Source organism: Pelobates fuscus, chromosome 1 (genome assembly GCF_036172605.1).
Source record: "Pelobates fuscus isolate aPelFus1 chromosome 1, aPelFus1.pri, whole genome shotgun sequence".
NCBI classification, from domain to species: domain Eukaryota; kingdom Metazoa; phylum Chordata; class Amphibia; order Anura; family Pelobatidae; genus Pelobates; species Pelobates fuscus.
The window spans coordinates 80,945,586-81,089,764 of record NC_086317.1 but is presented as its reverse complement, the minus strand read 5'-3'; the positions used below and the strand labels follow the sequence as shown (position 1 = coordinate 81,089,764).

The window sequence follows — 144,179 nt, the reverse complement described above, 5'->3', positions numbered from 1 at the left end:
CATTAAACACTTAGAACCAGCATGATTACCCTTTAAGCATTAACCAACCTTATATGTCGAGGCTGCCTTAATGTGTATTATAGCCACTCATGTGATAGCTCCAGCCTCACATAAATTACAACCACTCTCTCAAAGCTCAGGCAGCCAAGAAGAGATGTCTACTCATTGTTTTAGTTAGCCTGAGAAGAGCTTAACTGCTAGCATTCAGAACTGTATCATTATCAGCCATCAACTACTCAAATAGTACTGTTTTGCTTAGCCGGATAAAATTTACAAGCCTATTTACAGTAGTCACTAGCGTGTATCTGATGTTGGCTTAAACAGTCAGTAAACTCATTACCATCGTAACAACCACTTACTTATGCATGTATAGTTTAATCAAGCCATATCTATGTTACTCATCCTAAGAACCCTTAGCGTGTCATTACACAAAAATGTGCTGATAACTCTGCCATGATATTGTATACCGATGAATAGCTTGTACTCGCTGTCGTGGCGCTACAAGCCTGTTTTGTAACCGTATGCACAAGAAAAATAAAGAATAAAAAAAAAAACAATTATATACTTAGATCATATATATATGATCTAAGTATATATATACACACATATACATACACACACATACACTGTCTAGGTGTATTTTACTTTTAATATATAATTATATATATATATATATATATATATATTAATATCAAATGACACGTAGATTGATACTGATTAAATATATATATAATTATTGTTATATATATATATATATATAATATAAAAAAAATATGTAAATACGTAAAAAAATAAAATAAAAAAATAATTAAAAATAAATCATATATAGATGTGTGTTATTTCGTTCTAACTGTATTGTGATATTAATATATATATATATTTATATCAAAATACACATAGAACTAAATAATATATATCTATATACATAAATATATACGTATATATCACTATATATACCTATATATAAATAAAAAAATGTAAAAAAATTATATAGATATATATACACATATGTATGTATGTATGTATGTGTATATATATATATATATATATATATATACACACACACACACACATATATTAATTCTACACATATATTTATGTAATATTTTTACATAATTAGGTATCCTAATTAATTACAATTAGCGGGACCTGCCTGACAACCCATGCCGAAAGTATAGGGAATTTAATTTGCTAGCACTATATTTAACCCTATAACTTTCCAAGACACCATAAAACCTGTACATGGGGGGTACTGTTTTACTCGGGAGACTTCGCTGAACACAAATATTAGTGTTCAAAACAGTAAAATATATTACAACGATGATATCGCCAGTAAAAGTGAAGTTTTTTGCATTTTTAACGCACAAACAGCACTTACACGGATGATATTATTGCTGTGATACTTTTTACTGTTTTGAAACACAAATATTTGTGTTCAGCTAAATCTCCCGAGTACAACAGTACCCCTCATGTACAGGTTTTATGGTGTTTTCAAAAGTTACAGCGTCAAATATAAGGCTTGTGTTTCATTTTTTTCACATTAAAATTCGCCAGATTGCTTACGTTGCCTTTGTGACCCTATGGTAGCCCAAGAATGAAAATTACCCCTATGATGGCATACCATTTGCAATAGTAGACAACCCAAGGTATTGCAAATGGGGTATGTCCAGTCTTTTTTAGTAGCCACTTAGTCACAAACACTGGCCAAAACTGGCGTTTTTTGCATTTTTCACACACAAACAAATACTAACGCTAACTTTGGCCAGTGTTTGTGACCAAATGGCTACTAAAAAAGACTGGACATACCCCATTTGCAATACCTTGGGTTGTTATATATAAGAAAAAAAACAAATTTGCCAAAAACGAAAACCTTACGCTCTGCTAAATGGTTTATTCTACGGTGTGAAATGTTTTGAGGGCGGCTTCACGATGTTGATACTCTATGTGAAAAGGTTCCACTGGAAAAATGAATTGGGAACCCCTATACTAAACGATCCCAGGCATGTTTCAATGCTTCAATGATGGATAAATATAGTTAGGGCAGTCATTAGGTTTGTACAGTCCACAACATCTGAAGTGGACTGTTCCTTGTCCCTCCTGTACCCACTGTGTGTAGATATAGGTTGGTCTGTTTTGTCTCTTTGGGTGTTTTCTTTGCAAAGCTCAACTTTTCACCTGCCTTCAACACATTTTTGGTCTTCAAACATGTGTTGCTTTAGGTGGGTTCAGCTAAGTGTTAGTATTAAAGGTATAACTTCCACTTAAACATCTTGTCTTAATATTACCGTTACTTTACAAACCTTCATCAACACAAGAAACAGACAGGCACAGTTCTAGAAGTATTATACCCCTACAGCATTTTTCTGCCATATTTAACATATGTTTTAATTAATTAATTTTTAAAACAACTATACCCAAGTTACATACTAAACAGATATACTGGGATGATATTCTGTTTAGTATGTCCCATACCCAAGAAAAGATTGAGAGGAATCCCACCAAGGGTGGGAGGGGGTGGCATTAAAGGACCACTATAGGCACCCAGACCACTTCAGCTTAATGAAGTGGTCTGGGTGCCAGGTCCATCTAGGATTAACCCTTTCTGCTGTAAACATAGCAATTTCAGAGAAACTGCTATGTTTACAAATGGGTTAATCCAGTCTCTAGTGGCTGTCTCATTGACAGCCGCTAGAGGCGCTTCTCACTGTGATTTTCCCAGTGAGAAGACGCCAGCGTCCATAGGAAAGCAATGAGAATGAAGGGAAAGGAGGAGGAGAGTAAGGGATTAACCCCTTCCTCCCCCCAGAGCCCGGCGGGAGGGGGGACCCAAGGACCCTATAGAGCCAAGAAAACGAGTATGTTTTCCTGGCACTATAGTGGTCCTTTAACAACTAAAATAAACTGGACAGTAGCCATCACCTGCCACACTTTGCCAACAAGTACCTACAGGAGCACCAGTCTCTAAAGCAGACCACTGTTGTTAGCACTATATATAGACTGTCACTCCAACCTTAATCATATTTGCTTGTTGCCTTCAATAGCTGCCACCCTCTTTTCACCACTAAAAGAGTACCCGGACTCTTGCCACCTTCCAAATTCTCTACTCTTCCAAAACCAATATTAAATCCAGAGGTTTTTGAGGTTATCAATAAATAAATCAGTTCCCAAGTTGCGACAAATGTACCCTATTGTGCCTATAAATGTCCATGAATTATTGTGAATGTAAACTGTCTCCCCAGCACTTATGACTGATCTGGACAAGTCTCTAGCAGTCCTAGATATGTTAAACTGCACAAGCACCATGCCCGGAAACTTTGTCAAAGGCCAAAGGGACTTTGTCAAAGGGATTGTCTGCTTGTATGATGTTGGATAAATCCTCTATGAACAAGGTCCACAGGTGATTAATGCCCAGATACAGAATAACCTCACTGGATGGCCTTAAGGTAAAAATGCAGCACCTCTCTCCTGGAGGTGGCTCTCCTGGAATCATGTGAAAAAAATACATTATTAAGGTGCCATTTAGAAACATTTGCACACCTAGTCCACTAACCTACCAAGAAAATGGTGACACCAGTAAGGATCCCAGCCTAGATGTTCGACTACTTCCATTAGCAATACACAGGGAAGGCTCCATCACTTTAATATGCTTATATATTTCCTAAGCTAAGTGACGTGCAAATGCTTGATTCCATCTGAGATAGCAAACTAAGCCATTTGCCCTTGCCTGTTTGATCAGTTTTGGACCTGCATACAAATTCTAGAATATTGTCCTCATCCAACTGCACGTATCTGGGCCTCAAACCTGTGCTAGTTCTTTTTTTTTTTTTTTTTACTTTTCTACCAGCTCGCAAGTGTGCAGTACTAAGCCATACACTAATGCAAATGCTGTGGCAAACAAAATCTCTTAAAAAACAGAATAACACATTAACCCCTTAAGGACCAAACTTCTGGAATAAAAGGGAATTATGACATGTCACACATGTCATGTGTCCTTAAGGGGTTAAAGACCAACATTTTACTAGTGATGGGATCCTCCATCCTTTGCATGCCGCTCTAGCTGTTGACAGCCTGCCAAGGTCAAACTACCATGGAAACCTTTGGTGGCATTCTCCATTCCATAAAGCTGCCCTACCTACAATAGCGCTTGTTTGGTGTAACCCACCTTAAAAATAATTCTGATGTAAAATTTGTGATACCCTGTTTTCAAACTAGCAAAAGACAACCATTGATTTCAGTGCCTTTTGTAGCCAGTTAAGGTCGGTGGTGTTAACGAACCAAACATTAACTTCATAGCACTAAACCTGAATAAACCATCTGCCAAAGAAAATAGGGCAAACATGATCCTCTGGGTTGACTTCCATTGCGTTGTCCCTAAATCTCTTTTACTGAAAACGACACAATAAATCAAATTTAAAGGGACACTATAGTCACGACGAGAGGACGTCCTAGGGTGCTGTCGGTGCCGTTGGCGCTGTCGGCGTGATGACGGAAGAGGAGGGGCGGCCCGCCATGCAATGGTGCGCGGAGAGAGAGAGACGGCCTCGAGGTTCACTACTTACCTGCTAACAATTTGGCTGAACAACCCTGCTGGTCCGTCCACCTGAACTTCGACAGACCTTAGACAGACTCTGTGCAAGTCCGGGCACCAGCCAGCTTATGCCCAAACAATTTATCCATTTATATTTTTTATGTCCAAATACTTTTTTTTCCCCTCATTTGTTCATAACGCTTGCCATTGCTATTGAATTGGACAGGAGGCTCCTAGAACTGCAGTAACGCTGAAATCTATCTGAGGCAGGCAGACCTCCAGCAAACCCTGAGTTTGTGGCAGTTAGCATGCTAGCTACGCCGAAAGTGCGTCCTGACAGTCAGAGTTTCAGAGTTTCATCTACTCCAGTGTGGTAATATATATCAGCTGCTGTGTGGTTTGTGAAGATTCATATTTGCAGCTTATCCTGCTTTTGCATGGTAAAATAGCCTGAAGCCTTTTAATAATGTATTTTTCTGTCACAATATGCTACAGTCTGAACAATTAGAAGAAAAAAAAAAAAGAGGCTATAACTAACTGCTTAATGTTTTCCCAAGTTTGGGGGATATAATCTGTCTTGAATGCACAGTATGCTTTAAATCTTGATTTATACAAGTCTAGAGCACTACAATTGCACCTCGGAGGCACTATAGTGTATTTAGATATTTTCTCTATTGATCTGCTGCATCCTCAGGCCGCTTAAATATATCAAGTGGTAATATATCTGTTAAATTCAGCCTACCCAATATCTGAGCAACTGTACTTCATTCTGTACTTCTGTGACTCTTGATTATGGCTGCTAAAAAGACACACGATTCAAAATCCTCCTTGAGGAAGGAGAAAAAAGATACATCTCAGGACAAATCTTTATCAACTTATTTCTCTCCCCAACATAAAAACTCTAAACAGAAGATGAACGACACTGATGCCAGCTTAGAATGCTTTGACTCAGAGGCCAATAAGGAGCCCTTAACAATTACTTTTTTTTGTTCTACCTTAAAGGACAATCTGCAACAGATTAAAATGGAGCTTGCTACAACAGCCGCAGAAATAAAATCAGAAATTAAACAAGAAATAAATGTACCTGCTGCAAAAATAGACAAATTCGAGGATCAAATTAAAGAGCTGGAATTCACTGTAAAAAATCTAGCAGAAGACTGCCAAATGGCCAATCATAAGATTTCAGATCTGGAGTCTAAATTGAACGGTATCGAAGACCGGTCTAGACGTAAAAATCTGCGTTTTAGAAATATAGCAGAAAAGGGAAGACCAGAAGATGTAAGACAAACCTTGATGGAATATTTTTCTACGCTGGGTGTGGAGTGTAATTCACACAATCACTTAATAGAAAGGTGCCATAGACTTTTCAAACCTCAATCCATTCAGAACGATGCTCCGCGAGATATCATTGCATGTTTCAATACAGACGACTATAAAGAAAAAGTTTGGAAAGCCGTAAGAGAGAATCAGCTAACCTCGGGCGGTTTTCAAAATGTAAAAGTATTCCAGGACTTATCCTTCGAGACGAGAACAAAAAGGAAAATGTTTAATCCAGCAATCCAAGTTCTTAGACGCCATGATATAAAATACAGGTGGCTTTACCCGCCCAAAATAAGTTTGTCATTTGGAGGGAAAAGAGAGGTATTTGAGTCAAATACTAAATTGCTGGACTGGCTGAAAGGGAACAAATTGACTTTGTAAATAGCCGATTCAGGGGCCAGGGCTAGATTCTGATACTAGAAGGAAAGAAAGGGAAAGATAACAATTTTTTTATTTATTTTTTTCTTGGCGTTTCTGGTGTAAAGGATATGTTGGTGGTCTCTGGGTGTGACGACGGTAATATATCAGAAATAACCTCCCTACATTTGGTAGGTGAGCAACTAATTTTGACCTTACAAGTGTTAAGTAGCAAAGATTTTTTCACCTTGAGAGGAGTTTATTGAAAGGGCTACTGTAAATAATAGCCTGCACTATGGGTTTTTAACACTAAGGCGATGGTAAATAATTTGACAAAAACTTGTGTGTAAGTAAATAATTGTTGTATCACATTTTAATTTAATTTAGAATGATACTATTTCACAGTAAGCTTTGATTTAAATCTGGGAGTAACACAAATACACTGATATACACGGATATAATGATACAATATAATATAACACAGAGATATAGTATTGCAAAACAAGATAGACCTCATTGAGGTACATTGATAAAATATAACACCACACGGGGATATAATATTCTGGAATTGGGATAGGATACATACACTAATTGATAATTTTTGAAATAGTTGCTTGTATAGTCTTATATTACATAAGTGGTTACCACATATACATATACTATGTAGGTCAATATTACTGTAGACCAATAGGGAGGGGTATACTTAGATACACACTGATATAACGATATAACACAATAAAACACAGTACATATATATTTTGATAGATGATATGATTTGTTAGACTCGCGAGGCTAACTGACATTTTTTGTCTATTATCAACAAAATAGATGCTATACAATAGTCTCATTAATAGAATAACTTGAGAAAGTGGATCTGGTTTAAATATTGTACATATGACGATATATGTCCTTAATAAGAGAAAAAGAAAAAAAAAAAGGGCAAGGATTTCTGGTTTTTTTTTTTGTTTTTTTTTTTCCTCTTTGGGGGGGAATTATGGTTTGGATTTATAATGCCAATAGACATATGTTCCTAGCAATGTTTAATATATAATTTACATAAATGGTTCATAAAGGAATATCCTAAGCAAGTGATAAATCTTGGCATCAAAGAATGTATATAAAATGTATAATTATATAACTTTTTTTATTTAATTTTTTATTTTTTTTTATTTTTTTTTCTCTCCCTTTTCTTCTATTAGGTATAGTAGTTTCCTCCAAGGCGTTTTTTCTGGGCCCTTTGGTGGGCTCGCCCCTCTTGGTGTAGTGATACTACATTGTCTCCGTTGATTTCTAATACTACCTGAAATCTACGGTTAAAATAGAGTAGAAAGAACCACCTTCTCTCTAATCTAGCTGTATGCTGGATGACCATGTTGGATCTTGCTCGATCCAATTTTAATTTGATAGTGTTTTCTGTAGTCTGTTTTTTGGTTGGTTTTTCTTTTTTTATGTTTTTGTGTGTTTTTCCGCGCTCAGAGCATATGAATTCATTGACAAATGTATGGCAAGAAAGGATAATAGTACTCCTATCTGGGGTTACTGGGGGTTTAAATATAAATATACCCGACTAATTTTCTGATAGTCACAGATGTTAAAATTATTATCTTTAAATGTTCAAGGTTTAAACACTAATAAAAAAAGGAGTAGATTATATGATACTCTTAGTGAACATAACATTCAAGTGGCATTCTTACAGGAAACTCATTGGTTGCAAGATCTTAAACAAAGATGGGGTGGGGACAAATTTACCAAAATTGTCCATGCTTCTTTAAAAGACAAGAAAAAAAGAGGAGTTGCAGTCGTCTTCAATAGTAATATTGAATTGGTAATCGAATATATTGAATTAGACCCAGAAGCTAGATATATAATTATTGTGTGCGTAATGGATAAAAAGACCTATACCTTAGTTAATGTTTATTTACCGAATGTCGACCCTATGACAAAATTCTTAGCAATAATGGATAGAGTGGACAATGTATCTAAGGGGTATTTAATTATAGCGGGCGATTTTAATTGTGTGGGAGACCCCAAAATGGATAAGACCTATATCTCTGCTACTACAAATGACAAAAGAACTGTCAAACAATCTAAGAAACTAAACATTATCTGTAAACAATATAACCTTCACGACATATGGAGATTATTACATCCAACCGATAAAGACTATTCCCATCAATCGTGCGTGCATGGTTCATACGCACGTATTGATTTTTGTTTATTAGAGGCTAAAGCGATACCCTTATGCAACTCAATTGAAATCAAAGAGAGTTTATGGTCCGACCATAGCCTTATTTTAGTAGACTTTGGTAATAAATCTCCAAGGGCGTACAATACTTGGAGACTGAATGACGCTCTCATAAATGACCCGAAGAATAAGGAAGAATTAACCCAACTATTAAAATTTTTTTGGTTAGAAAATAGTCCCTCTGATACTTCGCCGGCAAACAATTGGTGTACACACAAATCAGTTATGCGTGGCTACCTAATTAAATTAGCCCATATAATGAGGTCTATAAATGGTAAGACCCTAAACGATTTGTATATTGAGTTCTATAATTTATCTAAATTAAATAAACAAAATCCATCTGCAGAAATAAATACTAAGTTAAATGTGTTACAAAAACAAATTAATTTGAAAGTGGAACAAAAAATTAAATTAAATATCCATAAACTAAGACTAAAAAATTACTATACTGGTAACAGAGCCAATAAGAACTTATCTAAAAGACTTCAAAATCATTATGCAAAAAACAGGGTGGAACAATTGATTGATGGCCAAAAGATCTATTCGACACCTGCTGCAATAGGGGACAGATTCAATCAATTTTATGAAGATTTGTATAATCTTAAACTGTCGCCTAATTTAAAAGATATTCAAAACTATCTAGCCGATACCCAGATCCCAAAAGTCACACCTCAGGATCTACTAACCTTAAATAGGATCATCTCGGTTGATGAAGTTAAATCTCAAATTAATAGACTTCCTATTAACAAAACTCCGGGCCCTGACGGCTTTACGAATATATATTATAAACAGATGCAGTCCTTATTAATTAATCCTTTAACAGATATGTTTAATCAAATAGCTTTAAATAAATCTTTTCCAACTGAATTACTACAGGCCAATATTATTCCGATATTGAAACCCGATAAAACCAGCCATAACCCTAGTAATTATAGACCTATAGCCTTGATTAACGTGGACATGAAGATCTATGCGGCCATTATCGCTGATAGAATTAAGACTATTGTCGCGATGCTGATCCATCCAGATCAGATAGGGTTTGTGCCGGGTAGGCAAGCGTCCAATAACATTAGGAGAATAATTGATACTTTGGACTGGGCTAATAGAAATAGGAAGCCCCTCCTGGCCCTGTCATTAGATGCTGAAAAAGCTTTCGACAGGGTCGCGTGGGGCTACCTCAGCGAACTTCTTATTGCTTTTGGGTTCACTGGATGGATACATGATGCCATTATGGCCCTATATTCCTCCCCCACTGCTAGAACGGTGGGTCCAAATATTACAGCAGGGTGGTTTGCACTCAAAAATGGTACACGACAAGGTTGTCCTCTTTCCCCCCTGCTGTATATATTGTCTATTGAGCCTTTGGCAATCAATATTAGGAATAATCCCCTAATCCAAGGTGTCCAAATGAACTTGATGGATATCAAGATATCACTATACGCGGATGACGCGTTACTTACCCTTACATCTCCAGAGTCTTTTTTAAAAGCTCTAATGATCGAAATTAAAAGGTATTCCAATATTTCGAACTTTAAATTAAATATAACTAAAACCACAGTAATGTGTTTGAACTTGAACAATGATCTGGTAAATACCTTAACCCACTCCTATAAATAAATATGGACCGACTCAGAAATAAATTATCTAGGACTATTTATAACCGCCAATGTGACAGGCATAATGGAGAGGAATATAATGTTTTTCATGACAAATATGAATCTCAAACTTAAAAGATGGAAAAATTTAGAAACCTCCTGGCAAGGTAAAATAAATATTATTAATTCGTACATTTTGCCTAAATGGCTATATATGTTCTCTATGATTCCACTCAAAGTCCCGGGGCCTTGGTTGGCTATGATCCAATCCAGCTTCAATAATTTTATCTGGAATAATAAAAAACCCAGAATTGCTCAAAAGATCTTAACTAAAAAACTGTCCAATGGTGGATTAAATTATCCTAGTATTACTTACAGCTATTATGCAAATATTATTAGACATATCTATCTCCTTCAGGACCCTGTGCAGGTCTCTGAACCATGGTATATTTTAGAGTCCGAAATGGCTCAAACAGACACATTGCAACTTTCGATGTGGACAGTCACAAACAATTCATTAATCAACTCGTTTAAGAATTCAATGATATTATTTCAAATTTTGGAAGAGTGGATAACAATTAAGAAAAAATTAGGCCTAAGTAATAAGATACCCAAGACATGTACACTAGATATACTGCAAATCCTTATAAAAGATTTTTCTCTAAAGAACTGGGCCAATGCAGATAAAATTAAGTTATTACAAATTATGCAAGGCGACAATATTTTGTCATTTCAGACCTTAATTGATATTTTTCATATTCCATCTAGAGAAATTTTCACTTATTTGCGGATAAAAAACTTCATACACAAAAACGTGCTCAAATCGACTTCTATTTTTGCTAAAAACCTGGAAGTTATGTTTAACCCCTTAAGGACCAAACTTCTGGAATAAAAGGGAATCATGACGTGTCACACACGTCATGTGTCCTTAAGGGGTTAAGTCTCAATCTATTAAAAAGAGCATGTCTGTTGCCTCATCAATGTTGGAAGCCCTTAAGGAGTCGCCTTATAGTTTGATTAAGACGTGGGAATTAGATTTGAAATTGCAAATTTCGTTAGATGACTGGAACTCCTCTTTAACCTGGGTGAATAAACATATCCATTGCTTGAATCTGTCAGAATGCCACTTCAAAGTCCTCTATAGATGGTATTATACTCCTGTTAGATTAGCTAAAATGTTTCACTCTGCCGACCCAACTTGTTGGAGATGCGGAAGTCATCTAGGCACCTACATACATATTTGGTGGTCATGTCCAGTTGTTAAAGCTCTTTGGTCCTATGACATCTATGACTGTAGATAGAATTCCGGAGAATGCTGCTTCGGCTCTTTTACATCTGAATTTGCCTTTTGATTCTCAAAAAGAGATCTGTTTTGCCATTCATTGTTTAGTTGCTGCTAAAATCATTATTGCGAGAAATTGGAAAGTATCCAAGTTGTTTAATAAACGACTACTGATAGAGCAAGTAAGGTACCAAATATCAATGGAACATGAGATGATCAATAATTCGACTTTTACTTCTAGGAAAAACAATTGGTATTGTGAATGGTTAGATAAATACAGCTTACTATTTGGATAACTATCCTATAGATGGTTATCTTTCAATTTAATTTATACGAGACACATAGACACCTGTATAAATAGAGAAAGACCTCTTAAACTGAAAATAGAAGCTAATAACCCCAGTACAGGTGGAAGAGAACATATTTTGATTATGCGCTCAGGCCCTGGGGAGATAGCGCAGCTAAGCGGACAAGGGCACATGTAGGAGTGTGGGGATAGATGCATGGGATTGGTTGGGAAGAATCTGTGGGTGTGATTATGTTCTGTGTAAGACAGTGTGGGGGAGGTCTTACCTCAGTGCCACTTGGGATTCGGGCCAGCAAACAGCTTCCCTCCCGCCCACCCTATACTGTATTTTGTCGCAGCTAGCCGGGGGTATGTCCTTGCCAATTGAGTTTGAGGTTACGTTTAAGTAGATGGAATGAGATGAACAAGTTTTTTAAGGTCTCAAACCTCCCCTGCTCTAAAGGTTTAACTTTAGGTTGCCTGAGGTCTCGTGCCCATCGAGCGTGGATAAGGTCGGCTGATGGCAGGCATTGGAAGGATTTTTATGACGAGGGGGGAGGTGAGAGGGAGTGGTGATTAGGAACCACTCCATGTTTTTATTGGCAAGGACGGTTGGGTCACTGTATAACACTATGGGTGGAGTTATATATGTATATATGTTAATTTATGCTTATTTATGTCTAATGTTTTGGTTACAGAAAAGAAGAGATTTAATAAATAAAGTTATGGATGTGTTATGCAGTAATTTAGTTGTGATAATAAATGCTGTGGCCTGTTTCATCCATACTAAGTGGTCTGTCGTTATTGGGGGGTTTAATGGGGTTAGATTTTGTTCTAGGCTGCATCGCGATTCCCCACTACGTACATACATGAGTGGGTGTATTTTTTTTTTTTTTGTTGTGTCCTATTGTTGTTTTTTTTGTGTATGTTAGTATTGATATGCTGGATTATAAGTGAATACGCGACCACTATTTATGAATACGTGTTATGCATTTTAAATATAAAAGAACGATGTATTTATCTGATAGATGTGCCTAGACGCTGCTAAGTATTAATTCCCGCATATTTGTTGTATGTCAAAAAAAAAATGAAAATTTTTTTTCTAATAAAGATCTATAAAAAAAATAAAAAAATAAAGACCAACATTTCACTAGTGATGGGATCCTCCATCCTTTGCATGCCGCTCTAGCTGTTGACAGCCTGCCAAGGTCAAACTACCATGGAAACCTTTGGTGGCATTCTCCATTCCATAAAGCTGCCCTACCTACAATAGCGCTTGTTTGGTGTAACCCACCTTAAAAATAATTCTGATGTAAAATTTGTGATACCCTGTTTTCAAACTAGCAAAAGACAACCATTGATTTCAGTGCCTTTTGTAGCCAGTTAAGGTCGGTGGTGTTAACAAACCAAACATTAACTTCATAGCACTAAACCTGAATAAACCATCTGCCAAAGAAAATAGGGCAAACATGATCCTCTGGGTTGACTTCCATTGCGTTGTCCCTAAATCTCTTTTACTGAAAACGACACAATAAATCAAATTTAAAGGGACACTATAGTCACCGGAACAACTTTAGCTTAATGAAGCAGTCTTGGTGTATATAACATGCCCCTGCAGCCTCACTGCTCAATCCTCTGCCATTTAGGAGTTAAATCCCTTTGTTTATGAACCCTAGTCACACCTTCCAGCATGTGACTTGCACAGCCTTCCATAAACACTTCCTGTAACGAGAGCCATATTTAGGCTTTCTTTATTGCAAGTTCTGTTTAATTAAGATTTTCTTATCCCCTGCTATGTTAATAGCTTGCTAGACCCTGCAAGAGCCTCCTGTATGTGATTAAAGTTCAATTTAGAGATTGAGATACACAGTGGCGTACACAGGACCTGTGGGGCCCCGGTGCGAAAATTGATCCGTGGGCCCCCCCCCCCCCGCACGCTTACTCTGCGCAGGCCGGGGCCGCAACAAATGGCGGCGGGCACCTGGTCGCAGGGGTTGCAGGGTTGCGAACCCTGCGACCGCGGTATGTACACCAGTGCATGCAGATGCACACAGACTTAAAGGACCACTACAGACACCCAGATCACATCAGCTCAATGAAGTGGTCTGGGTGTCAGGTCCCTCTAGTTTTAACCCTGCAGCTAAAAGCATAGCAGTTTCAGAGAAACTGCTATGTTTCACTGAGGGTTAATCCAGCCTCTAGCGGCTGTCTCACTGACAGCCGCTAGAGGAGCTTCCGCAATTCTGAGGCACTGAACGTCCATAGAAAAGCATTGAGTAATGCTTTCCTATGGGCGGTCTGAATGCATGCACGGCTCTTGCCGTGCATGCGCATTCGGAGCTGAGCGGCGGAGGAATCCCCAGCGCCAAGGAAGTCCGGCACTGGAGAAAGGTAAGTGCTGAAGACACACATACACTCTCACGAACAGACGCATACACACTAGCTAACAGACACACACATTTACTGACAGAGACACACTCAGCGACAGACATACATACACACTCACTTACAAAACATACACTCTCACTGACAAACACACACTCACTAACAGACATCAAACAGACTCACTAACACAAACACACTCAGTAACAGACACACAGTAACACACTCACTGACACTCACTAGCAGACACACACTCACTGACACTCACACTAACACTCACAGTAACACTAAAACACACAGTAACACACACACTAACACACACACTAACACACACAGTAATACTAACACACACACTAACACTCACAGTAACACTAACACTTACAGTAACACACACAGTAACACTAACACACATACTAACACACACAGTAACACTAACACACACTAACACTCACACACTAACACTCAGAGTAACACTAACACACACACACACACACACTAACACTTTTTTTTTTTTATTTAATCCCCCCAGCCTCCTTACCTTTTGGAGTGCTGAGGGGATTCCCTGGGGTCCAGTGGTGCTGCTGGGCTCCTGGGGGTCCGGTCACCCGGCGGGCAGTAAGGCTGACCGGTGCGCGAGGGAGCACTCTCCCCTGAGTGCTTCCTCTTCAGCTCCCTCGCGCGCCGCGTACTGATACCGGCGCCGGAAGATGACGTCATCTTCCGGCTCTGGTATCTGTGCGGTGCGCGAGGGAGCTGAAGAGGAAGCACTCAGGGGAGAGTGCTCCCTCGCGCACCGGCCAGCCTTACTGCCCGCCGGGTGAAAGCAGGGCCAGCCTCGGGGGGCCCGGAGGTGGCCGGGTGGCCGGCTCCTGGGCCCCCCAGGAGAAGAGGCTGGCCCAGTGACAGACATACCGGGTCGCAGGGGCGGCCGGGCCCCCTGGTGGGCCGGGCCCGGTCGCAGCCGCGACCCCTGCGACCCTGGTATGTACGCCACTGGAGATACAATTATTTAAGGTAAATTTCATCTGTTTGAAAGCTAAACCAGTTTTTTTTTCATGCAGGCTCTGTCAATCATAGCAAGGGGAGGTGTGGCTAGGGCTGCATAAACAGAAACAAAGTGATTTAACTCCTAAATGACAGTGAATTGAGCATTGAAATTGCAGGGGAATGATCTATACACTAAAACTGCTTTATTTAGCTAAAGTAATTTAGGTGACTATAGTGTTCCTTTAACATTATGTGTGCCTGGAACGTGTTTCGCTGTGAAAGTTATATTGTAACTCATGCATGCTAATACCAGCTGCCTCGACAGATTAATCATTAGTAGTGATTTCCATGTAAAGTCATTCTTGTTCTGTAATTTTCCCTATCACAAATCAACTGCCAATACAAATGGTTACAATTCCACAATTGGTTACAATTCTAACAGCGTAAGGTTTCTGGAAAAGCCCCTGTCTTGCTATCTTCAGGCCACTTTTGCATGAAGAGGCCAAAAATATTCCATAAAACAGTCAATTTTACCCCACAAATATGGGGTCTTAACAGTAGTGGGAAACATGCGATCTCTGAAATTCACTTTGAAAATGAAACGTGTGAAAAATTAAATATAACCAGTAGACTTCTGCAAACTATATATAACCAGTAGACTTCTGCAAACATTTCAGCTGGTTTGTCTGAACCAAACTCCTTTTAATTCAAAACCCAAGCAAACTGATTCACCCAGGATTTACTTGTGGAATCTTAAAGGAGCACTCCACCGCCACATAGTGAAAACAAAAATGGTGATGGCTTGTGCACATCTGGAACTAAGAAGCTGGTCTGAGGTCTGTGCGGGTGGAGGTATCAGGCACGCTGAAGTAGAGCATGCCTGCCACTTCCGTTAGCTCAGGAAATTAACGGAAGTAGGAAGGAATCCTCCCATGTCATTTGACTGACAGGGGGAGTTCCCTAGTTAAGTGCTGATTTCTCATAGATTTCAGCAATTATATAAACTGGGGTTAAACTAGGGTACTCCTCACCCATAAAACATTTCAGCAAGCTGAAGTGCTTTTGGGGTGTGGAGTGGTCTTTTAATCATTGAAAAATACTCCACAACTAAATCCCAGATGGATCAACTCATTTTGGTAAGGATTAAAAGGAACTTGATTTGGATGATCCGATCAAATTTTTGAATAAGTCTAATAACCTGCAGTTGTGACCGAGGTTGGTGATATGATGGCTAAATGAAGTGTCAAAATGCTCGAGGGTGGATGTATAGAATACATTTCTTGAGTAGATGATCTGCTAAGAGCCTTATAGCCCCCTCATACAATTTATTTTAAAGACTTAACTTTAAAAATTCACTGTAATATTTACGCAACAACTTCCAAAAATAATTAAAATCCTATACATATGAGGCATTTCCACAATCACAAATAAAACTATTTTTTTTTCTTGTACAAATTGTTGTAAACAAAACCGTAATTGTTTACATCTCCATCTTTAACCCCTTAAGGACTGAGCCAAATGTACACGTTGTGAACAGAACAAAACGTAAACAAAACCTGGCATTTGCGCTATATGTCTGTCCAACCATATTCACCTCTTTCATATTAAATGCACCCCCCCTTATTATATATCATTTTATTAAGGGGAAACAGGGCTTTCATTTAATATCAAATATTTAGCAATGAAACATAATTTAATATGAAAAAAATGGGAGAAAATAAGAAATTGTTATTTTTTTAGTTCTACATGACATTTTAACTGTCAATGTCATAATACTGTTTGCTTTTACTGCAATAAAATACACATATTTGTATTCAGCAAAGTATCACGTGTAAAACAGTGCCCCCTATGTACAGGGTCAAATATAGCGTGTTAAATTTGAAATTGAAATTCGACAGATTGGTTACGTTGCCTTTGAGACTGTATAGTAGCCCAGGAAATAAATTTACACCCATAATGGCATTCCATTTGCAATAGTAGACAACCCAAGGTATTGCAAATGGGGTATGTCCAGTCTTTTTTAGTAGCCATTTGGTCACAAACACTGGCCAAAGTTAGCGTTAGTATTTGTTTGTGTGTGAAAAATGCAAAAAACGTAAATTTTGGCCAGTGTTTGTGACTAAGTGGCTACTAAAAAAGACTGGACATACCCCATTTGCAATACCTTGGGTTGTCTAATATTGCAAATGGTATGCCATCATAGGGGTATTTTTCATTCTTGGGCTACCATAGGGTCACAAAGGCAACGAAAGCAATCTGGCGAATTTTAATGTGAAAAAAATGAAACACAAGCCTTATATTTGACGCTGTAACTTTTGAAAACACCATAAAACCTGTACATGAGGGGTACTGTTGTACTCGGGAGACTTCGCTGAACACAAATATTTGTGTTTCAAAACAGTAAAAAGTATTGCAGCAATAATATTGTCCGTGTAAGTGTGCGTGAAAAATGCAAAAAACGTCACTTATACTGGCGATATCATCGTTGTAATACATTTTACTGTTTTGAAACACTAATATTTGTGTTCAGCGAAGTCTCCCGAGTAAAACAGTACCCCCCATGTACAGGTTTTATGGTGTCTTGGAAAGTTATAGGGTTAAATATAGTGCTAGCAAATTAAATTCCCTATACTTTCGGCATGGGTTGTCAGGCAGGTCCCGCTAATTGTAATTAATTAAGATACCTAATTATGTAAAAATATTACATAAATATATGTGTAGAATTAATATATGTATATATATACGTATGTGTATATATATGTATATATATATATATATATATATATATATATAATATATATATAATTTTGTAAAAATATTTTTATTTATATATAGGTATATATATATATATATATAGTGATATATACGTATATATTTATGTATATAGATAGATATATTATTTCATTCTACGTGTATTTTGATATAAATATATATATTAATATCACAATACAGTTAGAACAAAATAACACACATCTATATATTTTTTAATTATTTATTTTTAATGATTTTTTTCATTTTATTTTTTAACATATTTACATTTTTTTTATATTATATATAAATATGTATAACAATAATTATATATATATTTAACCAGTATCAGTCTACGTGTAATTTGATATTAATATATATATATAATTATATATATTAATAGTAAAATACACATAGAACTAAATAATATATATCTATATACATAAATATATACGTATATATCACTATATATATACCTATATATATATATATATATACTTAGATCATATATATATAATATATATTTGTGTAAGGGGCAAATAGCCGTATATGGAGTAAGGATCCAGCATAAGCGTAGGATAGTATAAAGGGAGCAAGTCGGTTGTGGTGTGTCGAGACCGACGATACGGTAGGCCTGTAAATAAAGAGGGCAAAAATGAATAATCAAAGATTTAATACATTCAACAAATATATACAAAATTAACCAGACATTTCCTTAAATGCATTACAGTATTTAATTCCTGGAAGGTAGGAATCTAGGACCGAAACTGGACACCATTTGTTGTGGGTAGGATAGTATGTTATCTCTACTGTTGGTGCGTGTTGACTCGTTTCGGAATGTGGTAGAGCCAATAGGTAATGATATATGTGTTTACGTACGTGGGATCGTTGAAGACAATGATCTGTCTTAGTGGTGGTGATGGTAGTGGATTCTCTGGCCTGAGAAAGGCATAAAAGGTAGTGTGCATGGCTGGTAATGGCCGACTTGGTAGTATAATTGAATGGTTGTAGATCTAATAGGTCCGATAAGGATGAAAAGTTGGATGGCTATTGGTAATCTCTGAGAGGAACGTGGGGGAATAGATTCCTGAAAATTCTGAGTATATTCTTGTCTGGTATGATAGCATGAAGTTATGGTAGTTTTGGCCATAGGTTATCCTGTGTTGTTGAATGCCTGTAAAATATATAATTAATGGTGTGTGAGATATTTTAAGTTTAAGGTGGCAAAAAGAAGCAAAACCTAGGAGAAATGTTATGACACAGGTTGAGCTATGTCGTGTTCCAATGAGATTCTTTAAGCCAGGTGAAAAGCTGTGTTATGCGTTCTACAAGTATGGGACGAAAGCGCTAGGTGGGATAGTGCATGCTATGATGCATGAGTATGTCTAATCCATGATTTTGTCTCTGGAACGAAAGAGTGGCCGTGACTGTATGGGCGGCTGTAGGAAGCATATGATGAACATGCCTGGAATATAAATGAGACAATTGTCGGCAGGGATGTATAGCCCCGCCTGGTACACGAAAGTAAAAGAAATGTGATAAGTGGCCAACCAAGTGAGTTCCCCAGAAATATCATGACCTTATGGATGAGTAGTGGCGTTTGTTGATGATATGACATGTGCTTAGTTGTCTGAGTAACAACGGATTAATGACCCTGACCACGATTTACCCCATGCCACATCAGCTGTTACAATGGGGTAGATCCCCCAAAGGGGCTGAGGTGGTGGAAAAATTTCCAAACCTGGATGCCATGGCCAACAGCTCCAAAGCAATCGTTCCCGGTAGATCGCTGCCAAACCCGTGGTAGACGCCGCGTCTGACCATCTGGTTGGAGAAGTGTCAGACAATCCTGGAAGGAACATGCTTTTACCATGCCAAGTGGTTAAGAAATTCCCCCCCATGTGCAGGTCTGCTGTTGCTGGGATGTCTAGGGACATCCTCTGATCGTCATGTTGGAAGTGTGAAAAAAAAAGAGGGGAAAGTACTCTGGATGTGAAAGCGTGGTCTTGTGGTATGATTGGCATGGCAAAATTAAGGAACCTGGTAGGGATTGTAGTTCCTTGCAGTTTTAAGTACTAAGCAGGAGGTAGTGATTGATGTAGTCGAGAATGTTCCCTATTTGTCTTGTGGTAACTTGCGTGTATGGATGTCGACTCAAGTCGTATGCCCAGTAATGTGATGATAGTGTCTGGGCCTTCTGTTTCTTATGGGGTACTGGGACGCCCAAGTGGTCAACCAGACTAAGCTGCTGTGAGGCTTCTAGGGAAAAATATGTTATCTTTGATCAACAAGAAGTCTTCTAGATAGTGTATTAATGTAAGGCCTCTGGATATGTTATCATAACCAGCACAGAGAATCTGCGAATATCGATAGTAGGCTAATCTGTAGCCCGAAAGTTGAGCGGGGAAAGGATTGCCCAATTTATGCCATGTAAGTGCCAGTGTGTAGGGTAGATGGTAGCCGTTTACTGCGTTGATGATATTGGTCGTATTTAACCAAGCTTCAACCCATGCTTGAGTGATAGCTGTAAAGGTAGATCAATGGTGTTGTATAGTAAGAAAACTCCTCGGAGGGTATGAGGGAGTTGAGACTTGGGGTAGCGGAGGTGTGTGGTGCCAATAAGTCTATGGTTAGTCTTTGTTTAAGGGAAGATTCCTTGTGACAATACCAATGTGTTTGTGTTTGGTGCCATGCTGTAAATGGTGGAGATTGGAAGACCCCTCTGCAAATCTTGGCTATGAGTGTGTTTACAGCCAATGTTTCTTTTGTGCTGACTGTAAGTGAGGGCATGCTATATTCCTTGAAGGTGTATTTATGATACCTGTATGGGAGCCCTTTGAAGCTCCAGAGCCTTAGTAAATCTACTACAAGTCTGGAAGGGTGATGAGTCAGTAGTGTTGAAAATGCATTGGTGTGTACAGATGGGGAGTACGTTATTTGTAAGTTGTATTGGGACACATGGTTTGTCATGTGCCCTGAACCATTTGAACATATATGCAACAGTCTATATGCAATGCAACTACTCATATCAATTGCCTCTGGTAGTTCAGAGGTGCTGGTACCTGGAGCCTGAGAGTGCTCGTCCATTTGTTTGGGACAAAATCCCTTCTGTATGGGTACCTGCACAAATAAACATCTCTACATATTCCAAATGCCAACCCAACCAAGGGAATTACCTGGAATTCCTGGATCTGATCATCACAGATACATCATCATATATATATATATGCCTTGCTTTCCCAATGTGCTGGGATCATACGTGCAGGGTTAACGTCTTGTGTGTCATAAGAATTGATTGTACCAGATAACCGAGTTTCGGTTGGTGCTGGTTGTACAGTAGCGTGAGGCCCAGCCTTGTGAGGGCTGTGGTGACCGACTCGAGATTGCCAGTCTGTCATAAATTTATTGGCTCATGAGTTTATGAGTGAGGCTAGCATGGCCTGGGTGTCACCTGAGTTGGTGTAGCTGGGCCTTCCCCTGCCTCTGTGTTGTCCGTTGATGTATGGAGGAGTTTGAATAACTCTCCTTTCCTTACTGTAGCAGGGTAGGGGATTTGTCACCTCCTTAGGTCGGTGGTAATGTGTGGGATCGTCCAGGATCTGATTGCTGCTAGACTGGCAACATCTCCTCTGCTTGAAAGTGTATCAATTCTAGCCGGGGTGCTAGGAAGAGGTGATTCTTCACCATCTTTTTGAGAATTACTTAAATAACAATAAAGATTGCAATTATTATTTGTACCCAGGGGTCTTGTACTGGCTTGCTAGCTAAGCCGTAAGGCGAAACGATTAGGCTTGGTGTTTTTGGTGACTGGTGAGGCCCTGCTAGTTGCCAAGTGGCTTGAGAGGCTCTATCTATGCTTGGCGCGAGGGGATCTTTTTGTGTGGCCACCGAACGTTGTGGCAGGATGTTGGCCTCTCGGTGACAGTAACCAGAAAATAGGAAGGGGAGTGACAGGTGAGGCCCTCTCTATGATACAATGCGAGGCGGCTAGCTCACGAGTGGCCCGAGGGGTGTATGCCTCCAAGTGTGAGGCGGGGTGTTGGCCTCGCAGGACCACTAACCGAAGCATAATGCAGAGAAAAAAGGGGGTAATACCTATTGGGCCCTAGAACCCTAATTGCCAGTACACTATTACTATTCCAGGGAAGGTAAGAGATGGATAACTACGTGAGCAGGTGTATGTACCTGGTAGCATGGTATTGAACCTGACAATCCGTATAGGTTTTTTTAGTAGTAACTGTAACCTGAATGGATAAAACTGTATGGCATAAGGAAATATGGCATAGAGCAAGCTTATCTTAATACGTACAGTATACGTGAAAAGTAAAATGCCGTGAGTTGTAAATATTAAACATCGTAGCCATACTGGTTAAATATGTATCAATCTTAACCCATTAAGTGCCGTATGTACAAGTGAAAAAGTGGTCTGTCCCCACCTTGTATGTTGTATGTCCCCTTGCTAGGGGAAAGTCGGTTGTGTGAGCAGCGTGCTGTGAAAAATGTATGTGAACTATATTACCAATTACGTATATACAGATGTGTCTGCTACTGTGTAATAATATATGTATTTATACCAGATGTTGATATAGTACTTGCTATGTGAATTGTTGTATGTCTTATTGAATGGTAGGGGTCAGTGAACATGGTGTTGCAAAATGCAAGTGCACTGGAGATCTGCCGAGTGCCCTATAGGTGGCAGTGTAGTTGGATACTGATTGGTATGTGAAATGTTGACCTATAGGTGTCAGTGTTTTGGTGTTTGTAAAACCCCATGAAAATTGTCAATGTACTTGACAGACCTGTAGGTGGCAGTTTTGATAGAACCACTGTTGGTCTTGATGTGAAATGTAAATTATTGTGAATTAAACCTGAAGTTGAGCCTATGCTGGAGTTTAATTTATGGTTTATGGTTATGTTTAAAACAATCTTATGTGTAATTTATATTGGATGGTAAATTGTATATGACATGTGAAGACAGTTTTGCTGTTGACCAGTAAGGGTCAGAAATGCTGATTGTATGTTAAAATACCCTTTAACCCCTTAAGTACCAAACTTCTGGAATAAAAGGGAATCATGACATGTCACACATGTCATGTGTCCTTAAGGGGTTAATCCTACCGTTTGACAGATAGGAGTCAGTATAAAAGCGAAAATGCTGTAGTTAGTTTGTTTGCTTATGAAGTGAAATAAAGTCTGAGAAGCCTGTAGTATACTGATTGACCGGTAGGGGTCAGCATGTAGGCGAAAATGCCGTGGTTCGTTGGTTTGTACATGAAATGCAATAATGTCTGAGAAGCCTGTAGTACACCGAATGACCGGTAGGGGTCAGTGTGTAGGTGAAAATGCAGTGGTTTATTGTTTTGTACATGAAAAGCAAAAACGTCTAAGAAGCCTGTAGTACACCGAATGACTGATAGGGGTCAGTGTGTAGGTCAAAAATGCAGTGGTTTGTTGGTTTGTACATGAAATGCAATAATGTCTGAAGCCTGTCGTACACCGAATGACCGGTAGGGGTCAGTGTGTAGGCGCAAATGCAGTGGTTCGTTCATTTGTACATGAAATGCAATAATGTCTGAGAAGCCTGTAGTACACCGAATGACTGGTAGGGGTCAGTGTGTAGGCGCAAATGCAGTGGTTCGTTGATTTGTACATGAAATGTTATAATGTCTAAGAAGCCTGTAGTACACCAAAAACCGGTAGGGGTCAGTGGGTAGGTGAAATGCAGTAGTTTATTGGTTTGTACATGAAAATGCAAAAAACGTCTAAGACGCCTGTAGTACACCGAATGACCGATAGGGGTCAGTGTGTAGGTGAAAAATGCAGTGGTTCGTTGGTTTGTACATAAAATGCAATAATGTCTAAGAAGCCTGTAGTACACCCAAAGACCGGTAGGGGGTTTAAACGAATGATATGCATGAACATGCAATGGTTTTAGAACAGACTTAGACAAAATGCAGCAGTAAAGTGAGGACCTGACCCGTGCATGGTGCCATGGGACTGATGCCTGGCGTAACGGGTAGGTCGACTTAAGGTTTGTGAGTCACTTGGACACCATCCACGGCGATGGATTGAAGAAAGAAGGTGGTAGGCCGGAAAAGCCTGTGGCTGGATTCCTGAGACAGCTCAGCTTAGAAAACCTCATGAAGTAATCAGGTAAAATGGCGTCTGGATGACCCAGAAGTGGAAATCATTCTGATGCTGACCTCAAGCGATATGAGTCAGGTAAGGGGTGTCCCTTGTATAGGGGAGTTAATTAATTTAAGCCCCTCCCACAAATACAGGCCAAACGGCCTTAATACATATGGTCTAAGTATATATATTTTTCTTTACACTGTTTTAACATTTTTTTTTTTTTATTTCCAGCCAGCAGGGGGACTGTCATTACAGTTAGTCCCCCTGCTGGCAATGCCTGAGCCAGCTAACCCGGCCATGTGATTGTGAGGTCCTCGCAAGGACCTCACTCTCACATGGCCGGGGGGGGGTCGGAAGAGGACGGATGTGCTGCGGGGGGCTCCCTGGGAGTCCCCCCAACCGCGATCGCTGGCGTGGGATAGCCGGCGACCGGGTAAGTAAGAAAAGACCGGAGGGCGTACAATTACGCCCGGCGGCGTTTAGAGCCACTTAAAATAGGGCGTAATTGTACACCCTCCGGTCTTAAAGGGTTAAATATTTTATTCACAGTATACAGGGTTACTAATAGGGACACTCAACTGCCCAAATAGAATTTTTTTTTTTAAATCACTGTTTAGTAGATTTACCCCAATACAAGTAGAACGGTTCTGGTGTACCTAATGTACCACACAGGAGAGAGGGAGACGGACTAGCACTAAGCTGCTCGAAAACTGGTAATGATAGGGATTCACTAAAAACCTATATAGAGCAAGGGAAAATAACTCTCTAGAAGAGTGGGAATACCAGGAGCTGGCTCGGTGACTAATGGCTAAAATACTACTAAATAGAGAATAAAAATATAAAAATATAAATATGTGGTACTATGCCTTTAAATCTGGAATAGACAAAGTACCCCTATAAATGTGCAAAAATGTGAATAAAGGTGCTATGAGTGGAGATCTCCACTCATAGCACCTTTATTCACATTTTTGCACATTTATAGGGATACTTTGTCTATTCCAGATTTAAAGGCATAGTACCACATATTTATATTTTTATATTTTTATTCTCTATTTAGTAGTATTTTAGCCATTAGTCACCGAGCCAGCTCCTGGTATTCCCACTCTTCTAGAGAGTTATTTTCCCTTACCCCAATACAAACCTACATGCATTTAATTATGCTTTTTTTTTTATTGGGTATATCTAAAAACAGTTTACAAAAGCTGCAGATCTCTTGACTGAAGCATATGCATGCCCTCCCCTTCTAACAAGGCCCAGACTTGTGTGGCTGTCCAATCACAGACTTCCCAATGCAGCTCAATGAAAAGGTGCAAAAACAGCTTCAGTCACAAACACATGGAACAAAAAAAAAAAATAAAAAAAAAAAACTCGGTAAGAAAGGAGTTAAAGGAACACTCCAAGCACCATAATCACTACAGAATGCTATAGCATTAATGGTGCACGGAGTACGCTGGTGCCCCCAAGATGTAAGTAGTCAATCCATTTGATTATACTTTGACAACTTATCTCGGGTCCGCTGCGCACCAGTCACCTTCTCCATGAGATCAGTGTACACTATTACTTATTACAGTGTATCTTTAATATAACTTGCAAATCAAATAATATTTTAAAACACGACTGATCATATTTGCCTTGCTGATCTGTTTAAAACTCTCTTATTATATGTCTCTTATAAGCAGGTGTAACATACAGATTAAGGAACAGCTATATTCCCCCATTTTCATAAAATGATGTAGACACAATTGAAAGAAGTGTTTCATTGTTCCATTTGTGTATTTCTATCAAGGTTTGTTAACATTTGTGCTAAACAAAACAGAGCAAGTGACCTATGAATTCCTGCAGGGGGAGCTCGATAGCTTTTCTCGTGCCATTACAGCACGGTGTGCAAAACATGTTTAGGGGATCAGTGTTGAGCAGCTTCTCTGTACTAGAAACCATGATAATCTCAAATCTTTGCAAGACTGGAAAAACAAATAACTACAGCTGTCTCTTACAAAATAGTTAAGGATTTAAAATTCTCAGAGTTTAGTAATTCTAAGACATGCTGTTCAGTGAATGTTCAGTGAACAGATCAAAAACCAAGTCACTATTTGTGTTCACCGTAGCATCTGTACTTAGAACACCCAAAGTATTGATTTCAATTACTGGAGAAATGTACTACCATCAAGTCCAACCCCCTCCATTTTTGTTCAAACGATGGTATCGCTTCCCCTTTGGCTCTGCAGGCGTCACGGTCCAATCCTCTTTCTTAAAAACAATTTTCCAATGCTTTGATGGAATTTCACAGTCCGGAGTAGGCTAGGAACATACAGTTGTTGTTTTTTTTCCTAGCTTTGTCCTCAGCAAACTAAGACATTAGGGACACTTTCTTTCATATACAGCTGAAGGGAAGACGATAATTGTATAGCAACAGTCGAGAAGGTATTTTGGACAAGGTTAGTTTTAAGCCCAAACAATGACCCCTTCGTTTTGTAGAAAGAACAGCTCATTGTAAAACCAATTCTGATTCTTCAAGAAAATGACAAAACGCACATCAAATGCCAGAACCAAATTGGTTGCTACATATGTGTAGACATTTGGGATACCCATGTTTGCATGGTATATCATCTGTTTACATTAATGTAGCTAAATTCCTTATAAATACACAATTGATCACTGATCAAATATTTGTCTTTGTGCAAGCATAATAAGGCCTTTGCTGTGTCCTATGTGTTCCTTCTGTTAAAATGTAGTCAACGTTTCTCTTCAATGGTAGATTCTAATCAAGAAAATTGGAGCTACCAATAGTTGGAATTTAGAAGAAAAATAACATTCTGGTTTGTTTTGAAACGGTTTTAACAATAGTCACAAGTGGGTCGCCATGTTTTTTCTTTCGTCTCAGCTGTCAACTATCTCCTGTTAGTTTATTAACATGTACCCAACAGTGTGAGATATAATAGATAAAGATTAAAAAATAGATTTACATACACCACACACTCACATATATATTGTAGATTCTGGGTTGGTCACATAGGTTTAAATTTCTGCCATCAGTAGTGTGCAGATGTAAAGTTTTAATGAAGTCTTTGTCTAACTGAACGAGATCCTTCTGTGATGTTTATTGGTTTTAGTGGGTGATGGTAAGTCTGTTGTCTTCTTTGTCTCTACTCTTGAATGCCATTGGCTATGTTTTTTTGGCTAAGGTTCCTTTGTTAGCAGGTAGTCTTGCATCTTATGCACCTCATTTACAGATTTTATTTATTTTTGTTAATGCAATTCGATTGCCAATTTGTGTGAATTCATTTGTTCAGTTCTGCTATAGTTCTGAAACAAATTTATTATTTTATGTAAATTGCAATCACGTTTATGCGTGCTTTTTATGTAGTCATGTGAAAAATTGTTGAATGCCAAGATTTTATATATAAAAAAATAAAAAAAGTGACATGTCAGCTTTTCCTTCACTATTTCCACTCTTACTCACTAGTCTAACTCTGAAGATTCTGTATCTATTAAAGTAATATGTTGTTCCAGCTACTTTATTGTTTGCTTTCTGATTGGTGCAATTCTGTCTCTAGCCCCTTGCAGCCAATCAGGCGAGAGCATTGTTTTTCTCAGAAGCTCCGCAATAAAAGGACCGAAAGAAAGACTTGAAAAAAACAAGTCGGTCGGGCCCGAGAAAGAAAAGAGGTTGCGGCACCTGGACAGCTCCGGGCCAACGAAAATTAAGATCAAACGACAGCCAGGGTCCCAGACCGACCCATCATCAAGTACTCGAACCGGAACCATAAAACGGACGGACTGGAGAAGGTGTAATCACGAAACTGCTAATAATACCGGTAAGATAATGGATGGAGGAGTTTGGGGCGCAGTGTATTATTGGGGTGCTCTATAATAAAGGATCTCATCACATGTTAGATTGAAATATAACATGTTGGCCAGGTCTGGGCCAATGGATGGCATTACTCTTTGTCTGATCCATGGGGACGGGTTTATTCTCTGGTTGTATAACTTGTAATGTATAATACATTGTGCTAGAAGTGGAAAGCAGACCTTGCCAAAAGCTGTGTAGAACTACAACTCCCATCATGCTTCGTCTGGTAACACATCATGAGAGTGGAAGTCTTACAATCAGCTGCTGGGGATCTGCCATTGGACCATCCCTGTTGTAATGACAGTTCCCTGAATACTGCAGCTATGGGTCAGTGTCAAATGTATTACATTGATAAGAGCCATCAATCAGGTTTGCGTTTACCAGGAGCTGGGAGTAGTTGCAATGCTGGGTGTATGTCGAGTGTGGGGTATAATGTGTGTCCTAACAGTGCTGGATATGGAGGTATGTGTCCTGGCAGTGCTGGGTGTGGGGGTATAATGTGTGTCCTGGCAGTGCTGGGTGTGGGGGTATAATGTGTGTCCTGGCAGTGCTGGGTGTGGGGTGTATAATGTGTTTCCTGGCAGTGCTGGGTGTGGGGTGTATAATGTGTTTCCTGGCAGTGCTGGGTGTTGGGTTATAATGTGTGTCCTGGCTTTGCTGGGTGTTGGGTTATAATGTGTGTCCTGGCTTTGCTGGGTGTTGGGTTATAATGTGTGTCCTGGCAGTGCTGGGTGTGGGGGTATAATGTGTGTCCTGGCAGTGCTGGGTGTTGGGTTATAATGTGTGTCCTGGCAGTGCTGGGTGTTGGGTTATAATGTGTGTCCTGGCAGTGCTGGGTGTTGGGTTATAATGTGTGTCCTGGCAGTGCTGGGTGTTGGGTTATAATGTGTGTCCTGGCAGTGCTGGGTGTTGGGTTATAATGTGTGTCCTGGCAGTGCTGGGTGTTGGGTTATAATGTGTGTCCTGGCAGTGCTGGGTGTTGGGTTATAATGTGTGTCCTGGCAGTGCTGGGTGTAGGGGATATGTGTGTCCTGGCAGTGCTGGGTGTGGGGGGTATAATGTGTGTCCTGGCAGTGCTGGGTGTGGGGGGTATAATGTGTGTCCTGGCAGTGCTGGGTGTGGGGTATAATGTGTGTCCTGGCAGTGCTGGGTGTGGGGGTATAATGTGTGTCCTGGCAGTGCTGGGTGTGGGGGTATGTGTGTCCTAGCAGTGCTGGGTGTGGGGGGTATAATGTGTGTCCTGGCAGTGCTGGGTGTGGGGGTATAATGTGTGTCCTGGCAGTGCTGGGTGTGGGGGTATAATGTGTGTCCTAGCAGTACTGGGTGTGGGGGTATAATGTGTGTCCTGGCAGTGCTGGGTGTGGGGGGTATAATGTGTGTCCTGGCAGTGCTGGGTGTAGAATGTGTCCTGGCAGTGCTGGGTGTGGGGGTATAATGTGTGTCCTGGCAGTGCTGGGTGTTGGGGTATAATGTGTGTCCTGGCAGTGCTGGGTGTGGGGGTATAATGTGTGTCCTGGCAGTGCTGGGTGTGGGGGTATAATGTGTGTCCTGGCAGTGCTGGGTGTGGGGGTATAATGTGTGTCCTGGTAGTGCTGGGTGTGGGGGTATAATGTGTGTCCTGGCAGTGCTGGGTGTGGGGGTATAATGTGTGTCCTAACAGTGCTGGGTGTGGGGGTATAATGTTTTTCCTGGCAGTGCTGGATGTGGGGGTATAATGTGTGTCCTGGCAGTGCTGGGTATGGAGTAAAATGTGTCCTAGCAGTGCTGGGTGTGGGGGTATAATGTGTGTCCTGGTAGTGCTGGATGTGGGGGTATAATGTGTGTCCTGGCAGTGCTGGGTGTGGGGGTATAATGTGTGTCCTGGCAGTGCTGGGTGTGGGGGTATAATGTGTGTCCTGGCAGTCCTGGGTGTGGGGGGTATAATGTGTGTCCTGGCAGTCCTGGGTGTGGGGGGTATAATGTGTGTCCTAGCGGTGCTGGGTGTGGGGGTATAATGTGTGTCCTGGCAGTGCTGGGTGTGGGGGTATAATGTGCCCTGGCAGTGCTGGGTGTGGGGGTATAATGTGTGTCCTGGCAGTGCTGGGTGTGGGGGTATAATGTGTGTCCTGGCAGTGCTGGGTGTGGGGTATAATGTGTGTCCTGGCAGTGCTGGGTATAATGTGTGTCCTGGCAGTGCTGGGTGTGGGGGTTATAATGTGTGTCCTGGCAGTGCTGGGTGTGGGGGGTATAATGTGTGTCCTGGCAGTGCTGGGTGTGGGGGGTATAATGTGTGTCCTGGCAGTGCTGGGTGTGGGGGTATAATGTGTGTCCTGGCAGTAACACACTGTTATTGTAGCCCCCCTGATGGCAGACTCATATACTAATGTCTATACATGACAGCACCATTTATCAATGGGATTTCCACATCCACACACTATATACACTGCTGGTTTAATGACATAATACTATTTACTCTGAACCTAATTCTCTACCAGTGACATCACATAATACTCTGCGGCATCTTCACTGTCCTACTGCAACTTTTACAGAAGAGGCGGCAAACTTCACCAGCATCTCACCATAACCACTATTGCCACATATTCTACTGCCCCTTTCCTATCCCTCTACACTCATTGCCTGGGCTACTAACCTGCCTCCTCACCCCCAATCCAAGTTTTATACCTTGGCACCCTGTGCCCCTCGGCTTGCAGCTCCTCTATTCTGTTGAGCTAATGCCACCATGCATCTCATAGCCCTGTTAGATGTCCCTATATCTTACACTTTACCTATCTACCTACTACTGAACCAACTCCATGCATGTTACCACTCCTCAGCCTGCTCTACAGTGATATCTATTTGTCGAGCTCTTTAGATCACTAGCTTTACACTTATTGTGCATTTTACACCAATTTGTTGCATATTCCTTCCCAATACCATTCCTAACTTCGTCTACCCCTCACTGTATCAGACTATACCATTAACCCATTAATAACCCCTCACTGCTATATACCATCAGCTCATACTATCCCACCACCACTATTAATATTATTATTGCCATTTATATAGCGCCAACAGATTTCGTAGTGCGATACAATATTACAAGAGGGGGGAATTTAACTATAAATACGACAATTACAAAAAACGAACAGGAACGATCGGGTGAAGAGAACCCTGTTCAACTGAGCTTACAGTCTCAAGGAATATACCATTATCTCGTAATAACCGCTCACTGCTATATACCATTACCTCACAATAACCCCATCACTGCTATATACCATTACCTCACAATAACCCCCTCACTGCTATATACCATTAACTCATAATAACCCCCTCACTGCTATATACCATTACCTCATAACCCCCTCACTGCTATATACCATTACCACATAACCCCCTCACTGCTATATACCATTACCACATAACCCCCTCACTGCTATATACCATTACCTCATAACCCCCTCACTGCTATATACCATTACCACATAACCCCCTCACTGCTATATACCATTACCTCATAACCCCCTCACTGCTATATACCATTACCACATAACCCCCTCACTGCTATATACCATTACCTCATAACCCCCTCACTGCTATATACCATTACCACATAACCCCCTCACTGCTATATACCATTACCACATAATACCCCCCTCACTGCTATATACCATTACCTCATAATAACGCCCTCACTGATATATACTATTACCTCATAATACCCCCCTCACTGCTATATACCCTTACCTCATAATAACCCCTCACTGCTATATACCATTACCTCATAATAACCACCCACTGCTATATACCATTACCTCATAATAACGCCCTCACTGATATATACTATTACCTGATAACCTCACTATTGTTTTTCACGGTTTTATCATGCGTGTAATCTCACAGTATATCAGACTCCATTATTGCGGATTTATAACTGCCTGTATTAACTTTTCTTTCCCCACCATTAAACCCATCACCTATCAGTGCACCTTCCTCCTCGCCCACCGTTATCTAATGTTCACTGGGCGGGCCTCTGACCAATCCCTCACCCATGTCAGGGTACATTTGGTTTATCTGTGTTTCCCGCAGATACCCCGTCCCCACCATCTCCCTGTCTCTCTCCCCTCCTCCGCCCACACAGCGAGGCCGTTGGGCTCGCGCCGATCCCCGTGCACACAGCCTGCAGAGCCGTCCGCAGCCTCGCGCCTGCTGGTTCAAACCGGCTCGTCTTGACACCTGTCTTCTTCTCGTGTTGTGCTCAGAGAACGGGCCAATGAGCGTGCGGCTCATGGTCGGGCAGCAGCCAATCGGGCGCCCCGTGGGCGTCACCCCTTTCACCGGAGCGCGCGTGTTTGCCTGTTTCTCGTCTCCTGGAGACGCGTGCGGGCGGGCGGCTGATTAATAGCAGCTGCTCTAGTTACTAAACTGGCACATTAGACAAAGTCCATGCAGTGAGAGTGCCATTGATAAAACATTTCCATTAAATCATCACTTTGGGTGCAGTTAGAATTTGACACTGAAACACTATAGTGATATCCTTATTTTTCTTTATTCTTCCCTAAGGATTTAATAAATAATTAAATATTTTGTATTTGGACATTGAGTTCTCTACTAATTTGTTTGCCTTGGTTTTTCCTATAAAATGATTTAAAATCCTAGGAACTCTGTGCTTGTGGTATTTGTTAATTTAATTTGAGAATTATGCATTATTATTATTTTTATGCTGCTGAAATGTATCTTTTCTTGTCTATTTTTTGCTCTGATTTTTATATAATTTTTTTTACCACAAGCGCATTAACCAAAGTAAATGTAATGAGAGGGTATTGGTGATAAGACAAAGCTAATTATATAAATATCAAACCTTTCAACTTCAATCTGCACGTTCTTTCTACTGAATACAGTTTATATGTGTATACTGTATTTATAAAATATAAGGATGCACTGAAATGAAAATTCTGGGCTGAAATCGAAAATTCAGGTTGCCCTTGGCCGAAAACCAAAACCGAAAATGACTTTTTCCCCCAAATGCTTTTAAAATAGTTTTTTTCCCCCCTTTATCTAATGATTAATTTGTGCTATTTAGATTCCAATTCACTTTAGATCGTATTAAATGATGATGATTTTCTATAAAATGTATTTAATGCCCGTTAATCTGTGTACAACTACAACATGACAGATACCATATGTCACTGATGGTATATATATCAGTACACACTGTCTGGCCAGCTGATGGGGGGATTAAAGGGGAATACTTATTAATAATAAACCCCCAGGAAGTGGCAATCATAGGTGCCAACAGTTCTGAATTTGCTCAGACAGTGCTGCATTTTGATGAACTGCACAGCAAAAAAATAGGTCCCAACTCCCAAGGATCTGGTCATTTTGAAATCTGTCAGCACTCAGCAGATTTAGAAATGCAGGAGTGGACTGGGTACTAGGACAAAGCACTTCATCAGCAGTCTGGGCAGATTGGCAGGTACGGGCAGAATATAATAAGTTAATTTATGAGCTGTACGGCCGCCGGGCTGTAACTTACAGCTCGTGGTGTGATTTTATGTTTGCCACAGGCTTTCCAACTGCTCACACGTCACTTCTGGGTACACAGAAGCGCAGCGGCGGTGCGCGGTCCTGTGACAGACACGTGACCCGGCTGCAAGATGGCGGCACCCAGGAGCAGAGCGCGGACTCGGACAGCATCAGTGATGATTTGCAGCGGCTCCAGGAGGCAGCTTGGGAGCTACCGGGTGAGGGAACGGATAGGGTTTTAGGCATGCGGTGGTTTAAATGTTACAGCACAGTCTGCAGCTTACACCCGGTGGAGCTGCAGACTGTACAGGCTCTCTCCCTCGCACCCAGCGGCACACAGGGCAAGCCGCCGGGCCCCCTCCCAATGTTGGGTCCTCGGTCATGGAAAAGTCACTGTGCCTGATTTTCGGCAGATTTGAGCCATTTTTGGACGAAAATTTTGGCCGCCGAAATTTCCGTGCATCCCTAATAAAATATTAATTTGTTACTCCTCATGGTAGCTGTAATAATAATAATAATAATAATAATAATAAAAAAGATAAAGTATAGTTATGATCTGTCATTTTCCAGTTCCCAGTGGCAGATGTAGTAGTTATTATCTGCCATTTTTTTTAGCAGCTGTTCAATAATGATCATGTTATGGAGGCTGCTATTGCCACTCCAGCAGCAATGCTACCAGCATCTTCCCAGAAAGGCACCAGCCATCAGATGATGTTACTTTGTAACTGCTATGCCGCTAGCTATACGGTACTTGTTATCAGGTGGCGGCGGCTGCAGGAGTCACTTAGTAACTTCCATGTTTAAAGGAGCAGGTTGCTTGCCTTCAGGTGACCATGGCTGCTGCAAGCAGTTAATATCGGGCATATTCCCTGAAGGTAACTTGCCGACAGGTGGTTGTATTCACTGTGTAACTAGCAGCAGGTTACTTGACATCAGGTGACAGCAGCTGCCAAAGTCATTTGGGAATTGCCATGTTCCAAGCAGGTCACTTGCCACCAGGTGACAGTGGTAGTTATTCAGTACTTGCCATATATATCAAAAATATTAAAATATTTTTCATAATATAAAATAATTTTAAACGCGTATGCAAAAATATTAAATCGACACCTTAAAGCAACCCTCCATGCACCATAACAACTTTTTCAAAATTACGTTCTTATGAGGTCAGGAGGTCTTTGGTGCAGGCTCACCTTTAGTCGTTAAACCGTTCTCGAACAGTTTAACCCCCAAGTATGTGTTTTAGTGCTGGATCTCTCTGCCCCTCTCTCCTTCATCTTGCTCAAATTCTGGGAACCAGAAGGCTTGGGCAGCATCGGCAGGGGCCCGCTGATGGGCTGAGAATGGTCAGCTGATGCTCTCAACCAATCATTGACTCCTGATTCATAAAACCCGAATTGAAAAAGGTACGTTCCTCGAACGGTATAACGCCTTGATTCCCTGACTATTTAATTCAAAGAATTTTGGGAGTTGTAGTTCAGCAACATCTTGAGTTTCAAAATTTGGAGAACCCTGCTATAGAAGATGCTTCCTGCAGAGAAATACTACTTTCTTAATTTTGGTAATATCTATTTTAACTAAAGATCCAAAGGTTCTTTGTGTTAAAAGATATTAAGTCGTGTTACCAGTAAAGTTGTGTAAAATGTTCTTTTGCTGTCCTCGCAGGAACTTTCTACCAGTGCTGAAAACCCCATGCAGATCATGCTCTTATCAAGTTAATAGGAGCATGGACTGAAAGGAGAATATCATGGGATTACCATTCAGAACTTTCTATAATTTAAAAGGAGCGTGAACTGTAGGAGGGTAACAGATGAATGAGCAAAAAAGTTCCTGCAAGGACATGCAGAGTTTTTTGTTTGGTCTTATGGAACAAAGGGCCATGTTTTGTAATAATGCACACTTAACGTTAAATGTGAACAATGCAACTGTGAAAATCGCATTCTAATAAATATAACCCTGGTTAAAAAAGATGATCACATTTTATGTTTGCATTAGCTCCCGTCCAGGTACTTATTGCATCCCCCCACATTGCGAATGGCTCACTTCCTGTTTTCTGACCAGGTGAAGATGAACTATAGATCAAAATTGCCTTACTCATAGAGCTCAGGACATTTCGATGGCCAGTCAATATTTGTGCAACCACAGACTCCCCCTCCCCCACTTTTTAGGAACTGCTTTTCAGGGGTACTGGATTCACCAGCGATGGAACGATCAGAAATTAAATTGAATGGAAATTCTAATTGTAATTCCAGGTTTTGAAAACTGGTAAATTACATGTACATGAGACTAAACAAGTAGCACATCTGGTGTTTTAGGGCATCATAGCACTTATAAATGTAAATGTGTGATCCCTAATTTGGCCCCTCGGGTGTCTCAGGTGGTTATATCCCAAGTAGCGCTGTTTTTGTCCTAGGTGTTAATGATGATGTTGCTGGAATGAAGTGCCTCTCACCTTATTTATTTCATGTTTGCACAGCAATAAAAGCAGCTCAGGATGGGAAGCATTTGGACTGAATCTGATTACATTAGTTTTATCTGCTCATGCTGTTTATTGTCCTGGATCCTTAAAGGAAACAACTCACTTATCTGTTTACCGTTTTCTCACTGCTGCTTTGAATCTTTACCCAGGCTTTATACCATTAGATCTTTGCCCCTCAAACATTTGATAAGACAGAACTCATTGACTTTGCTTTTGCCCTAATTAACCCTTCCATTATCACATTAACAAAGGCATGGCTGAGGCCATAGCTTGCAGCTGTCACTGTAAGGTTTATGCATTTTAAACACTTGATTATTTCTGGTCTATTTGAAATTATTATTATTATTTTATTTTTTTTGTGGTGGTGGATTTACCAAAAGATGACAGTTCGTGAGACATAGAAGTGATTGACCACCTTAGATTTTCTTTTGCCTTCCATTATTGCACATCTTATTCAGTCCAGCCATTTTCTCAATAAGAGCCATGGCTTACTTGCCCCTTGTGAAATCAATTAGACTCAATATCCATTACTCAGCCGAGTTCATGGTACATTTTCACTGCATTAGCTAATGCGCATGATATTAGGACACCCTTTGATTCACAGTAAAGAGCTTCTAAATAGTAGTGTACTGAGCATTCTGAAGGTACAAGAGTTAGAAAATTAGTTGCATTAAAGCTACAGTAGTTTCTAATAATAAGAAAAGGAAAAAAAGATAGCTAATAAGAAGGACACACCGGGGTGGCATTGCCAGTCATTTGTTCAGCATTAACTAGCAAATGTACGAAAACGTGGTTAAAAAATGGCACTTATCCTAAAACGTCTTTTCTACAGTGACGTCCACTCAAACCAGGAAGTAGTTATGATCTCTCAGCCAATCACTGATCTCTTATTCATTCAGGGGAATTATTGCATGTGTGTATTGCTACACGCACAAACAAATCTGCAGTAAAGAACAAGACAAAAGAAAAGTACAACATGTACTTTCTAATGATCTCTTTTTAGAAAGGATAGCCCTTAATTTGGACCCAAATCTCTCTGTTCCTCTTTGCTATCCTAATGTCTGTCTTTTCTAGGAATTTACTATTTTGGGTATGTCTGAGTGTATAACAGAGCTCATCAGCAATAATACTCACAGTAATGTGTCTTCAAATAAATGTGTTTAGAAATCAATCTGTGTAAATAAGATAAATTTTTTATGTTCTAATGACATTTTATTATTATAAATTGTTATAAGTATGTCACCCACAATCTCTCAGGACATTGCCATTGTGTTCCCTTTATTCCTGCACTGGTAGTGAATATCAGAAATGGAACCAACTGTAAAAACAGACCTTATTCATGTTAATTATTGCCAAGTCCGCTCTGTGACAACAAAGTAGATGATCTTATTCACATTAAAGTAATAAAAATGTCATACAATTGGGCGGAACGTCTAATCTATCTGTTTTGATTCAGCAGATAAAATATAATGTTTTGTCTTCCAGGTTCACATTTATAAAAGGGAAATAAGAAACACAGACAATGGCTCCAACCTTGGCTACGGCGCATCGACGCCGATGGTGGATGGCGTGCACGGCTGTGGTAGAGAACCTTTTCTTTTCTGCGGTGCTTCTAGGCTGGGGCTCCCTTCTTATCATGCTGAAATCAGAAGGGTTCTATTCTTATTTGTGTCACTATCCAGGTAAGATGGGTGCCGAGATTCTTCATTCATTTATTATTCTAAAAATATAGCAATTCATACATGCACACTACAGATTTCACTCAACATAAAGCAATTTAAATGTGTAGCACGATCTGTAAACAAAATAATAATGAGGTATGTGAACACCCTCAGGAGTAATATTTCTAAATTTTTTTTTTACATATGACACATATCCTGCTCCATAATACTAAAAAATTCTAGTGTATTTTGCTTACCCTGAAACCTTTTTGGCAGAGATATAATGTGGCATGATAGGTATGCTGTGCTTGGAATTTTACACCCATTGACATCACATATAGTAATCAAGATGCCTGAGTGCACATGTGTGGATCTAGAGATAAGGACTTATGTTGTACACTGTGTCATCCCAACAGTAACACAGTATAATGAATGCACTGTCAGGTGGCTTGGTGAATGGTAAACTACGCATTGTGAGCAAATACATCACAATATTGGCATATTGAAAATAGAATAAAACTTTAAAATAAAGTTATAAAATAGATACTTTTATATCAACGCGTTGGCGAGTTACAAACTAGATATATAGTGACAAAGGACAATATCCAGAGAAGAATAAAAACTAAAAAAGCTATCACTCTTATACTGTGGACTATACTAAATTCTGCAGAGGAAAGGTAACTCAGTACTGTTGTCTCTTGAATATTCATTGTGGATCTATTTTTGGGTTGTCGAAAAAAAATAAAAAAACACTGAGCTGTTTAATATAACTGCTTAAGGGGTTTATGGTAAATACGCTGTTAATAGTCAAAGTCACGACACTAAACTATTCTACACACACACTGCACAGTAGTAACAGGATTCTGGACTACCATGTGTTTGCTTCAAAGGATATATGTTATATATATTATATATATATATATATATAGGGCACAAAATTTTCACTTCCCACTAGACATTGGCGAATGAAAATTTTGTCTTGGTGAGGAGAAATTCACCCCTGGTCCATCCAGGCTTGCAGTGGTAAGTACATTTGAAGGCCTGGCTAGTAGAGTGGACTTGACATTTTAAACCGTGTATATATGACTTTTCAGAGAATGGCGTGTTGCTCTGCTTACTTGTGTCTACTTTGCAATCACCACCTCTGTAAATGCTTGGTACATACATCATACTTTAAGCACTGCTCTACCTGCAGTAGTATTCTTTCATTCTACAACTTTCAGAAGGCATGTAGAAGCTCCAGGCCTCGGTACCTTAGAATTACTAATGTATCCTCAAAGGTTACAGTGTACCAACAGATTGCCCATCCATTTGCCAGTCATAGACAAAACAATGAGTTCTACTAAATTTCCCCCTCCCCATCCCGCGGATATATTTAGCGATAGAGATAGGTACGTCTCCTGTCTCCAGCCATTACAGGTCATAGACATTTATGTATCAGTAAAAGCTCGTCTAATCTTGTGATAGGATTTATAGAGCAGGATATGTCTGTGCTGATGCCTTTGAAAAATCTCTAGGAAAACTTTAGCACATATGTACTTAGAATGTATTAATAATTGAAGATACATTTTTGATTGCTATTACCTTTGAATGATCTTTAATTGGAGGTAATTTCAGTAAGGTCAGGTTCTCTTTTTTTAGGTCCCTGCCCTCCTTTGTGTTTTGTCTACTAATGTATTTATAAAGGACTATACCATGGACAATATTAAAGTGGATTTATTTCCCCATCAAATACACTTTATTATAGCTTGCCATTATGAATTCTAGATCAATAAAACTTTACAGAGGTGTTATTATAATGACTAATACAACGTAATATACAATCTCCCCTGCTTTTATATTAAAAAGCTGCTGTAGGAAACTGATGTTATAGACCGTTCTACCTAGCCTGACTTCTCTTGTCTAACCAAGAAATCAAGCGTTTAACGCTTAGACTTCTCTTTCTAGCTTGTTTTCCTATGTTTTATTATGTCTTATGTCTTGAAAAAGCACTAAATGCACTACAAAAATAAAGAATAAAAAAAAAAAAAAAAAAAAGCTGCTGTAGGTTTATGCTATTACAACGACCATGCCGACTGAGACACCAGCATCGATGGCATCAAATCTGTAAAGTTGCTTCGTAGCTTGGGGAAATTTTTTTAACCCCTTAACCCCTTAAGGACACATGACATGTGTGACATGTCATGATTCCCTTTTATTCCAGAAGTTTGGTCCTTAAGGGGTTAAGGACACATGCCATGTGTGACATGTCATGATTCCCTTTTATTCCAGAAGTTTGGTCTTTAAGGGGTTAAGCCCACTCTCTTCTAAATTGACAGCCTGCTTTGCATGGCAATTCTATACACTGTCAGTATGTGCAAGAAGAACGAAGGCTATAGAGGTGTGCAAGATTGGCAAGCATATGTCCAGGATTTGTGGTATGCCCCTATTTGTGGACTCACCATATGTTGCCCTGTGACATTACAGCAAACTGCACATTGCATTTGCTTTGGACATTGAATGTCTGCTTGCAGATACATTCTAAAATATTAGTAAGTCGCCCTCACAAGAATGTACCTATTCACCTGAAATGTTCATTCTCTTTTTGTATTAGGTTCAGAGAGTGGATGTTTACCAAAAAATAATTTGTTCATCATTACCTTTATTTAGCTGTGAGGGACATAGCACACAACACTTAAAGAGTTCCTATAGTGGTTTGTGTATGTAGAGACACATTGGGTGTGAAATAACTCTCAGGAGGAGTGGGAGTCACCCTTTTTCCACAGAAATTAGTGCTGAAAATCCAAATTTTCTGAAAAAGTGTGACATCTGCTTGAATTTGTTATCTATCCACAACTTACTGCCAGTCACACGAGAGTGAATGAGCAAGCAGTTAGCATGCTTAGCTTGAATACCTGTCTATGCCATTTTCTTAGCATGTAAAAAAAATACAAAGCCTCTATCCCCCTTAGTCTTGTAATGTAAAACATTGCAGTTTTTGAAAAAAAATATTTTACAGGACATAGACTGCCGCCGGTGGCTATCTACCAGACGGTCACTAGACCCGCTTCCTGGGATTCTAAGAGACTCTGAGTCCCTTAAACGACACTGGACATCCTCATGCTCTGCATGAGGCTATCAAGCATCAGTCATATCCAGCTCGTGGTGCATGCACATTAGGTCCCCCCGTTGGATGACGTCGGAGGAGGCAAAGCGCAGTTCCAGCACATCGGCTCTGGAATCGGGTTTTTAACCATTTATCTGACCAAGGGAGTGGGGCGGCAGAGGATGCACTATAGTGTTAGGAATACAGATTTGTCTTCCTAACACTATAGAATCCCTTTAAACTAGTACTATGCCCATCCATTTCCCAGTGTTCCCACAGAGGCTCTAAATGGTCACAGACAGCTGTTTTTTTATCACATTGTCTAGCCTTTTGTTTAAACAGGAGCACATCTGATAGAACAGCTAAGTAAATGAACAAATGGACAAAACAAACTGGACCTAAAGAGAAACATTAGTTTGTGTGTGTTTTTTTTTCTCCCAATTAGGTGGTGCAATTAGTGGCTTTCCATTATTGGTCTGCATATATCTGTCACTCGATTGCATTAGATAAATAGTGAAACAAGAATTATTTGAATTATACAGTTTACAATTACAATGATTTATATAGCGCCAACATACTCCACAGCGCTGTACAATAGGTAAACAAGGCAAAAATGTAGTCCTAAGAAAGCATGGATGACATAGAGGAACAGTAGATGGGAACATTCTAATAGTAATGGTGCACTTTAAAACCTTCTTATTTTTCCTATCAACCCTGTGCTCCCCGTTAGCGTATATTACATGTAATATGTAACTGTAATCTCCCCATATTACACACTCTGGGCCATAATGAATTAATATAGTATCAGTGGAGCTGGAATATCACTTTGGAAGAGATTAAAAGAAAACTGCTCTATAAACTTTTGTTACTATAACCCCTTTGCCACACCTCAATTATTTTAATTAGCACTTGACTTTACCACAGGGACAAAGGGCGAGATAATTTTTCTTGGTTTAGCAATCTGGTAACCAATTCAGGAATTGCCTCAGTCATAATTTGCTGTAAAAGCTGCTGGCAGAGGCAAGAAATAAAGTAGATGTAGCATAAAATATCCGATATGAAAGAAGGACTCTGATCACATCTGCAGTGTGCGCCTGCTATCTTTAATCTGTCCAGAAACAGCATCTCAGCACTCCGGGAGCTGCCCTTTGGACTTTTAAGTAAATCTCAGCTGGCTGTCCCTGCAGCTTCCAGGAGTGCTGAACCTTCCTCTGAACTTTGATAAGGTACATCCAGCCCGGTCTAAATCAGTCTCACTCGAAGAATCCGCTCAGGATATTTTCTTGGCCTCTCTGTGTACCATTAATGAATAATAGGGCTGCTAGTTTTTCATGCCACATTTAGCTATATGGTATGGTATTTAGCTATGACGAATGCACACATTTTAAGATAAGACACGCGATATTATTAGTTGGTAAATGTACGGAAACATTACAGATACAATGGATAGAAAATAAGTGTAAACGTGCATCAAAACATATTTTCATCACCCTTTGACAAGGGCCAAATAGTGATGGCTAGACCACTCGGTCAGATCATCTCCAAACCGACAAGTCTTGTGGGGTGTTCCTGGTATGCGGTGATTAGTACATAGCAAATGTGGTGCAAAGAAGGACATATGGTGAACTGGGGTCAGGGCTATGGAAGCAGCTCATGATGCACGTGGGGAGTGAAGGCTAGCATGTCTGGTCCAATCACACAGCTACTGTAGCTCAAATTGCTAAAAAAAAAAACATAATGCTGGCCATGATAGGTGACTTGCGCAGTATCCCAAATCCCTATCCACATTTAGATAACTGGAGGTTTTTTAGTATCACTGCAATAGCCATTCAAGTATAAGCTTACCTCCACCTCAAGGCAAAATCCTCTTAAGTGAGTCCTACCCTAACAATTCACCTTACTTCTTTGAACCAAAAGGTAAAAGATTTTTTAAGTATATGTTTACTAGACATGCCACATTCTTTCGTACAACAATAAAGTTTATTGAATTAAGACCAAAAAACATTTTCTTCCAGGATTCCCTCTGCTAATTAGCTCAATGTTAAAAACCATAAAGAAAAAAAAAGGCTCTAAAGTTCTAAAACTGTAGAATTCTTTATTTATTAAACACTGACATCCTGTTGTCACAAGCCTCCCAATAAACACTAGCTAAAGAGTAGGAGGGGGCAGACTGACACTGCACACACCTCACCAGTAAAGCATCCTGTTTCTGGGTCTGAATGCAGGAAATATATATGCTTTCAGCAAAACCAGATGACCTTATGGGGAGACACCAGAGTGACACCCTTAGTGAATAACAAACGGTGACACCACACATGTCACACATATCAAAAGCAGACATAATAGCACCAGAATACATACTGTTTATATACTCAAACCAGCTCTTTTCATTTCTGTAATGCCAGTAAAAGTGCAGGTTCAGGACTAATACAGTGTTCATTGCAAAAAACAAAAATATAAAAGTTGGGTTAAATGAAGTGGTCTCTGGGTGCCAGGTCCCTCAGGTTTTAACCCTTCAGGTGTAAACATAGCAGTTGCAGAGAAACTGCTATGTTTACATTGCAGGGTTAATCCAACCTCTAGTGGCTGTCTGCCTGACAGCCGCTTGAGGCACTTCTGCGACACTGGATGCAAAATTCGCATCCAGCGTGCAGAACGTCCATAGGAAAGCATTGAGAAATGCTTTCCTTTGGACTGTTTGAATGCGCGTGCGGCGCACTCGGGAGCTGACGTCGGCTAGGGAGGAGAGGTCACCAGCGCCGAGGGAGCAGGATAAAGGTAAGCCTTCAGCGCCAAGGAAGGTGGGCCCTGAGGGTGGGGGGTCCTAGGGATGATATAGTGTCAGGAAAACAAGTTGGTTTTCCTGACACTATAGTGATCCTTTAATTTGTTATCCTTATTTCAAGGCTTATCTGAAAGTAATCAAACAATCAAATTGCCATTTGGTAATTAAATACAATTAATCACCTATTAGTTCAGGATTGAGTGGATGAATCCACAAAAAGATAACATTTCTTGTTTTTTAGGCTTTTTTAACCTTTCTCTAATGGGCTCCCTGGTGGTCTAGTAGCTGTCAACACCTCCTATAGTGAGAACCAAAAGAATCCATTTACCATGTCCATTACCAGGTTTAATCTATGTAATCTGTTGACTATGCTTTCTCTGTATTGAAACTCATGTAATGATTATTGTGTTACACCATAAAGGAAGGCTAGCTTGAATAAATACCTTTCTGTACTCCCGCACATTATCTACCAAAAAAGTGTTGGGAGTATAAACAACACTATCAAAGACAAACATGTACAGTATGGTTTAAACAAACAATAATAACAAATGTAAGCGTGGACTGAGTCTCTTATAGAATGCAAAGAAAGTCATTTATAAAAATACTTCATCCCAGTTAATAGCAACGTGAAATTAAATGTGCCGCCATTTTTATTTTATGAATAAGTAACAGATAATTTTTTTGACAAATCTTAGGGAACCATGTACAGTACTAACAATCCTACTGCTAATACCTAAAGTCTTTTTATGCAACTCTATAAATGTTCTCCTAAGAAAAGGCTCTTGGCTAATTTTACATATATTGGTCACAGGTCGAGGTAATAGCTAAACAATGTGCTGTCTTGGGCCTCTTCACAACAGACAGACTCATCGAATAGCTTGCATACTTGTCCTCTCGGTCACCAGGTGTTAACAGTTTAGGAATGCTTACTAATCTCAGGTGCTGCTTAGATTTATTTTTTTGTTTATTGAAAGTTAAGAGTTTCTATGTAAACTGGTTTTAGAACCAGGGTTACATTAGGAATGACACCTCATAGTGCCCGCTTATCATTATGGATTATTATCATTCAGTGTTAAAAAAAAAAAAAGGAAATGGCATAAATCATTTTTATTTGTTGCAAAAGCCAATTAGGACATAAATATTAACGCTCTGACGGACATATTCATTTTAACAGTGTGTGCGTGAATGGGACTGGCGTTTTCAACAAATAAAAATAACTGTAAATTTCCCTTTTAATATTAAGGTAATTTACAGTGTCAGAAAGACATTATCACAGAACAATTCAGGCATTGTCTCCCTGACACATTAATCCATAACACAGGAGTACAGGTTTGTCAGTCTAGTCTCCCTGGCAGTTCTCAGTTTAACCCGTCAGTCAGGCCCTGGTAAAACATTTTACCACCACTGCTCATGACCGGTGTATAGTCGCCATATGGGCTGGCGGAACCTTGGACAAAAAACCCCCCACATACCTAACCCAATAACACACTGACACCTGGTATATGGGAAAATTTGTCCACAGCTTTATTAAATAATTTATAATATATATAACGATAATATTGCTTTAAATAAGTTAACATATAAACATGGGTCATTGCCCCCACCTTCCGCCCCTCTCATCCGTATCCTTCTTTTTAATAGAGGGCAATGACCCCCAACATAACAAATACAAATATGTAACGACATTTTCCAACCTCGCCAACTTGAACCGAACAAGTGCCAACCATAAGTAACCATGGCAGGGGTATACCCGGATACCCCTGCCCCACCAGGTTCTGAGCCACCTCCAGGACTCGAAACCACCATTGACCATAATTCCAATTTTTTCCATGTTCCTCACGTTCCTCATAGGGAGCCTATGTCCTCTCTCTCAGCTCCCTATCCCGCCGCTGTGAAAAAACGGGAAACCCTTATCTAAACATAAATATATAGGGAGGGTGGGCGGGACAAACTGAACCGGGTAGGAAATTAGAAGTGAACCTTACAAAATGGCTCCTCCCTTAAATAGCCAAACCCACATATCCCATAACCCACCTGTCCTGTCTGTTCCTCCTGGGCCCGCCTCCTAACCCCTGTCAAGGCCCTGTTCCGCTTAAGCTGCGCTTTGGCTACATGGGGCTACATGACCGGTGTATAGTCGCCATATGGGCTGGCGGAACCTTGGACAAAAAACCCCCCACATACCTAACCCAATAACACACTGACACCTGGTATATGGGAAAATTTGTCCACAGCTTTATTAAATAATTTATAATATATATAACGATAATATTGCTTTAAATAAGTTAACATATAAACATGGGTCATTGCCCCCACCTTCCGCCCCTCTCATCCGTATCCTTCTTTTTAATAGAGGGCAATGACCCCCAACATAACAAATACAAATATGTAACGACATTTTCCAACCTCGCCAACTTGAACCGAACAAGTGCCAACCATAAGTAACCATGGCAGGGGTATACCCGGATACCCCTGCCCCACCAGGTTCTGAGCCACCTCCAGGACTCGAAACCACCATTGACCATAATTCCAATTTTTTCCATGTTCCTCACGTTCCTCATAGGGAGCCTATGTCCTCTCTCTCAGCTCCCTATCCCGCCACAAGCTCAGACCTTGACCCCTTAAGCTGTCTGAGCTCCGCCACCCCGAAGAAGGAACGCCCTCCGCATCCCTTCCTGCAGACCCAAGTTCAGCAGGTCGTAACCCACCGCCGAAAGGTGTACACCGTCCGAGCGGTAATACCCATCCAACCCCTCCTCCAGTTCCTGGTGCCTTACCACCACTCCCCCCAGTTTCCTGACAAAACTCGCCATCAGGCTGTTCACCTTACCCCTGCATCTATCAATGGCTACCGGGTCCCGGGCGTAACGCCACCGCTGCCTCGGAACAATCTCAGACCATACCAGCATCACCCCGGGAAGCAGATCAACCAACCGGTTAAGATCCTGCTTCATCCATTTTACCAGCCTCCGCTGCGGGGTGAGGCCCAGGTCATTACCGCCTGCATGTAAAACTAGCATATCCGGCCGCGCCCCGCCTGCGACCATACCAAATATTGCCCTGCAGACGTCCCCCCAGCAGAAGCCCCGATACCCCCACCAGCGCACTACGATCTGGTCCTCCGGAAAGCCCAGCTGCTGGCCTTGAGCTCGAGCTGCAGCCCTCCGTCCGGCCCAGAAAATGAAGGAATGACCCACGATCCAAGCGACCCGGCCTGGGGAAGAAAGAAAAAACACAGGATAAAACCACCCGTACCCCCCAGGCCGCCCCAACGCCCCTTAGTGTTCCAACAAACCCAAGCGTACATATGAGCGGAACCTAACAGATTCCCATCTCCCAATCCGCTTGACTACCTCATCCCCCAAACCTAGACGTGTGGCCTCCGTGGCCGCCCCAATACGAAAGGAGTGGGTGCCGTATGTGCCGGCATCCAGTCCCATCCGACCCAGACCCAGACTGAAAACTTTCTGAAATTGGAAGCGAGAGAGCGACGAGCCATCCGCATGGACCAACAGGGACCCGCCAACCGCGGGCCTCTGACCCAAATACTCCGACACCGCAGCTACTGGGCACAGTGCCGAGCCCGGCAGGGCCCCCAGCGTAACGTCCCGGCCCTTACCTTCCACATCCGTCTTGGACCTAGCCAAGTGTACCACCAGCTTCCCATCCAGTATACGTACCCCAGACACCTGTAGGCCCCCCGTGGCCGCCCGGGTGTTGCTCACCAACTCCCCGACGCGGAACGCCCCAAAGAAAGCCAAAAGAAATGCCACACGGAATAGCGACACCTCAAATGCATTGAAACAAATGGAGGGCAGCGCCTGAACAAGCCCTTCCAGCACATGCACCGACACCGGGCGCCTAGCGTCGGGGGCCCTCCGAGCCCTCCGATACCCTTTGAGTGCTTGCCGGACAATAAACGCCTTGGTAAGATCCGCTCCCCCATGGAGCTTGAACCAGAACGCCATTGCAGCCATGTTCCTGTCAATCACCGCCGGGGAGGCGCCCCCCGCCAGTAATTGAAAGGTAAACCACAAGAAGGCATCCAGAGGCGGCTCCCCTCGTACCCCTCGGCCCAGCCCGCCCCAGGAACGTTCCCATGAACTCCAGACCTTACTGTATGCGGCCCATGTGGCCGGTGCCAGCGAAGCCTTCACGAGTCCGCCAAGCAGGACGCTCCCAGCTGCCACATCTCGATCGGGCACGGCTGACCCCTGTCCTGGGCCTCCGGGGCCATCGTTCGAAACCGGGACCACTGAAAACGAGACAGAGCGTCAGCCACCTCGTTCAAGTACCCAGGCACATGGCGCGCACGAAAAACCACATTCAGGGACATGCACAACAAAACAAAGCGCCGCAGCAGAGTTACCACCGGCCTCGATGCTGCAGACTGATTATTAACCGCGTGCACCACGGACATGTTGTCCGAGAAGAAAACCACTTTCCTGTCCCTCAACCGGTCCCCCCACAGCGCCAGCGCCACCACCAGTGGGAACAGCTCCAGAAACGCCAGGTTACGCATGAGGGGGCTCTGCCCCCATGTCTCCGGCCATTTTTCTGCACACCAGCTCCCGCTGAAGTAGGCCCCAAAACCCACGCTACCCGACGCGTCGGTGTACAGCTCCAGCTCAGCTGCCGACACGCCCCCTTGCCGAAAGAACACCGTCCCGTTAAAGTCCCTGAGGAAGGTATCCCACACCCCCAAGTCCGCCCGCATGGACGAAGATACCCGGATGAAATGGTGAGGGGACCTAATCCCCGCGGTAGCCGCCGATAAGCTGCGGCTAAACACCCTACCCATGGGTATCACCCTACAGGCGAAATTGAGCATTCCGACCAATGACTGCAGTCGGCGCAGGGTCACTTTCCGTGCCCGACGCACCTCTGCCACCACGCCGCGCAAACCTTCCAGCTTTGCCAGCGGCAGCCGACATTCCCCCCGCACTGAATCTATCTCCAGACCCAGGAAACTAAGGCACTCCGTCGGGCCCTCAGTTTTATCCGCCGCCAGCGGCACCCCAAAGCAGCCCGCCACCCATTGAATGGTACCTAACAAGTGCTGGCACGCGGGAGATCCGGCCGGCCCCACACACAGGAAATCATCCAGATAGTGCACCACCGCTTTATCTCCCGCTTCCGTCCGCACCACCCACTCGAGAAATGAACTAAACTTCTCAAAGTAAGAGCACGAAATGGAACACCCCATGGGAAGGCACAAATCCACAAAGTAGCCCCCCTCAAAGAAGCACCCTAACAGGTGGTGACACGCCGGGTGCACCGGAAGCAACCTAAAAGCAGCCTCGATGTCCACCTTGGCCATCAACGCACCACGCCCGGCTCTCTTCACCAGCTCGACCGCCTGGTCAAATGATGCGTAAGAGACCGAGCATAGGTCCCTGTCAATGTCGTCGTTCACCGACTCCCCTTTAGGATAGGAAAGATGGTGAATGAGCCGAAACTTCCCTGTTTCTTTCTTGGGGACCACCCCGAGGGGAGAGACCCGAAGGCCCTCCAGTGGCGGGGCCACAAAAGGCCCCGCCATCCTACCCAACCGCACCTCCTTGTCCAACTTCTCCCGAACCACCTCTGGAAACTCCACCACGGACTTGAGATTATGAGGGCACGCAGTGCCACCCCTCTCCCGAAACGGAATGACAAACCCTTGCCCAAACCCCGCTCTAAGCAGCTCCGCGTCTGCCCTGTTACCGTAGCGGTTTAGCCAGGGCTCCATCGCGTCTAATTTCACTGGGGTTAGCCCCCGAGGTAGTGGGAGACCCTCCGCCGCCAACCGCGGCAGAGGCTCCCGTCCCCCCGGACTTCCCTTTCTTGAAACAACGTTGGAGCCCATGAGCCCCACCGCAGCCCGAGCACTCGTGCTTGAAGCGGCAGGCTGCGCCCCACTTGCACTGGCCCTCATTAAAGAGCCAGCATAAGCCCTTCTGCGAGGCGGCCGACGAGGAGGACTGACCCTTAGCGCCAGCCGCGTGCTGAAAGGGCTGCGCCTTCTGCGCCATCATGAGCTTCATCCAGAGAGGCAGGTCCATCTGGTCCCACCGCATGCCCGGATTCGCCGCCAGCCGCTGCCGGAACTGCTCATCATACCGCCACCATGCCAATCCGCCATAGGTGCGGTATGCCTCCCATATGCCGTCCAAGTAGCAAAACAGGGACGAGCAGGAGCCCGGCGATTTTTCCCCGATCACGCTGGCTAGGATACAGAATGCCCTTAGCCAGTTACCAAAAGACTTCGGTATCTTGCGATACCTCCGCCGTTTCTCCTCCTCCTCTTTCTTTTCGTCCTTCTTGTCCTCCTCCTTGAGGTCAAGAAAGTCCTCCAAGGGAAGAAGCGAGAAGATCTCGCAAAATTCCCCCTTCCAGATTTCATCTTTCACCTCCTGCTTGAGGTGCACCCCCAGCGGGCCCGCGAAGGACACATACGCATGTTGCCTCGCTGCTTCCGTCACCCCCCCCGCCAACTCCGCCCGTTCGCTTCCCGCCTCACCCACGCTGGAAGCCGACACAGCTTCCCCGCCCGCAACTGCCGCCGGGGTCCCTAGACCGGGCCCCACCTCCCCTCCCCCTTGGGTCCACACCTGCCCTACGCTACCTTGTGTGCCACCCCCCGCCCCCAGTGAGTGGAGTAGTGACTGCAGTGTTTGTACTAGTGCACCGGACTGTAGCGATTCAATAGACTCACCGGCCAAGCCCCTGGGGCCGATGACACCCGGGGCTGCGCAGTCCGTCACTGCTCGTCCAGGATGAACGCCATCCGCCGATGTCCCGCCAACCAGGGATCCCACCCGGTGCCTGGAAAAATCAGATGAGGAGCGACTCCGGGACCTGGAAAGAGGAGAAGAAGTCCTGGGCAAGGCGTACTGTTCCCCCACCACCTTCCCGTCCCGAACCGGGGAGCGCCTGCTAACCGCCAAAGCCTCCCGCCGGGTATCCTCCCGCCGTCGCGCCCCAAAGGCCCTGAGAGCCCTGCCACGTGGACTACGACTCCTACCATCGCCTTTGGATGCCAACCCCCGTTGAGGCAACCTGGGGGACCCGGACCCTGCCGAACTCCCTGACATTGCGCGCCTGCGCCGGGGCCTCCGTCTGCGTGTCCTGGGGGCCCTAACCGGCGAGGGGCTAGCACTACCCGACTCCGAACTAGGCCCACCCTCCCCGCTTCCCGCCCCGCGCCCCAACCCCGCTGCAGCCCGACCTACCACTACACCTACGGAACCCGGACCAGGGGCACCTCCCCCGGGGCCCTCCACGGACGCGGATGGTGACACCCCGCTCCCCGAGACAGTTATCCCCGACCGACCGGACCTCGGAGCCTTACCTTTCCCCTTACCCTCTACCACCCTCCTAACATCCATCGAACCCGCAGGCACTACCTTCCGCCCCGCAAGAGAACTACCGAGGGACCCCCCATCCTCCCCCACGGAAGCCCGCCCAGTCTGCACTCCGCGGGACCCCTTCGCAGCATCCCGCACCCCCCCCAGGGGCCTTCCGCCCGACCCCTGCTCCCCTTGGGCCGCTCGCCTACCCGCCCCCCCGTCCGCCCGCTCCCTGGAATCGGGCCTCACTCCCCGCCTGCCCACCACGCCAAGGGGACCCCCGGAAGGGGCCCCTGCACTTGCCTGCTGTACGTTGGGCCCGTCGTGGACCGTCCCAGTCCGCGTGCTGCAGTCCACCGCCAAGACCGATGGGGGTGCCCTCCTGGGCCGAGACCCCGCCCCGCCAGGCCCCGCACTAGGCCGTCCGGCCGCCATCTTGGATCCTGCTCCGCGCACGGCCCCATCCGTGTTAGGGGTTGGTGCAGCGATGTCCAGGGCAGCCGCCCGTCTCGACTCACCACGCCGAAGCCCCGGCCGCACACTGGGAGGCAGAGCCTCAACCAGGCAGCTCCTGGGCCTGCTACGACTTCCACTGGCTGTCTCCTGCACTCCCGTGCCACCGACCTCCGGTTCTCCTCCCGGGCTCAAACGCCTCGGGGGCCTCCTGGCCCTCGCCGGGCGTGAGTCTCCGGCCTCCTGTCCTGCCGCCGCAGCAAGGACCGGGCCCAGCTGGGCCTGCACCCAATCCGCTCCTTGTTGCCGCGCCGCTGTCCTGATCCCCTCCAGAAGCTTCTCCACGATATCCATGGCCCTGCAGAGGAGACAAAAGAGAAACCCTACCCAGAAAGTATAGAGAGCACCGGGATGCACACAAACTGAACCGGGTAGGAAATTAGAAGTGAACCTTACAAAATGGCTCCTCCCTTAAATAGCCAAACCCAAATATCCCATAACCCACCTGTCCTGTCTGTTCCTCCTGGGCCCGCCTCCTAACCCCTGTCAAGGCCCTGTTCCGCTTAAGCTGCGCTTTGGCTACATGGGGCTACACTATCTAAGACAGACAGTGCCTGATATGATTTGAATTGATGTACAATTTAATTTAACTTTTATACTATATTTGCTACAGTGAGTGCAGGGCTGGTATTAAGTGTTTGCTATTTGGGTCGAGATACTCCTACGTCAGCTGATGTGGGAAACCCTAATGCACATGCGCAGTGAGTGTCCTGCACACATTAGGACTTCCCCATAGGAAAGCATTGGCCCAATGCTTTCCTATGGGAGATTTAGTAGACATTGGACGTGCTCATGCAAAGTGTGGGGACGTGGAGCATCTTTTCACAGAGGCAGTCTTAACCCTGCAATATAAATATTCTCTGAAACTGCAATGTTTTACATTGAGGTGCCCTTGCTCAGCTTCCTGAAACTCATTTGCGGAACCTGGATGCCGCTTGGGAAAGGCAGATCCAGAGCTGGAGAGCAACCTTAAGTGTTAAGGTTAAACCGTAACAATAACAATTTCACAATAACAATTTCATTAATGGTGCCCAGAGTGTTCCTTTAATATTACTTGTGCTGAAAGGATACACATCTAGCTTTTTAACTGGGTGTATGTATATGGGTTCCTGTATTAAAAAATAGCAGCAGAAGCCTGTTTACATATGTTTACTATTGAACATTTCTTCCTTATTTCACAGTCTACAGTTTAACTGGAAGCTATGTCTTGAAAAGTCACCAGAATCACATTACCATATCATTACATATAACGACCAATGTCACGTGGTATTGCCAGCTACTCTATAGTGAACACATATAATAGGCAGTGAAGTATATCGTGAACCAGTGATAGAACACTAATAAGGACAAACACCCGCCATCAACACAGTTTCAAATATTGAGGTTCTATTTTTGAAAGGTACATATTCTTCACCAGAGATACGTGCACTCCTAGTAGGACATATGAAGACATCTTCAAAACAGCTGATTTCAGATATGAATTGTACTTGAGAAACTAACTATATTTGGTTGATAAAGTTACTTCTTGTTTAGTAATGGCTTGGTTAGTAATTTACTGTTGTAAATTAATCATCCCTGGTTTTATAGACAATCAGAGTAACATGTGATATGTGGTCGCAGGTGATGGCCTGCCTATGGAGAGCATGACTGAGAACGGTCCATTTACTGTATTGTCACTGAGAAGGCAGCGTTTAACATCTGAATACCTGTCAGCTATTTTTACATTGGTTTTCAATGTGTACATCTGAGTCTTCTGTTCTGTTTGTAAAGCACACGTAGGAAATACTACACCTTCTAAAGAAAGATTTGGTATTGTAAACTCAAGCCCTTTTATAATGGAAACAGTGGTCAGTCAAGGGTATCTCAGTCCTACGCAAACGTTTGAGTCATTTAACAGTAGTTGAGACTGTTACTCTGTACCATATATTATCAAACTGATGTAATAAACATTAGGCACCAAGCCCATATATCTTGAGGTTAATAATTTTTTTTTCTGTGAATAAAAGCATAATTACTCAATTAGTCCACGCCACTTAAACATTGATTTCTGTTTTGTGACTCTAGCTTACTAGGAAAGTTGACTGTAATGAAGATAGTAAGTCACAGGTAGGAGGAGGGGGAAGAGAATGTTCCTTTTCTAATGAATGACCTTCCACTAATGGCTCAGAGTTCAAACCTTTCTTTGTGTCGCTCTTTTTGTGTCTGTGTGTCTTTCTTTGTTAATGAATAGATTTCCAGCGTAAAGAAGCACAATTGTGTGCTAGTCACCTTTACGGCAAAGTGATAGGATAAAGGATAGTACTATTTTAAGTAGTAGAATATATGCAAAAGACGCACCAAACATTTTACTGTATGCAACCTAACTACACAGCACAGCAAACCTGTTCTCACTTTACAGAGATAAACAGCCCAACTCAGCAAGTATGAGGTCTAGAAAACCCACAAAACCAAACATTCGTAGACTTTCTGAACTAAGGTGGTTAGGGAAAATGTTGACATTTTACAATACACCATCCATAAATATATATCTAAAGGGCACGTTCGTAGACCCTCTTATGTTTCAATCAGGAAATACCGATATTTAATGATAATAATAATTAAACACTGTCCGTCTTAACCCACAAAAAGGGTAACATTACAATAGGTACATTTTGGGCTCAAACAAACCAATACTAAACAATAAACAGGGTTTTGGGACCAATGGTTCTTTAATCTGTAGCTCATTTGATATGGCGCATGTTATAACAATGTTTCTAAAGTCCCACTGGTCAATATTATACTGTGGATAAGAAAAATTCTGCACCACCATGCAAATCAGCAGAAACAGCTGATTTCTGCAGTGCAATTCACAGAATATGAGAGAAGAAAAATTTCAAATATAAACAAGTTAAAGGGGCACTATAGTCACCCAGACCACTTCAGCTCAATGAAGTGTTCTGGGTGCCAGGTCCCTCAGGTTTTAACCCTTCACATGTAAACATAACTGCTATGTTTCCATTTGGGGTTAATCCAGCCTCTAGTGGCTGTCTTCCGGACAGCCACTAGAGGCGCATCTGCGACGCAGGAGGCGAATTTCGCCTCCATCGCACAGAACGTCCATAGGAAAGCATTGAGAAATGCTTTCCTATGGACACTTTGAATGCGCGCGCGGCACTTGCGTATTCGGCTCCAGTGACGTCGGACGGGGAGGAGAGGTCCCCAGCGCGAGGGAGCCCCGGCGCGGGATTAAGGTAAGTGGCTGACAGGGTTTTAACCCCTTCAGCGCCATGAGTGGGGGCACCCTCAGGGCACTATAGTTTCAGGAAAACCGCTTTGTTTTCATGACACTTTAGTGATCCTTTTAATAAACATACATGACACTTAAAAATCGAACCCTGTGCCTAATGCTGATTCTGTATGATACTGCATGTTAACTATGACTACAACTGTTAACTACTAGACTCATATACTTAGCGTTAAACAATGAATAACTTTTGCTTAATTAGACATAAATGAAATTATCACGTGATTGAAGACCTTTCACGTTACTTAACCTCTTTTAATTTTGCCTTTGTGCTAGTTTTTTTTTCTCACCAATTGTAATACTTCTTTCTTAGTTAATTCTTCTTGTTTTGTCCCCCCTTTTCCCTACATAATACCTGACCTCTCGCTGATAATTCTGCCTGTGCAAAGCTTTTCTTAGCATATCACTGTCATCATGACTGACTAGCTATTATATAGGATAAATTACTAATCCAAACTCGGTGACCCGAGGTTTACTCTAAGCCGAAGGGTTACATGACATTGGCTGACCTCTTCACTAAAGCCCACTGCACAGCTTAAAAGTGATATTGTCCAAGGCAAGGCAAACACAGCCTGGCGGAGAATCAGCCATTTTTATCGCATGGAACGAAAAAAGAAAAGGCCTAGCTTTGTGTAAGATAAGAGTATATATTTATTTTCACTTTACGTAACACATATTTGTTTCTCAAATTACATTGTTAATAGAAACGGCTGGAAATAAAACTTACATACATTTAGTGCTGTTCCGAGTGAATTTTATAGGGCCAAACTTAAATCTTTGTCTTTTTACCAAATGAGCTGTGGTGATGTAGACAGAGTAATTTTTCAGGGCACTTCTTAAGTTACAAGTCGATGTTTAGTTAATAATCCCACTAAAGTTTAACGGAAAATTCTGCTGTGAAAACGGTGGTATTTTGGATGATTCATTATTTAAAATGTATACCACCGCACCATTAAAAAGGCAACAAGTTAATGTTTTGTTTTGTTTTCATTACATTTATGGGCTGTAAAAGACTGTATACATTGGGGTTAATGCCCTTCTTAAGCAATGTTATGCCTGGAATGTACGTACTCCCACTGCTGCCAGGTAAATATAAATGCAGTAAAATATATTACTGCCCCGAACCTTTACTCCCAGTGCAAGGCTAATGAACAATAACCATGCAAATTCACAATAAGAAGGCAGCATTCACCCGAGACATTAACCCCCAGAAAATGGCATTACCCAATAGAGCATTTCGTTTCACTTTCCTTGTTAATATCTATTACAAGCAAAATTAATTGTTCCCATGTATTTGATAAAAAGGTAACAGAAATTGCTTCAATTTCAATAGCTTCCCAGTATTTACAAGTGCAAGAGTAAGCATTGTCCAGACAAGGAACCGAGTAACCAATCAAAATGTTCAAAACTCAAAATATCAAAAGAGGTGCAAGGAAGGACAACCGGTGAACTGGTGTCAGGGCCACGAACCCAAGGCCCATTGATGCACATGTCAAATCCATTTTGGACACTTTTCAAAGCGCTGACTTTATCCCATACATTTCTGTATAGCAAGTTTCATGGGTAGATGGGGTTTCTGGAAGTTGTAATATAGTTATCACCTTTTTACTTTATCTACATCTTCTATAAACCATGCATTTGCTTTTTCATGACATGAACATCTGTGTTGTTGGAGAAACACTGCAGATTAGGAGAGAGGGGCAGACAGGGAGCTGTGATATCATGTGATACCCAGGTAGAAGAACTGTTTTGGAATGGGGAAGTGGGGACAAAGGTTTTAGGATTAACATGCAGAATGATGCAAATCATTAATTGTTTTGTACTTAGTATAACCATTTGAGCGTGAAAAAAATGCAGCTTATTATTTAGGCAAATAATAAGCTGTATTTTCAAAAAAAATAAGTGCATTGATTTCCCTTTTTCTTTGGACGAGTGAGAAAGAAAGAAAACAAAAAACGTAAAGTTCATACCGCACATTGTCAGACCGTGGCTTCTTTCCTGTTTCATCCACTGGGCAATATGTATATTTAATGGTGTAATTTTCAAGCTATTGGCAGGCCAAAGTATTGTCCAGCATTGCAGGGTGCTTCCTACTTCAAGCCTGTTCATTTCCAAACTAAATATGATTATTTTAAGCTAGCAGTTTCCATAGTGCTGACCATGGCTTAATTTAGTCATCAATAAACTGCAAAAAATACATTGAAAAAGCCAAAAGACTACAAGGTATGCCGCTAAGTACATCTAATAGCAGTAACGTGTATTAAACTATAATTTAAAAGATTTTTAATTGCTTGTTCTCTACAGTTCCCAATTCTTCTTAAAAAAAAAGAAATAATAAATCTATAGGTATTCAGTAAGGCTGTGCAAGACTTATATCAACAGTGGTAGTTTTTAATTGACTTCAGCAGAAATTACAAAATGTAAGCACATATTTAAATACTTGCCATTGGTCACCTGCTGGGTTCTAGCCACACTGGCTGCTGCGCTGAGGGTCATATATAATACACTGAGAGACAATTTTACAACGCACGACAGAATTGACACACATTGCTACTGCCACCCAGAATAATATATATTACAAAATGTTCAAACATTTGATCAGCCACAACATTAAAACCACAGACAGGTGAAGTGAATAACATTAGTCATATTGTTACAATGGCACCTGGGGTTGGATATATTACTCAGCAAGTGAAAAGTCAGTTCTTGAATTGAATGTGTTGGAAGCATGAACAATGGGAAAGCGAGAAGGTCTAAGTGGCTTTGACAACGGCCAAATAGTGATGGATTGGGTCAGAGCATCTCCAAAAAAAGCATCTCTTGTGGGGTGTTTCTGGTGTGCAGTTATTGGTACTCATCAAAAGAGATGCAAGCAAGGACAACCGGTGAACTGGTATTAGGCTCAAGAACACCAAGGCCCATTGATGCATGTGGGGAGTGAAGGCTAGCTGGTCCAAACACTCAGAAGAGCTACTCTAGCTCAAAATGCTAAAAACTTTAATGCTGGCCATGGTAGACATATAAATATCAGAACACACAGTGCCATTTGCTGCATATGGGACTGTGTAGCCACAGACTGGTCAGAGTGCCTATGATGACCCGCTGGCCACTGTTGAAAGTGCCTTCAATGGGTACGTGATCATTAGAACTGGACCATGAAGCAATAGAAGAAAGTTTCCTGGTCTAATTAATCATGGTTTTTTGGTTTTTTTTGATTAGTACAAAAAGTGTTCATGAATGGTTTGAGGAATATGACATGGTGTTGCCTTGGTCTCCAAATCCCCCATATCTCAGTCCAATTGAGTATCTATGGGATGTGATGGAACAAAAAAATTGAACCATGGAGGCTCCACTTCGCAACTTGCATCACTTAAAGGATCTGTTGCTAATGCCTTGGTGCCAGATACCATAGGACACATTCAGAGGTCTTGTGCAGTCCATGCCTCAACACATCAGAGCTGTTTTGGCAGCATGAGGGGAGACCTACATTAGGTAAATGGTTTTAATGTTATGGCTGATCAGTGTATAAATAAATGCATTGCATATAAAAAGGGACCCATGGGTAATGTATGTGGGATATTTCTGTAGTCAGGATATGTAACGGAACATAAATAGCGGTATTACCGCTAGGAGCACACAGACATTGGTAAATATTTGTATTAAAATGCCTGTATGAAAGGGGTACAATGTACTGGTTTTCTTCACTGAGTTCATATGTCTATATGTGCACCACAAATAAAGAAATAATACTATTAGAACAGTGTGGACTTGGCATTTTTTTCTTTGTCTCCTTCCTCATTCAGGGCATGTACACATAGTATATATTATTTTTGAAAGGACAGATAGAGCTAATGTGTGGTTGGTATCTTGATGAGAAAAGGGGAAATTATGGTTGAGAAAACACAAAGCAGACTTGTCCAGTGCACTGCTTCCTGTACTTTGAGCAACTATGGTTCTAAAAGGGATAAATTAAAGGACCACTATAGTGCCAGGAAAACAAACTTGTTTTTCTGGCACTATAGTGCCCTGAGGGTCCCACTCCTGCCGGGCTGAAGGGGGAGGAAGGGGTTAATCCCTTACCTTTTTTCTAGGGCCGGGCTCCCTCGGCGCTGGGACTCTCCTCCCTCTTTTGATGTCATAGGCTGAATGCACATTCAGCCAGTCTCATAGGAAAGCATTCTCAGTGCTTTTCTATGGACGCTGGCGTCTTCTCACTGTGAAAGACAGCCACTAGAGGCTGGATTAACCCTAATGTAAACAGCAGTTTCTCTGAAACTGCTATGTTTACAGCAGAAAGCGTTAATCCTAGATGGACCTGGCACCCAGACCACTTCATTAAGCTGAAGTGGTCTGGGTGCCTATGGTGGTCCTTTAACATTTTTAGTCACTAAAATAGAAATTTTCGGCAGTTGACTCTGAAATTTCATTCAAAATAGGCTACAAATATGGCCGAGTGCTTGGAGTTGGAGTGTTTCTCTAATTGGATAATTTGACCTGGTTTGATGAATAACCCTATCAGTGATTTTTTACAATTTTTTTTTTGCAACTTGCATTTTAACTATCTTGTGTGTGTGTGTGTGTGTGTTTTAATATTCTTTTCCCCATACAATGCATCCATACTATAATAATACATTCAGCAGTATAATAAACAGATCTTTTATTTATTGAGTTATTTTGCTGAGGAGTTTCCTGTAGATTTAAATAAAAAGGCCACTAGGCATGCAAAATCATTTCTAATTTGGGAATAAAGCCAGGATCCTTAAAATTAGCCTCTCTGACAAGGACACAGGCTAAGATCTATGTACAGACAGGCTCCGCTATCTAAAACAGACTTGTTTACAGTTTATATCAACTGCATAGTTCTCATGTACTGCATTGCTCCTACCAGCACCTTTAACACCTAGCAACAGTGTTTTTTAAAAAAAAAGCCCTGGGCCACCAATTTGCTTGGCTGAAAGTGGACCCAGAAATCTCCTCCCTTTTTTTGTTTATCTCAATGACCCTTAACCCACATATGTTTCCTGTTACCTTATCCATGTTTTGCTTTTGTCCCAAGACGATAGGGGAACATAGTGGGGGAGGGTATGAAGTAGACAGCATCCTGCCTATAGCTTTTCTGTCTAAATGGCAAACGTACAATATAGTGAAATAACATATTATGCTGGAATGATTTACAGTTTGAGATTAGAAATATTATTAGAAATTTAAGTGACATTTTTAGCTTTTTGAATGTGGATTTTTGTTAGATTCCTGTTCAAAATTAAATTTATTTTGAGTTTTTTTTTTTTTTTTTTTTTTTAAATTCTTTATTTTAGTGTGCAAGAAAAGAATAACAAACAGGCTTGTTGAGCCACGACAGCGTCCGCAAGCTTATAATGGTCAAACATTTGCATACAGTGCCATGACATATGAAACAATTGCACTTTTTTTAGTTTAAAGAAACAGGCTGAATCATAGATTATATTGTGAGACTTAGAACAGTATAGGCCCGAGACCCTATGTTAGTAAAAGGCAGATTATACAAGCTTAATACGATTATTAAATTACAGGCTTATGTGAGAAAATATCGGGTACAGATTTGGTGCTCCACACCGCTCAAGATTGATCACCAGGGGGCAGCGAGTCATCGAGCCCGCCAGATTTAGCTTTCATGTAGGCCTAGACATTGTTAAATGGTATCTATGCAGGTTAGCAGTAATACCATCAATTATGGTTAATACATTTAAACGTATAGGCACACATTCGTAAGTGTATGTGAGCTATGGTCACATGAATGCCCAAACCAGCGTAGTGTAAATTACAGGCTGGACAGTACTTTTACTTAAATAAGTAACGTACAATCATTTTGCCCCAGAGACCTCTCCAATTTTATATTAGGCAGTATGCAGAGGAATCTCAGCCCGACAGGCTGATCGATGGTTTATGATGGAGAGCGTGTGAGTATTACAGACAGCAGTTATCAATAATCATAAAACAAAAGGAGAAAGCTTAAAATAAAGGTTAGAACTCTGCACGATGTTAAAGCGTGGAGGCAGACATCCCAGGGACCTGCTGTTAGTGTCCACCTCCAGCTGTAGGCTGCTTTGCTCGGGGATTCCGACTGCGCGGCAGAGTTCATGTGAGCCGCTGCCTCCCTGTGGACATGCTGTCGTCAAGTGTCGTGACCTTGTTGTGAAGGTATATCAGGCTGGAGTCCTTCTGTAAAGTGTCCCCTCTTGTCAGACCGGCCCGAAGGTAAGTTCTTTGGTAGGGAGCAGTGTGGGCTCATCCAGCCTCTACAGCCACGCTGTCAGTCTCCTTCATGGCTCTGTAGTGAGCTTGGCCCGCCGGGAGGGAGAGTCGGTGTGAGCGTTCAAAATTTAGTTTGCCGCTGAGTTGCACGCGGCTCAGGATCTCATCCGCAGTGTGGAGATATTTCTTTGCCGCAGGTGCGCCGCTGTTACCGGGGTCTCGGGGCTTGGGCCAGGATAACCCCCACCGGCCCCAAGAGGGGTGGTGGGACCTGCTCCATGACCTTGAGGGTGCCGGTATGATTCAGTCGGGCGGGATAGCAGGGCATCGGCCGTCTACCCCGCTCACCGCCTGAGTAGGCCTCATCCTATGCGGACGACATGAGTCATTCTGGGGGACTAAAACACTGAGTGCAAGCCTCTCCCCAGGTCCAGTGTCCCTTTATGTATCGGACCGCGTTCTCTGGTATTCAGGATGGTACCGGTTCAGCTTTAATTTCTTTAAATTTCGCCTGATTGCAGGAGCTGTCGTTTCATGCGGCTGTCCTGCATGGCGGTCAGGCCCCGCCTCCCTTTGAGCTATTTTTTAACTATACGCTAGATTCTAGAAGGTCTACTCCTTAAGTGTTCAGTTGTCAAAATTCATCTGTTTGAACCAGACGTTTGCTGTCAAAAATGTCAGCTGTTCACGAAATGCAAAGACGTTGACAGTGTTAGAGATGGTAACAGTGTGTGGGAATAGTGACAGTGTGAGAGATGGTAACAGTGTGTGGGAATAGTGACAGTGTGTGGGGATGGTGACAATTTGGGAAGTAGTGACAGTGTGTGGGGATGGTGACAATTTGGGAAGTAGTGACAGTGTGTGGGGATGGTGACAATTTGGGAAGTGGTGACAGTGTGGGGAGATAGTGACAGTGTGGGGGGGATAGTGACAGTTTGGGAGGTGATGACAGTGTGTGGGGATGGTGACAATTTGGGAGGTGGTAACTGTGTATGGGGATAGTGACAATGTGGGGGGTGGTATATGTGAGGAGGCTGTTGTTTAGTGACCAACCTCCCCACACTGAAATAACTTTTTTTTTGTGTGTGTGTGTGTAATCCATGCCCTTGTGGGCTAGCTATCCAGTCTTCAACTCCGCCGAGTGCAGAGCTGCAGACCATGTGTTGAAATCTTGCAAGCTTCGTCACTTGATGTGTCTGTGATTGGCTGGAGATCGCAAGGTCTCTACTACATGGTCTGCAGCTTTGCACTCGGCGGACTGCGTGGAGGAACCTCACACCCGACGGTATACAGGGCAAGCCGCCAGGCTCTCTCTCGGTGTGGGGCCCTCGGTCACGAAACAAGAACCCGACGCATCACTCTGCCATTTTAATGACCTGTTTGGCAAACTTGTTAAATTTTAGAAACCGGTTTGTGTTAACCGGCTTAATCCCACCACAGGTGGATCATCCAAAAATTTTGTGACAGTTCTCTGTGTGATTAATCTTTTAAGGTAAAATAGGGAGGTATACCGCAACCTAAGCCATGATTGTTCAACCACTAGCTGGTTTTATGCATAGCTCAGATGTTCCAAAACTGGTGCTATTTAAAGGCATTCAGTTTGTTCTCCAGTTCATCCCTCTGCAACACAAACAATGAAAGGTGTAACCAAACTGTACTCCTTGGACAAGACTGATAACAGATCTTAAAGATTTATTTTTCAAAGTTAATCATTAATCCATACTGCAGTTAATCAGGAAACTGATTGATGCAATCTCACAATGTACAGCAAATTCTGCACCGTGTGGGATTTTGCAAGGCGTGGGACTTGGAGAAATATTTTAACATAATTTACGTAATAAAGGTTTCAATGCAAACTCCTTAAATTCTCTATAGTTAAAAAAATAAAAAAAGGATTTTCAGGATAAATCTAAACAAATTTGTCTTCATGTTTGAAACTTGAAATCATGTTTTAACCATGCCTTATATCCAGTATAGCACCAATGCATGTTTAAATCACTATATCGTGTTAATTGCTACCACAACAGCTTGAAGGTTATTACATATATTCATGATCATCTTTCCTAAGTAATCTCTTCATAACATTTTATTGCATTCCTATGTATACAATTAAAAGAAGGAATGCAAGAAATAAATCATGAAACATGTATTTTTAATAAATGTAAAAAGTAAGTTGGCTTACAAATAAATGGTCTCACGCAGTGTTTCGATTCCGAAGGGGTTTCATTCAAATTCCTATAGATATCTTTGCGTAGATCCATGGGTTTAAGATTATGCTGAACCATTCTGTTTTATTTGTAACTAATGCAATTGTTCTTCATTAGATTCAATTAATTAGTAAATGTTAACGCACGCAAGGTGATAAGATAATTCTTGAAAAACTTAAAGAGGGAGATTTTAAATCCTGTTGAATTCTGTTAGATGCACCTCACAGTTAGCTATTATTAAAACATATATTGACCTAAATTCTTCCATACTCACTACTTGTTTGTAAAACCTGCTATTTATGATAGACTTTTTTTTCTAAGCTCAGTTTTACAGACAGTATTAATTAGTGAAATATCAGTCACAAAATGTTTCCCTAGAACACACTGAAACCCTTTATGAGTGCCAAAGTGGGATACAGTGTACTTCATTAGAAAAAAACCCACATCAGTTTTTGTAGATAAATATATACAATGAAAATGTAATGAAAAAATGTAAAATAGATATTTTTATGCACCATACAGCTATGGTATAATGATTGAATTGCTGCTAGAAACACTTACATTACACACAAGGCTCATCCATACAACAAATTAATCAAAATGTCACAGACAGTTTTGTTTGTTTGAATAGATTGTCCATGCATAATTTGCTTATCCTTATTGTCTTCTCCTTTCTTTAGAGAATATAACCTTTGAAAATGGCACCAACACTAGCAGTGTATTTTGGAATGAGACAGAAAAAGAACAGATCATAGTGCTGAATGGCTGGCTGGTGTGTAAGGAACAAGATGAAATGCTGAATTTAGCCTTTACGGTGGGATCGTTTCTGCTCAGTGCCATCTCTTTACCCTTGGGTATCATCATGGACAAGTACGGACCACGCAAGCTCCGGCTAAGTGGAAGGTCTGTACATTCTTCATCAAAGATGCTCTCAATCTCCTGTGTCCTGGACAATTAAACCTATTGTATTGTCTTTTTTTTCTTTCAGTGCCAGTTTTGGAGTATCGTGTCTACTGATTGCATACGGAGCTAGTAACCCTAATTGTGAGTAAAGCCATTTATATAATATTAATATAGCAGGTTGGATATGATCTAGTTAGTGGACATCTCTATGCACTCTTCATCAGTCCTGTATCAGTAATGTCAACCCATGCTTTCTCTTTTTAATACCAGTACATCATTGTAGCTTCATAGTAGCATTAGGAACAACCGAAGATTTGTATTCTATATTCCAGTCGCTCATCATACTCTTTTTTTACTCCCTATTATGGCAGCTCTGTCGGTGCTTATATTCGTAGCCCTATGTCTGAATGGTTTTGGTGGAATGTGTATGACCTTCACTTCACTGACAGTAAGTCTAAATCCTGCTCTTCTCTTGCGTTTTATTACGATGTGTCTATGTAACACTTCAGTGCTTTCTTTATGTAACCAACAGATGTTTGGAAATGCACTAATCCAAAGATTTATGACAATATTTGGTTATTAAGTAAGCATTGATGGTTCCTGGATTGTTAAAGTACTTATCGGTCCTATACTAGAAAAATCAATGCCGGCTTTGTGGTGACTATTATCATGACGTCCTTAGAAATGTGATCATCTCAGCAACTTGCTATTAGATGCTAGGATGAGCATGGCTGTGCTACCAATAATTTCTGTTGCTAAGGGATAGCATTGGATAAAGCACAAACACAGTCATAATGTAACTTCTGTCTCATTGCACTAATCAGTAAATGGGTTAGTTCATCTGTGTGATTTGTTTGTTTTTACGTGCCCAGTGTTTTGTTTGTATAAGTACTTATTTTATGTGAACACTTAACGGTAATCCGTTAGAGAAAGATCCCATTTTCCTACTGTTTTATTTTCACAGTGTGTGTTTTATTCTTTGAGCTATGTCAATATTCCTGTGTTAGTGTGACCTCATTTAATGGCACATTTTAAATTGAATTTGCCTTATTAATAACATTATATAAATATAAGGTGAAACGAGAAAGTCATCCATTATTGTAAGTCAGTATTTACTTGCTACATATATGAATGTGTCAGAATGAAAATAATACAAAGTGGATACAATATGTAATGATATACGTAGGCAGCACACACTGGCAAAAAGGGACATTCTATGCCCAAATACGAAGAACAGCACTAGACAAATGATCAGAAACCAGGTTTTGCCTAACAACAAATACAAGACAATAGCACATATATACACACCACAATGTGAAATAATAATCACGGCAGGTAACGAAAAACTCCAAATCTTCACGTGGATTGTACAGCTCTGCTGGTATAAGTAGAGCTTGTATGAGGCTCTATCACATGTAAGTGGCCACTTATATGTGGTTCTTTTATATATAACATCAAATATATTACACTATTGGGACCTTGTTTTTTGTTTTGTTTTTGCTTATTATTATTGAAGATCTTTTTGTGATCTCGAGATTCTCAATGGTCATATGTAACAAAAATCTAAATAAAAAATATAAAGAAACAACAAGGGGCCCAATAGTGTAGTATGTTTGATGTTATAGTCTGATGAACCATGTACCATCTCTGCCTACGGATATAGTTCTTGTACATGTCCTCAATGGTCCCAGATGGAGTTATGCAATGAAAAAGAACAGAGAAAACAAGCCTCCAATAGTGTAAAACCAGATATACAACTGATATACATATAGGAGAAGCAAAAAATATTAAACAAAAAACACTCACAAGCATAGAACCTAGGATACACAGTGTGAAGCCTTACAATCCTTGCCTTAGGATATATGGTGGTAACGACTCCTTGCAAAGCATTGATCAAATATATAATATTAACAGGAGATATATAGTGCTTAAAAATATAGAATTGAATCTTGCTTACAATGTATGGAGCAGTTAATTTGCCTAGTGTAATCAGAACGGGTGGTATGATCCCTGCCAGGGATGTGTATGTCCACAGTCCAGATCATGATCCTCCAGTATAGCCAGGACAAATAAAAGCAGCGAGATGGAAATATATATCAACTAAAATTTATTCAAGTAACAATGAAAATATAAAACCACAGATAAAATGTATTCACAACACATTTCACCAACTAAAAAGGCTTTGTCAAGTGTAAAAATTATTTCCAGGCATTTCCTTATTTTATAATAGAGGTAAATTGAAAAATTGCAAGTAAATGACGTCATAGTCATGTGACTTCAACTGCAATCATGTGACTAGGATTAACTCATAGTAAATATGGGTACAATAAAAGAATAGCAAAAAGACAGCATGGCATATTTTTATATGTAACTAGTAAATATTGGCAGGAGTGGGAAAGCACATATATTATTTAAAAAAAACATAAAAGTCACGTGACTTGGATCGGGGAAACTAGCCATGTGATGCACAAGAAGACTGCAACAAAGCAAGAGTCCCCATACTCAGTATTAGAAGCAGACTCATATCTGAATGTGTGTCTGACTAAGATTCTGAATATCTGCAATTGAATTTGTTGCTACATAAACAATGGATGACATACCGCAGAGCAGTCAACATCTGAACGCATGTTTTCAAGTCTTGCATATTCTGTATAATATCATCATCTAATAATTAGCTTAACGTTGGTCCCTTACAATATGCTCTGTATTACCTGCCGGAAGCATAATAACCAAAAGCTTGTGCAGCACAATTCTATGAATGTGTCAGTGTAGCACAATAGCCCTCTCCCTCCTTATTCTTAATTTATATATAAATATATGTAGAAGTTGTCATTCGCTCCACCCTACCTGATTCTGGGAATGGTATGGTCTTCGTAGCTTCCTTTACTGCTTGGTAGGAGATATAATAGAGCTGTAATTTATAGCACATTTGTAGACAGAGCTGCGATCAGTCTGCGATGCCAATTTCACAGGAGGGGGAAGATGGAGACTCCTGGGCTCCCTCTACACTATATAAACAGATGTGCCACCATGCCACCATGGAATCTAGTGTCCTGGCCAATGGTAAGAGGCAGACGCACTGCATCCACTACTCACACTCTACATCCACTACACATATGGTGCACCGACCACACACACTGCATCAACTAACCATACACACTGACACACTGCATCCACTACACAAACACTCCCTCCACTAACCACACACACTGCATTCACTACACAAACACTTCCTCCACTTACCACATACACTGCATCCACTACACAAACACTGCCTCCACTAACCACACACACTGCATCCACTACACAAACACTTCCTCCACTAACCACACACACTGCATCCACTACACAAACACTCCCTCCACTAACCACACACACACTGCATCCAATACACAAACACTTCCTCCACTAACCACACACACCGCATCCACTACACAAACACTTCCTCCACTAACCACACACACACTGCATCCACTACACAAACACTGCCTCCACTAACCACACACACTGCATCCACTACACAAATACTGCCTCCACTAGCCACACACACTGCATCCACTACACACACTGCACCTACTACACACACGGTGCATCTACAACACACACCACATCAACTACACAAACACTGCATCCACTACACACACACTGCATCTACTACAAACTGTGGCGGGCTTGGGTATGGGCCCTGTGGGAGGAATCAGAGGGGGCTCAGGCCTTGCGCTGTGCATGGTGCTCAACAATTTCTTAAGGCAGCCCTGTTTGCAGACATTAGATGGGTAGAATGGATAGCTGGCTCTGAAATTCATACATCTACACACCCGTAATCATTTCTGGACCATAAAAGAAGATAAGTACATTTTTTTAAAATTAAATTTAGCTTTGCAAAAAAAATGAAGGTAAAACATACAAACAAAAAAATTAATAAACAAAAGTAATAATTTGATATATTTGTTTGAATACTGCAGTATATTATTTTTTTTTAAATCTCCAACGTATTGTATGTTTACCTAGAGATATAGCTATTCCCACTATATCTATCACAAGCAGGTTTTTCTTGCTAGTAATGCAGGCTGCAGGATAATGAGCGATATGCCTCTGAAAGTCACTCCCAGACAAGGACGATAAGTGTGTTTCATAGGCATTCCTTATAACTTCAACAGAAACTCTGCTCATACTGAACTTGTCAACACACTTTTTGTGTGTCTTCAAAACCAGCAATAGCAACCAGTTGCATGATAACTTCATTCATGTGTTTTCATGAATAAAACGACTTCACAAATATGACATACATATCCTGTAAACCTCTCCTATGTCATATCCCGCATTATGATGCACACAAAGTTAATCATTGATCCAGCTTCGTGCTTACCTGGAGAATTCATGCATGGTCAGCTTTTTTACACAAGCATAGTATTAAAAGGTCATTCTGAGACAAATATTTCCTGGTCTTGGATTCCATTACCTTTCCCATTCATTTTGTGAGTCAGTTCACAGGAGCTCCAGGTTTTATATTCTAGTTTTAAATCAAATCAGATCAACTGAGCTTATGTACATGTATTCATGCCAAGCTAGTCCTGGCAAGGTGAATCACCTTCTATCGGTCACAAAACAATAATACACATTGTATAAAGAAAATTAATGGAATATATAATGGACTGGATCTGATCCAAGAACTTGTAGAAATCATTGTGTGCTCAGGAAACTGGTACGGTTTGAGTGGTGCTTGATAGGGGAGGGATGTTCTCCGTTTTAGGAGATCAGACAGAATGGGCTTGTTTGTTATTACAAAAGCAAGCCAGAACCTTGTACCAATAGCTTAGAATGTGCACATGTACATTTGTTACTAGAGACAGGTCAGGGAGAGCTGACAAGTGGTCCAGCACAGAGCAGAATGAACAGAAGCATTGAGCATTAGAGTAGGTAATTTCAAAAATCGCTATTCTCCTACTCTTCATTTTGAGGATAAACAAGGATGCAATTTCAGAAACAATGCTCCTTTACTTGAGATGTTTCATCCTTTGGTGGGCAGAGAAGCCTGGGATTCAGACATGAATCACCGGATTATATTTCCATATTGATGGCACTATAACGGATGTCAAATGTTCCTCATAAACTCCGTGCTTTGGAACAGGACCAAAAATATGGAAATTCATCAGCGCTATTCCTGCGCCTACTTGCAGGGGAATGTGCAAAAAGGCTAGTGTCTAGCATCTTTAAACCATCAGGTTTCACTTAGATACATTTGCGATCTGGAGTTGAAAAAATAACAATATTGATACCCACTTGTTCCCTTCTTGCTGGGGTGTACAAAGACCATTAGATGGCTAAACTTTCGCGCAAATCCCGATTGCCTAATTGTGTACTACACATGTTCTATAAAACCAAAGGATATGCAGTTCAGTTTCTGCTGAATGGCAAACAGCAGAGATGGCCTTCAGTAACTTCAAGTTAAAAGGCTGTTATGCAGCTTAGCTTAATTCATGTTTTTTCATGAATTAAATAATTCAGGACAGTGGAAGTTGCTGCTATGCAGACCTTTTTCTTAGAATTCTATGAGGGAACCTATACAGGTCATTTAGACATGGCATTTTCTGCCCACACAGCAAAATCTATTAAATGGGTCTGATGGAAACTCTATGAGCACACTGATTAGTTCAATCTTAACTAGCTGTTGGTTTCTTTGAGGGAAACCCATGGATCCTTACTGGTGTTAAAAAGTGTTACATGGATTTAAAACATTGTCAGACCTTAGTATATGCAAGTTCCTGTTTTCCCCCAAAACTTGCAGAATTGAATATTTAAATCTTCTAACACCAGACGTTTGCACTGTTTAGGCCATGGTGAGGTAAGTTTAGCAATCTAAACCCATTAAACTAGTAAGATTGTATCTCATACATTTCCCCCTTGTTTTAGTACATCAATGAGCACTTTGTAAAAGCAGAAGCAGGATACTGCGTTTTATTCAGCTTCCTATACAAAGGATTTCCTCTAGGGCTTGAGAGTGTTTTTTTTTTTTTTAAATAAACAAGAGGGAACGTCTAAAGTATCATAGTTTCGCAAGCAATGATTAGTACAAATGAAAACATTGCACAGTTGATTGATAGCCTCACCCAGCTCTGTTCTAGCACAACACCTTATAAGCATGAGACATTACTGACTTTCACTTGAGGTCATAAAAGGACACCCCTTTATAAAGCTATGGAGGCCTGTTTTCTCGTATGTGTTTATCATTTTTCCCAACTCATAACTACAGATGACAGATTTTAGATATAACAGATATAATTTGTATCTTCTTCTTTTAACAGCACTCAGTGTATAAAGTGATATATAAAAAGAACACTGAACGTTGTTTTCTGGTGGCATGTACAAATGTGTCACTAGATCCAGCAGGTTAGAGTGGAGGGTCAAAAAGGGGCTTTAGTGACCATCCAGTCAGGAAATGGCAATACATTTCAAAGTGATGACTTTATCCCATTAATCTCTGCTCAGCAGGGTTTTAAGGACAAGCAGGGGTTTGTGGACTTTCTAGTTTAGTAATCACAATTTGAATTAAATCGACATCTTAATGTGTAGTGATCGTGGTGCAGAGATTATGTCCATGTTCTCTGACAAATATAAACATTGCCATTTCTGAAGAAGGGTGCTATATAAAATTGTCAAAGAACATGCCTTTAGTGCGCCTCTAATTATTCAGGGTGGAGGCTATAACGTGTATAAGTGTATTGTTGGAATCTGGAAAGTCCCTTAAACTGTCATTAATATTTCAATAACAAGGGATTGAAAGTACAGACAGAGTACAACACAAACATCCTTTGTAGGTGTAGCCAATTCATGCTAACAAAAACAAGATTGTGGTTACAGGCGAACCTGCTAACTAAAGTTTTGTTGTGTCCTGATCTAGTTGTAGTCTGTACGTTGGGTTTCATATAATCTAAGCAAACCATCAGTTGTGTTTGCGTAGCGGAATTATCTTGGAGAGAAACCTTACGCCATTGACAGGGTTATATTAGCAATATATTATTATTAATGTACTGCAAGTGTATACAGAACCAGAGACAATATGCACAATAGAGATTTGTCACAAAAACTGCTAAATGTAATAAGCTCACTTTCAAAAGAACATGGATACAATCTTTTAATTTCCCTTATGATTCAAAAATCAAATGAGAGTAAGATGAAATGTTATTCTTTGCCAATGCTATCGTTCTGTTATTAGTGCAACAGTATTTATAGTGCCAATTCAAATGTCATTGTCAGATGTTTGGTCTCTTAGCCCTTTATATTTCTGAAGGCAGTAAAAGTAATACCATTAAGCTGCTTGGTTAAATCTTTACCGCAAGACATACCTGTAAACCAGAGAAAATGTGCAGCATAATTACTAGTTGGATAATGTGATTATTTACAGTATAATTGCATCTAACCATTACCTTCTCTTTCATAGCTGCCTAACATGTTTGGGGACCTGCGCTCAACGTTTATTGCACTGATGATTGGATCTTATGCCTCCTCTGCAGTCACGTTCCCCTTCATAAAGGTGATTGTTTGTTCCTGTATTCCATTTAGACAAGGTGCCTTCTGAGAAATATTTGGGTTTGTTGACATTTCATTTTGATCAGTTTGTTTTCGAAGAACATAAATTCACGAGAATCCATTAGCTCCATGTTTTGTAATGACTTTCTGGTAGCATGATCATGTTACTGATTGTTCTTCTTATATAAATTGGGAATTTGTCCTGAATGTTTGGTAATTATCTGCCAAACCCAGTGCCTTCGGGGCAAATCCAGCAAGTTCACAGCTCATTTACTTATGTGGGAATGACAGTCTTGAACGTTCTTGGCTCATACACATATACTCACTGGAACACTTTGTTTCCCAAACCCCAAGGTAGATGCCAATTTTATAAGTTATAGTCAATATTTAAATATTTTTACATTGAATGAGGTTTAATGGTACAGTCAACATTGTATAAATATGGTTTCTTGCTTTTTCCAAGCAAAAGCATTTAATCATTGCTTGTCTGATTTCATTTCCAGGTTATTTATGATCTTCATGTGAGTTTTGTAACTATATTAATAGTCTGGGCCTCGTGTGCTGTGCTTGTCTTTCTCAACTGCTTCTTCAACTGGCCCCTAGAACCATTTCCTGGCCCAGAAGACATGGATTACACGTAAGTTCTTCAGTGGCTGCAGGATGGCTTCTTCATGCCAACTCCTATATTAAAAGGATGCTACATAACTGTCATCTTCTTTCTTGCTTCCAGTGTGAAGATTAAGTTCAGCTGGCTGGGCTTTGACCACAAAATCACAGGAAAGCAATTCTACAAGCAAGTGACAACAGTGGGCCGACGTCTTAGTGTTGGAGGCTCCATGAAAAACCCCAAAGAATTGGCTGCTCTTCAGGAGGGAAACAAGCTGTGCCTATCCACAGTGGACCTGGAGGTGAAATGTGAGACAGGCAATGCAGGTACGTTGCTTAGGGCAGTGGTCAATTCCTAGAACGAATTGATCACATTGCACAGCAGAAAATCAGAACCATGAGTTTGATATTTTCAATCTTTGTTAAGGCAGACATTGTTTTCTTAACATTTGTGTGTAGGAGCCTGTGGTTTTGTTACCCGTATTAGAAATGTCTAACCCTGGCCCTGTAGATGTCTCTGGATTGCCTGAGCATTATGGGGAATGCAGTTATTTGTATACAATAATAGTGTTCAGCAGCAAAGTTGTTAGATTTCTTAAGATATTTCATTTTCTTCCCCTTGCAGCAACTCCATCCTTCATGAAAAGCGTATTCAGTCCAATCCTGATGCTGAGTCTCATCACTATGTGTGTCACCCAGCTCCGTCTCATATTCTATATGGGAGCCATGAATAACATCCTGGAATTCCTTGTAGATGGAGATTTGGAAACTGGTAAGCCTGCAAAGCACTTTTACATATTTGATGTATTTTGTCGCCAAATTTTGCCTTATCCTGCTTTCCTGCATAGATTTTTACCTGGTACGTTTAGATCAGTGGGTGTTTTAACACTGAAACCCTAAGCCAGAAAGCAAAACATTGAATTACAAATATACAAAAACAAGTCCTACGATCAAACTCCCACTACTCCTGGGCATTAGCAATGACTACAATACACATCAGTCCCGATACATACAATAAGAAAACAAAGAAAAAATGTACTTGGCCACAATACAAAATCCCTATGCACATTTAAATAACTGGAGGTTTTTAGTATCATTCCAATGGCCAAAACATTTAATTACCTTGGGTATAAAATACAAAAGTGTTTTTTGAGAGGTCCTTGTCAATGCTCACAATAAGCTGTTTACTGTAACCATACAGCCTTCCCCCGTGCAGCAGAGGCCCATTTAATGCCAAAAAAAATAATAAAAGTATTTAGCATCAATTATTTTAGTATATGTTGTGTTACATTTTATGCATGACTCACAAGGCATATTTTACAAGTGAAGTATGCGCTGCAATGTACATAGTACAGGCCCCAGTCAGACTAGGTTAATACCCATTGTTTTACATTAATCAATATTAATTCCAGGAAGATAGTGATAATCCCCCAGCATGCTAAGCAGCATGGCTCTTATATAACTGCTGACTCCTATATTTTGTTAAATTATTCCAATAGTTATCTATGAACTCTGTCTATTTCCTCATTCCTAGAAACCTGCACCTTGTCTCGTAGTTATAGTGTTTTGGTTTTTAAACAATAGATACATTTGGCAGTCCCTCTTTTAAGGTTACATTAATACCAGCTCGTGAGTCATTTTACTAGGAACAAAAGCAGAATTGTCATCATGTCTATTATTGATGGAAGTTGTCATGAAAATTATACAGAATAATGAAGGCAATGTCAGGTGTTAAGTATTATTATTTGTAGTTTGTCAGCCTGTGGAACTCAAGTGGGATATCTCTAGTGACCAGGCAGGACATCTATACTAGTCATAACTGACTCAGTGATACAGCTGGTCCATTAATGCACAGCTGTTGAAAGTACTGGGTTTGATGTACTTTTCACTATATCGCAGACAGACAAGCAGAGCTCACAGTAGGGCAGTTGACTCCTTCAGGAGAAGGGGTTAAGTAAATTCCATTACATCATGATTCCCAAGACTTGATTATCTTAAGGACCCTGTTAGCACCTGGACCACTAGCTCTGATTTTAGAGGAGTGCCCTGCCTGTAAGAGTCAAAATATCTCCATGCTTGTCCCTGAGGCCCCTCACTACATCGAGAGAGCATGTGATCTGCACCTCTGTTGGGAGAGATCATATTAATAAGTCCCTCACAGTCCTGTCGCATCTCTAATGAATCTATGCGCAGCAGCCTGTGCTTTGAGTTATAGATTTGAGCACCAAAGTGTCGAGGGAGCTCTGAGAGTGATCTACAATCACCACACACAACACCAATTGCACAGTACTCAGTCTTCTCGCACACAAAGCTCAGCCACAAATAAACACAACACTCAGCCACCACACACAAAACATGCACTCTAGGTGGACGCAGGACGTCGCAGGACGATCTAAAGAAGGTCTAATACCCTGCACCCCACTTAGAGGTGAGATAGGACACAAATCACAAAAACTGCCCATCACCCCAGGGTAATGGGGTACAACCTGCATAGGAGCCCGACCTCCCTAAATTGCACCACGCAATCAAATAGAGAAACCCCCCCGTCATGCCGGCACCCTACAGGCCTAGATAGGCTATATAATGCACCCAAGCTCCTACATAAACAAACGTATACACCTAGAATCTCACAAAACGGCTACACTTCACCATCAGACCTAGTCCAGTTTAATTGAAGCAACATTTGCTAGAAAAAAGCACACTGTAAATTGAAGTGACCTCCGACAAGCCAACACCAATAACCTCCACGGAACAGGGACCTAGTCACTACATAAAACCCAACAGTGACACACACTCACAGATCACTACTCAGACTAGACTACACTCATAGAAAACCCACGCACCTTTACTCTACTGGCTTTACGGTTTATCAAGTAGAGTGCTGATATACTCACCTAGACGAGTGGCCCACACTCCCCCTAAATTTAGTCACACACCTCGCTATAACCTATCTGCCTGTATTATAAAATTGAGCAAATTATACCACCAGGATGTCTTGTATTGCATATGTCATGTTATTATGTTACGTGGAGGTGCTGTTGTGGCTCTAAACGTCAGTTTGTTAAAATAAAAGGCTCTGATGATTCTGGCATTCTGATGAAAATGGCCGAACTCTGACTGGAAAGTCAATTTCCGTATTTACAAAAGCCAATTTTTGGTCGACCTGATCAAATTGGCAACAATCGTCCTGATGTATTCCGTGTCTGGTTCAAGCTCAGTGCTCTTTGCATCTGAACCCATAATGCAATGTAGATATGTACAAAGCACCAATATCATAAACAATACAGATAGAATGTATATTGCAAACCATCGTTATTATTTATTTTAGGTTCCTCATAGATTAGTGGGCATGTCCTCACGTTACTATTTAATGTGATGGCTGGTTAGTAAGAATTGTATTCTGGCTGCTAGAACTATCAGTGGGAAAATATTTCTGAACATTGTTCACAGTATTTAACAATGTCTAGATTTTGCAAAGCAGGCTCCAAATGAGCCTGGATTTGGTACACATTTAGAGACAGTGAAAGCTGCATGGCGTTTTTTTAAATTTGGGCTACATTTTTAATATTTTAAGCATCTGGCCCAAATGTAAAAAAACGCCATGCAGCTTTCACTGTCTCTAAATGTGTACCAAATCCAGGCTCATTTGTTAAATGTTCAGATATTTCAGTCCCAAGACAGTTGTTTTGCCCCATTCAGTCAAGGACTATTCTGACTTTTCTGAATACCCCTGTATGACTATTCTGGAACAAGTAAATAAGGAAACCGGAAAAATGGATACATTCTATTATTTTACTCAGTATACCTTTTATTACAACGAGATTTCTTAAGGTAATATATCTTGATTCATAAATGTAAAACTGTATATTTATTTTATGGAAGCAAAATTACAGTTGTTTATCTTATGTGTTATGTTAGATGTCTGACAGTTCTACAGTTAGCAGAGAAGAGGGCTGTGTGTTTATGTGAAACTCGGTCCTGGAGATAACAAATGTTAAAGACCAATGCACTAATGCACTGCACATCTGTTCTCTAACCAGAGAGCAGTGTTTCTGGCTCTGCAGCGCCTCCTAGAGCATTGAAGTATATTTAGCAAGTGAGAGAACTGTTCACATGCTATTTACATCAGATGTGATCTTCCTCAATTGCAAAACGGTTTGTGGCAGAAGTTCAATGCGGCTAATCCAGTCCGAACTTGCTTTATCAGGAATGAGTAGCTGAAGAGGCATGTTGAAAGGCAACCGTGAATTATTACTCACATTGATCCGCTCACATGAGCTCAGCATAAGACAACATATTAAAAGAAATAAATATGCTCAGTAATGGGAAATTAAACATACATAGATCAGTAACAGCAAGCAGAAAAAAAGACTTTAAACGCAAAACGTACCTTCATTAGGCACATTGTAACGCGATTTAATACATTGATGGCAATGTGTATGTTATTTATTATCATTTCCATTTATTTAGTATCACTTTTATTTTAGAACTTTAATTACACAGACAATTCAAACAGTTTCATCCTCTTCATTACTTATAAAATCACGCAGTAGAGTAACTGACCTCCTTATATGCTCCCTTTTTAATTTTGCTAGGAAGCCATGCTTGGCTATAATAGTACACTTAACATGAATAGTAGCATGATTTTAATGTCAAATTAAAATCTTATTTGACCCTAAACACAGAATCCCGTAATGCTATTAACTCTCTATTGCCCAAAGTTATTTTATTTTGCAGAACATGTCACTTTTTGTTTGGTTTGTTTTCATATTGTTATGTTTTTTGAATGATTTCATTAAGAATGCAAAAATGCAGCTTTGGGTTCTATGCCTTTAAACATAGAAACATAGAATGTGACGGCAGATAAGAACCATTCAGCCCATCTAGTCTGCTCAATTTTCTAAATAATTGTACTAGTTCTGGCCTTATCTTATAGTTAGGATAGCCTTATGCCTATCCCACGCATGCTTAAACTCCTCCACTGTGTTAACCTCTACCACTTCAGCTGGAAGGCTATTCCATGCATCTACTACCCTCTTAGTAAAGTAATACTTCCTGACAGTGAGTAAAATCCATTACCTGAGGCAGGTTAAAGTATTTTTCAGTTTCCAATCCAGCTCTGCAGAATACTTAAATGTTAGAATCCTGTTTATGTTTATTACAACGAAAGCATGCAGAAGACTAGGCGTTTACATATCAGAACTGTTAGTTGCGTCCTAGAAAATGATCTCGTCGCGTGGAAGATTGTAAGGCTGCATTTGTTTTATAATATTTAAATGAATGCTTGTTGACAGGCATGTTGTTGTGCTGAGTGTACCCATTCCTAAATCCCGGGCACATTTTGAATCTCTATCTTCAGAGAGATGCTGGTATTACCGTCATTATCCTGTTGTGCAAACATTCACTATGCATGTTTGTTTCTGCAATTCTACATGAATGAGGCAGAGTGTTGTCCAAAACATTATGTCTCCAAATCATTCAATCCAAGACTATTTCTGTCCCACTTAGCAAACAGTATTTTAGCCATTTATGCACAGAAATGAGAGTATTCCATACAGCGCCTTGGGCTGTTCAATAAGATTTTTCTTTACGAAGGACTGAGTTTATACCCAGACAAACTGAGAATAAAGGCCAACTTCACCTGTAACACCACTAAATGCAAAACAGATTTATAGCTTTAAAACCTGCTAAATTCAATGAATCTCCTCCATGAAGAGAGCTTTCTAGTGTGGATTCCTGAATGGTGACATTTCCAAGTTACTCCACTAGGAAATATGCTGAGATTTTATACTACACGTCGTGAATTTGTAAAGCACTCTTCATCTGTAATTCTGCAAGTTACATATCGAGGTTATACACTAAAGAGTGAAATGTTGAGAAATCACAGGGAATTCCAAATGTTATGCTAACATAGCTGAACTGGAAAATGTATCTGAAAGTACCGGTAGCTATGTATTTTATTAGGCTACTTTGACTTCAAATGTTCACTTTGTTCCAAATTCTCTATATCCCCTTTAGTATAAAACCCTGCAATCACTTCCTAAAAGTAGAATACCAGGTAGCCAGCCGCCTTATCTGATGCTCAGGTTAAGAGCTACTTGATTTTTTTTAACAAACACGTTTTCTTTTGATTTTAGTGCTACTTTAGCAGCCGATTTGATGTTTTTTGATATAATTTCATTTTTAATAAAGTCAATATGGAAATCTACTTTACATAGAACGCTGTTTGATATGCCATTCAAATTATAGATGTACTGGATACACTGCTTTTTGGTCAGCACAATCTGGCAGCTGAATTATCCCTCTAGGTTAGGGATTGTGTTGCTAAAATTGCTCCACACTTACCATGCCATTATTTACCCTATTTAAAAATTGAAATTCACTTTATGTCTTACTTTATGTAAGCTAGACAGAAATACACTCACGACCTCTGCTTTATGATTACACCAATATCAGTCATCACGCAACTGGATCGTGCTGAGTTTGGATGTTTCCATACATTTCACTTCCTCTTCTTTGTGGAACTCGCTGATTCAAATGTACGCACAAAGCACTTCTACTAACACTGTGAAACAGGGTCGCACTTATGATTACAGTGTTGTGTAATTCACTGTCTAAACATGTGTTCTATAGATTTGTCTGCTTTTGGTTCACCATCTGTTGCTAACTCATTTCTTTTCTTGTATTGTTTCCTTGCTATCACGTGCTGGCTTCTACTTTTCCTCACATAGTGATGCATACGGGTAAGCCTGGAGAAACAATGGGTTAAATTGCCCAGAAAAGAAAGCAGGGCAGCATCACAATTGTTATAACAAAGTGAATTCAGTGTGGGAAAAAAATATATATTTTTGTTTATAATGAAAAAAAAAAACCAAAACCCTAATGAAAACCAATGTAATGCAATAAACTTTATATCAGTACTAGTCCGGTTAAAGGGATTCTGGAGGAAAATGTAGGCCCACTCTATCTTTGTAAGCCGCAGAACTTTCATATGAATCTAGACTTTTTTTTTTTTTTTTTTTTTTTATTCTTTATTTTTTAGTGCAGGGTGAATGGTACATATATGCCAGTGATGCCACAACAGCAGTTACCGGACATTAATGGTTGACAGAGATATGACATTGTTTGAGACTGCACAATTTTTGTTTTTAGTGATACAATTTTAAGAGAAAATACAAACATAAACATATATGAGTATCAGCCCATCAGAGCTGTCTTAATGGTTAAGTAAGTTACATGCCTGCGTGTCTAAAGCAAATGAGTCTGCCGTAGAGCGTGCTGATGTAGTATAAGAAATTATAAAACTGCGCACTTTAAGAGGTACGTGTCGAGTTTTAAGAAGATTATTATAAGCATTTCAAAATAAGCATTTCAAAATAACAGTATGCTATGCGTCTTGTTAATTAGATGTTGAGTAACATGTTGTTAAGCGCGTATAAGTAAGCTTAAGTTACAGCTAGCACAGAGTCAGAACGGAAAGGCTTAATGCCTAAACCCTTGTACATCGTGTGATTGTGCACAGGTTAGTTCTGAATACCAATTATAGTTATAATTACAATAGTTAACAAGGAGGAGCATTCATCAAACCTAACAACACAGAACTGCTGCCCTTTTTTTGGTAACTACATGCTATATTGTCTAACTTAACATCTCTGAAGCAACGTAGATCCTATTTACGCCTGAGTTAAGCGTTCCAACATTAGCGTAAAGCTTGGTGAGAAACATTCATACTAATACGTTTGACCATTAAGCATAGGTAGGTCTCTATTGTTATGGTCTCTGGTTCGTCAGTGCTGTCGTATGGTTAGTGATGCCTCTGTTACCCTGGGGCGGGGGGGGGAGGTGGCGTGACATAGGGTCAGCCTTCTGTCAGTAGTTGTGGTGTCCTGTGTTAGTGCGGGGGGTCCTCTATTTCTGGTGGCTGGGTCTTCTCTTCTGTCATGGTGGGGTGTCTGTGGTCACTATTGTCAAGCAACAGATCCCCTACTTTAAGGGATGGAGTGAGGAATTAGTGTCCCAAAAAAAAAAAAGGAAAAATTGCATTATTAGTCCCAAGTTCTGTTCAAGTTGAGCCTGTGGCTGAAGGCGATCCAACTGGGCGTCGGGGTATAAAAGCTGGTGCTTCGGCGTTGCCCCAGTGCGGAGGGTGTGTGGGATTCGTTGGAGGCTTTGGTGCGGTAAGTGAGTCCAGGGGGAGGTCCAGTAGCCTCAGGGTTCTCTCGGCCTCCTGTATGTTGCGTATGTTGTGTGTGGCGTCGCCCTTGGTGACCTGCAGGGTATGGTTTGGACCCCAGCGGTACCTGATATGCTTCGTTCTCAGGAGGGAGGTAAACTGTTGTAGGGTTTTCCTCCAGGCCATGGTAGCTCCCGAGAGGTCTGGAAAGAATGTGAGGCTCATTTCTTTGAAGGTGTAAGTCGGGTGTTCTCGGACTGCTGTCAGAACCGCAGCTCTGTCTTTCAGGTTCTGGAACTGCGTGATAACATCTCGCGTGACTGAAGATGGGGCTTTAGGAGATTTAGGGATGCGGAATATGCCGTCAATAGCTACCGCTTTGGTTAGTTTCGGGGTGAGCAATGCTGTTAGTAGCCTTCTGATTAGGTGAGGCAGCTCGGCGTCCGGTATGTTATCCGCTATGCCCCTGATCTTCAGGTGTTTCAGGCGGCGTTTATCTTCCAATGAGGCGAGTTTCATTTCGTGGAGTTGGTGCTGCTTCCTAAGTTCCTGAACCTCTTGTTGCAGCTCCATGATTTGGCCTTTCTGGGTGTCCGCGGTTCCTTCCACCGCTCCCAGTCGGCCATTCAGTCCCTGCAGGGTTTCTCTGAGTGAGGCTACATCGGCCGCGATTTTCTCATTGAGTCAGGTGTCGCTTAGATGTAGTTATGGAAGAAGAGACCAACACTCATTGAGTCAGGGGTTGCTTAGATGTAGTTATGAAAGAAGAGACCAACACTCATTGAGTCAGGGGTTGCTTAGATGTAGTTATGTAAGAAGAGACCAACACTCATTTAGTCAGGGGTTGGATACATGTGGTTATGTAGGAAGAGACCAACCAAGTCCAGCGCTCCACAATCTTTAAACTTCACCAGCCACCAATGTGGACAGCCTTGGTGTTTTTTATAATGTCAATTCCAGCTAGGACAGGTTTGTAATAAAAATGTCCTGGAGAAATGATGCTTTAACAATTAGCTCCATTGTCCATCCTAACTACCATTCCCTTGTAGATGTCTACAACTCGCCTTTTATCTATATGTTCTTAACGTTTATATTATCCTTAGCATGCACTGTATAAGCCTTCTTTGTTTATTCATTTAATTGCTTCATACATACAGTGCAGTGTACTCATTTAATTTGGATGTTTAGACTTTTTTTTTTGCTGTTTATCCATAAGAATAGTCGTTTTTTTAGTGAGTAGTGTGTACCTCACTACTTAGGCCTTTATGAATTTAAAGATAGACAGTGCAAGAAAGAAAATAGGTGACAGTCAGCACATCTAATACATATTATAGAAATGTTATTATTACACAATGCATAAAAATCAGTCACATGGATTTTAAGATTTTTGTGTTTTTTGGTCTCTGCAGTCAGCCTCTATACCTCAATTTTTGGCGTATTGCAGCTACTCTGCCTCCTCACTGCCCCTGTCATTGGCTATATCATGGACTGGAAACTGAAGGAATGTGATGATGGCAACGACGATGAGGATGAAAAGGATGAGAAGTAAATACTCTGAAAACCTTGTAATGACTCAAAAGTAGACATAGCATAATACTAAACAGCAGCCTTACACTGATTCTGTGTTGAAGGGTTTGTTTTAGTGGCTCTTTAAAGTGCAATGTGCCTCTATATATCTATACAATACCATAAGTGAGAGAAGTGGCCAAAAGGCAGACCCCCAGTTGTCACCTTACTTTGACTGTGAAAGCATCATGGGAGTTGGAGTTCTGAAACAGATCAGGATTTATTCCCCGGCCGCTGTGATATATCGTATAAGCCGCTGAACAGTTAGTATAGAATGCAAATGATGAATTAAACATTCGACCCTGTCTAACACGTGTCCATGAATTGATATCAATTATTCACTTTCCATCTTTTTCAGAAATGGCAAGAAAAAGAAGAAACGTGATCGTCAGATTCAAAAGATCACGAATGCCACTCGGGCCTTTGCGTTTACCAATGTGCTGCTGGTAGGATTTGGAGTTACCACTCTTATTCCAAACTTGCCCTTACAGGTGTGTGGCAAGTAAAAAAAATTATGGCCCGCATTTTGTTTAATATAAAATTAAACACAAAACCGAAAATCTAATATGTTTGAAAAATATGGGACGTTTGTCTGGGGGAAGCCACTGGGTGCTGGTGAAACCCAGACTAATGGGAATGTGCTATTGTATGTATTCTGTACAATCTGTGAAGTATTTTGTGCTGTAAGACACCACACAGATTACAAACAACCCTCAAACCTTATCAGATAACAAAGGCTGCAGACTGTAAAAAAAATGGACTTTGTTTTCCTGCATTTAACTGTTAAAAGAAATCCTGCTACTTAGACAACCTAGGTAATAAGAGCTGCACAACACCGTGCACTTTCATTCATTCATTGAAGAATAACATGAATGAAGATGCTCTGCGTGTTAAATGAAGCCATCTGACAGCTGCTATTAACTTGCCAGGTCGTTTCATTCATTGCCACTAACTGTTCAGCTTTCAGTAGAGACTACATATCTCAGTGAGGTTTATGAGGAATACACAAATCTTCCTCTAAAAACAATGGATGACCAGGGTGGCTGAGAACATCACCTGGGGTATCCATGACAAATTTCAAAACAAAAGTGCTACAGATGATCTGCCTCACTTTGCAATGCAATTGTTAACTCTGACTGATTCAAAGTATGGCAGCTTTGTCCACTGTTGGTTCCCAGCTGTTCTCATAAATGGATTAAATAGAGTTCTCAAAAGAAGGACATCAAAGCAGTATCCTGTATGCTCCTTAGTGCTATCACCGGACTTAGCTAGTGACCAGAAAATGTATAGGTGAGAATAGACAAATGGCAGACCTCTGCTGGCTTCTGTAAGGTAGACTTCCTGATGTAATAAAAGTAAATATTTGAATTTAAAGTATTACTGTCAGGGTTATTCACTTAAATGAGAATTCTAAGTGAATTTCAAAATTAAGGCCGAAGAAGCCGAACTGGAATCATAGCCGAGTTAGCGAATTTTTCCAGTTTGGCTATTTTCACCTTAATTCTGAAATTCACTTTGAATTCTCACTTAAGTAAATGACCCTGTGTGTTTACATCTTTTACAGTAGATCATGCACTTTTAAATGTAAATATGTATTTCAAAGTCATGCTAATTTTTACATTTCAAAAGCAGGCCCCGCCATTTGGAAGGGGTGAGCTGGAGTCTTAACAGCTAGCTGCCTAGAAAATACACATGTAAATGCAGTTTTGTAGTGGGTAGATTTATATCAGTACTCCACCAACATACAGTAATACTGAGAAGGTAGCAAGTCCAGGGATGTAATGCCATCATGGCCCTACCTGCCTGTTTAAGTTGCAGGCAGGGAGAAAGCGAGAAAGCGGGGTTGCCAATAAAATCCTTCTTGCTTTTCCGTTGCTAGATACCAGGTACAGCATGGAGACCCTACTTCTCTCTATCCCCCTCTAAATAAGATGAGCAGCAGAGAAGAAGGGTGGATAATAAAATAATACAAATTGTGTGTGTATGTAATAGTGAGTGTTTGTGTGTCTGTATTTGTGTTAGTTTTTGTTTTTGTATGTCTATATGTGTGTGTTTGTGGATGTGTGTGTGTGGTAAGGATGACCCTCTTTAGTTGCATCAAGGGTTAAAAAATGGTTTTAGATCCCGATTTCTGTAAAGCCCAGCTAACTGTAATTTACCGTTGATTTACAGATACTTTCATTTATTTTGCACACAATTGTGAGAGGTTTCATCCATTCTGCTGTGGGAGGTCTCTATGCTGCTGTGTAAGTACACTCACTGTTACTCATTTGTAAACAATGCTGCTTAAAACTGTACCAGGCCTTTTCACTAGTTTAAAGCTGCATCCTATGTCCTTATATATTGCTCACTGATCCCTATGATCCCTATGCTTTGCTACTTCTAAGATTCATATAGAAGCATTGCACTTCACTTCCATGTAGTGCCAAGATATTGTCATCCATAGAAAGTTTTACAGGACTGCATAAAGTCAGGCTTGCCAGGAACGTATAACTCCTTTGTCAATATGGTATCAATTTACAAACGCCAATCAGCTAACGTGTGCCATTGTAATATGATATGATATATTTTTCAATGATTGTGAGCACAGGTTAACTGTTTCTGACATCTGATCTTTTTAAACAGTACTTAGATAGCTTTTGAGTCTCTTTAAACAGACAATGAATTATAGTGTATTTTACTGAGCATCGAGAGAACAACAGCAGCCAAAGCTCTGAAGTGCTCTAGGTATCTCCCACTGCTATAGGTAAGAAGTACTGATATGATTACTCCATTGAAAAATCTAACAACTTGTTTTCCTCTTTCAGATATCCCTCGTCACATTTTGGCAGTTTGACTGGACTGCAGTCTCTTATTAGCGCCTTGTTTGCACTTTTACAGCAGCCTCTCTTCTTGGCGATGATGGGACCTTTAAATGGCGACCCACTCTGGGTAAGAAAAATGTAATCTGTTTTTGGATGCAAGCGAATGGTACTTTCAGTGTATCAGATTTTTAGCAACTATCTTTTTGACTAGCTACTCATTCTATTGAACAAGGTTTTGTCTTTTACATATAAAATAAGAAATCAAATCCTTGATATACATTGCTTATTTATATTCCATTGACTTATTCCTTATGCATTCTATTATTATATAATCATGCTAATCATACCCAATGTATTGTTATTTTTATAGGTTAACGTCGGACTTTTGGGAGTTAGTATGTTCGGATTCTGCCTTCCACTCTACCTCATATTTTTTAAGAGAAATCTGGAGCGTCAGAGGAAACAGAAAATCGAGGACTCCAAATTGTACATGAAAATCAATGGCACGCCTGATCATGAAGCCTTTGTGTAAAGATGTTTAAAGGCTAGGCCTGAATACCCCCTATACTCCTTTCCATATGCTTTTTGGAAAGGATTCACTCCAGCATAACAAGTGACCACTCCAGAACAAACCTTAAGCTCCTTGATGTTCCCATCTGTGCACCAAACGTCTGTTGAGTGCCCTGTTTTATATCACTCTCCAATGTTATCATCAAAAAGTTTTTAAGCAGGGTCTTCTTTTTAGCAAAATACTTGAGAAACCCTGTTACAGAAAAGCCAAACATTTGTCAATTCTTTGGGAGAAGGAACCTTTTTTTTATTTTTATTGTCAGGATTAATATCCTCTAGATGTTGGTACCCAGTCCCAGTATTGAAGGTTTATTTGTGATCTAAAGACCTGTAGTTACAGCAGTAACTCTTGGAGATATAGGTTGTACTGTATTATCTTGTGGCAAAGCTGGAGATCTCACGTTACAGAGTTGTCTACATTATTTTATTGTTAGGGTGCTCGACAAAGAAGCAGCAAGAACCATGGTTCCGTTCAGTGAGACACTGTGACAGATCATCATTACTGCTTGGCATGGCTCTATTCTTGGCTTTCCTACCAGAGGAGTTGATCTTAATTTCTCAGCTTCTCCTGGTAAGAAAGAAATAGTTTTGAAATGGTGAAGCTAGTTGTTAGTCTCAAACAGGAACACCAAATCCATGAGTTCTTTAAAGCACTCACATAAAAAGACTCGTAGGTAAAAATGTACTTGAAAACTCTGTGCAAACATGATATTTTTCCAGATGGTGCGAAAAACAGTGGGTTCAGAAAGCTGAATTACCGAATATCACTGATTTTTACGAAAAACAAACATAGAGAAATGTGGAAACAGAGTTCAAAAGGGATACTACAAACCTCCAATAGGCATAAGAAGAGTACGCAAAAAGCTAATGTGTTGCACATATCCTTGTTGTGCCATAAAGTCTACAGACAAGTAGTTTATAATGAGATTCTAAGCAATACCTGTGTCTTTGGTGAATATTTTTTTATAAATACCTATTATCAGTATGCTGTTTTATGTCCTTTGCATGATATTATGTATAGATATGGAGGTAGAGAAACATGTCATTGCGATAATTTTGATCTCCTGCACCTCCTTTTACCATGTCTATCTGTGTTTTCGTTCTTTGGCTTGATGTTTTCCATTTGTGTCTCTTGTTAATTGTTCTTGTGTTTTTTATTTTCTGTTTCCTAAACTATTTCTTAAATTCCATTCAACCTCATTAATTTTTAGATATAGATAGGTATTATTTTTTAAGTATATTTCTGCTGCCTCTGCACATTATCACTTATATAAGCTGATACATTTTGAGATTATTAACTCTTACCTCACTACAGTAACTCTTACCCTATCTGGCAGCTCTCAATGTACCTGGTAGGACATCCTGGTTATACAGCCATATAATCATGTTAGACATGAACTCAGTAGGGTGAGCATGCAAGCACTCTTCTAAGTCCATCGTCACCTTGCAATGCAAGTATTAAAATGTGTAATCCATGAGAAAGCTGTAGTAAGCAATCGAAAGAAGCAGAGTTTTTGTTCCATCCTCTGAGAAACCAAAACAACCAACCCCTATGATGTTCTGCAGAACATTTGCAATTAAATAAGATAATTTGCACAGTTTCATATATAGGATCCATGGGAAATGGACCTGTTCTATTCAGTGAAATGAAAGCTTCCCAGAAGTACCATCTGTATGATTGGACTAAGGGATTTCAATTCCAACCTTCGAATTTCCATTGAAGGTTTGTGTGATCTAGTTATAAGAGCATGGGTGATTCCAAAATGAGACATAGGCTCATAAGAACATGGGTGATTATATTTCCAGAATGCGAATATTTGCATGATTACCCACCTGTGTAGGTTGTCCAGTCTCTGCCTTGGCAACAATCTTGCACTCCTGAGAAGTGGGTTTAGCAAGCCTGTTCCACTCTAGCCAATACATATATCACTCCTCCAATTTTGCCTTAAAGGTGCTGTTCTACCCACGCCAACTGTTTTTTTTTTCTGCTGCTATAGTAACAAAGCATTTCAACCAGAGAGTGTTCTCTTGGTCACATGACTGCTAGCAAGCATCGTCTGGCTCAGGATTAAAAGGAATGGGACAAAAATGTACATCGGACAATTTTTCTTTTTTGAAATGTTGTTCAGTATTTGGGCATTATAAAGAAGGGAGAAGGTGACTATTGCTTGAATAAGTTATAAAAATGTTACACTCGAAAATAGGCAGAACAGCACCTTCAAAAGCAAATGTGTTTTAAGAGATGATTAGAATCAAGGATGATTAGAATCCAAAACCAGTATTTTGCTAACACTCCTCTCCGAAAGTAAGGAAATAATTATACAAAATGACATCACATTCTCCTACTATCACATGTTTTTCAATATAACTGTTGACTTGATATTTGTAGAATAGTGTTGAATGGTAATATGTTGTTGGAGTGGAATTACAAGGTGTAACAATTGTGCGTTCCTGACATCACGGGAAAAAAAGATTTAATGTGACAGCAGATACGTTTAAATTTATATCACACATTAAGGGAAAATATAGCACAAAAGCAATACAAAAAATATTGTTCATTTTTCTCTAACAATGAGAGAAGTGATGATGATATAAGATCTGTTGTTGAAACCCAAGAGCCAGCACTATGTAACCTTGGGGAAATCACTAGCTCTCTCAGTGCCTGAGGCACAAAAAAGATTGTAAGCTCTTCTGAGTAAGGATTTATTGTGCCTGTACATTATACATATAGTGCTTATTGGTACTTCTAAAAATAAAATCTTTCTAAATTACCAAACGAATTATGTGTGTAAGACATTGTGTTATTGTGTTATTCTGTAATTGTGCCTTACATATATAACATCTGTTACTTGTTGCTAAAACGTAGACTACTTAATTAATATTATGATAAATCAACACAACTGCTCAATTGCTGTAAGAAAGTTTTCCATTTCTAGTCCAAGCACCAAATGTAGTGTTACGTGTGGCTGTATACTTTTAAACCAGAGCTTGTTCTAAATAACTAGACAAAGTAAGCACTTAAAGTGATTATACAGTGTTTGAAATACAAATCTGTATTCCTAACACTATAGTGCCCTCTGGTCCCCCCCTCCTTCAAGGCCCCCATTCTCCCCGTGGTTTAAAAAAAAAAAACCTTTACTTACTTACCGATTCCAGCATCGACCGACCAAGCGCTGGGTCGGTGCTACACCTCCTCTGAAGTCATCCGATGGGGGACCCAAATGCCCATGTGTGACAAGTACCGCAAGCGCATTACTCAATGCTTTACTATGAAGATTTCACTGACGTAAGATGTCCTCATGCAGAGGGTGAGGATGTCATTTAGGGGACCCAGAGTCCAATAAACTCCAGGAAGCGCCTCTATTGGCTGCCTGGTAGACTATAGAGGCTGTCTTAGTACTGCAATGTTTTACATTGTAAGACTAAGGGGGAAAGGACAGTGCACCCAGACCACTTCAATGAGCGGGTCTGGTTGTCTACAGTGTCCCTTTAAAGAAACATCCCAGTCAACATAACACCATCTCAATTAAGTTGTTATGGTGCCTGGAGGTCCTGTCACCCTCTTACCTTAAGCGGTTAAACCATTCTTAAATGTTTGTAAAGTTGTCTAGATAAAAATATAAATTAAAGTGGCGTTTATTCATTAATTCAGGCTTTTCATACAGCATAAATTTACAAACATTCAGGTACACTATGAAAATAATCAGCAAATGTATAGATCAAATGCTCTATTTCCTTAGATTTTTTATTTTTTAAATTCTTTATCAAGTCATGCATATCAAACCACTTCCACTCTACGACCGACTATATGCCTCACTAATATGGATCTGCGCATCCAACTTGTATGTAGTTGATGTCACCCGAATGGAGACCTGCGCGTCCCACTGCTATAACACCTGACTGCCATATTTGCTTGTATACTTTGTTCATAACTTACAATAAAAAGTGACTTAAAAAAAAAATAAAAATCATGCATATCAAATTACATTGACAAAAGGCAAGGCAATCAATACGTATATTAAACAATAAAGCACAATAAATGAGCATAGGGATAAAGTTTAGACAGATTTCACTGTGAATGTGACACAGTACATCAGATGTATGCACATACGCTTTACAAAATTTTTCTATGTTCTGGGTGGGCTGATCTATGTTACGTGCATCTCTTGTCCACGAAGGCATGGTGATTGTGCGACATCATAGGAAATTTATTTCTGAGCCCCTAATGCGCTGGGTCTGTCTTTGGTGCTCTACTGTGCTTACCTATCTCATGATCACCATATGCATGCATGAACATTTTTTAATTCTTTACAAAAGAGGATATAATAAGAATAAGAAGAAAGGGGGGAGGGGAAGCGGGAAGAGAAAGAAGACACAATGGGAAGGGGTAAGGGGGGGGGGAGGGGTGGTGTCCATCTCCTGCCGGGTCAGTAAAAGCCTTCATCACTGTTGCGCCACTCCTCTCAGCGGTCAGCATAGTTCTTATTACCTTAGATTTTTATACTTATATTTGCTAGCACTTGAGTTTACATTCATGCACTACAATGCATGCAGCATCATACAATGTTTAGTAGGCATTTTTAGAAGCTGCACAATTAATTATATATGTAAATGTTATAGAACATTACAGGGACTGACATAAAAGAAAAAAAATCATTTGGAAGGGTAAAATTCCTCAAATCACTGCTTACTTATGTATTTACTATGACTTACTGAACATGTAGCATTGTGTAAGTGTAGTAGAGTGTGTATACAGTTTGTGAGTGTGCGTCACTGTGTATATTGTGTCTGTTTAAAATATTGTGTCGTGTGTATACTGTGTGAGTAATGTGTGCATACTTTGAGTGTGTGTGTGTATATAGCAGTGTGCAACTGGATGTATAAGTTTTCTAAGTGGGTGTATAGCAGTGTGTGCATACTGTGCATCAATGTGTGTATACTGTGAGTGTGTGCATGGTGTGCATAGTGTGTGTCATTGTGTGTATACTGCGTGAGTAGTGTATGCATACTTTGAGTGTGTGTGTATATAGCAGTGTGAAACTGGATGTATACGTTTTCTAAGTGAGTATATAGCAGTGTGTGCATACTGTGCATCAATGTGTGTATACTGTGAGTGTGTGGATTGTGTGTGTCGTGTGTATACTGTGTGAGTAATGTGTGCATACTTTGAGTGTGTGTGTATATAGCAGTGTGAAACTGGATGTATACGTTTTCTAAATGGGTGTATAGCAGTGTGTGCATACTGTGCATCAATGTGTGTATACTGTGAGTGTGTGCATGGTGTGCATAGTGTGTGTCACTGTGTGTATATAGCAATGTATGTGCATACCATGTATAATAGAGCTGTATATTCTGTCTCCATCTGTCTCACTACTCTCCAGAGTCCTATCAGGGAAAAATACTGCACTCTGCATTGCCGGTATTTTTGCAATAATGGCACTGACCAGACAGCCTCAGATACCGGCTATGCTGGTAAAACACCAGCCAGGTGGCTACCCTATATTGTTGAGGTGCACAGATTTATGTTGATCCCACAGAAGACCACCCATCTGTAAATTTTAGGTAAAATAACGTGAACTATACAGAGTTTCTTGTTCTGCAGTAGTTATATAGGCACCATAACAGGGAACACCAGGTTAGGTCAGGAGGTCTTTATTATTTACCTGGTGTGCTATGCCATCCACACGCTTGTAGATGACTGAGCTGTCTTAAGGCACTGTGCACAGAGGATATTGGTGCGAGTTATGGGTTCTGCACATGATTTCCTAAGATGGTATTGACTTGATCTGTGTTTACTGTTCTATCTTTGTCACATGCCCTGTAGCTGCAGCTCAGCCAGTTCTTAGAAATACAGCAGAACAAATTGGAATTCTCAGCACAATGCTTATTGTGTACATAGCAAAGGCAGAAATGAATTGCTATGATGTCTGCAATGGGAGAGTGTAAAAAACAACTGACGTAGCTACGCAAAGTGTTATTAAAGTTTTATTAGACTTTTTATTTTTATTATTATTACTCTGTTACGGCTTGTTACTTTTATTCAAGGAAATTAACAATAAACTGTAAATGCCTGCTTATTGAGGATGTTTGTCTAGAGGGAATTGCCATTTCTGAAGATTTTTAATATTATGTTCACTTAAAATATGGATTATAAGGTGATAGAAAATAAGTTAATGTAGAAATCATCACCTAATCCTGCTACCGGGTGCTGCCATCTTAGTTTCCTGTTAGTGTTGCAAGCTCTGTCCTTTGCACCTGGCAGTCAACATAGAGAAAGCACACAGAGAAGATACATTAAATAATGTTATTTTCAGTGTTGTATTCAATGGTGTAATTTTCAGACAAGTAACAAGGTAGACCATAATATTATGCACATCAACAGGGTCATTCACAAAACTCAGAATTGTAGAATAAGGACACTTTAGTAGAAATATGGAAAAATTCTTCAAATACGCTATAGTCATTGCTTGACTATTTTTGCCTCAATTTTGCCATTCGGATCAATCCACTAAAATTTGGAGTTTATTGAATAAACCCCCCTTACCCTATGTGGCTTCTCCTGCATTTGGACGTTACTGACATCAGCCATCACAAAGGGGTGGATGTGACTTGATCACATTTCTATCTGGCTCGCCTTATAGAACTATGCACTACGTAGCTATGTATGTAACCTTAATGGTACATTCGGCTATTCCTATACTAAAAAAGGATATCATGAAATAAAATAAAAAAAACAACAACATCAAAGATACTTCAAAATAGATATCAATACATTTCTATTGGATATAGCCTAACTTCAAATATTTATTTCTAATCCTATATTGCTTGTGTTACCTGGGTAGATTCCATCACTGTTTATTTATTTTTTGATGGACAAATGTTGCATGCCTGACATGAAGTCGTACAACAACATATGAATTGCATGGGCGCACCCTGGTTTAAAGGGGAACACTGTACCCACTACACGTTGGTGATGATCTTTATCGTAGCAACCCCACCATGATATATTAACACTTTGCCTTTTGTGTATGGTGTAATAGAGGTTGACTGAGGTAATACACGTTCTCTCCTGGTTATTTGAGGTTTTCGTTTTTCAACTGTGCCCTCTGGTTATTTATGTAGTCAGCAGACCTATTTCTATAATGATTTGGTAGTCCAGCTAGATGATTCAGGATCTGTAGAACCAAAACCCTTAAATGTGCCTCTTATCAACAACCTGTTTACATACATAACAATTTTATCCTTGCATATGCGTTTGTGCAAAAAAGCATCAACACCTCTTTTTAAATTTATCTGTAGAGTCCGATAACACAACCTCTTTAAGCAGAGAATTCTAAATATTTAATCTTATTACTGTAAAGAACCATTTCCTCTGCTGTAAGCAAAAACTCTGTTCATCCAGTCTCAATGGATGACCTATTGTATGTTGTGTATTCCATGCTACTGAACAGATTAGCACATAGTGGTTTATACTGATCCTGTATATATTTGTATAGTGCTATCATATTCCCTCTGAAGCGCCATTTTCTAAAGAAAACAATTCCAGTTTATCTAGTCTTTCCTCATAACTAATGTTTTCCATCCCCCTTACTAGTTTTGTAGCTCATCTTTATTTGGATCAAATGAGTCAAAACCCCTTTTTAAATAGAAAAGCACCTTACTAGTTTTTGCCATTACTGTTGCTAGTTTGTGATCTATAATTGTTCACAAGTCCTTTTCATTTAACATTTTCCCTAACCCATTTAATGTAAAAGTGGATTGTGGGTTCCTTATTCCAAAATGCATGACTTTGCATTCATCTGTATTCAAGTTCATCTGCCACTTGCCTTCAGAATGTCTTTTCGTACATACTTTTGTGTTAATGGCAAACCCCGACAAATTACTTTCAATGTCTACTTCAAGATCATTTATAAATATATCAGAGAAGTGGACCCAGGACAGAACTCTGAGGCACCCCACTTACTACTTTTGTCCAATTTGAATATGTTCCATTCTCTCTCGCTGCACTTTATCTAAGCCAGTGTTCTATCTAAAAGCAAGATTTTTTTTGTTTAAACCAACTGATTTTAGTTTTACTACTAACATTTTGTCTTGAACTGTATTAAAAGCCTTAGTAAAAATCCAAGTAGATCACTGGAACACCCTGATCTATAGTTCTATAACTTCTTCGCAGAATGCACTAAGATAGTTTGGCATGACCTATATTTCATAAAACTATATTGATTCCTGCTAATTATATTTTTGTTCAAAATTAATTCTTGAATATTATCCATTAATAGCCCTTAAAATAATTTCCCAACCACAGATATTAAGCTTATGCAATATTCCCCAGCACTTACCTGTCCCAGGGTGCCCATGGCGTCCTGGAGGTAGTCTTCTAGGGTATCGGGTTCTGTCCTGCTGTGCTCTCACTGCTTCTACCATGGGTCTCTTCTTTGCTGCCTGATGCTGTGCTCTACTTGGGTGCTGTGGCAAGATGGTGGACGACACGCGGACACTGGCACAGCATTGGGGAGGCCTGGATAGACAGAGAGAAGGGACTGTGGAATAGCCATGATAGTGCCCAGTTTCTTCCCCTCCTTCGTAGTCTTTATGGGCTCTGCATGCAGGGGATGGAAGCCGGTCACAAGACCTTCTCTGCCTATAAATAGCCAAGCATTGGTCAGTGCTTGGTTGTTCTGGTGCTTATGCCAGTCCCCTGGCATCATGATCCTGGTTCTTGTTCCTGATCCTAGTTCTTATTCTAGTTCCTGATTCCTGATCCTCATTCCTGACTCCTCATTCCCCAGTAATATTTCTCGGCTTCTGACCTTTGGCTTTGACCCTGACCTCGCTTGTTGTCAGGGACGTATTAGCCGCGAGGCAAACAAGGCATTTGCCTTGGGCGGCATTTTCCAGGGGGCGGCAAAAAAAGCCGCCCCCCAAATGCCCAAGGCAAATGTCTTGTTAGCCTTGCGGCTAACAGACATGCTGGGCTGCTGCTGGGCTGCTGCTGGGCGGTCGGGCGGCGCTGCTGGGCGGGCGGCGAGGGAGCACTTCCTTTGAGCTGTCTGCTCAGCTCCCTTGCGCGCCGCACAGTGAGGCTGGGAGCCGGAATATGACGTCATATTCCGGCTCCGCCTCCCAGCCTCACTGTGCGGCGCGCAAGGGAGCTGAGCAGACAGCTCAAAGGAAGTGCTCCCTCGCCGCCCGCCCAGCAGCGCCGCCCGACCGCCCAGCAGCCACTGGACCACCAGGGAAAAAAGAAGGCCCCCCTCCCCCCCAGCATTCCCAAAGGTAAGGAGGCTGGGGGGGTTAAAGTAAAAAAAAAAAGCCACTGGACCACCAGGGAAAAAAGAAGCCCCCCCCCCCCAGCATTCCCAAAGGTAAGGAGGCTGGGGGGGTTAAAGTAAAAAAAAGTGTTAATGTGAGTGTCTGTTAGTGAGTGTGAGTGTGTGTGTGTCTGTTAGTGAGTGTGAGTGTGTGTGTCTGTTAGTGAGTGTGCGTGTGTGTGTGTCTGTTAGTGAGTGTGAGTGTGTGTGTCTGTTAGTGAGTGTGAGTGTGTGTGTCTGTTAGTGAGTGAGTGTGTGTATCTGTTAGTGAGTGTGTGTGTGTCTGTTAGTGAGTGTGTGTGTGTGTCTGTTAGTGAGTGAGTGTGTCTGTTAGTGAGTGTGTGTGTGTCTGTTAGTGAGTGTGTGTCTGTTAGTGTGTGTGTCTGTTAGTGTGTTTGCCTGTTAGTGTGTTTCTGTTAGTGTGTTTCTGTTAGTGTGTTTGCCTGTGAGTGTGTGTGTATTTTAGTGAGTGTGTGTGTCTGCTAGTTTGTGTCTGCTAGTGAGTGAGTGTGTGTGTCTGTTAGTGTGTGTCTGTTAGTGTGTGTCTGTTAGTGAGTGTCTGTTAGTGAGTGTGTTTGTCTGTTACTGAGTGTGAGTTTGTCTGTTACTGAGTGTGAGTTTGTCTATTAGTGTGTGTCTCTGTTAGCCAGTGTGTGTTTCTGTTAGCTAGTGTATGCATATCTGTCAGTGAATGTGTGTGTGTGTATTTAGAATGCGGGGCGGGGTAAAGGTTGGGTGGGGGTGGCGCGCGGGGGGGGGGGGGGCGCACAAAACCAGGATACACCACTGCTTGTTGTCTCCGACCTTTTGCCGTTGGCACCCTACTTATGGATTTCATGGCTTCTGACCTCCGGCTTAACTTTTGACCTTGCTCCTTTGCTGCCTACCCTGACCATCCGACCACCCGACCACCTGCCATCACTTTCTTTGTGCTCCTTTCTGGCTTTATTGCTTCATCTGTAAATAATGTCACTGTGCCATCTTAGATATCCAAGGTTTCCGTATCACTCTCAGGCACCTGGGAAGGTCATGTCTGCAAGGGGGTTGCAGTTCCACTGCAGCTGAGTTCCTCTCCAAGCAAACCAACTGGTAGGCTGTCACAGTTAACGGGTCTGTAGTTTCTGGGTTGAGCTGTTGAACCATTTTTAAAAGACCACTATAGGCACCCAGACCACTTCAGCTTAATGAAGTGGTCTGGGTGCCAGGTCCAACTAGGTTTAACCCTTTTTGCTGTAAACATAGCAGTTTCAGAGAAACTGCTATGTTTACCTATGGGTTAATCCAGCCCCTAGTGACTGTCTCATTGACAGCTGCTAGAGGCGCTTCCGCGCTTCTCACTGTGATTTTCACAGTGAAAAGACGCCAGCGTCTAAAGGAAAGCATTGATAATGCTTTCCTATGGACTGGCTGAATGCGTGCTCGGCTCTTGTCGCGCATGCGCATTCAGCCGATGACGAAAGAAGAGGGAGGAGAGTCCCAGCGCCGATATTTAAACAGTTTTATTTAATTTAAATTGAAACACAAAAGGGTTATACTAACTAGATGTATCGTCAATTGGGGACAACACAAGAACTGACTAAGTCTCTTATCACTTCTAACGAGGCACCATATTGCTTGATCCAGAGTAATTGATTTTAGAATACATTTCCATATTAGTACAGAGAGTTCCTTTCTAGAACTGATTTTTCCCGTCATTCTTATGTATCCTATATCTCTCTTTCTGTGAGAGTTCTATTAATGTGCATTTAAAATATAATACGTGTTTAAACAAATATCCTTTTTTAGCTATTTAAAATGCTGGAAGAAATGACAAGGCTATTTACATTTGTTTAATTTATACTTCTGAAGACAGATTACCCATATGGCAGCACAGGTGGCTGCCAGGGTGCCCAGACTCAGACATGGGCCTGGAGGTCTGGCTCTGGCTGTGAAGTGTGCAGACCACCAGCGATTCAGCCCCACTGCACGAATAGTAAGCTGGAGAGGGCAACTGAAAAACCTCCCCAACATACTCAGACACAACACACATTATACTCATCTACACTCAGACATACACAAATTCAGCAACCACAAACACAACACTTAACCAGAACACACAGGCACACTCAGCATCTCCCCCACATCTCTGCACCCTCCATACACAACACTCAGCCACTATACACACACAACACACAGCAACCACACAAAATGTACGGTAGCAGTGTCAGAATACTGTACCCTGAACTACGCATGCGTACTGTACAGCTGATATTGCAATACCGGCTCTAAAAAACCCTACCCTGATACTGCGCTTGCGCAATACATACTTAACACATATACGCCTCCACCTGCGCATGTGCATATGCGACATTCCCAGACACTGGCGCATGCTCTGCATGTGCACGTTGCCCCATAAGGATCCCATATCCCCCTCCTGGTGGGGCGCAGACGCCCCACACAGGTAAGCTGTGTCACTAGAAGTGAGGGGGGTAGGAAAATCTAACAGGGTAGGGATACCTTTGTAACTACACAATGACACTCCACAAAAATATCCCTGTTTTCCCATATACATTTCATACATATCCATACGCCAAAAACACTGCACACAAATGCACACAGTTGGATTACAAATCCAAATATGTACACACTTTCACACTGTGTGTTTTTTTAAATAATTTGAAAAAAAATATTTTTGCATCCTGTCCTTGCACACAAACACACTCACCATTCACAAACCCAGACATTATACACTAATATGCCTCCACATTCATTCACAGGTTATAAAGCTTCTACATATGCACAACCATTCACTAACTTGCTCTATTCAAAAACAGTTTTGCATTTGCACATTCAAATGCTTTTTTGAATTGATGTATACTGGCATTAGGTACATGAATAAGTACCGACATGACTGCTGACTCCTTCGATCACCAAATCCTGTTACCCTTCCATTCCCAATAAGTAACGCAACACCATGTTAAGTGGGTAAGGGCAACCGCCACAGCTTTATTTAAACCAGCACAACCACATACTGTCAGCGGTTGGTTTTACCCAGCAGGTACACTTTAAACTTTTTCCAGAGCCTCTTCAGCCTGTCCTTCGTCATCAGCCAAATTCAGGCTGCTACTCCCCAAGTTCGTCCAGGCAATATTCAATTACTAAACTTGCTGGAAACCCGCCACCGCAGACCCCCCACCCCTACTATGGGAAGGGGGGATGCGTCCCCCAAAGCCAGCGCCTGTTCAATTATTGATTTTTAACCCCATATTAAATGTATCCAAACCGATATGAGTAAGATGTACCAAATCAGTACGCATAGAATTCTGGTTATCTCCTTCTAGTTCAACATGACGAATCACCAATCCACCTAAACGTTGAAAGAATCATGATATTGTCATATTGAAGCGACATCTACATGTTGAAGCAACATCTACCTCGCTATACCCCTTTGGCGTTGTGCAAAAGGTAATTACCACCAGCGTGGATCAGCTGAATCTTCAGTATAACAGGTTCCATCACATACCGCCGAATTGATTACTCCAGATCAAATTGCTTCCAGCGTAACCCCCTGATCCCACACAGGGCCGGACTGGGAACAGAAAGCAGCCCTGAAAAAAAAAATATTCCAGCCCTCTAATTCATTGTGTCACATAGTTAGCTTGTATTGTTTATATGTATGTACTTTGGAAGACTTTTGTCTTATCTGCAGCTCCTCGCTCCAGATGATCCAAGGGTGTTACAGTACTATAACCGCCACCCTCCAGGACGCCCCCTGTCCGTTGTGACTGGCTCTGCTTGGGGAAAATTCTTTAAGCAGGGAAATACTCCATGCCGATATCAGCATATCAGCATCAGTGTGTCAATTATATAATTTCAGAAAATATATATATTAAAAGGATGTTCCACATTAATAAATTACACTAGTTCAATGGCACACACACACTGACTACAGAAAAGCTCACTGACACAAACAAGCTCACTACAGACAAGCTCACCGATACACACGAATGCTCTCTGACCCATGCACAAGCTCACTACAGACAAGCTTACGTTCACTGACATTCACTCAAGCACACTAGAGACAAACACAACCCAACTACAGACAAGCTCACGACACACACAACCTCTCTGACCAACACAAGCTCGCTAATGACAAAACACAGAAGTGCTCTGACCCACACAAGCTTACTACAGGCAAGCTCACTGACACACACAAGCTCACTACAGACAAGCACACCAACACACACACGCTCCCTGCCCCATACACAAGCTCACAACAGTCAAACTTACTGACACACACAAGCTTATTACAGGCAAGCTCACTGATACACACGCACACTACAAACTCACTGACAAACACAAGCTTACTACAAGCTAGTTCATACACACAAGCACACTACAAGCTCATTGATACAAACAAGCTTACTGATACACACACAAGCCCACTACAAGCTCACTGATACACACAAGCTTACTACAAGTTCACTGATACACACACAACCACACTACAAGCTCACTGATACACACACGCACACTACAAGCTCATTGATACACACACGCACACTACAAGCTAGCTGATACAAACACGCACACTACAAGCTCACTAATACACACAAGCATACTACAAGCTAGCTGATACACACACAAGCACACTACAAGCTCATTGATACACACACAAGCACACTACAAGCTCATTGATACACACACAAGCACACTACAAGCTCATTGATACACACACGCACACTTCAAGCTAGCTGATACACACAAGCACACTACAAGCTCACTGATACACACAAGCACACTACAAGCTCATTGATACACACAAGCACACTACAAGCTAGCTGATACACACACAAGCAAACTACAAGCTCACTGATACACACAAGCAAACTACAAGCTCACTGATACACACAAGCACACTACAAGCTCATTGATACACACAAGCACACTACAAGCTAGCTGATACACACACAAGCACACTACAAGCTCACTGATACACACAAGCACACTACAAGCTAGCTGATACACACACAAGCACACTACAAGCTCACTGATACACACACAAGCACACTACAAGCTAGCTGATGCGCACACAAGCACACTACCAGCTCACTGATACACACAAGCACACTACAAGCTAGCTGATACACACACAAGCACACTACAAGCTAGCTGATACACACAAGCACACTACAAGCTCACTGATACACACAAGCACACTACAAGCTAGCTGATACACACACAAGCACACTATAAACTCACTGATACACACACACTCTCTCTCTCTCTCTCACTCTTTCAGTGTCACTCATACAATTACCTGTCACTGGCAGTGTGGATTCTAAGCTTGGTGTGAGGTTCCTTCATGATATGCTTTCTCTTCCTGTGTGAAAGGTCACCAGGCTGAGGCTGGGGGTGGAGCTCCAATGCAGGGGTTGGATCCTACCAGACTGGCCGTGCAGAGAGACTGGCAATGTGTGGGAGGCTCTCACTCCACCCTGCTGCAGATGGCTGCTACCTCTGTCTGTGTACCAGCCTCTAGCAGCCACCTCGGTAATTATCTGCCCCAGCCCCCAAACAAAACTCAGAGGAGGAAAAAATATTTTTTCAGGTGCTGCACTGCCGGCCCCAAGTCTACCGGCCCCATGGGGAATTCTCCGGTATCCCGGTGGGCCAGTCCGGCCCTGATCCCACACCACCTAACCTTGACCTGGTGATGAGGAATCACAAGATTCTGGTCTGCCCAGGGCCGGCGCCACCTGTAAGGCGACCTAGGCAGCCGCCTAGGGCGCAACTTACCAGGGGGCGCCGGATCCCTGTCCCCGCTGCGCCTCCTCATGCTGCGCCGCCTGAGCGCTTTAGCAAGCCCCAGGCGGAGCAGCACTGCTGCGTGGAGGGCGGCCGGGTTTTTGACCGGCAGGAGGGAAGCGCAGAGCGCTCCCTCCTGCTGGTCTCTCCATGTAGTGTGGCCGGGCGGCGCGGAACGCGGGACAGGAACCTTTGTTTCCTGTACCCGGCCGCCGGCGGAATGACAGGAAGTACTCACTCAGTGAGCATTTCCTGTCATTCCGGCGGCCGGGTACAGGAAACAAAGGTTCCTGTCCCGCGTTCCGCGCCGCCCGGCCACGCTACATGGGCAGGAGGGGAGGGTAAGGACCAGGGGGGGGGGGGGTTTAAGGACCACAAGGGGGGAAGGGGGGGGGGTTTAAGGACCACTAAGGGAGAGGGGGGGTTTAAGGACCACTAAGGGAGAGGGGGGGTTTAAGGACCACTAAGGGGGGGGGGTTTAAGGACCACTAAGGGGGGGGGTTAAGGACCACTAAGGGGGGGGGGTTAAGGACCACTAAGGGAGGGGGGATGGTATAAGGACCACTAAAGGGGGTGGGTGGTATAAGGACCACTAAGGGAGGGAGGGGGTATAAGGACCACTAAGGGAGGGGGGGGGCTATAGGGACCACTAAGGTGGGGTATAAGGACCACTAAGGGAGGGGGGGTATAAGGACCACTAAGGGAGGGGGGGGGTATAAGGACCACTAAGGGAGGGGGGGGTGTATAAGGACCACTAAGGGAGGGGGGGTATAAGGACCACTAAGGGAGGGGGGGTATAGACCACTAGGGGAGGGGGCGGGGTATAAGGACCACTAGGGGAGGGGGGGTATAAACCACTAGGGGAGGGGGGGTATAAGGACCACTAGGGGAGGGATGGGGGGTATAAGGACCACTAGGGGAGGGATGGGGGGTATAAGGACCACTAGGGGAGGGATGGGGGGGATAAGGAGCACTATGGGAGGGGGGGATAAGGAGCACTATGGGAGGGGGGGATAAGGAGCACTATGGGAGGGAGGGGGGATAAGGACCACTATGGGAGGGAGGGGGATATGGACCACTATGGGGGGGAGGGGGGATAAGGACCACTATGGGAGGGAGGGAGGGGGGGGGTAAGGACCAGTATGGGAGGGGGGGTAAGGACCACTATGGGAGGTTGGGGGGGATAATGACCACTAGGGGAGGGGGGATAAGGACCACTAGGGGAGGGGGGGATAAGGACCACTAGGGGAGGGGGGATAAGGACCACTAGGGGAGGGAGGGGGGATAAGGACCACTATGGGAGGTTGGGGGGGATAAGGACCACTAGGGGAGGGGGGATAAGGACCACTAGGGGAGGAGGGATAAGGACCACTAAGGGGGGGAAGGACCACCAAAGGGGGGTAAGGAGGGAGGACTACTAAGGAGAGGGGAGGAGGGTGATTACCACTAAGGGGGTGGGGGGAGTAGGGGAAGGTCTACTAAGGGGTTTGGGAGAGGGAGGACCACTAAGGGGTTTGGGAGAGGGAGGACCACTAAGGGGGGAGGGGGGAGTGAGAAGACCACCAAGGGGGACTGCAGAGGGACAGGGGGCCAAGGGAGAGCACTAAGTGACAGAAGGGGAGAACACGGAGGGACAGAAGGGAAGGGGAACTCAATACTTGAGGGGAGAGCACTATGAATTTTTTTTTTTTTAAAAGACAGCTGTTCCCATCTCAGTCCCTATCCTACCCCACAAACCCTCTCTTTTACACTACACACATACACAATGCATCCCCCCCACACACACAGAAACATACAATGCATTCCTACTCACACACAGACACACCCGAAACACACAATTCATCCCTTACGTTCTCTTACATAATTAATGCACCCCTTACAGACACACACTGCATTCAATTACATACACAGAAACAAACCTTGCACCCCTTACACACACACACACACACACACACACACAGAAACATACAATGCATTCCTTACACGCAAACACACACTACATCCCCTATAAACACACTACATCCCTTACACAAATTGCACACATAAAACATCCCCAACTCATGGATGGGCCATGTAGGTGGATTTATGGGTGGGCATTGTAGGCATATGCCCCCTGGGGGCCCAGACCTTGAGCTGTGTAAGGGGCCCTAAAAAATGGAGCTGCTTCCTGTTCGTTAATTGTTGTGAGCACTGTTAAAAACAGTCTCCAGAGAGCGTCTTCTACACCAGACCTGTGGAGCCTGACTGAGCCCATCATCAGCCTCTTGTCCTCATCTGGTGGTAAGTAGGCAATCCAATATATTATTAGTGGCACTAATCTCTAATTTACCTCACATTAAATGGATACTATAGTCACCAGAAGCACTACAGCATAATGTAGTGGTTCTGGTGTCTATAGCCTGTGCCTGTAGGCTTTTTAATGTAAACACACTGTCTTTTCAGATAAGACACTTTGTGAAGACTGGCGTTGGCCCATATGGCAGAGCATATGGGCGGGGCATTGTGATGTCACATGGTGGGCTGGACATATGGGGGGGGTGGCAAAAATGTTTTTGCCTAGGCGGCAAAAATCCTTGCACCGGCCCTGGGTCTGCCTGACCAGCTGCTCAATAAATAAAAGAATGCCCAAGGATCCAAACATATAGAGAATAACTAGAAATAAACCGAACATTAACCATACCCAGGCTCCTATAAAAGGTGCGACCGAACTTACAATAGAAACGTGCTTGATTCCCACCAACACAGCAGCCGAATGGAAGAGTCTGACAGACCTAACCTGCTTTCCTGCATAGTCAGACCGATGTGGAATGAATGAGTTGAGTAACCACTATCATCCACTCAACAACACCAACATAAAAACACTAGTGAACAAATAAAAACTGACCAATATGCATGCAACAAAAGAAATCCACAGCACTGGGACGAATATCCAAATTATGGTCACTCAAATCAGTATTAGATCAGTTTGATCAGTATTAGATCGCCAAATCAGAAATTCCACTTAATTTTTACGTTAAAGAACATCCTTCCTGAAAAAGGGTGACTGAGGTCTAGAACTTTGACCACCAATCTGCTGATCCATAGAGCTGCAATAAAACACACTGAAAATGGTGAGGTGGGGTCGGACCGCCATGCTCCTGAAGATTCTGGCCTTTTATCAACGACTAAACAGAGGAAATCTTGGCCAGACCTAAAATAAGTAAAGATTGTAGAGCAAGTGACCACCAGGACTGCTGATATGACCTGGGACAGGTTCTATGAAGCTCCAGAGAATGGGTGACAGACCTGCGGCCTACTCAGGCTGGGAGCGCAGTGGACGGCAACTGAGCCTGGTCTCCCAGTGGTATTTACAGCTTGAAATTAACTACAGTTCTACTAGCCTATTATTTAAGCTTATTTTAGTTTGTAATAGTGCAATTCCTTAACATGCCATGTCTTTGTCCCAACCTAAGTGATACTGAACGCTTGTCCATCTCGATGTAGAAGGATAAGCATGTATGTAAATGCTTGCGCTGCAGCTAATTCTTGTTTTTTTTAAAAAAATTGGCAGGTTCTCTTGACATTTTGTGTTTTAACATTAAGCCTGTATTCAGTCATAATGCATCTTAACCATATATCACTGTTACTCTGTGTATGTTTTCGTTGCACTTCAAAAATAAAGAATATTAAAAAAAAACACTGAAAAGGCAAACCGGAACAGGATTGCCTCAAATGTGGAAATGTAAATAGCAGGCAGGTTCCCACCTACGTCTACCAGCAAGTACACAAATACAAGATGCCTAACGACCGCCAACAGTGCAATACCCGCTGAAACAAAAATGCTTTAGTCACATCTTCCCATTCCAAAATGGAAAGAGCTGACATACCCTGATGCATGTCCCACGAGCTGCAGATCAGAAAGAAAGGCTAAAGTGGATGACAACCTACTTTCTGAAGAAGACCAACCAAATTCTCCTACCACACAAACCTATTGATCCCACACTATCCGGTATGCTGTCAAAGATGTAGGAGCCAGGGACCTCCCAATCAAGTCAATCAAGTTCCAAAACTAAGGTTCCAGAGCATTTGAGACACTCTACAAGCCTCTGCCTCTGGTGTCACCTCCCGAAATTGCTCCTACTGGAAGCAAGAAAGAGAGCCAGCAATACATTAGACACACGTGGCACATGCACCAAACCAAATAATAAATTCCAAGCAATGCAGAACCAATTGTCGCAATAAGGCCAATACCGGAAGAGTACCCAACGATAACTGGTTCACAATATGAAACGCACTAAGATTATCTGTATGGAAAAGAACCTGCTGCTTTGCCAAAGCCAAGACCCAGAGCTTAAATGGCACTACAATTGGGAATAGCACCAAAAAGGAATCTGACCACCCCTGTGGCCCGCGCATCATAGCCCTCAGAAAAGGGCACCAAAAGCAACCGAGCTGAAGCCTTCATGAACAGCTCAAAAGCCAAGTTTGACACTGTGTAACTGCGCCAAAATGTCTGACCATTGTAACCCACGAGGAACACAACTTCAAACTCCCAAAAGGCGTGTAAAGTTAAGGGGGAGATGAATACCAACCACAGCCAAGGGAAGTCAGTGACTGAAAGCATGCCCCATGGGCTTTACTTACAGACAAAATTCAGATGGCCCAGTAGGGATTGCAGAATTCAAATGGCCAAATAGGGAGCCCCTCGAACCTGATCCACCAGAGATGACAACCTGAAGCTTGTCCTCCGGCATTAATCAACTGTATCTTCCTCCGCAGGAATAAATAATCGTACTAGAGCCCGTGGTTGGGCTACACAGAGTTATAAGTAGCAACCAAAGGTTACTGTCAAGTACACCAAAATCTAATTGAGCTTGAATCGCCATTTTTTGGTTTGTTTTTTTTGCAATGCTAGTCATACTGATAAAGCACTGACCTCCATATACCTTGCAGGCATCCCAAATGAGGTCCAAATAGGTGAACAGCGACAGAGCCCTCTCAGGAAACCTACTAGCCAAAATACTTGCAAATTTCACAAAGACTTGGAACCAATTTCCAAACATTCTAAGCAATTGCTTACCTTTGTCCCCCTCCCCAACTTTCCCTTGCCATGGTCTGTCCACTGACTCACCCTTAATTTTTTTTTTTTATAAATTGAATTTTTTTTTATTGACTTTCTGTTATAAAACAAAGGGTACAGAAAAAAGAAAAAGGAAACAGGGTTACAGTCCACATTAATTAAAAAGTGCAAAACATAATTACATTAATTATAAATATCGCATGAGTCGGAAACATTGTAACTTGTAGGTGAGCTCTGTATCACTTATACAAAACCATTAATTAGTGGTAATTAAATCTGCCTGTTAATATGCCTTAAATTTTAAACTACAAGATAAAAGAAAAAGGAGTAATCTTAATATAGACAGATATTTCTTATCTATTTTTATATCTAGGGATTTTTAACTTATAGAGGACATTAATATGAAAGCAGATCATACCCTCTCTCTACTGCAAATACACTTATAGGGCATAATGGTAATACATTTATAGGTCTATGAAATAAATAAAATGAGACAGCGCTAGGTAACTAAAAAGCAGCAACCTATTAAAAGGGGATCCCTCAAACCCTTTAGAGCTAGATAAGTAAAAATAATAAAAAAGGCTGCGCTTACAATAAAAACAGACACAATGTAAAGTCCAAAGGGAGGAAAAGTCCAACTGGTGTATCTTTACAGAAGGTCTTTGCTGGTGATGTCCTCTACCAATGTAGTAGTTCCTCTCATATGAAAGACAAAAGGGAAGAGACGGACAACCAATAGTGTAGTATACACAATACTGATGTGAACAAAAATAATAATAACAGTTGAGAACTCACATTTACCAGAGCTACTGTCCTAGCTCTGGAATAAAGCGCATACAGCGGTATGATCCCCGCTTATGGGATTTAAATGGGTTCTTCTCTGTGTTCTTGGTGTCCAATTCTCAAAAAGATAAAAGAAACATCCGATAGTGCTCACTGTTTGGCAAAGTGGATAAAATAATAAAAGAGTATACTCACAAACCAAGAGCAGACCGACTGCTCTGTGTAAACAGCTTTGGTGGATTGATCCCCACCTAGGATTTCTTTAAAATGCAGGAAACTTCCAGGGTTTTTTTTCGGTGTAATAAAACCAATAAGGATTAAAAAGCCAGGGTAAAATAATTACGTTTCTATAATAAAAAGGTAATTTGGCACAAACAAATGTCCAAAAAATACTTTAATATATTGTAAAAACACAAGAATAAATATCCATAACGCGTTTCGTCAAAGACTTTTTCAAATGGATTAACAGAAAATACCTGGCTAATAGGTATTATATAGGAGCATAACTGGTTTAAATTTGGCGCCAAAAGTTGGTCTAACCAATTAGAAATAAGAACATATTAAAAAGCTTTAAAACATGTGTTTAAAATAACCATATATAGTTTATAATAATATAACTTATTCCTGATATTTCTGAAGAAAAACGAGGGCAGGAAAGTATAGATTTAATCCTTTTAAGATAGTCATGTGACAAGGCACTTCCGCATTTCGGAAGTTTTGGCCGCAATGTCTTATGGGAGTTGTAGTTAAATTTGGCCGCGACCTGTGGCCGCATAAAAACAGCCCAAATAGTGTATTTCTAACTAATAGTATTGGATCTCTTGTCAAATTGGGGGTTAAAATAGTAAAACGAGGGTTTAAAATAGTTTAATCTAAGGATTGAGAATGGGGCACGTGATAGATCGGTACTTCCGCAAAATGGAAGTTGAACCGAACTGACTCATGGGAAATGTAGTTTTGATCCCAGAGTCAGTAAAAACTGGCCAATAATAATTACAATGGGGAAGTTGGACACTGCAATTAAAAAGTGAGTAATAGTAAGAGATATTAAAGGAAATAAAAACTAAAATAATTATTTAGGACAAATAATTGTTTAAAATAATAGCAAAATTTTTTTGCAATAAAATGGAAGTATGGAAACAGCTTATAACTATAAGTCTGTATGGGAAACATTAATTGTTGAACATCATAAAGAACATATACATTTAAAGGTACAGGCATAATTTTTTTGCAATAAAATGGAAGTATGGAAACAGCTTATAACTATAAGTCTGTATGGGAAACATTAATTGTTGAACATCATAAAGAACATATACATTTAAAGGTACAGGCATAATTAAACATACGGAATCATAAAAAGTTGTGTAAATCAAAATCTGCATTAAGACCATGGGGTATAAGAGTCTGAAGATTATACACCCATTCCATCTCTGTTTTTCCAAGCAGCTTTTTTATATCACCTCCACGCCATGAGGTGGAACATTTTTTTATACCAATGCATTTTAGTAGGCGTGGGTCTTTATTGTGCATAATGAAATGTTTGGATACTGTATGATTTAGGTATCCGTTTTTTATATTCCTGCAATGTTCGCTCAGTCTTATCTTCAGGCACCTTGTGGTCATCCCCACATATTGGAGGCCACATGGGCACTCAAGCAGGTAAATCACATTTTTTGTGTTGCAGCAAATAAAATCATAAATACTATACACTTTTTTTGTCCGATTCGACATAAAATTTGTGACTTTGGATGGAATAAAATTATCTGTAGTTTTACACACGATACATTGTTTACATTTATAGAAACCTTTCGTCTGGGGGAAAAAGGATAGATTTCTGGGAGGAGATTTTTTAGTAAAATTTGTAGTTAAAATAGATTTAAAATTAGGTGCTCCTCTGAAAACAATATTTGGATGATTGGGTATGATGGGATTAAGTATTTCATCGTGTTTCAGTATATGCCAGTGTTTTCTTATTATTTTTTTGACATCATTATTTTTGTTATTAAAATTAAAAATAATTGGGAGTGCTATTGGTTCGTTATTTTCTTTATTTTTGTACGTCAAAAGTTCTTTTCGTTCTTTTTGTTTAACTGTATTAATTGTAGTGTTTAAATCTGACTCTAAATATTTTTTTTCCATAAATTTACTTTTTAAAAAATCTGCTTGCTCGTTAAAATCAGTGAGTTCAGAGCAGTTTCTACGAAGGCGTAAAAACTGACTCTTTGGGGCACTCTCGAGCCAGGGCTTATAATGGCAGCTTGATCTGTCTATAACCGTATTTACACATACTTTTTTGAAGAACGTTTTTGTTTGAAGTTGTCCCTTATTAATAAAAATATTGAGATCTAAAAAATTGATGGATTTTTTGCTAAATTCATGTGTAAGAATAATACCCCTATCGTTATTGTTTAAATGATTAATAAAATCAATGAGATGGTGCTCTGGTCCATCCCAAATAAAAAAGAGGTCGTCTATGTATCTGAAGTAAGAGACTAGGTTTGCCCGCCATTGGTGGTTACCCCAAATAGCTACAGATTCCCAGTCAGCCATAAACAAATTGGCATAACTGGGGGCAAACCTAGTCCCCATAGCAGTACCTCTCTTTTGTAAGTAAAATGAATCTAAAAACCAAAAATAATTATTTTTTAAAATAATATTAATACCTTCTATTATAAAATCTATTTGAGTGTCAGGAATCCTAGCTTCATTAGTTAAAATTTCTTTTGTAGCTCGACAACCAATGTCATGAGGAATAATGGTATACAAAGACTGTACATCACAAGTAACTAATATAAAACTGGTTTTCCAAGTAAAATCATTTAAAAATTTTAAAAGCGACATAGAGTCTTTTAAATAAGATTTCATGAGTTTAACCGAAGGCTGGAGAAGGATATCTATATATTGGGAAAGGTTACATAAAAGTGAACCAATCCCTGACACGATTGGTCTACCTGGGGGGTGTTGTTCATTCTTGTGAATTTTGGGAAGAAAATAAATAACAGGGGTGATCGGAAATTCTATATTTAAAAAGTTAAATTCATGTTTATTTAAAATTCCTGAATTTAAACCTTTGTTTAAAAAATTAAGTAAAATAGTTTTAATATTTTTGGTAGGATCTGTTAAAAGTTGTTCATATACATTTTTGTCTTTCAATTGTCTATGGGCTTCATCGATATACATCTTACTGGACTGGATAACTACTCCACCGCCTTTGTTGGCTGATTTGATAACGATATCTCTGTCTTTTTGGAGTTCTTTAATTGCCTGTCTTTCGGCATGTGTAAGATTATTAGTGTCATATTTTTTATATTTAATTTTTTCTAAATCTTTATGAACAAGTTTCTCGAATAAAACCAAAGGAGCTGATTTAAAATGAGAAGGATAAAACTTAGATTTTGTTCTGAGATGTGTATTTAAAAAAGGACTTTTATCTGTCTTTGGAAGGGGAAGTGAGACGGGTGGGGTTGATGGGTTAGACTCTTTGTCATTTTTACTTATAAAAAATCTTTTTAGTGTAGCCTTTCTCACAAATTTATTTACATCAAGGAAGGCTTGAAATGAATTAAAAGATGAGGTAGGGGCAAATTTAAGGCCTTTACTTAGAACGCTGGTGATCACAATATATGTTACATTGGATGCAAATACTCGCAAAAATAAAGAATTAAAAAAAAAAAAAAATCGGTAAGGGGGCAAGGGTCAAACACAGGTTTGGCCAATCAGCACCTCCTCATAGAGATACATTGAATCAATGCTTCTCTATGAGGAAAATCCAGTGTCAACGGCAGAGCTGCCTACTGTGCAGAACTGAACCAGGAAGCACCTCCAGTGGCCACTTGGAGGTGTCCTTAGGGGGGCAATGTAAACACTGCCTTTTCTCTTAAGAGGCAGTTATTGCATGAAAATGCCTGAAGGCAATGATTATACTCACCAGAACAACTACATTAAGCTGTAGTCATTCTGGTGACTATAGTGTCCCTTTAAATTATAGAGATAAGCGTTATAATATTAAAAGCTTAGTAGTAAGTGGTTATTACAATTAGAAGAACCAGTGATTTTATTTATTTTTTGAAAAAGAAAATGGTCATGTATTAAACTTTACTTAGAACGGACAATTGTGCAGCTGTTAAAACTTTTTGAGAAAGTTTAAAAATGCCATTATGGGAATTGGTGACAGGTATTATTGTCTTTCCAATCTTTCTCTTTTGTTCCCGTCTTCCACTTCGTCTTCCTCTAGGCTTAAAATTCTTTTTTGGGAACGTGATGGGTGTGGTGTCTGGGCTAGTGCAGGCTGGTGAGTACGTATCTCTAAAAAATGGTCATCGTTGTCAAAGTCTGAATCGACTGATAGCAACTGGTACCTATTGGTGTGATTTGGGATAGTGGGTGATTTGGAGTAATTAAAATACTCATTGTGATCATTGGTGTACCTAGATCTTTGTGGTTTCGGTGAAAAATTAAAACCAGAGGAATTATGGTATCTTGGTGATCGGGGTGCAGAGTGATCATTGGTGTACCTAGATCTTTGTGGTTTCGATGGACCAGAGCACCATCTCATTGATTTTATTAATCATTTAAACAATAACGATAGGGGTATTATTCTTACACATGAATTTAGCAAAAAATCCATCAATTTTTTAGATCTCAATATTTTTATTAATAAGGGACAACTTCAAACAAAAACGTTCTTCAAAAAAGTATGTGTAAATACGGTTATAGACAGATCAAGCTGCCATTATAAGCCCTGGCTCGAGAGTGCCCCAAAGAGTCAGTTTTTACGCCTTCGTAGAAACTGCTCTGAACTCACTGATTTTAACGAGCAAGCAGATTTTTTAAAAAGTAAATTTATGGAAAAAAAATATTTAGAGTCAGATTTAAACACTACAATTAATACAGTTAAACAAAAAGAACGAAAAGAACTTTTGACGTACAAAAATAAAGAAAATAACGAACCAATAGCACTCCCAATTATTTTTAATTTTAATAACAAAAATAATGATGTCAAAAAAATAATAAGAAAACACTGGCATATACTGAAACACGATGAAATACTTAATCCCATCATACCCAATCATCCAAATATTGTTTTCAGAGGAGCACCTAATTTTAAATCTATTTTAACTACAAATTTTACTAAAAAATCTCCTCCCAGAAATCTATCCTTTTTCCCCCAGACGAAAGGTTTCTATAAATGTAAACAATGTATCGTGTGTAAAACTACAGATAATTTTATTCCATCCAAAGTCACAAATTTTATGTCGAATCGGACAAAAAAAGTGTATAGTATTTATGATTTTATTTGCTGCAACACAAAAAATGTGATTTACCTGCTTGAGTGCCCATGTGGCCTCCAATATGTGGGGATGACCACAAGGTGCCTGAAGATAAGACTGAGCGAACATTGCAGGAATATAAAAAACGGATACCTAAATCATACAGTATCCAAACATTTCATTATGCACAATAAAGACCCACGCCTACTAAAATGCATTGGTATAAAAAAATGTTCCACCTCATGGCGTGGAGGTGATATAAAAAAGCTGCTTGGAAAAACAGAGATGGAATGGGTGTATAATCTTCAGACTCTTATACCCCATGGTCTTAATGCAGATTTTGATTTACACAACTTTTTATGATTCCGTATGTTTAATTATGCCTGTACCTTTAAATGTATATGTTCTTTATGATGTTCAACAATTAATGTTTCCCATACAGACTTATAGTTATAAGCTGTTTCCATACTTCCATTTTATTGCAAAAAAATTATGCCTGTACCTTTAAATGTATATGTTCTTTATGATGTTCAACAATTAATGTTTCCCATACAGACTTATAGTTATAAGCTGTTTCCATACTTCCATTTTATTGCAAAAAAATTTTGCTATTATTTTAAACAATTATTTGTCCTAAATAATTATTTTAGTTTTTATTTCCTTTAATATCTCTTACTATTACTCACTTTTTAATTGCAGTGTCCAACTTCCCCATTGTAATTATTATTGGCCAGTTTTTACTGACTCTGGGATCAAAACTACATTTCCCATGAGTCAGTTCGGTTCAACTTCCGTTTTGCGGAAGTACCGATCTATCACGTGCCCCATTCTCAATCCTTAGATTAAACTATTTTAAACCCTCGTTTTACTATTTTAACCCCCAATTTGACAAGAGATCCAATACTATTAGTTAGAAATACACTATTTGGGCTGTTTTTATGCGGCCACAGGTCGCGGCCAAATTTAACTACAACTCCCATAAGACATTGCGGCCAAAACTTCCGAAATGCGGAAGTGCCTTGTCACATGACTATCTTAAAAGGATTAAATCTATACTTTCCTGCCCTCGTTTTTCTTCAGAAATATCAGGAATAAGTTATATTATTATAAACTACATATGATTATTTTAAACACATGTTTTAAAGCTTTTTAATATGTTCTTATTTCTAATTGGTTAGACCAACTTTTGGCGCCAAATTTAAACCAGTTATGCTCCTATATAACACCTATTAGCCAGGTATTTTCTGTTAATCCATTTGAAAAAGTCTTTGACGAAACGCGTTATGGATATTTATTCTTGTGTTTTTACAATATATTAACCCCTTAACGCCGTTACGGCGTTCTATGCCGTCGCGGCTTTAAAGGGCTTTAAAGCCGTTGCGGCGGCATAGAACGCCGTAACGGCTGAAGCCCCCAGGAGGTAAGCTATACTTACCTCCGCCGCGATCCTCTTCTGGGGGTCTGCCTGAGAGCCCAGGCAGCCCCCCTCCGGCAAATGAGGCCCCCGGGGGCCATGTGATCGCTCTCAAAGAGCGATCACATGGCCCCCTATAGCTGGCTATGGATCTGCCAGCAGGGGGACTGTCTAAAATATTAGAGAGTCCCCCTGCTGGTAGGTAGTGTAAAAAAAAAATTAAATACACATGTTAAAATAAAATACAAGTATTTATATATATATAATATATGTATATATATTATATATATAATATATATACATATTATATATATGTAACGTCATACGTAATGTATTTTAATATTAATATTAGTATATATATTAGTATTAAAATACACTTAGAATGACGTTACATATATAATATGTATATATATATTATATATATATAATAGATCTACATATATATATTATATATATATATATACGTATAATTACAATAATAAATAAATAAAATAATAAAATAAATAAATAAAATATTGAAACAAAATTTAAAATAAATTATATATTCATATGTAATTTCATTCTAACTGTATTTTGTTATTAATATATATATATTGGAAACAGAATACACTTAGAATGACATTCTATATATATCTATCTATATATAAAATACAAATAACCGCAAATATATATAGATAGATAAATACATATAATTACATAAAAGATTACATTAGTATACACGTAGAATTTAAATACCTATAAATGCATATATATTAAAATTCTACGTGTATATTTAAGTAATTTTTTAACATAATTATGTCATTTAATTAATTAAAATTTGATTGACATGCCTGACAACACAGGGAGAAAGTGCAGAGAATTTAATTCGCAAGCACTATATTTGACCCTGTAACTCTCCAAGAAACCATAAAACCTGTATATAGGGGGTACTGTTTTACTCGGGAGACTTCGCTGAACTCAAATATTAGTGTTTCAAACTGGTAAATTGTATTACAACGATGATATTTTAAGTAAAAGTGACGTTTTTTGCATTTTTTACAAACAAACGGCACTTTTATGGACTATATTATTGTTGTAATATGTTTTACTGTTTTAAAACACTAATATTTGTGTTTAGTGAAGTCTCCCAAGAATAACAGTACCCCCCATGTACAGGTTTTATGGTGTTTTGGAAAGTTAGAGAGTCACATATAAGGCTTGCATTTAATTTTTTTGACATTGAAATTTGCCAGATTGGTTATGTTGCCTTTGAGACCGTATGGTAGCCCAGGAATAAGAATTACCCCCATGATGGCATACCATTTGCAAAAGTAGACAACCCAAGGTATTGCAAATGGGGTATGTCCAGTCATTTTAAGTAGCCACTTAGTCACAAACACTGGCCAAATATTAGTTTTTTGCTTTTTTCACACAGAAACAAATATGAACGCTAACTTTGGCCAGTGTTTGTGACTAAGTGGCTACTAAAAAAGACTAAACATACCCCACGTTCAATACCTTGGGTTGTCTACTTTTTCAAATGGTATGCCATTATGGGGGTAATTCTCATTCCTGGGCTACCACACCGTCTCAAAGGTAACATTACTAATCTGGCAAATTTCAATTTGAAAATGGAACGTTCTATATTTGACCCTGTAACTTTCCAAAACACCATAAAACCTGTTAATGGGGGGTACTGTTGTACTCGTGAGACATCGCTGATTACAAATATGTGCATTTTGTTGCAGTAAAACCTAACAGTATTATGACATTTACAGCTAAAATGTGAGGCGGAACTACAAATTAAAAAAAAAAATTCTAATTTCTTACAGTTTTTTTTTATTTTATTCATAATAAATTGTTTCATATATAAATATTTTATATGAAATGAAAGCCCTGTTTCTCCTGAACAAAATGATATATAATAAGTGTGGGTGCATATAATTTGAAAGAGGGGAACTACGGGTGAACAGACATATAGCGCAAATTCCAGTTTTTGTTTACGTTTTGTTTTGATCAGAACGTGCACTATTGACTCCGTCCTGAAGGGGTTAAAGTATTTTTTGGACATTTGTTTGTGCCAAATTACCTTTTTATTATAGAAACGTAATTATTTTACCCTGGCTTTTTAATCCTTATTGGTTTTATTACACCGAAAAAAACCCTGGAAGTTTCCTGCATTTTAAAGAAATCCTAGGTGGGGATCAATCCACCAAAGCTGTTTACACAGAGCAGTCGGTCTGCTCTTGGTTTGTGAGTATACTCTTTTATTATTTTATCCACTTTGCCAAACAGTGAGCACTATCGGATGTTTCTTTTATCTTTTTGAGAATTGGACACCAAGAACACAGAGAAGAACCCATTTAAATCCCATAAGCGGGGATCATACCGCTGTATGCGCTTTATTCCAGAGCTAGGACAGTAGCTCTGGTAAATGTGAGTTCTCAACTGTTATTATTATTTTTGTTCACATCAGTATTGTGTATACTACACTATTGGTTGTCCGTCTCTTCCCTTTTGTCTTTCATATGAGAGGAACTACTACATTGGTAGAGGACATCACCAGCAAAGACCTTCTGTAAAGATACACCAGTTGGACTTTTCCTCCCTTTGGACTTTACATTGTGTCTGTTTTTATTGTAAGCGCAGCCTTTTTTTATTATTTTTATTTATAGGTCTATGTGTGGACTCAAAAATCCTCTCTTTTCCCCTCCCTCCTACTCCTCCCCTCCCTACTCTTTATCAATGTCTACAGCTTAAAAGAGCTATGAAGTGATTATTAGTATGTAACTCGCCATCTATCAGCTACTATCGGGCTTAATCTCCCTATTTTTGTCCACATAATAAGTTCATAATCCACCATTGTAGTCATCAATGTCCTAATTTCTTGTAAGGAAGGCAGTTCCAGGGATTTCCAATTTTTTGCTATTAAAGTTAATACAGTAGATAAAAGTAAGAAAATCAATTTCCTTGTAGATTTAGTAATATTGTCTGGAAGAGCTTTGAGGAGTACTACCCTTAATCATTTTAAAAAATATATATTTATTTATTTAATCCGAGGGCACATGTAAACCCAGCATAGCATCATTACATACTGGACCCAGAGAGGGGGTACTACTTTACTCTGGTCCTGAATTCATAACTCCCGTAAGGCACATCCCAGGACAGGAAGGCAGGGGACCCACCTGCGGATCCAGTGTAGACCCTGAATCCTGCGCCGGGGTGATGTGCTCTAACACTGCCCTGAGCAACTGCACTTCCCTTTGAGACCCAATACACACCACTGGCTCTGTCTGTGCAGCCCAAACGCAAGTGCAAGCACTGGAAGCAGAAGTCCTGTGGCAAATTTTGGCCGGATTCTGGCGTCAAATAAACTCAGATTCTCGTTTGCAAACGGCATCTGAGTACTCCGTTTCAGTCCTGTGAATTGCCTCAGTATCCAGCAACTTAATAACCTAATCTAATCCCCGAATGACATCCGAATCCAATCGCCAAATTGCCTCTGAATGCAATTCGCAAACTTCTCCCGAATTTGATCTGGCATCACCGAATGTCGTAGGGGCCTGTGATGCTCATGCAGCGGTGCATACGAACATAACGTACGCGCCCCTGGGGGAGGTTCGAGCATTACTCTGTCTCCCCTGGCATGTGGCTGCATGCTCTGATGTGACATCCTGCCCAGACGGAAGAGAGGGCCTAGGTCTCAGGAACCTTACCCAAAATCCGGCACCATCTTGAGGTGTTGCACCTTGGGAATGCGACCGAGATCTGGAAATTTGACACCAGACACTCTCCCAGAACTTCTCCTCACTGCAATCACCGGGATTTTTGTCCCCAAACCAGCCTCACTCAGTTCAGGACTCCTGGGGATGCTGGAGCTGCTCTGAATCGCTGAATTAGACTAGGGCCGGGCCCGTCTGCTCACAAGTGAAGAAGCCACTTCTCGTTCCGATCCACCATGTTCTCCCGAGCCCTCCATGACACCTTGTATTAAGGAAGCATAGGACTCTCACCATGAGCCCTATGGAAAGCCTGCAGCAGAGTGAGTATACCGTATACCTCCCTCGACCTCTCTGAAACACTAGCCATTTTATTTGGGAGGAAAACTAAATTTAATAAAGTAATTTTTACAGGGACTACCAGAGGAAATACACTGCCAGGCTCCCTCAGCATTGTTCACCAGTAGTCTGGTAATTTTCTCAGAATTCCCAGCTTCCAACTGTAAAACCAACTGTATCCATTTGGTTGCTATGCCAACCCCTTAGAGCAGCAGTCATGCTCCCCCTCTCCCTATTTGCTCGGGGAGTTGGCCTCTGTAAGAACACACGCAGGGTTATTCACTAAAGTGAGAATTTTCACGAATTCAAAGTGAATTTCAAATTTAAGGGTAAAGTAGCCAAACTAGAAGCAATACCGGATTTGTAGAATGTTTCCAGTTTTGCTATTTTGGACTTAAATTTGAAATTTGCTTTGAATTCCTGACAGGTCTCACTTTACTGAATAACCCTGACATTCAAACATGAATTCACAGACAAGCCTTCACACTGAACACACACAAACAAATACACACAGAGTTTATTCACTGAACTGGGAATAGTAGATAACGGACAAATACATTGTGTAGCCCAAAATAGCCAATTTTAAACAATTCTCCAACTCCAAGGTGATTAAGGTTCATCTTTTGCTGCCTACAATTTTCATTTCTGGTCAGTTCACCACTATTTGTTTCTAAACAACTATAGGATTCATTCACTAAACAGTTATGTTTAGTAACTTGAAGATCAATTCCCAAAATTCAGGATAAAATAGAGAAGATGTAAATACTGCAGTGTTGTAATATGTATCCAAATATACAGTACGTATCCTATATTGCCCTACATTTTGCCTTTCAATACAATTAACTTTTTAGTGAATAAAATCTTGGGCAGTTGAGTTTGTAGATGTGAGAGGGGCCCAGGGCCAATATATGCCCCGGGGCCCAGGGTACTGTCAGTCCGCCCCTGCTGATAGCCTGATCAGCAGTAAGGCTATGCTCCGTTTAAAACATCCTCCCAATTATCCAGAAAAGGCACATGCTTTTTTTTAATATTGCTGAAGAAGCATATGTTTAAACTTTCCCTTTTATAAAAAGCAAAGGTTGCAAACATATGATGTTACAAGCAATTAATGACTGTATTGTGAACTATGTCACTAAAGCACAGCACAGTACGACATGTATTAAGGTATAGGGTCAAAGGCTAGTTTGTAGCCCGTGTAAATGTGTTTATTGCATTAATGGCCTTGTTTGAGCAGTCATAGCCAACTATATACCCTTTAGTCATAGCGATAAGATTATAAAAAGCAGGCAGGAGCCTGTGTTTTGGACTTTGTAATAAAATGGTTTAATCAGAGCAGACAAAGCATTTGTAACATTTTATCACACTCAGACTGGTTAGATCCCATTATGTGGAAAAGAAGTCAAGATATAGTAAAATGTAAAAAACCAACCTGTTATGTGGTTGAGCTTAACCAAAAAAAACTGTTGTGATGTTATCAAAAATACCTTTCGGGGGGCGGAGCTTAACCAGCGACCAGAGAAGACGTGCACTGCACGAGCTCTGGCAGAACAGGCACAAAAACGGCGGTTAAAACAAGCAAAAATGCCACTAACCTCCTGCAAGGGGGCCTATCGGCCTGGGAAGACCGGCCCGAACCGAGTGATACCGAACCCGACACCCGGGATTACCGGACACAGCAACGGCAACATGGGGCCTACCGCGGGAGGCGGCGGAGAAAGGCGGCCGCCTTCCAGTAAGTCGCACACAGCCACCTGTGAGCATGGAACACTCCCTCCCCCCCTATGGACCGGTGGGGGACATCCCGGTCCACGCCAACGGTGGAACCCTGCGCCCGGCACCCTCCGACTATACCCGCAACCAAAATGGCGGAAGCATATGGCGCAGCACCACAAGACACATACAAGCCTGCTAGGCAAACGACCCCGGTTACCCAGCCAGCAGAGGCACGAGCCTGCAGGGGCACATCTAAGATGGCCGCCCAGCAAGAACCAAAGAGAGGGAACACTGGCAACCATTCACAATCACACTCCCTGGAAGCCCTAGACCAACTCTGCTCGAGCTTCCACATGACACTATGTGACAGGGGAGTGTCCTACCTCCAAGCGGCCCGAATGGTGGCATCATGGCTCCGTCCGGTGAACTGCCGACGCCTTTACGGATCCCCACTGCAGACCTTCAGGGCGGTAATCCGACAACGCATGCATCGACAACCGCAGTGGCGGGAAACCTCGGGCGCCAGCACCCACGCTTCCACACACCAGAGCGGGACCCGCCAACGTGCACAACCTGCTCCACACACAGCGGCCCCGACAACATCCGACCAGCAAAGTGTAACTCGGCAGAGGAGAACTAGTGGTGCCTGCCCCGATGACCACCGAGATGCAGCTAAGATGGCTGCCAACGAGCAAAACAGGCAGAGAACCCCGCCACGGACCATCGGAGACAGAACCTCGAAAGCAACAGCATGGCAACAAATCCCACGAGGTACCGCCAGAGCCGACTCCCGAAGCAAAGCAAGCAAACCATGGGGTGACAACGGAGATGGACTGAAGCATCCACCTGCTCGCAACCCCCCATCCCTGGGCATTGGCTGAACTTTATAACACTTGGACTGAATCTGAGTTGCAGGTTTACTAGACCCAACAGCTTATATATGCCCTATAATGTTAATGTTACTATGCAAACCAATTCTTTAGATCTATGTTTTCGTTCAACCTTGTACTCACTCTACTAGGTTTGATTTCTCCTGTTGCATGTTTATTTCACCTCGTATACAATATATATATATTGTCTCCACCGTAGGTATGCAACATTGACACTATGAACGGCACACAACCTGACTACACAAGATCACAATGCACACACTAATGGCAACTTCGATCCAGCACAACACCCTGCACAACGGCATCCACACAGGGGAATTACTCAAAGTACACTGTTTTGTATGTCTTCATCCGTTTACCGTGCAACTAATGACAGTGATCTGGCAGGGTTGCCGGGCCCAGTGGCTTTATCAGCTACGAGTCACCACTTTTTCCTACCAACTATCTACACCCCGACTTCCACACACCACTGTTGTTATCATTTTTATTTTTTATTTTTGGTATTTTTTATTTTTCTCATTTTCGACAGCACAGGGTATCGCAAGGGGAGAACCACATCATATGTAGTCAACCGACAGAATACCAAGTGGGGCAATGCTTAGAATAGCTCACATTCAAGCAAGTTGTATTGTTTTACTTTTATTTTTTGCCTCGACTATGCCGTACAGGCTTATCGAAATGCTGCTTAACAGTTACGTACTAGCGAGCCGATCCATGTAGCTACATGTCGAATCTGCATATATGCTTAGTCTAATTACTCATTGGGACTGTCTAATTGCTCATTGCCTACTAGCCGGGCACAGTAAATGTTGGCAGGAACCACCGTACAAAATGTGCACGTTTATCTTTATGTTATTGGAGGCGCGTCAGTGGAGTGGCATGCTATGCAGTCATGTACGTGAGTTGAAAGTTACCTAACTCGGCAGCATGTCACTAACTTCATAACTATCCTCACATCCCTGCTTAAGATCATTCACAGAGTCAGACTGCGAACCTATTACGTACCGCTTATAATGCTACTACACTGACATGCCTCTACTACTTGTCTTAACCTTTTATCTTTAACCTAAACCTACTGTTCATTCTTGTTAATCTATCTATAAAACCAAAAAAGGTGCTCTGTAAAAGCTTTACCACTGTTCAATACTGCAGCCAATGTCTGGCTCAAAGTGTACTGTAAAACCATGATCTTGCTATACACCACCAAAATAAAGAATAAAAAAAAAAAAAAAAAATACCTTTCAAATTTATAAATGAATTTTAATCGCAAGGGTGAATAGCCAATTGCAAAGTCACATCTGGGAATCTGAAATGTAAAAATATACTATAATAAAACCAAACATTTAGTAGAACTATACAGAAAACCTCAGCAGACACTGTATCGTACAAGTACAAAGTGCTGTTTTCATGCAAGGGTTAAAGCAACCTATGGTTTAGAAATTGAACAATTGGGGGCAGGGCCTGGCTGCCGGCCGGATCAGACACGCTTTGTCTGATCTCCTGCCTCGGAGCCGAAAATCGGAGCTAACGGCGGGCCATGGGCACCCAACAGCATGAAAATGCGAACACAACATCACCCATGCGATGGCGATTCCAGGGATACCTGATGGGACCCCCAAAGGCACCAAAGTCACCCGATCGAGGCCTGAGGCCTACGGGCTTGAGCTCGGGCGAGACGGCCGCTCACCCAGTTCTCTGGCCGGCGGTCTGCCCCCCCCCCTCTGGGCCGGGGGGGTCATCCCGGTCCCCACGGGCGACCACCGCCGCACACGGCTACATCTCCACCCTGGCCGAGCGCTATGGAACGGACAGCGCGTACCAAGATGGCCGACCAGCGACTATACGACATAACCACGAGCAGCGCACAACCAAGTCTGGCTGTTACCTCGTGGCGGAGAACTGCCGCAGCTCCCTATCCAGGCCCACCTGGTGACATCTGTGCTACTGACGGCTGGGAATGCGGGGATGGAGGGAGAGCGGGGGAAGGACAAGACCTCCCTGGGCAATCCCTATCAGACAACGAGGCTGGCACACATAATGGGCCCACCTGGGCTGAAGACCGCCGGGGATGGAACCCCAGAGCACCGACCGCTTATGCTGACTAAGACACACAGCAGCCCCCCCATAGGGGAACACGTGAGTTACCCAGTGGCGTCTCCAGCATTCATATTTAGGGGGGGCACATGGGGGGCCAGGGACAAAAGTAGGGGGGCAATTACAATATGTGTGTGTATGCGTATGTATGTGATATATATATATATATATATATATATATATATATATTATACACACACACACAAACGTGGAGAACATTTAAAAGTTAACAAAATTCAGATTTCCAGCACCTTGTTTAATATGCTAAAGTCTATGTGCTTTACATATGCCATGTTAACAATATCTCATGATGCCAGAATGGTGGGGGGTTTATTTTTTTAAATAATTTACAACATGCAATTTAAATGGAATTTGAATTAACACTTTTATATAAATATTTCACAAACATAGAAAATGGTCACTTAACAGTGTATTCTCTACACTCAGAGTTTAAGCATTTTAAAGTGACACAAAGTTGTATTTTGAAAGGCTAACTCAAATGATTTTTTCCTGTAAGAAGAGCAGATTTAGCTCTACTTCCATGAACAACTAAAAATGGATGGCACTAAAGTTTGTGCCCTGACCTATAGTTGGTGAATAGTATACCAACACAAACTAAAATGACTTGTTTCATTTTCATGCTCACAATATGGAATCCTGGGTATATACATATCATTTAATCAAAAGCTGCAATATAAGTTCACGTTACTTACAGTAGTAGTGCCACTGTCTGGAGTGTCTGCTCCGCTCACTCAGTTCTGCAAACTGCCTGCAATCTCTGGTCACACCACTGTCTGCAATGTCAAGAGTAAGTGCCACTGTCATACCACCCACTGTCTGCATTTAGGGGTAAGTCACTTTTGTCACACTCACAGCACTCACTGTAATCACGGCAATTCATTCACTTTTATCAGAACCTAGATGTGGCACAGGACACTGGCCACAATACCTGCTCCTCTCTGCTTGCTCTGCTCTGCCTCCTTTGCTCTTGCTCCTCTCTGCTTGCTCTGCTCCTCTCTACTTGCTCTGCTCTGCTTCCTCTCTACTTGCTCTGCTCCGCTTCTCTCTGCTCTGCCTCCTCTCTGCTTGCTCTGCTCCTCTCTACTTGCTTTGCTCTGCTTCCTCTCTGCTTGCTCTGCTCCGCTCCTCTCTGCTCTGCCTCCTCTCTGCTTGCTCTGCTCCTCTCTACTTGCTTTGCTCTGCATCCTCTCTGCTTGCTCTGCTACTCTCTACTTGCTTTGCTCTGCATCCTCTCTGCTTGCTCTGCTACTCTCTACTTGCTTTGCTCTGCTTCCTCTCTGCTTGCTCTGCTCCGCTCCTCTCTGCTCTGCCTCCTCTCTGCTTGCTCTGCTCCTCTCTACTTGCTTTGCTCTGCTTCCTCTCTGCTTGCTCTGCTCTGCCTCCTTTGCTCTTGCTCCTCTCTGCTTGCTATACACCTCTCTGCTTGCTCTGCTCTTCTCTACTTGCTTTGCTCTGCTTCCTCTCTACTTGCTCTGCTCCGCTCCTCTCTGCTCTGCCTCCTCTCTGCTTGCTCTGCTCCTCTCTACTTGCTTTTCTCTGCTTCCTCTCTGCTTGCTCTGCTCCGCTCCTCTCTGCTCTGCCTCCTCTCTGCTTGCTCTGCTCCTCTCTACTTGCTTTGCTCTGCTTCCTCTCTGCTTGCTCTGCTACTCTCTACTTGCTTTGCTCTGCTTCCTCTCTGCTTGCTCTGCTCCTCTCTACTTGCTTTGCTCTGCTTCCTCTCTGCTTGCTCTGCTCCTCTCTACTTGCTTTGCTCTGCTTCCTCTCTGCTTGCTCTGCTACTCTCTACTTGCTTTGCGCTGCTTCCTCTCTGCTTGCTCTGCTCTGCTTCCTCTCTGCTTGCTCTGCTCCTCTCTACTTGCTTTGCTCTGCTTCCTCTCTGCTTGCTCTGCTACTCTCTACTTGCTCTGCTCCGCTCCTCTCTGCTCTGCCTCCTCTCTGCTTGCTCTGCTTCCTCTCTGCTTGCTCTGCTCCTCTCTGCTCTGCCTCCTCTCTGCTTGCTCTGCCTCCTCTCTGCATGCTGTGCTTCTATTTGCATGCTCTGCTTTTGCTCCTCTCTGCGTGCTCTGCTCTTGCTCCTCTCTGCTTGCTTTGCTCCCCTTTTTTTGCTCTGCTCCGCTACTCTCAACTTGCGCTGCTTTGCTCTGCTCCTCTCTGCTTGCTCTGCTCCGCTCCTCTCTACTGGCTCTCCTCCTCTCTGCTTGCTCTGCTCCTCTCTGCTTGCTCTGCGCTGCCTCCTCTCTGCTTGTTCTGCTCCTCTCTGTTTGCTCTGCTCCTGCACACCTATTGCCTAATACATACACCCATACACGCACACTGCCTAATACATACATCTTTACACACATATTGCCCAATACCTACACACATATTGCCTAATACATAGACCCATAAACGCGCACTGCCTAATACATACACCCATACATGCACACTGATTAATACTTACATCCATACAGTACTACCCAATACATACATCTATAAACACATACTGCCTAATACCTACATCCATACACACATACTGCCTAATACATCCATCTGTACACACATATTGCACAATACAATACATACACACACACTGCCTAATACATACATCCATACACACACACACAAATACTGCCTAATACCAGACATCCCAAGTCTCCCGGTAGTCCTGGGAGACTCCCGCATGTTGAATGCAGTTCCCTGGCACCCGCAGATCATACACAATATACCGGAAATCATGATTTCACTAGGGCCCCGAGGTTTGCTGGCCCATTAATTGCCGGGCCCCTGTGGTATCAGCTGGCAGGGAGGAAGTGATGACAGCCTATCACTTTCTCCCTGCTTCACACAGAGCAAGCCACCCTGGCTGGACACAAAGGTAAGCTAACAGGAAGGTGGCTGCAAATCTATAAAGTATGACTTGTGTGCATGTCAATATCAATATGTGCGTGTATATGAGTATATGTTTATCTGTGTGTGTGTTTCAGTGTGTATCTGAGTGTATGCATCAGTGTGTGTATCTCAGTGCCAGTGTGTGTGTGTGTGTGTGTGTGTGTGTGTGTGTATCTGAGTGTATGTGCCAGTTTACGTTTCAATGTCTGTATCTGTGTGTCAGTGTGTATGTGCCAGAGTGTGTGTGTATATACAGTACGTGTATCTGTGTGTGTTGGTGGAGCGGGGATGGCGCTGTAGCTTGTGAGGCCACCTCCCTGAAATGCATTTTTGCATGTTGGGATGTCTGTAATACATACATTTTACATTGAATATATAATTTATAGCTCTGATAATGTTTTCATTCATTTGGTGTGATTTTATTTATAATATTGTGGGATTTAATTTATGGGTTTAATTTTAATAAAGGATCACTATAGTGTCAGGAAAACAAACCTGTTTTCCTGACACTATACAATCCTAAGGGTCCCCCTCCCTCTGGGCTGAAGGGCTTACTTTAATCCAGGGCCGGGCTCCCTCTGTGCTGGTGGCCTCTCCTTCCCCCGCCGACGACAGCTCCCGAGTGGAGCCGCGTGCGCATTCAAACAGTCCATAGGAAAGCATTTCTCAATGCTTTCCTATGGACGTTCTGCACGCTGGATGCGATTTTTCGCATCCAGCGTCGCAGAAGCGCCTCTAGCGGCTGTCAGGAAGACAGCCACTAGAGGTTGAATTAACCCTGCTATGTAAACATAGCAGTTTCTCTGAAACTGCTATGTTGACATCTGAAGGGTTAAAACCTGAGGGACCTGGCACCCAGACCACTTCATTGAGCTGAAGTGGTCTGGGTGACTATAGCGTCCCTTTAATGTTACAGTGAACCTGTCTGACAGGTTCACTGTAAGTAAAACCTTTTTTTCCTTATAATCTATAAAATGTATTATGAATATAATGTGTTGCATGGTCACTCACACACTCTTCATTAAGCGCACATTGTCACTTACACACTCTCACTAAGACACACTCTTACTGAAGTATACACACAATGTCACACACTCTCACTAACACACACTTATTAAGTATACACACAATGTCACTGACACAATGTCACTGACACACTGTCACTAACACACACTATTATTAAGTATACACACACTGCGACTCACTAACACACACTATTATTAAGTATACCCACAACGTCACTGACACACACTATTACGTATACACACAATGTCACAAACTCTCACTAATACACACTATTGTTAAGTATACACACAATGTGACACACTCTAACTAACACACACTGTTAAGTATACACACAACGTCACTGACACACACTAACACACACTATTATTAAGTATACACACAATGTCACACACTCTCACTTAAACACACTACTATTAAGTATACACACAATGTCACTGACACACTCAATAATACACACTCTTACTAAAGTATACACACACAAGGTCACTCACACTCTCACTAACACACACTGTAATTAAGTATACACACACAATGTCACTCACACCAATTTACAGTCACACTTTATACACAAACACACACACATACACAAAATCAGCCCCCTTAGTCTCCATGTGGGCCATACCTGTGCAGGTGCTGTGGAGGAGGATCCATTCTCCAGCCTGCAGGAAGGCTCCCCTTTGTTTCTGCTGGGGGAGCAGGAGAGCAGTGCACAGAGAGCACAGCCTGCTTCCTGCTCCCTCCTCCCTCCAGTGTCTCTCTGTGTTTACAGGCAGTGGGATTCCCCTGCCTGCAGGATCCAACTGCTCAGGGGCTGGGCTCTCAGTAACATGGAGGGAGCCCAGCGAGCAGTAACTTAATTTACAGTTGGGGGGCACAGTCTGATCTAGGGGGGGCCATGGCCCCCTCTGGCCCCCCCCTAGTGACGCCACTGGAGTTACCCGGTTCGCGGACCTGAGGTGCAGGCCTTCACACAAGCCCGGGGCTATGGGGGGGACTTGGCCAGAGCCTACCCCGCATACTCTCATTTTCCCACACACCCAAACCAGAGATGTGACACGGGCTGGGCTGGGACTTAACACCCCAAGAAGTATCTACACGAGGCACTGTAACCCGCCAAGACAGCAGTACCACGCCAGACTGCACATATCACCTGAAGTACCAAGGAGACCCCACCAGCGAAAGCCACCACCTGCCGACCCATAGCAAGCCGGGGCAGCCTGCAGCACTCACCCTGGCAACGGGACTTTGTATATAGGATCCATACAAGGGCGGTATGACTCTGCCGAACCGAGGCATTGGCTGACCGTGCCAAGAGCCCTCGAGCGAGGTACCCATGCCCCCATCGGGACTCACAGCCATACTCGGCTTGTCAGCGCCATAAGAGGCAAACATCATATGAAGCTCCCTCTTGCATAAGCTATAACCTTAGCATGTAAATCTATATTGTGGTTACTGTCATAATCAACGTTTAACCAAGAGTCCAACGCTAATCCTTACAGCCTATAATCTAAGCATGTAAATGTATACTGTGGTTCCCAACTCTTACCCTTTGCGCCAGTTTGTATGCCGGGTATCTATGTTCTATGTAGCCAGCTTACTGTAATAATCAAAATTTTAACTAAGAGTCAAACGCTAATCCTCATAGCCTACAATCTAAGCATGTAGCTGTGTGCTGGGGTCCCCAACTCTTACCCTTTGTGCCAGTTTGTGCACCGGGTATGTATGTTTTATGTAGCCAGCTTACTGTCATAATACACAGTTACCCAAGAGTCAACCGCTAATCAGCCTAGCCCATAATCTAAGCATGTAAACATATACTGTGGCCCACACTACTTACCCTTAAGGCCAGTGATACGCCAGTTATCTAGAATTTATGATGCCAGCTTACTGACATACTCGACGTCTAGCCACAGGTCAAGCATGAATAACCATAGCCTATGTTAATATACTCATACAAATGTGCATTTGTCTTGATTGTCATATTAATATTCATACACTTCTTGAAATACCCATCGTGGCTAATCAGTCGCAAGCTATTAGCTAGCCTAGACCGCTGTCTCTTTGTTCACTGACAAAAGTTTACTGTGTCTAGCCTAGCTGTTTTGTGTCCTCTGTTTATTACCTTTTTTTTTCATGTAAACTACATTGTTGAACTTTGATAAATAACAAAAATGTGCCAGACTAACTAATGCCACACATTGTAAAGCAAATGTCTGCCAATTCACCCAGGTGTCGCTGTTGTGGCGTGCCAAGGCTACCTGTTCACTTTGTGCACATCAAAAATAAAGAATTAAAAAAAAAAAAAAAAGAAATTGAACAATTGCCTACGTCCTTAAGGGTTTAGGCCAAGCTCTATATCAGTTGCTAAGTCTGCAGACTTCACGGACAACAGATAACAAAACAGAGGCACCCACGTATTACGATCTGGCACAAGAAAGAAAAAATAATAAATATAAATAAAGACCAGGGCAGAGAGGGAAATATAACCATTACTACACTAGAGGTTATAAGGAAAATTGAAAAATAATTTTAAGATGACACCTTTTAGTGTGTAGCAGTTTATAACGACATCCCATAGTATGCATTGTTATCTAATGACGTAAGCTGGCATTGCCATGAAAAGCTGCTGAAAAATGGACCGTAAAGGAGCTATCATAGTCAAAATGGCAACTTAGCCTGGTGGTGAGAGCTTGCACTTTAATTAGCGCAGCTCTGACACCAGAGAGGCTTTAGTACTGTTTAAGATCATCATTTTAATATACATCGCAAGCTACTTCCATAAATGTAATCTGCAAAATATCTGTGCTGTATGAGACCAATATTGATTTCCTCTAATTCCCCAGCCTAGTGTATCAGAATTTAGAATTTTGTCTGTAGGCGTTCACCGAGGTGAGCTGCACAGCGTCTCTGAACAGATCCTGGAAAATGGACCACGTGGGAGTTCACAAAAAAAAAGGAGGTATAGGGATGTATGCTGGGGTATAACAAGGTCCAAGTATCTTAGACTAAGAAGTCGTGGTCAGGTAAGTGAGTGATGTCTATCTGCATGTCAATTAATAAAGTCAACCAACTGATAACACTAGCAAATGTTGATGTAACTAGACAAAATGTCAACTAGTGAACCTAAACCATTTATTGAACTACACCCAATATGGGCAGAAATCCCTTTTGCTCAATGGTACATGTCTATTGTATGTAAAGGATACCTATAACTAGTTGTAGTTTTTTTTCTATGGTAGGTGTTTTTTCTAGTACAATTTACATACCAACCCAGGCAAAATCCATCTACTTCACTGGAAGTGTACCTTGAGTTTAGCACATTTTAGCACACAAACCTGTATACCTGTTAGGCTCCTGAAAACTAATGTGTGCCTTCCTAGTCGCCTTTGACCCTGACCTTATGCAAACCATTCCGAACTACTCTAGCTTCCACTGAATACATTATTTACTGAATTATTCTCATTTACACAGCAAAGGCACATTTTGCCCATCCGAAAATATGTTTAAACTGTGTCAAAGGCTCACTGAAAGCAGACAAGAAGCTTAACCAATGACATCAGCAATGATAAGGGATTTCAGATTAAAATATGCAAAGTCTTGGAATAAATGGAAAAAGGCACAGCTTAGAGAGGCACAGTAAAATACAATCAAAAACATTTACTTGGGCACCGGATTTGTAATGTCCATCTCTACTGTGACTGTAATTTTCTGAAGCCTTCAACAACAAAAAAAAAAGAATTACAAGAAAAAAACTCGCATATACGCGAGAGTACAATGCTGACCACTATGGAGTATTCTGCAAGATCAGAGTATCCTCCTTAGACACAGCCTTTTCCTCTTACTTGTCAACAGTAACGACTAGGGGTTTGACAAGCTTTGAAAAGGCTTAATTCCACCTTTTTGTCGAGCTTGTCAAATGGAGGAAAATACTAAGACAAAGTAGCCCGTGCTTTGTATTAGTATATATTTTTAATAGGTTGGAATTTTACTGAAATTCCATCACAGTCGGTGTGAGTACTATAAAGATTTTATCTTTACGAAATACTCATTTGGGGGAGGGGTGGGTGACATGTTTTCTAGGTTACAACCTTGTTCTACAACTGTTTAAATTATTTTTTTCCACATCAGTCTCTACACTATAACCCATAATGACAAAACAAAAACTAGATTTACAAAAAAAATTACAAAGATTTTAAACACAAAAATGAAATATCCCACTTGAAAACTTGTTATTTTGAAATTTAGCTCAGATGTACCAAGAAGCACTAGCTTTGTCATCTTTAAGATGTTTTTGCACTTATATTGGAGACCACTTATGGCAAATTGAATTGCCTGGATATGAATTGGAAAGGCACTCACCTTACTATTAATGTCTCACATCTGTAAATGCATATCAGAGGAACTATTTGAAGAGCTCAAAGACAGGATTGTGTCAAGGCAAAAGCCTGCATAAGTCTACCTAACAATTTTGACATTGCGGGTTCCAAAGAGCAAACGGACCTACAAAATTACTAAATGGAAGTAATTTGGAACAACAAAGACTCTTCCTTGAGCTGGCAGTCCAACCAAACTGAGCAATCGGGGAAGAAGGGCCTTGGTAAGAGAGGTGACCAAGAACCTGATGGTTATTCTGGGTTTTTGAATGTATTAAATAAATGTTCTAGTCTGACTAATATTTTAAAGAAAAATCTAGGGGTTAAGATTACTCTAGTTTTTAATTCATGATACAGATAATACATAAAAAATTAGGCACTAAGATTTTGCAGATTAGGGAGAAGTCCTGTCTTTTTGCTACTACTTGTACCGAATTCAGAATGTAGCTAGGTTTCAAATAAAAAAGGCCTATATTCCATGTGACTTCATTCATCATCATCATTATCATAGAGTTTCTTTCTTCAGGCAGACACCACAAAACACAGTGCATTGAAAGAAACATTAAAAGTGTATATATATATATACACTTTTAATGTTTCTTTCAATGCACTGTGTTTTGTGGTGTCTGCCTGAAGAAAGAAACTCTATGATAATGATGATGATGAATGAAGTCACGTGGAATATAGGCTTTTTTTATTCGAATTCGGTACAAGTAGTAGAAAAAAAAGACAGGACTTCTCCCTAATCTGTAAAATCTTAGTGGGAAAGAAGATCAGATTCCGATCTCAATTCCCAGCAAAGCTAAAATTCACACATTGAAATCAATTTTACCAGTTCGACTCTCCTATTGTCACACAGGAATCTGATTCTACCCTTAATTTGACCTGAATTATTTAATGTCTGGATTCCATGGATCACTTAGACATATGTATTATGGCTTCATAGCTGCTTTAACCATCTACTGAAGACTCCCCGACATTCGGGGTTCCTGCTCTTAAAGTTGTTATGTTTTTTTCTTAATGTTGATTATTGTCATGCTCTCACCTGCTGTTAATCTTTCCAAAATACTCAATAGTTTCCTGGTTTCTCTCCACCCTTTTACTCTCCCCATGAGCTGGGTCATGAGGAGTTGGTAGTTAAATACCTTAATGATCCACTTGTCTGCTCAACATTTTAATCTGGGGTGATGCCCTGTCACGTCAAGGGTGTATAATTTATTATTACACCCTTGGAATATTATCCTTTAATGTAATTTGTGTAGTAAATGGCACAGGTTGCATAGATGTTGTTGCTGAGGTCAACAGGGGTTACATCTTTTGAAGCTGGGACCCCCACAGAGGACAGTTGATAGTTGACTGTTCACAGTTGGCTCCCAGACTTGGTGTTGTCTAGTCCTTGGGGAAGGGGGATTATTATTACGCTGCCTGTGTTTTACCTGTTTTTTTTCCTGACTACCACCGGAGATACCGTGATTATACTGCTACTCCGCTACAGTGAGCAATTAGGTCTTCTGTATTTGATCCTTTTGGTTTTTATCTGTTGTTGGTGTAGTAGACATTGCTTACCTAGATTTCAGTAAGGCTTTTGACACTGTTGCACATAGAAGGCTTATCAATAAACTACAATCTTTGAGTTTGGATTCCAATATTGTTGAATGGGTAAGGCAGTGGCTGAGTGACAGGCAACAGAGGGTTGTAGTCAATGAAGTATATTCGAAGCTTGGGCTTGTCACCAGTGGGGTACCTCAGGGATATGTACTTGGACCCATTCTCTTTAATATTTTTATTAGTGATATTGCAGAAGGTCTTAATGGTAAGGTGTGTCTTTTTGCGGATGATACTAAGATATGTAACAGGGTTGATGTTCCAGGAGGGATAAGCCAAATGGAAAATGATTTAGGTAAACTAGAAAAATGGTCAGAGTTGTGGCAACTGACATTTAATGTGGATAAGTGCAAGATAATGCATCTTGGACGTAAAAACCCAAGGGCAGAGTACAGAATATTTGATAGCGTCCTAACCTCAACATCTGAGGAAAGGGATTTAGGGGTGATTATTTCTGATGACTTAAAGGTAGGCAGACAATGTAATAGAGCAGCAGGAAATGCTAGCAGAATGCTTGGTTGTATAGGGAGAGGTATTAGCAGTAGAAAGAGGGAAGTGCTCATGCCATTCTACAGAACACTGGTGAGACCTCACTTGGAGTACTGTACACAGTACTGGAGACCCTATCTTCAGAAGGATATTGATACCTTAGAGAGAGTTCAAAGAAGGGCTACTAAACTGGTTCATGGATTGCAGGATAAAACTTACCAGGAAAGGTTAAAGGATCTTAACATGTATAGCTTGGAGGAAAGACGAGACAGGGGGGATATGATAGAAACATTTAAATACATAAAGGGAATCAACACAGTAAAGGAGGAGACTATATTTAAAAGAAGAAAAACTACCACAACAAGAGGACATAGTCTTAAATTAGAGGGACAAAGGTTTAAAAATAATATCAGGAAGTAGATGGGCCGAATGGTGCTTATCTGCCGTCACATTCTGTTTCTATGTTTCTATATTGTTATATGCACTGTGACTATTCTTTGTTCATAATAAACATTATCTTATTAAGTTCTGCCTTTGTCTGGTTAAGAATCACGTTACCTGAAGAGACTAGTTAGTACTTTTGTAATTCCTTAAATATTGTACTAAGTAATATTTGGTGGGATAGTAATGTAACCGAGTAAACTTACAGAAGCCAAACACAGAGAGATGGATGCAGGTCTTCAGGAAGTTAGAAGTCTTTATTAACATACCGATCGGGCCTCAGATGAACTATCGTTCCAAAACAGATCTGAGAGACAAATACATGGAGTACATTCCTTTTATAATACTATAACTCCTCCCATTAATAGCTACGCCCACATATACCTTTAACCAATCAATGAGCAGAGTATAGACTTGTTCATCTGGTCAGACCACATGGCTCATCCAAGACAAAGGAGAGAGAAGTGTAATTTCAGTTCCTGCATTCCTGCACATGCTCAGTACATTGATGACAGTATCCAAGCTACGTGTAGCTAACTAACTGACACAACATACACATATGCCACGTGGAAATCTCGGCCTACTAAATTTACATTTCACTGAAATTCCACCACAGTAATAGTTATATTATTATGTTTAAGTGTGGGTGGTGTTAAAAAGGGTGATTTTGGGGGGCGGGGCCTGACCTGCAAGCCGATCGGTCGCATGGCGGAGGAGCTCCCGACAAACATGCTGCCTACAAGGAGAATGCCCACCGCCACTAAGCTTAAAATCTTGTCGGGAGTAGCTACCCAGGACGGGGGCACCCTGGCGAACCAGAGGATACCAGACCCGAGTTCCTCCTGCAATCCTGAACCGATGAAAGCGGACTGCGGCCCACGGCAGATGGAGCTGAGGGGAGACGGCCGCTCTCCTCGCCCAAAAGCTGGGGGTACCGAGCTTTTGCATACCCGCTCCCCCCCCTCAGGACCGGCGGGGGTGATCCCGGTCCAACCACCCCTGGCATCAAGGCTTATAAGGGTGAGAAAACAGACTCACAGCGGGTTGCCTGCAAAAACGGGGGGACACACAATGGGGGATGCCACGTGTGAACGCAGAGACACAAAATGGCAACATATTTGGGCACGAATTGAAGCCATAATAGACACCCTCTGGGCAAGCCTGGAGAGCAGACAGCAACAGACCGCAAAACCGGCGAATACGCCTGACAAAAAGCCCAAGGACCCCCGCTACAGCCACTTTAGCGACCCCATGTTACAATCACGAAGATGGCGCCGCAGACGGAGACCCCACCCGCGTGCACGCAAACCGACTCCTCAGCGGCACATGGTGAGGCTGACCCGAAAAGGCCCAAGGGCCACCACTAGACCCAAGGCTTGGCAGAGAACCGCAAAGATACCGCCAGCAAGAGAGCATACCGCACCACATCAAGCACAGCCACAGCTGAAGAGCGTCCCACTCACCCAGCCGAACACTCTGTACACCGGCAATATCTGCGCAGATCAGCGTAAAGGCAAGTGGCCGAGGAGAACGACGGCATCCACACCACCCCACTCTGCCCGACCTCTGCGGGACACTCAAGCATACCCGAAGCCCTCCTGTAAACGAGGCATAGGCTGATTGGGCACAAGCACCCCAGGAGTTGGTAGAGGCCTTTACACACTGCCTCTGCAGTTCAGGACGCTGCCCAGACCTTTCCACTACTTCCAATACTGAAACTGACTTAGCACTTAAGTAAACCTCACAGCCCCAATGTGTAACATCTCTCTTGTCTTGTTCACACAAGTTTAACAATTGCATGTCGCTCTTAGCCTAAATGTTCTATGCTGTACTGTCCACACGGGGCTATGTCACCTACTACTCACGTCCTGAGCTATCATTTGCAGACTTATAAGCTTGATATGTCTAGAGAATGTAACAAGGCTACTTGACAGTCTAAGAGGGCTAATGTGATGTTTTGCAGCGGGACATGAGTACTCTCAATGATTAATGATATTATAGTCGTTTTATGCCTTCACCAGTTAACTGCCTCCTAGAGGTCTCCTTTTGCATAATGCATGCGGGTGCTGTTTTTTCAATATTTTTCAATATTTTTCTTTATTTCTCACCTTGATTTTAAGTAAGTACCCTTAAACTACTCATGTATAGCCTGATGCCGGGGCTAACAGGAAGTTTTTCAAACAGTTCACCTAAGCGACTTACTATGAGGGCTTTGGTCATAGCGTGTACCTAGCTTGTGCAGATTATTTAACTTCCTGAGGGGCCTACTGTGTGATATTTAGCGTGTTCCCAATCAGATTTGACCAGGATATTCACAGTTGTTCCCTGCCTAGCATGTAACCTACCCTTAATATTAACTTCAGTAACCATAACGTAAGCGTTGTTTAGCATACTTAATTTTTATTTTATTAACCAAGCTTGTATCAGTCTGTTTGCATGACGTTTCTAAAAACAAAAAATATGGCAGTCTTTCTTAGAGGTGTATTGTTCACTATATTGTTATCGTCAACTCGTGTTACCTCACAATGCCTCCTCTTTCTTTTCTGTACCCCATATCGCATGTGCCATAATAAAAGAAATATTTACAAAAAAGGGTGATTTTGTCATTATTTCCGGTCTAGTGAAGACAAATAGTGTACTTTAACCCTTTCACCACCACAACTACGTCACGCACACTCTTGGAGTAGGGTGCGTTCGTGACATGCCCCACCCCCCTGTATCGCTACCAGAATATTTAGGCATTTTGCACACCGGTCACAAATTATTTAACTAGGTTATTGGGTAAACCATTCCACTTCCATCCATTACCAGTAACATTGGTGGTGCTGCCTGAGGAGCCTGGTCATATTTCCCAATTTTTCATTCTGGCTGAGGCTAGGAAATGTATACTAACTACATCATTGCAGATCCTTCCCTTCCCTCCCCCGTTGTCACCGCTTCATACCGTAGTCTCCTTTTTGTTTAAAATGGATTGGATTGAAGCTTCATTACACAAAAGTACAAAATGAAAATAAATTCCTAACCTGGCAGCCCTACGTTAATTCTTTAGAATGATCCATCCAGTCCAAAGTAAAATCCACTATAAGTTTACAGATTGGTGTCTTACTAGGATAATATCGTGTCAAACACTTATCACATAATGAAATGTGACCCTTTAAGATGGACCATTCTAATCCAACACCACCCCATGTTGCTCCAGTCTACAATTGCATTTAAGCCACAATTTTATGTATTGAGCCCACAGAGTGCGACAGAGCATGTTTTGCTTATGATTTGCCTTACTTTGTTTAGTTTTCATGATGTTGTGTGAAATATACAAGTCTTTATTTGCATTCACAGTATTGTTGGCTTTATCATGCTGTACTTGTAATTTATACATCTGTTTTACTCTTCATCGAACCATGACAAATAAAAACTGTTCAGTTCAAAACTGAAAATATTGTTACTTGGAATCACAGAATATTTGCTGCGACATTTCAACTGTATTATAGTGTCAGATTTTGGTGTATAACTATAAGGATGGTGATGAAATAGTACGGTGTATGGTTTCTGGCACACACAAGGCCTCATAATTCCAAATGAGCATCAGTTAAGTGCCACAGCTTAGCCAAGCATTGTTGTTGAAAATGTGCGTGTAATCTAGTCTAATCTAGTCACAATCAGGGCCGCCATCAGGGGGTGACAACCATAACGGTTGTCACGGGCCCAGCGGCCCTGGGGGGCCTGGCCGCCCGGGCCCCACGTGTGGGGCCCATTGGGTGGCCCACACACTTAGGGCCACCCGATGGGCCCTATATCTTCAGGGGCCCGCTCAGCGCTGTAGCCGTTGTATAGCGCGACCGAGCCCCTTTAAAAAAAAAAAAGCAGCCGCAATTGCTGCTGGGAGGAAGTGGTCACTTCCTCCCAGCACACTCCGCGCGGGAGGAGCGTGCGCGCGCCAGTGAAGAGGGAGAGCCAGGCAGTGAAGAGGCAGCCGCGCCGACTCCCATCATCCCCAGCCACCCTCCTGCAAAGAAAAGGTAAGAGACAGGAGGGTGGCTGGAAAATTAACTATGTCTGTCTATGTATGTCTGTCTGTATGTGTATGGCTGTCTGTATGTCTGTATGCATGCATGTATGTCTGTCTGTATGTATGTCTGTGTATGTATGCATGTCTGTCTGTGTATGTATGTCTGTCTATATGTATGCATGTATGCATGTATGTCTGTCTATATGTATGCATGTATGCATGTATGCCTGTCTGTCTGTATGCATGTATGTCTATGTCTGTCTGTATGCATGTATGTCTGTATGCATGTATGTCTGTCTGTCTGTATGTATGTATGTATGTCTGTATGCATGCATGTCTGTGTGTATGTATGTATGTATGTCTGTCTGACTGTATGCATGCATGTATGTCTATGTATGCATGTCTGTATGTATGTCTGTGTGTGAATGTATGTCTATGGATGTATGTATGTCTGTATGCAAGTATGTCTGTCTGTAGGTATGTCTATGTATGTATGTATATATGTATGTCTGTATGTCATTATATATGTATATATGTATGTCTGTAAGTCAGTATGAATGTATGTCTGCATATTATTATGAACGTATGTCTGTGTGTATGTGTATATGGATGTCTGTATGCATGTATGTCTGTCAGTATGTCTGTATATATGCATGTATGTCAGTCTGAATGCCATTATGAATGTATGTCTGTGTATGTCTGTATGCCATTATGAATGAATTTGTGTATGGATGTCAGTGTCTGTATGTCTGTCAGTATGTCTGCATGTATGAATGTATGTGTGTGTGTACGTATGTATGTCGGTGTCTGTATGTATGTGTCTTTATGTCCTCGTGCATGTGTGTCTGTATGTATGTTAGTATGTGTCTGTCTGTCACTATGTATGCCTGTGTGTATGTCCCAGTATGTGTGTGTCAGTTTGTATGCCTGTATGCGTGTATGTCTGTTTCAGTATGTGTGTCTGTTAGTATGTATCTGTGTCCTTTTGTATCAGTGTGTGTGTTTGTGTCTGTGTTACCACGGCAATGCTCCAAATCTCGCGAGAGTGAACTCTAGCCCTGGAGCTACGGGCTAGAGTTCACTCTCCCCACTGGAACCACCAATGAATCCCACTGGGACCACCATGGATCTAGAAATGTCCCCTCTCCTCCCAGTAAAGGTAAGAAGGGAGGGGGGACATAATTCATATTTATTTTAATTAAATAAATGTAAAAAAAAAAAGCATATTATAAAAACATTGCCCCATCCACACATATACTGCCCCCCCATTCACACACACACTGCCCCCCCATTCACACACACACTGCCCCCCATTCACACATTGCCCCCATACACATACACTGCCCCCTATACACACATACTGCCCCCCATACACACACACTGCCCCCCATACACACACACTGCACCCCATACACACACACTGCCCCCCATAGACACACACTGCCCCTATACACATACTGCCCCTATACACATACTGCCCCCCATACAAACACACTGCTCCCCATACACACACACTGCCCCCCATACACACATACACTGCCCCCCATACACACATTGCCCCCCATACACACATACACTGCAACTGTCACACCCCTGACATACACTGCCGCCCTCACTCACACACTGCAACCTTCACACACTGTACCCCTCACACACACACACTGCACCCCCCACACATTGCACCACTCACACACACACACTGCACCCCTCACACATTGCACCACTCACACACACCACTGCCCCTATGCCCTATGACAGCCCCATTTCCCAGCAGACCTCAGGTAAGTTGTCAAACTGTTCTTAAATGGTTTGACTACTTACTCTGGGAGGGGGTCCCGGCACTCTTGGCACCATAACCACTACACTGAGCTGTAGTGGTTATTGTGTCTGGCTTATTTAGTTAAATAATCTACAAGTGCCACTCCCGAGATCAGGCTCTGGATCCGCCACTGACCTAGTGGGCATATTTGGAGGCGGGCCCCAGGGGGCCCAGACCCTGAGCTGAGTTAGGGGCCCCAAAATTTCTAGTGGCGGCCCTGGTCACAATCTACTGATTTTGGAATTATTCCAAATGAAGGAACCTACTATATCACAAAGAAAATATTATCTTAGTCAGCAACCATGAAAATGGTTTACAGAAACACCAGCCACTGGAATGAGATGAAATGGGAGGTTCATAGCATGCATGTGTGGATATTAAATTCGCAGGAATTCTTATAGAGTCTAGATGGATCAACATTCTAAAGAATGTGTCCAGCACCTTGTATAAGCACAGAAATGTCTTCTTAGAGGCTGGTACAAGATTAAAGGGGGAAATTACACAACTGAATAAAATGCTGAAAATCATCCATATCGTTGTGTTGTTATTTTTGTTTTCATGTGAAGCTATATTTTCTTTTAAATGTATATAAAATACTCATGAATTGATAACATAATCCATTTTAGCCTCGCACAAGCAATGCTTACACTATATACTCGTCCCGTCTCCATAGTTTTGCTCTGCTGATAGATGCTCGCAAAATGCAGAGCGTATAACAAGAACTGACAGTGAGCCAAGATGGAGGAGCTCAGCTCCAGGATAAAGGTAAATACAATTGTAACTTAAAAAGAAAGGAAATAAGAAAGAGACTGGGGAGCCGACGCAGAGAAAACCTCCTAAACCGTGGGTAACCCGTATTGATAAATAACGAGCTAAGAAAAGAAAAAATAGGAGGATTTCTGTGTATCCAATAAAAGTAGTGAAAGTTGTTATGCTTAATGGTTATCCTGGTATGCAAGTGGAAGGATACATAGTTATTAGACTGAGCAGATAGAGTAAACCTCTTAACCTTTAATGGGAATCTGACTAAAAAGGTGGGATTCCCTAAATATATCTTGGGGAAAACAGATCCCACTAACACAAAAAATAAACTGAATAAAGAGCATAAATACGACAAAAAAACACATGAACATAAAATGTGAAATTGAGTGGGTAGATCCACTAAATGTTGCAGAGTAGCCTAACCCACATACCTCACAAATAAAGGTAGTGTATAGAGGTATGTGTGTCTAAAACCTCTAAAAATCGAGTTAAATACTAGCATATGCAAACAGACGCTAGAACCTCATGTAGTCTGCAATAAGGTAAGAAATAGAAACATAAGATGTAGACAATATCAGGGTGCAACAATGTTTTAATGAACTATAACAAATTGTGATGGGTTGAATAAAGTAACAAGTGAAAATCCTAACCAGGTAGCTGATCTAATATAAGATCAAGCATAAATCGCCTGAGTCACCCTATTGTGCTTTCGAGGACACCCCTTAATAAAGACTGTCTCTAGTATAATTAAGAGGTACAATACTCTCCCGACATACAAGTTCCCCTCCTAAGCTTAGATCTGGTATCTAATGCCTTGTTTACACTGAGCAGTACGGTTCGGGTCGGTACGGTCTGGTACGTTATTTTGAATGTTTCCATTATGAAAGTGGCCCATACAACCGAACCAAACCGCACCATTCCTGGGACCCCTTCAGATGAAGGTCAATAGGAAATGGTAATGGTACGGTCTAAACCTTGCATGCCCTCTGGCGGTCCGACTTGCAGTGAAAACGCTCACCTGAATAGGATGGACTATTCTTATCCTTCAGAACCGTACCGACCCGAACCGCTCAGTGAAAACAAGGCATAAGTAAGCTGGAGAGTGAGTGGAGCGGAAAAAGCATGTAAGATCTTCACGTTTGGTGACTAAGTCAGCATATTAATAACACAGGCGGTTCAAGCGTCTAAACCCCTGACGCGTGTTTCACCTTTCGGCTTATCAGAGGGGAACCGGACTGAAGTTATGTTGGTATTTACATGAATATCTTAACTTTGATTGGATGAGGAAATTTTGAATAGACCAATCATAGAAAGGAAAAAACTACAATATGAACGAATAAACTAAGAATTAAGAAGTTATCAATTTTCAAGTAGATATTTTATCAATTCATAATGACTATTTTAGGAATAATTATTTGTAATGAATGTGATTTAATTAATTTGAGATTATTCCGGAACTTAAGAATTAGAAAAGAATTAAGAGATGGTCAATATAGCAGTTGAGCTTCATGTCACCTACCAGTAATTTTGTCAATTCCTGATAGTTATTAGCAAAATTATTATAAAAATATTTTTTTTTCAATTTGACATTTTTTATTTTCTTAAGTATGCATGGGATACAAAAGGCAAGAAGGGCAGGGTTAGTGGTAACTTGAACACTGTACAGTTCCAATCAGTACAATACATTGTTATACATGCTCATTCAACAATACTGGCTACATCCGAACGCGGTGTTTGTCTGGCAACGCTGTCGATTTGGTGATGTGTATGTGGCTTCGCTCTGCCTTACTTCTTCGATCAGCTGTGCGAGCTCCTTACTTGGAGTCTCCTTGGTTCAGGATGTACCGGTGAAACCTGTGTGTTATGTGTGGTATAGATACTACATGGAGGGGAAGGCGGGTAGGTTGGGGGGGGATTTTGCCACCTTTCTCGTCTAGCCCCAGAGGGTATGTCCTGATAGGCCTCGTGAGCGTTTGGGCTTATTCGGTCCCTTTGTGTTATCCATTGCGTGATATTGGTGCTTCGTCTCTCTGTCTGGGTGGCTAGTGAATATCCTAGCTGTCTCCCCTTGGTAGTGTTGGGTGTCTACTGACACAACTATGTACATTGTGGGTGTCCACTCCTCTGTTCCTGTCCCTTAGGGGTACCGTGTGAGCTTCCCGATTGAATCCAGTTTCGCCCCTCTCGCCCCCATTGTTCCCGCTGCCTACTGTTGTGTCCTATGGTGCCCCCCGTACTTCGTCATTCCTTTCCAGGAACCTTTCCCACTCATGTTTGGCTCTCATTCTATACTCTTGTATTTTATACCCTGTGTGTATCCTTGTCTCGTAATCTATATTCGTTGTGATTTGCTTAATCACTGTGTCTATGTTTGGGGTGTCTGTCTGTTTCCACCCCTTTGCGATGTGTAGGTTTGCTGCGACTAGTATGTGAAACATTATGAAGGCTTGGGTTTTGGAGAGTTTTTCTAGGGTCATGAAAAGGAGTCCGCACTCTGGTTCCAGTTTCCCTGTTTGGTGCGTAGCGATCGCAATTATGTTGCCTATTTCCACCCAATAGTCGGTGATACAGGGGCATGTCCACCATATGAGGTACATCGTTCCCTTCTCCCTCCCACATCTCCAGCAGTTCATAGACGTGTTGGGGTAGATAGTCGCTAGCCTAGCCGGCACCATGTACCACCTATACTGTATTTTGCGTATCAGTTCTAAGTGGGAAGCCCATCTGGATCTGCCCTTGTGTGCTATGAACGCATTTTGCCAAAGTTCTGTTGTCAGTGTTTTGCCTATGTCTGTTTGCCATGCTTCCTGGAACTTCTCCCTGTCCTCGTCTGGTGGGTCTGTCAGTCACCTGTATATGTTTGAGATCATTTTTTTTGGGATCATTCTAGCTATGCAAATTCCTTCAATGTTCCTTGCTTTCTTAGGTGTAGTAACCTCCGTATCGTATCAGTAAAGTTATGACCTTCCTGGTGTTGTCCGACCCTTGCCTCCCTTTGACGAACCCCACCTGGTCGTTGTGTATAATGTGCGGCAGCATGGATCCTAGTCTCTTGGCGTATATTTTTGCAAGTAACTTTGCGTCCGTGTTGAGAAGTGATATGGGCCTAAAGTTCTGTGGTGCCGTTGGTGTCTTGTTCGGTTTTGGGAGTGTTACTATGTGTGCTAGTAAGATTTCTTTAGGGAGAGACTGGGTGTTTATTGCTTTATTGAGTGTTTTAACCAGTTGAGGTGCTAGGGTCCCCTTAAACGTTTTATAATAGGTGTTGTTAAGGCCATCTGGGCCCGGGGATTTCCCGTTTGGCAAGGAGTTTATTGTGTCGATCATTTCCTGGTTCGTGATCGGGTTACTAAGTGTGTCTTGTTGTAATTTTGTCAGTATTGGTAGCTGAACTCCCCCCAGGTAGTCTGCTATTCCCTGTTCATCTGGTTGTGTGGTGGTGGCGTTGTCTTTAAGGTTGTATAGGTCCGAATAGTACCGGGCAAATACGTCACTAATGTCCTTCGGGGTTGAGACTTTTGTCCCGTTATGGTCTATTAAATTATGGATTTTTTGGTTTGCCTGCCTGAGTTTTAGGCGGAGTGCTAGTAATTTGCTGGCTTTGTTGCCCTGAACATAGTGTGTCGTTTTTAGTTTGGTCATGTGCCTGTTAACCTGGTCAATAGCTTGTTGGTGTATGAGTCTCGTTATGTGGATTATGCGTTGTTTCGCTGTAGTGGTTGGCGAAATTTGGTTTAGCATGTTTAGGTCATACAGTTCCTTTTGCCATTCCTTAAGTTGTGTTTGTGTGGTCTTTTTTATGAACGCTGCTCTCCTGATCAGTAGGCCTCTCATGACTGCCTTATAGGCTTGCCACACCATTGTGGCTGCTATTTCCCAGGTGTCATTATTCTTGAATTAAGCCCCCAGCTCTCCTGTAAGTTCCTCTGTAAAGCTTTTGTCAAGCAGTAGTGAGTCGTTTATTTTCCAGGGGCTACGGTGCTTGAAGTCGTAACTATCTTTAAGCTCCAGTGTTACTGGTGCGTGATCAGACCACGTTATTTGGCCTATGTCACAGGATTGTAGTTGGTTCAGATGGGAGCCCGATATTAGGATGCTATCTATCCTGGAATATGAGTTATGAACTGGGGAATAGTGTGTGTATGCTTTTTCGTTGGGGTGTGCGATTCTCCAGGTGTCATAGAAGTGGTGCATGTGTAGTCGTTGTATGGCCTTGCATTGTCTTTTCAGAGGGCGGTGTCTGCGGCTGTGTAGGGGTAGGGTGGTGTCTAGTTTTGGGTCTAGAATGTGGTTCCCGCAGAGTATTGTGATGCCATATTGTATGTTTGCTAATTTGTGGAGGATTTTGTGTAGAAAATTTATTTGGTTAGTATTGGGCGAGTATATGTTTTCGTGTACTCTATGTCATTCATTGTGCCTAACACTATGGCATATCTGCCGTTAGGGTCTATGTCTTGGCCATGGAGGGAGAACTTGATCTCCTTGCTTATCAGGATGGAGCACCTTTCGACTTCGTACTGGAGGTGGAGTGAAATTGATGTGGGAAGTCTTTAAGCAGTGAGTTGGTAAAGGCATCTGTTCGGTAGTGGGTCTCTTGTAGGCAAAGGATGTCAGTGCGGGCAGCTCGCAGGTCGCGGAGGTGTCTTTTTGCAGGGACATTCAGTCCCCTCACGTTATATGTGCATATCCTCACAGTGGTTGTTGTGTGCGAATTTGTATGTATTTCATTGGAATGTGTATTGGTGCGAGGGTCCCTGCTCTTCCCAGCCGAGTCAAGCTGAGCAGGGTGGTCCTCAATGTGGTTTGTGCTCTACCCCTCAGTGTGGTGGGAGGGCGTTGGTATTGTCTAGCGTATGCTGTATGTAGCTTACTACGTAGGAGTGGTATGGGGCTACCCACAAGCCCCATAATGTGTGCGTCAACATTTGTACAAAAAACATAACATTTAAGAAGCAAAAACATATGATAAAGTAAATCCTGAATTAATACTACATATGCCACTAGTATGGCTTGGCACTGCTTGAATGTGCCGTGGGGGTTGAGGTTACTACCTCTCATCCTGTGGGAGCTCCCTCCCTCGAGTGCTTCTAAGTTAGCGTCTAATATATTGAAACCCTGTTACTTTTTTTTTTTTTTTTTTGATTTGCCATCATCTTATACGAGTCCTTCTATTATGACCCATTTGTCTCTCCCATTGGGGCCCTTTGTTACCGGTCATTCATTTAAGTGACTGTCTATCGTTGAGCTTGGTAATGTGTTAATTAATACAGTATGTCTCATGTTTGGGTAGGGCCAGTTAGGGAGAGGGTCCTTCCCAAGGTTGTCTATTCTCGCCTAGGTCCCTGAATCTCCCAACAACCTTCTAAACATTTTCACATTCCCTCCCGTTACCAAAACGGCACATTACCCAACTGGTGTTTCATAGTCCATTCGTGAAACTGTTATTTTAAAGCGTGCTACTGTGGTGACC

At 41.5% G+C, this 144,179-nt stretch overlaps 1 protein-coding gene across 1 annotated transcript; it reads left to right on the top strand.

The window, feature by feature from the left end:
• Nucleotides 1-27,485: 27,485 nt before the first annotated feature.
• SLC43A2 (solute carrier family 43 member 2) lies at nt 27,486-87,042 on the top strand. The gene is made up of 14 exons (XM_063449927.1): nt 27,486-27,677; nt 37,176-37,372; nt 63,467-63,689; nt 63,775-63,830; nt 64,061-64,137; nt 71,131-71,223; nt 71,723-71,856; nt 71,950-72,152; nt 72,451-72,597; nt 81,408-81,543; nt 81,923-82,055; nt 83,737-83,810; nt 84,372-84,495; nt 84,739-87,042. Exons 2-14 carry the CDS (start codon nt 37,213-37,215, stop codon nt 84,898-84,900), a joined length of 1,722 nt encoding a protein of 573 aa, XP_063305997.1. The 5' UTR covers nt 27,486-27,677; nt 37,176-37,212; the 3' UTR covers nt 84,901-87,042.
• Nucleotides 87,043-144,179: the final 57,137 nt, after the last annotated feature.

What these genes read in the sequence shown, in the direction of transcription:
- SLC43A2 (XM_063449927.1), top strand. Translation starts at nt 37,213, where the DNA reads ATGGCTCCAACCTTGGCTACGGCGCATCGACGCCGATGGTGGATGGCG. An exon ending in TGACCTTCACTTCACTGACA is followed by an intron (nt 64,138 to 71,130) that starts GTAAGTCTAAAT and finishes TCTCTTTCATAG; the next exon opens with CTGCCTAACATGTTTGGGGA. An exon ending in CCAGAAGACATGGATTACAC is followed by an intron (nt 71,857 to 71,949) that starts GTAAGTTCTTCA and finishes TCTTGCTTCCAG; the next exon opens with TGTGAAGATTAAGTTCAGCT.